General features: G+C 37.7%; 2 protein-coding genes, 1 long non-coding RNA gene, 1 other non-coding gene and 2 pseudogenes across 20 annotated transcripts; 4 read left to right on the forward strand and 2 right to left on the reverse strand.

Moving 5' to 3' along the window:
- Positions 1-31,162: 31,162 nt before the first annotated feature.
- LOC133822999 (cytochrome P450 CYP749A22-like) lies at positions 31,163-33,365 on the forward strand (annotated as a pseudogene).
- Positions 33,366-33,710: 345 nt separating this feature from the next.
- Positions 33,711-36,034, forward strand: LOC133822998 (cytochrome P450 CYP749A22-like). Its single transcript, XM_062255526.1, has 5 exons — positions 33,711-34,104; positions 34,197-34,420; positions 34,589-34,821; positions 34,926-35,304; positions 35,397-36,034. Exons 1-5 carry the CDS (start codon positions 33,822-33,824, stop codon positions 35,823-35,825), a joined length of 1,548 nt encoding a protein of 515 aa, XP_062111510.1. The 5' UTR covers positions 33,711-33,821; the 3' UTR covers positions 35,826-36,034.
- A 10,131-nt stretch (positions 36,035-46,165) lies between these two features.
- On the forward strand, positions 46,166-57,745 carry LOC133823000 (protein MOR1-like). 16 transcript variants are annotated; one of them, XM_062255535.1, is made up of 26 exons: positions 46,166-46,416; positions 47,588-47,643; positions 47,915-48,006; positions 48,341-48,518; positions 48,620-48,684; positions 48,769-48,851; positions 49,059-49,144; positions 49,271-49,384; positions 49,592-49,711; positions 50,141-50,243; positions 50,446-50,582; positions 51,062-51,127; positions 51,414-51,486; positions 52,496-52,568; positions 52,877-52,989; positions 53,110-53,194; positions 53,391-53,452; positions 53,537-53,654; positions 53,956-54,050; positions 54,134-54,204; positions 54,292-54,420; positions 54,507-54,667; positions 56,252-56,330; positions 56,462-56,719; positions 56,816-56,956; positions 57,317-57,745. In XM_062255535.1, exons 4-12 carry the CDS (start codon positions 48,384-48,386, stop codon positions 51,122-51,124), a joined length of 906 nt encoding a protein of 301 aa, XP_062111519.1. In that variant the 5' UTR covers positions 46,166-46,416; positions 47,588-47,643; positions 47,915-48,006; positions 48,341-48,383; the 3' UTR covers positions 51,125-51,127; positions 51,414-51,486; positions 52,496-52,568; positions 52,877-52,989; positions 53,110-53,194; positions 53,391-53,452; positions 53,537-53,654; positions 53,956-54,050; positions 54,134-54,204; positions 54,292-54,420; positions 54,507-54,667; positions 56,252-56,330; positions 56,462-56,719; positions 56,816-56,956; positions 57,317-57,745. The 16 variants fall into 16 exon arrangements, with proteins under 16 accessions (XP_062111519.1, XP_062111517.1, XP_062111512.1 ...); XM_062255533.1 differs by having other exon boundaries at positions 53,391-53,433; XM_062255528.1 differs by having other exon boundaries at positions 53,405-53,452.
- Positions 57,746-74,002: 16,257 nt separating this feature from the next.
- LOC133821270 (uncharacterized) lies at positions 74,003-77,537 on the reverse strand. Of its 2 annotated transcripts, none has more exons than XR_009887425.1 (3): positions 76,935-77,537; positions 76,774-76,844; positions 74,003-74,168 (listed from the first exon to the last, which is right to left on the reverse strand). It is a non-coding gene; the product is annotated as an uncharacterized LOC133821270 (long non-coding RNA). The 2 variants fall into 2 exon arrangements; XR_009887426.1 differs by lacking the exon at positions 74,003-74,168 and adding an exon at positions 74,506-75,225.
- Positions 77,538-84,695: 7,158 nt separating this feature from the next.
- On the reverse strand, positions 84,696-84,802 carry LOC133827951 (small nucleolar RNA R71). The gene has a single exon (XR_009890600.1). It is a non-coding gene; the product is annotated as a small nucleolar RNA R71 (small nucleolar RNA).
- A 14,478-nt stretch (positions 84,803-99,280) lies between these two features.
- Positions 99,281-100,512, forward strand: LOC133821271 (cytochrome P450 CYP749A22-like; annotated as a pseudogene).
- The last annotated feature ends 43,667 nt before the right edge of the window (positions 100,513-144,179 follow it).

The following is a 144,179-nucleotide window of genomic DNA, read 5'->3' on the forward strand; positions in this document are numbered from 1 at the left end:
ATCTGTCGAATTGGGCTAACAAATCCTTTGTTTTGTTTAGATAGGCAACCATCTTTAAGCCTCGCGCCTGGTACTCTCCTAGGACCTGATTCACCACCAGCTGAGAATCACTATAGATTTCAAGCACTTTTATGTTCATATCTTTGGCTAACCGCAATCCAACGAGAAATGCTTCATTGTTAGAAGCAGTGAAGTCAAATCTGATTGCACAGTGAAATCGATGCCCTTCTAGCGTTATCAATATCACTCCTGCTCCTGCGTGGGACTCATTAGAAGAACCGTCCGTAAATAATTTCCACGTGGGTGCTTGGATTTGATACTCAGGCTCGTGGGGCTCTTCAGTCTGCTCGCCACTCGTGAGCTCTGTGAATTCCGCAATGAAGTCAGCCAAGGCTTGTCCTTTTATCACTGTTCGCGGCAAGATATGTTGAACTGCCCGAGGTCAACTGCCCACTTTAGCAATCTACCTGCAGCCTCTGGCTTTTGCAGGACTTGTCGAAGAGGCTGGTCGATCAAGATCGTAATTGGATGAGCTTGGAAGTAAGCCCGCAGCTTCCTAGAGGCCAAAACTAGGTAGTAGGCTAGCTTCTCGATGGGTGGGTACCGGTGTTCTGCTCCAATCAGCCTTTTGCTCACGTAGTAGATAGCCTTTTGCACGTCTTCTTCTTCTCTTACTAGAACAGCGCTAGCAATGTATTCAATGATTTCCAGGTAGATGAATAAAGTTTCTTTATCGACCGGCTTTGATAGGATGGGTGGTTGAGCTATATGTGTTTTTAGTGCTTGAAAGGTCTGTTCGCACTCATCTGTCCATTCAAATTTCTTATTGCCTCTTAGTAGATTAAAAAATGGGACGCACTTGTCTGTCGATTTTGAAATGAATATACTGAGAGCAGCAATTCTCCCGGTCAGGCTTTGAACATCTTTAATCTTTACTAGCGATTTCATCTCAATCAGGGCTTTTACTTTCTCACGATTAGCTTCAATTCCTCTTGAGTTAACTATAAATCCCAAGAACTTCCCTGATCCTACTCCGAATGAGCATTTAAGGGGATTTAACTTCATCTGATATTTATTCAGGACGTTGAAGCATTCCTGCAAATCCCTTATATGTCCTTCTATTTTCTGTGACTTCACCAGTATGTCGTCGACATAGACCTCCATGTTCGTGCCGATCAACTCCTTGAACATGTGGTTGACGAGTCTCTGGTAAGTCGCACCAGCGTTTTTCAAACCGAAGGGCATCACCTTGTAACAGTAGAGCCCTGTATCAGTCTGAAAGCTAGTGTGATCCTCATTAGGGGGATGAATACTAATTTGATTATACCCAGAGTATGCATCCATGAATGAGAGGATCTCATGCCCTGCAGTGGCATCGACTAGCTGGTCGATCCTCGGGAGTGGGAAAGAATCTTTGGGGTAGGCTTTATTTAGGTCTGTAAAATCCACGCACGTACGCCACTTGCCATTCAGCTTGGGCACTAGTACGGGATTAGAGATCCATGATGGATAAAACGCCACCCTGATGAACCCATTCTCCTTCAGCTTCTCGACTTCCTCTTTCAAGGCCTTTGATCTATCTTTGTCGAGTAGCCTTCTTTTTTGTTGCACTAGTGGAAAGCTTTTGTCGATGTTCAGGACATGGCTGATGACTGCAGGATCTATCCCGACCATGTCTTTGTGCGACCAGGCAAAGACCTCTTGGTTCCTCCTTAAGAACTCCACAAGTGCTTGTTTTTTTGTTGTCTCTATGTTTTTACCGATTTTCACAACTTTGGTCAGATTTTCCTCATCGAGTTGGACCTCTTCAAGGTCCTCGATGGGTCCCACTTCTTCCTCAAAATCCCCAAAGCGAGGATCTAAGTCCCTATCCTCGCTTTGGGCAACGCCCTATTTGGTAAGATTATCACCCGAGTGGGCCTGAACATCAGTTGCCATTTGCATCTCCTTTCCGGTGGCATCTCTCGATACACCCTTCTTTGCCTTGGTGATCGAGGCGTTATAGCACTCCCTCGCTTCCCTCTGATTTCCCAACACGCATCCTACCCCTGCGTCCGTTGGGAATTTCATAGCGAGGTACCATATAGAGGTGATGGCTTGTAGTTCGACAAAAATTGGTCTCCCTATCACAGCGTTGTACACTGAAGGACAATCAACTACTATAAAAGTAGTGAGTAATGTCCTGTTAGCAGGTGTAGTGCCTGCTGTGACTGGGAGTCTAATAGACCCCATTAGGGCGAGCCCTTCTCCGGAAAAACCATAAATGGTTTGGTTGCATGGCTCCAGGTCTTTCACGGACAACTTCATCCTTTCCAGCGAGGACTTGTATAGGATGTTGATCGAACTTCCTGTATCGACCAACACCCTTTTCACCATCATGTTTGCGATCTGTACGTCCACGACCAGCGAATCGGAGTGTGGGAATCGCACGTGATGGGCGTCGTCATCAGAGAAGCTGATCAGTTCCTCCTCTGCTCGAGCCTTTTTTGGTGCTCGATCCTAAACACTCATCATCTCGATGTCCTGGTCGTGGCGTAGGGTTTGAGAATATCGTTCCCTTGATTTTCCACTATCTCCTACAAGATGTGGGCCTCCACAGATGGTGAGTAGGGTACCTGCCACAGGAGCTGGCTGTAAAGGTGGCGAGCATTGGCGTGCAGGCGCCGACTCATTTCCACCTTGAGCCTCTCGTTGAGAACCTCCCGCGACTCGTACATATCTTCTTAAATGTCCTTGTCTTATCAGGAACTCAATTTCGTCCTTCAGCTGGTTACACTCACTAGTGTCCTGCCCGTAGTCATTGTGAAAATGACAGAACTTTGTTGCATCTCTCTTGGAGATATCTTTCCTTATAGGTGCAGGTCGTTTGTAGGGTATGCTCGAGCTGGTAGCTTGGTAGACCTCAGCTCGGCTTTCAACAAGGGCAGTGTAGTTAGTGAATCTTGGTTCATACCGATTACCTTTGGGGCGCTTGCTCTCGGAGGTCGAGGGTTCGTTGTTTGCTCGCTTCCCACCATTCCTACCATTGCCATTCCCGTTGCCTTTGTCGTTGCCATTGGGTTTTTCGGACCCATTGGCGGCTTTGGCAGGTTCTTCCTTGGGCCCCTTGTCTTTAGTTGGTTATTTCCCTTCGTTGGCAATCGCGTCCTCGAGCTTGATGTATCGATCAGCTCGATCTAAGAATTATTGGGTGCTTCTTACCCCATTCTTTCTGAGGCTGCTCCAGAGGGGTGAATGGCGTCTAACCCCAGCAGTTAGGGCCATCATCTTACCTTCATCGCCCACTGTCTTGGCTCCAGCTTCAGCTCGCATTAACCGTTTAACATATTCCTTCAAGGGCTCCCCCTCTTTCTGGCGTATCTCAACCATTTGGTTCGCCTCAGTGGGAGGGAACTTAAAGAACCACTCCTGGGCAGTGTCAGACAGTGTTCCTGAGAAGATGCAGCAGCAGGCATCTTCTGACACCTTTTGTATATCCATTTGTATCTCAAACTTATTAACGTGAGATACCGGGTCTCCATACCTGTCAAAATTTGGCAATGTTGGCATCTTAAACTTACTGAGGGTTTCAGCCACAGCAATCCTCTGTGCGAACGGGGTGCCTCTCCTCCGATCATACTCAATGTGGGATGTTCGCCCCCCGACCAGCTACTGCACAGCCTGGTTCACGGCATCGATTTGAGCCTGAACAACTTCTAGGATTGCTGGGGCCTCTGGTGCCGGGGGAATGTACTCATCGTGCCTTTCTTGGCGGTCATTAAGTACATCCCTCAAATCATCGTCTCTTCACCGCTGCTCGCTGGCTCCAAGCTGACTAAAGACATTATTCTGCCTAGGCTGCCCCCCAGCGTTATGACCCACTGGTCGGTCTTCTCTAGGTGGGGGGCTCCTGCCTCCATCTCTCTGCCAGAGTCAGCTTCATTGTAGTCGTGGCCATCTCTGAATCGTGGCTGGCTATGATGCGACCGACTATTCTCTCAGTTGCCTCCTTGGGCTGGCATTTCCCAAGCATTAGGGGGAGGCCTGCACTGGTCGGTGGGTCCTCGTGCATTGTTATGTTGTGGGGGGCCCCTGACCGCAGAGCCTGTCCCTGAGTTTCTCCTGTTGGCAGAAGGACGCTGCCCCCTGCTCGGTGGATGTGGCTCTTCATCCCCTGGGCGTCTTGGGATGCGGGGCAGTTGCCCGGCCCTATTATGCCTTGGGCGCGGGGGGTTGCCTCGACCAGCCTAAGACGGAGGCTGCTGCTCAGGATCCCTAGGTGGGACATCATCCTGAGCCATAGGTGGCTGCTCTGGCCTCTAAGAGCTTACTGGCTGGAGCAGAGGACTAGGATTGGGACCCCTTTGAGGTGGCCTGTTTGGTGGCTGATCTGGCTGGGAGGCTGGCACAGCATGATTCCTATCCAGCTGGATGGCTACTTCAAGGGTGGCCATGGCATCCCTCTGTCGACGGTCCATCTCAGCCTGCCACTCGCTCAGATCCTGGCGCAGGTGCTCTATTTCCCTTTGCTGCGATGCCATTATCTCTACAGCATTCTCTTGATTGGCCAACTCATCTTGCAACACCCCTAGTGTTGCCTTCAAGGTTTCAGAATCTAACTCCTCCTCATCAAACTCCAAATGCGGTTCGTCTTCAGCCACATTTGGGGGAGGAGGCTGGGATAATGCAGCGGCAGCAGCCTGTCCGATCTTCTTGGATGTTTTTGCCATTAGATTCTTTCACAAGCTCTCAATGAAAGCACCAGAATGTTGACCCTCAAATTAGCCAACGACACGGAGTCAAATATATGACAGGAAAATAGTACGATGCTTGAGAATACAATCTAATGGAAAGTAAAGAGCACCAAGAATTATAGTGGTTCGGCCCCAAAGATTAGTAATGACCTACGTCCACTTGATACTATTATTAATGTTGAGCTTCAAAGGCATGATCAAAGAACTAGGGTTCTTGAGTTTCACAAACCTTAGAAGGAGAAACAATACAGATGATGGATAATAGCAATACAATTCTCTTTTTATCAGATCAGAAAAGAGGATTCGAAAAAGAACCCCCCTTGAGCTATTTTTTGTATATTTATAGGCTCAAGGAGGATTACATGAGTCAATTAATCATATGTTTCCTTAATAAACGAATATTCAGGTTTTAATGAAGAGATATTCTCGGCAATCATTACAACTATACAAATTTATACATAAATAAACGAAATATATGACCAGGCTGATCGTATATAAAACTTGAACCCCGCATATGGGAGTATCTCTGGTCGATAAGCGAGCAACATCTCTACCACGTGTCGGCCACGTGTCGAAAGTTCTTGCCACGTCATCCACAGCTGTTTTTTGGATAAACATTTATGATAACAAGACATTAAACTATCTAATACTATGACATTGGTGAAATAACAATTGACATATACAATTTTTTTTACTATCAAACTACTACAAAAAACTGCAGAGAAAGGTTTTTTTTAATACATAATTATTTTTTATTTTTTTCATTTATAATTTGATTTCAGATTAAATTTTTTAATACCAATAAAATTATATTAATAATACTATATTCAATACAAAATTATATTTAAATTTTTTAATATAAAATACCATATTTTATATAAATAAATTTGTATAATAATATAACATATAACATACTCTTATATAAGTAATTTTATAAATCATTATCTAAATAAACATAATGTATAAATTAAAATTAAGAAAACCATTCACATATCATTACTAATTAAAAGATGTCATTTATATTTATACATAACTAGTTCAATATACATACATACTGTTGACGCGGTTCTTCGCCAACAGGTAATTAAGAAAATAAGAGAAAGGGATCAGTGTTGAATAATGAACTGAAACAGATGAATGATCTTAAAATGGACTGATGACACGAATACGTTTTTAGGTGGTTCAAAGGTTAAAATCCTTCTACTCCACCAGCCAATATTATTGCTATATTTATGGTATTTCTTACAAGGTATTTCGTTATACCATAGAATCCAACCATTTGCAATTCCTAGGATCTCCATATTTATAGGAGAGGGCACCTGGGAGTTGGTAAGGGGGGGGGGGGGGGGGGGGGTCATCCCGTGACCTTCTTACCCACCATGTCACTTCTGTGACATTCATGATTAATTCCTAAATCCTCACAAATGAAGTGTGGTCTAATCAATAGGTAAGGGGGATAATGGGTCGCACGACCCAACCCAGTCGTGGGTGCCTGAACGCGCACGTTCATGCTGCGTGTTCGAGAATTCAAGGATATATCAGACACGTGATGTCTGATATATGCACGTTTACATTGCGTGGTTGACTTTATAAAGGGTCACAGCTTCAAACTCCAGCTCATGCCTCGAGCTGGATGCCTTCTTGACCTTCGGTCTTCATATTCTTGACTCGGCCCTTAAATAATCTTGGTAAACCTTTGGTTACCTCGACCTAAAGGGGTAGGACCTAACAACAGCAGCTCCGCCCACGTGGTGTCTACGTGGCTGATATAATTATTCCATATCTCAACTCGCTAATAGCCCGTGGAAAATTAGGGCGTACATTTGCCCCCCAAGCCTCTACTCGTGGCACACGACATCATCTGGGGCCACAGTGGGGGTTTTTAGGCTTCTCCATGGACCCTCCATACTCCACCTATTACGCAGGCGCCGAATACGTGGAGCATCGTGGTTGGTAACGGTACGTCTTCCGAGAACCGCATTAAATGGCCTAGCCTATACTCAGCCGTCGTTTCGCCTTTCGAGTGGAGAGCCTTGGATCCCACATCAGGGCAATCCAATGGCCCTCCTCACATGGCCTTTCATGTATATAAAACGGGTGGCCACCTTATGCATGGGCCACCCGTTTATTTGAAAATTTTCTAAATTTCCCATCTTCTTCTCTCTTCTCACCCTCAAAAAACCCTATTTTTCTCCCGGTTACCGTTCCCAGCATTCCAGAGGATCAGGTGCAAGGGCTCCTTTGAGGTTTTGGTACCGGTTACTCCGTCGAGGCCCCAACCCAGACAACCCCTTCATCCCCCTCATAGCAAAACACTTTGTAAGTTTTCTAACTGTGCATGCTTTAAATTTTCTTTTTACTGTAGCATAGGTGAATAGTTCCTGTAGCTGCATGCAATATTCTGTTGGTTTTTTGTGGGTATGAAGGGTGTAGGTTTTTATTTTAGGGCATCGATTGTGGAAGAAAACCATTTAGGAGCATAGCTCATAGGGTGCGCTTTCTGGGGAAATCTTCTGTGTAGGATTTTTTGGTATGCTTGTTTAAAATATCCAGCATTTTGGGTGCAAAACCGGGTAGCTTAGGGGACACACCTCACAGGCGGTTTTGCACTTCTTGCCTACTGAAACTTTCCTTCCAAGGCAAACTTTTATCCTGAACCTCCTGACACACGAATTCCGAGTAATCGGGGATCCGTTGGGAGCACAGGCGCGTGTTCATAGAACCGCGTTGTCTCAATCTCCATTGGCTGAGATTACCTCAGCCCGTGCAAAGGAAACACTTCTCTTCAGATTCTTTCATATGTTTAGGTCGCCCTTTCTAAAATTTCTTCTTTTGTTTGCTAGGCGACCAGATGGGACCCCAGAAGAATGCCCTTAAAAGGACCGCAGGCAGCTCGTCCTCCCAACAATCCAAAGGAATGGAGGTGGTGACAGACTCCCCGATAACCGCTTTCGGGCCGGCCATGGAGCGGGAGCTCGAGGTGGCGGCCGATGCCTTCTTCAAGGCTGAGAAGATCGTCTCAAAGATCACTGACCAAGGGAAAGTGAATAAAATATTCCTTTCCCACAATATCGAGCTGGGGAGGGGCGCCCTGATCGCCCGACCTCCCCTAGAAGGTGAGCGGAGCTGCGCGCCGCTCGACGAGGAATACGCGGCTTGGAGTGACGAGCACTTCAAGGCTAGGGCCTTCCTCCCGCTGGACCAATACTTCGCCGACTTCCTCAACTATGTGAAGTTGGATCCTTTCCAGCTCCCCCCCAACTCCTACCGTTTGTTGGAGGGGTTGAGATATATGTTCCTGAAACAGGAATGGGAGGTCCCCACTCCGGCGGATATCTTATATTTTTTCTGCCTCAAGGCCAGCCCAGAGCAGCGGGGACGAGGCGACGGGTTCTTCTACTTGACCCGCTTTCCAAACACGGCTACGGTCATCGAGCTGCCCAGCCACCCCAATGACTTCAAAGATCAGTTCTTTATGTCCAAGGGGTTTCGCAACTGCGAACTTCATTACTTCAACCGTCCTCGTAAGTACCTTTTACCCTTATCTCGTAAGTTAAGTATTGATTAGCTCCCCTTTATCAGTTTCTGACTTAAAACAATTCTGCAGCCATTTTCGCGAGGACAAACAAGTCTATGATCCTCGAGAGTCAGTACGAGACACTGGCGGGTCTGCCCCCCAATGAAAAGGACTATCGCCAGCTCGTGACAGACGAGACGATGTAGGCATGCAAATTGATCTCTCTAGGCTAGACTTTGGCCCTGAGGAGACCCCGGGGGCTTCCTCCAACTCACGAGATGAGGCCCATCCCAGAGGAGGAGGCCACGGGGGAAGGAGAGGATGAGGACGAGGAGGAAGAGGTGCCCCTCGTAAGGACGAAGAGGAGGCGGGTGCCGGAGGTCGCCCAAGGAACGGACAAGGAGAGGATCCGGTCTGGAGCAGCCGCAGGTCCCTCTGGGCAAGGTAATCCTTACATGTTCAGGGGCTTAGATAGGGCCACCGCCGACCCTCAGTTAGCTAGGTTTAATCCCCACCAGCCCGGCCAATGCCATCGAAACGACCCAGACCTCGACGTAACCCTACTCCAGTGTGTCGACCGGCTCGTGCTGGATTACGAGAGTAGCCGCCCTAGGGGTACTGTAGTCGTAGACAACACCTTAGCCTTTAGGTCGGCCTTCTTTGACGAGTATGGGACTAATCTCAGGTCGTGGCCCTCTCTTTGGGAGGGTTCTGTAGCTCCGAGTCTTAGGCAATATGTAGAAAAGTCTAGTCCCAAACCAGATTCGGACCCAGAACCTGTTCCAGCTCGCGAAGTCATTGTCTTAGATTCCCCCACAGAAGCACTGGGGCTGATGGTCGTGACCATAGATTCCTCCTCTAGCTCGGGGGGTAGGAATCCTTTCAATATATATATATACTTGAGTTCCACTTGTTCCCTCTTATTTTTGTTGTTCTTGTATAAATGCTTACTTGTATGCTAATTTTGTCTTTGCTTTGCCAGAGGAGATGTCTCAGCCCAGGAACAAAGACCTGCGAGCTATGTTCACTGGAGGGAACTCTTCTACTGGGGCCTCTACGCCCAAAATGAAGAAGAAAGCCGCTGGGACACCATCCAAGTCCCCTGCGAAGGAGAAAGACCAGACCCCAGCTGCCCAGGCCAAGGTACCTCCACCCCCTGCAGTAGTGGAGAAGATGCCCCCGCCCCCTCCACGAGCTCCCGCCTTTGTTCGGGATATGGAGGCGGAGCCCAGGATTTTGGCAACCGCAGTCCCCGAGGTGTGCATTCCGGTGGATCCCCAGGCCTTGGAGAATATTCCTGACGTCTTTCAGGGGACGGTGTATGAGACGGCGACCTACACCGTCGACCACTATTAAATTGCCACCGAAAGAGACCTACGGCCGATCGAAACAAGGAGCCCGAAGAGCGTGATGGAGTCTTCACAGGGAATGGCTCTAACGGTAAGCTGGCTTTACATTTTGTACTCTTTGGTTATCATGCATCGCACGTTCTCTCTTTTTTTTCTAAGGCAGTTGCCTCTTTGTTTTGTAGGGTGCCTTGGCTCTTCACCGGAGCATATCCAAGTCCAAAGCTTGGCTCGAGGACATGAGGGGTGAGCATCAGGCAGTTTTGGCCGCCCAGAAGACTACCTTGGCCGCCCTGAAGACTGCCCAAAATTAGGAACAGGAGGCCAAGGATGCCTTGGCGGCCGCGCGGGCTGAGCTGGAGGCATCCCGCCCCAAGCTGGAAGAGGCCGAGGCTAACAAGTCCACCCTAGCCACTGTAACGGCCGAACTTGAGGAGGCCAGGGCTGCCCAGGCCACGCTAGACTCTGCAAAAACCGAGGCCGAGGAGGCTAAGGCCGCCTTGGAAAAGGAGAAGGCGGCTTCCAGCTCCGCCATGGAGGACATGCTATACCACTACTGGGTCTTCAACCCGGACGGCGACTTCTCCTTCCTAGGAGCGGATGTCTGGGAGCCCCTCCGGGAGGGTTTAAAGCTCGTCTTCAGCAGGAGGCACCCTCTGAGACCGGGGAGACCTCCATAGTGGCCGAGCAGGAAGGCGAGACAGCGACCTCGACGGAGCAGCCCGGTGGAGCCTAGGGCCTTTCTTTTTCTCTTTCGAACACATATATATATATTTTGTAACTTTTGTATGAGGTTTTTTCACCTCGAGACAATTGGCTTTATCAATCTTTACTTTTAATTGGTTTATATCATTTTGCCTCTATGCACTTCGGTAATATTCTTAGTTTTTTTTTCTTTTTGTTGGTGCTATGATTGATATTCTTATATTTTTCTAGGAAAAACATATTAACCAATCTCGACCCGGCTCCTAAGATAAGTCCTGGTTGCTCCCCGGACATTGTCTTGAAAACTTAGTTTGCGTTAATTCTTGATATAATATCTCGTGCTCTTTAAGAAAAAACAACGATCAATCAACTTGAATTAACTTCTAAGTTTTAGGACCTGGTTATGTCTAGGACATTAGTTTGAAAACTTAGTTCGTGTTAATTCTTGACTAATATCTTGTGATTTTTAAGAAAAACACCGATTAATCAATTTGAATCAACTTCTAAGTTTTAGGACCTGGTTATGTCCAGGACGTTAGTTTGAAAACTTAGTTCGTGTTAATTCTTGACTAATATCTTGTGCTTTTTAAGAAAAACACCGATTAATCAATTTGAATCAACTTCTAAGTTTTGAGCCGACCTGGTTACATCTAGGATAGGACTTAGTTCGCGTTAATCCTTTATCAATATCTCGTGTTTTTTAAGAAAAACATCGATCAATCGATTTGAATCAACTTCTAAGCCTTTAAGGCGACCTGGTTATATCCAGGCACCATATGCCCCCCAAGTAACTAGGAAAGGGTCTTTCGTGGTTACTTGAGATTACATCCGCAAATATTCACAATAATAACCAAAGATTTAATTCTCATTGCTTAACAAAACAAAACAAAAAAAGTGGTCTTTAAGCCTTACAAGGGTTCAAATGGATGGCGTTCCAAGTTCGTGGGACTGCTTCTCCATTGAGCCGAGCTAATTTGTAAGTTCCTTCCTTTATGACCTCGGTGATTTGATATGGCCCTTCCCAGTTCGGTCCCAATACTCCATCTTTGGGATCCTTACCAGCTAAGAAGACTCTCCTGAGGACCAGGTCGCCAATGCTAAAGGCGCGTTTTTTGACCTTCGAGTTGAAATAGCGAGTGATTTTTTGCTGGTAATGCGTGAGCTGAAGCTGTGAATCTTCTCGTCTTTCATCAATAAGGTCGAGGGACGAGCAAAGTAGTTCGTGGTTGCGGTCCTGGTCATATGTCTGGACTCTATGCGAAGATACCTTAATCTCGACAGGGAGGACTGCCTCACTCCCAAATGTCAAGGAGAAAGGAGTATGACCCGTAGGAGTCCGATGCGAGGTCCGGTATGCCCACAGAACCTGGGGGAGCTATTCTGGCTAGACCCCCTTGGCTTCGTCTAGTCTCTTCTTAAGGCTCGCCTTTAGCATCTTATTGACAGCCTTGACCTGGCCATTTTCCTGGGGATAGGCCACGGATGAGAAGCTTTTCACAATTCCGTACCTTTCACAAAACTCGGTGAAGAGGTCGCTGTCGAACTGAGTCCCATTGTCGGATATGATTTTCTTCGGCAGCCCGAACCGGCAGATAATGCTCTTGACCACGAAGTCGAGGAATTTCTTGGAGGTGATTATTTCCAAAGGTTCTGCCTCAGTCCACTTTGTGAAGTAGTCGATAGCCACCACGGCGTAGCGGACCCCGCCCATTCCAGTAGGGAGGGCACCAACCAAGTCGATTTCCCAGACCGCAAATGGCCATGGGGATGAGATCATCTTCAGCTTGACTGGGGGAGCTCAGGCAACTGTGGCAAATCGCTGGCACTTGTCACATTTCTTGACATACAAGATTGAGTCCTTTGATAGAGTGGACCAGTAATACCCTTGCCTTAAGACTTTTAGGGCCAAGCTTTGCCCCCCAGTGTGATCCCCGCAAAAACCCTCGTGCACTTCCTGCAAGATGGCCTTTACCTCGCCTGGCAGAACACATCATAAGAGGGGTAGGGAATGCCCACGTCGGTACAGCACCCCATCTACCATTGTATACCTTAGAGCCTGGTACAGTACCCGTCGCGCGTCATTACGCCCCTCGGGTAACTTTCCTTCGGTAAGGTACTCGAGGATAGGGGTCACCCAGGTCAGTCTGGCGTCAATCATCTCGACCTCCGCCCTGACCTCTTCTATACTTGGTTTTTCCAGGAACTCTACCGGAACTAACCCCAAAGTCTCCGTCTCCCCGGAGGTAGCGAGCTTGGCGAGGGCGTCTGCGTTAGCGTTCTACTCTCGAGGTATCTGCTCAATTGAGCCTCGTTCAAATGCGGACAGTTCGACTTTTACCTTGGCCAGGTAAGCAGCCATCTTGGCTCCCCGTGCTTGATATTCACCTAGCACCTGGTTTACCACAAGCTGGGAATCGCTGAAGCATTGAACGGAGCTGGCCTTCAGCTCCTGGGCCACCCTTAGCCCGGCCAGCAAAGCTTCATATTCAGCCTCGTTGTTGGAGGCCTTGAATCCGAATCTTAGTGCTGAGTGGAATCTATGCCCCTCTGGGGATATCAAAATGATTCCAGCCCCAGAGCCGTTCTCATTAGATGAGCCATCCACGAAGATCTTCCATGACGCCTGGGTCGAGGTTACCTTGGGTGACCCTTCCACAGGATCCTCCCTAAATACTGTGCACTCTGCCACAAAATCCGCCAGGGCCTGACTCTTTATAGCAGTTCGGGGGGTGTACAAAATCTCGAACTGACTGAGTTCGATAGCCCATTTCAACAGGCGTCCTGATGCTTCAGGTTTTTGCAAAACCTACCTTAAAGGTTGATCAGTCATGACGTGTATTGAGTGGGACTAGAAATATGGCCTGAGCTTTCGGGAGGCCGTGATAAGACAGAACGCCAATTTTTCCATCAATGGGTATCAGGATTCGGCCCCGAGAAGTCTCTTGCTGATGTAGTAGACCGGTTTCTAAACCCGGTCTTCTTCACGGACCAATACGGCACTAGCTGTATCTTCTGTGACAGCTAGGTAAAGGAAAAGAGGCTCTCCTGCCTTTGGTTTGGACAATACGGGCGGCTCGGCCAGATGTGCCTTTAGGTCGAGGAAAGCACTCTCGCACTCCCCTGTCCACTCGAACTTCTTATTTCCTCGGAGCAGGTTGTAGAATGGCAAGCACTTGTCGGTGGATTTTGAAATTAACCGATTAAGGGTTGCCACCCTTCCTGTCAGTCCTTGAACGTCCTTACGCGACCTGGGTGAGGGAAGCTCAAGCAATGACCTGATCTTATCGGGGTTCACCTCGATTCCTCTAGTGTTGACAATGAAACCCAGGAATTTTCCAAACGCGACCCCGAAAGTCCACTTCTGAGGGTTAAGCCTCATGCCGTATTCTCTTAGTATCTTGAAGCATTCTTCCAGGTCGGAAACATGGTTATCGGCAGTCTTTGACTTGACCAGCATGTCATCAACGTACACTTCCATGTTCTTCCCGATCTGGTTGGCAAACATTCTATTCACTAATCTAAGGTATGTAGCACCGGCGTTTTTTAGTCCGAATGGCATGACCTTGTAACAATAGACGTTAGTTGGGGTCATGAAGCTCGTGTGCTCCTGGTCCGCCGAGTTCATGGCGATCTGATTATAGCTTAAGTACGCGTCCATAAAGGACATGAGCTCGTGCCCCGCCGTGGCGTCCACCAATTGGTCGATCCTTGGCAAGGGAAAACAATCTTTGGGGCAGGCTTTATTCAGATCGGAGAAGTCGATGCAGGTCCGCCATTTCCCGTTGGGCTTCGGGACCAGCACAAGATGGCGACCCAAACCGGAAACTTGGATTCACGGATAAAGTCGCATTTCTTGAGCTGGGCTATTTCTTCTTCTAAGGCCTCAGCCTGAGTTGTTCCCAGGCGCCTCTGTTTCTGGGATTTTGCAGGAACGCTCTTATCCAAATGAAGGGTGTGCATGATGACATTTGGACTGATTCCCACCATGTCCTCGTGTGACCATGCGAACACATCCAGGTTCTCCTGCAGAAATCTAATTAGCTCTGCCTTCCTATTGCCACAAAGGTTCTTCCCGAGCTTAACCATCCGTGAAGGATTTTGTGGATTGATATTTACTTCCTCGAGCTCTTCAATAGCTTGGAGCTCGGACTTGTCCTCGCCTATTCGGGGGTCAATATCCTCACTTAGGACAATATTTTCCCCTTCGGCGCTCTGAGGTTCTTCAATCTCAAGATTAGTCAAAGGTTCCTGAGATTCCTCCTCTCCCCCTTGGACGGCCATTGTTAGCTGCCCGGGTTTCAATTTTCCCTTCATGGAAATGATGTAGCATTCCCTGGCAGCAAGCTGATCGCCACGGACCGTGCATATCCCTATGGAAGAAGGGAATTTCAGCGCGAGGTGGCGGACGGAGGTGACGGCTTCAAAAGCTATAAGTGTAGGTCGACCCAAAATGGCATTGTATGCGGCGGGACAGTCGATGACCACGAACTCAAGGAGTTTTGAGACTGTCCGAGGTCCCTCTCCGAAGGTGATCACCAGCTCGATCGTCCCTATAGCCGCTAATCCTTCTCCCGAGAAACCATAAAGCATCATGGAGGTCGCCTTCAACTCGGCGATAGCCAAACCCATCTTTTCCAGTGTGGACCAGAATAGAAGGTTTATCAAGCTCCCATTATCAATCAGCACCCTCCTAACCCTCCGATTAGCGAGCTGCACGGCTACGACCAGAGGATCGTTATGAGGGAACTGAACGTGGTTGGCATCTTCTTCAGTAAAAATGATTGGTTGCCTTTCCAATTGCTGCTGCTTTGGCAGGTGTTGCTCGGGGACGAACTCTACTCCATTATGAGCCTTGAGTTCGTTGACGTACCTCTTTTGGGCACCTCTGCTTGTGCCAGCCAAATGCGGACCTCCAGAGATTATGGATATCTCTCCTCCTATCACTGGAGGAGGGACGTCTTGATCTACCCGGGACCCGGGTTGACTGGCCGGGACTTCCGGAGCAGGTCGGCTTGCTGGAACCCTGTTCCGCACATACTAAGCCAAGGGGCCGGATCTGATGAGAGTCTCGATCTCATCCTTCAGGTGTCTACAATCGTCGGTATTGTGGTCAACGTCGTTGTGGAAACGGAAAAACTTGGAGGGGTCTCGCTTCCCCTTCTGGTGCTTTAACGGCTCCGGCTTCTTCCAAGGGAGGCGAGCAGAGTTTGCTAGGAAGATGTTCTCCCTAGAGTGGGTGAGCTCCGTATAAGTCACGTAGACCGACTTGAATTTTTCCACGGACTTATTCTTCTTTGGGCCGTGCTGGTTGCCCTCGCTGTTCCCCTTTCTCTTGCCTCCACCGAACTGGTTATTCTGTGTAACATTCTGGGTCGCTGTCATGACCTCCGTTCCCACTCTAGCGGGCTGGTCAGGGACCTGGCTGGTTCCTGTAGCTGAGGCTTGGGCCTCCTCCAAGTTGATCCACCCCTGGGCCCTATTTAGGAATTCATTTACTAAGCTGACTCCTTTCCTTTGTATTTCATTCCAGAGTCCCCCTCTGATGAGGATTCCAGTCCTCAAAGCCATGAGCTTGGAGCTGTCATCTGTGTCTCTAGCCCGAGCGGCGACGTTCGCGAACCTGCTCAGGTTAGCCTTCAGAGGCTCATCGGGTTGCTGCCTCACGTTAGCTAGGGAGTCAGCCTTGACGCGGGCAGCGTGGGAGGCTCGGAATGCTCTTTTGAAGTCAGCAGAGAAAGTTTTCCAAGAGTTGATTGACTGCTTTCTTGCTTTGTTTGAACCACTGTCTGGCCCGCCCAGTCAGTGTGGAGGGAAATATCAAACACCTCAGCTCGGGGCCAATGTTGTGGGCCATCATCAGGGTATTGAACATACCCAGATGATCTGACGGATCTCCATCTCCGTTGAATTTGGACAGGTGCGGCATACGGAAACCGGGCGGGTATGTGGTTGTGGCTATACTGGGGAGAAAGAGCTCAAGCTCGTCCCCCGAATCATATTCGTCTTTTTCTTTCTCCGACAGGAGCTTCCACATTAACTCCTCCATCTGAGCCAGGCGCTCAAGGGTTTTGTCTTGATCTCCTTGGTTATTCTGGGGTTATTCAACAGCTCTGGATCCATTGTATACGTTTGGTGGGTTATTGCCCCTCCTATCTTGAGATAGGTTATTTGGGACATTCCCTCCGTTACGTACCTCAGACAGGTCTTCCCTTGAGCGAGCATGGCTGCCACTTCCTACCGGGTCCCCCTATGAGAGTTAAGGCGATCTCGTAGGTCGCCCCTCAGGGTGGCTTGAGGGCTTTGCGCCGAGCTTAGGCGTTGGCACAAGTCTCTGCCAGAAAGGTCACTCCAACGACTTCCGGTCCAGTAGCTCCCGTTAGAGAAGCTCGGAACCCGCCTCTGGGGGTGAGGGTCCGGGACTTCTCTGGGCGCCCTGCTACGATGGGAAGGTCCTGCGGAAGGTGGGTTTCTCCTGCTGCTCCCATAAGCTGGAATATCTCGGACAGGCCGAGGAGGAGACGAATATCTTATCGGTGACGGAGGATGCCTGACTGGGGATGCAATACTGGTTCCGTCAGGGCAGATCAGGTTAGGTAGGGGCCTTTCGGCCTTGCCAACTTTCGGGCCTTGCGCCTGGGGATCTGAGTGGGGCGCAGGACGGCTGGCCGGGATGGGCTGTCACCGTGTGCCCTACCCGGATCTCCTTCTAGAATTCCCTCGAGCCCTCCTGGGCGCGCTCGAGGCTGGCTGTGAGCTGGGAGTTGAAGTTCGGACCGAGCGGCTATACTGTTGCTCGGCCCTGGGTAGTTCTTCGAAGATTTCCTCTCGGCGGTGCGATGAAGGAGTAAAGTTGGATGTCGGAGGTCTGGCCAAGCGACTAGGCCTGGACCGATTACCCTGGCGGGACTTATGAGTATCGCCTTACCTCTTTCCGATGTTAGCGTCGGTCGTAAGAGGGGGTAGTCGGGCCAACACCTTCTTAATCTGCTGACTAGCTTTCGCCAGCTGACTCCTCAGCTAAGCATTCTCCATCTCTACCGCTGTGTAAAAATCCGGGTTTGGATAAGGTGGTCGGGGTGCCGAACTTCCAGTGTCATCCTGGCCTATTGGATGCTTGCCCGACCGCTGCTAAACTTCAAGGTTTTGCTCACTGGAGATGGCGCCATGATGGGCCTCCCGCCCATCATGTTGTTCCGCCTCGTTACCGTGCCTTGATCGAGTGGTCACCATAGTTGGATATTTCCGATAGCACCAATCTAACAAGCTCTCAATGAAAGCACCAAACTGTTGACGCGGTTCTTTGCCAACAGGTAATTAAGAAAATAAGAGAAAGGGATCAGTGCTGAATAATGAACCAAAACAGATGAATGATCTTAAAATGGACTGATGACATGAATACGTTTTTAGGTGGTTCAAAGGTTAAAATCCTTCTACTCCACCAGCCAATATTATTGCTATATTTCGGGTATTTCTTACAAGGTATTTCGTTATACCATAGAATCCAACCCTTTGCAATTCCCAGGATCTCCATATTTATAGGAGAGGGCACCTGGGAGTTGGTAAGGGGGGGTCATCCCGTGACCTTCTTACCCACCATGTCACTTCTGTGACATTCATGATTAATTCCTAAATCCTCACAAATGAAGTGTGGTCTAATCAATAGGTAAGGGGGATAATGGGCCGCACGGCCCAACCCAGTCGTGGGTGCCTGAACACGCACATTCATGCTACGTGTCTGAGAATTCAGGGATATATCAGACATGTGATGTCTGATATATGCACGTTTACATTGCGTGGTTGACTTTATAAAGGGTCACAGCTTCAAACTCCAGCTCGTGCCTCGAGCTGGATGCCTTCTTGACCTTCGGTCTTCATATTCCTGACTCGACCCTTAAATAATCTTGGTAAAACTTAGTTACCTCGAGCTAAAAGGGTAAGACTTGGCAACAGCAGCTCCGGCCACGTGGTGTCTACGTGGCTGATATAATTATTCCATATCTCAACTCGCTAATAGCCCGTGGAAAATTAAGGCGTACACATACATAAGAAAAATTAATAAGAACATACGAATCAAGTTAGTAAGTTACACATAAGAAAAATTAGACTTCATAAATAAATGACATCAGTCTTGCAAACAAGTCGGTTTGTAGTGGGAGTAGGTCATCCGTGACATCGAATACGTTTTTGTCAAACCACTACAAAATTGACGAGTGAATATAGATTAGATGATTAAGTACTATATATAATTTTTCTTAAACAAAAAAAGTATAAAATACAAAATACTTTCTTCTTGATAACTTCTGCCGAATTTGGTGCATTTACAAGATCATAAATGTATCTTAATACATAAAAACCACATTTTGTGCCCATTCGGCAGACGATGAGCTCATGTGTTAGTGAAACATATTGGACATCCCTGGAAACCTTTTGTGCTTAACCCTGACATATTACCATATGCCTAAAAAACAATAACAGTCCACAACAACACAACTTTTAAGTTAAATACTTCTTTCTTAAAACTGTTATGCATAATTTCAATCAATATATTAATCTTTTAAAAATTTGGGTAAAGTTTCCTTTATTTCTATAGCATATCCCAAATTATTACTTCCTCTAAATTCAATTCAAACAAACAACACAATCAACATGCATAATTTCCTCCATAAACCACCGCAGCACACAGAATTTCCAGAACCTACTTCACTAAAACACACATGTTCTCAACCTTCTGTTATCTCTGTAGCACACAATTTTATCTCAAAACCTACTTCTCTACAGATGAATATCTAATATATTCAAACTCCTCTAACAATAGTGTGTATAACATCAAAAAGAAATGTAAAACATTAAGTAGTAATTATTACTCACCTTCAAAATTAATCTTCAACAATTTCAACACATACACTTCAATTGCAAACAAGTATTTCCTACGATAAAAGTTTAAACAATGATTAATAAATATGGTAATTGGTATGAATTAGAGTATTTAAAATTATTTATTAAATTAAAACAAGTAAACTCAAATTTTAACTAGTAACTTTCTAATAAATTAGTTATACCACTAAAATTAAATTTAATAAACCATAATTATAAAATTAGTAATAAATTAATAATAAATTTGGATTCCTAAAAGAATAAAAAAAGTAACTTAAAGAAATTCATTATGTAAATAGTATAAAAATATATGTAAAAAATAATGTTTAATATAAAAAATTATGTAAAAATTAATATATTGTAAATAATTAACATAATTAATATTAACATTATGAAAAACAGATACATTAGGTATTAATATCCCAAAATTCGAAATATTAAAAAAAAAAACACAGTCAAGTTTAAGAGATCAATACTTGTTTTGAAGCATGAAAATGTCTTTTAATCCTCCACAGACATTAAAAAACGTCCAAAAATTGCAAAAAAACCCAACTTATAAACATACATTTAACCCACTCAAATTTTCTTCATTTGTACCCCCCCTATAACTAGGGGTGAACATTTGACCCGAAAAACCCGCAAACCCGACCCGACCAACCCGAACTTTTGCAAAACCCGTCAAATTCGGGTGGAATCCGATCCAAACCCGACACGGTTCGGGTTGGGTTCAGATTTTGAAATTAAGGGCACACGGGTTCAGGTGTAACCTACACCTGAACCCGAACATAATTAAAAGAATAATTAATTTTTGAAAAAATTAATGCTTTTTCTAAAAAAAATTACCAAGACCCAATTTGTAAAAAATCAACATCACCAAACTAACAACAAAGTTAAAAAAAACGTGTGAAAAGTAAAAAAAAAATTCAAAAAGTGTCAAAAAATGGTATTTTTGAAAAAATTTTACCAAGGCCCATTTTCGGCCCAAAGCCCATTTTTGGACAAATCCCACTCGAAACTCAACCAAACCGGACCCGAAATCACTCCAAAACTCGAAAATTTCAAACCGGATTGGGTACCACTTTCCTCCACCTGAAACTCGCAAAACCCGAACCCAATGCACGTGAAACCCGGAAACCTGACCGGTGTGCCCCTACCTAAAAATTCAAAATAAATCAATTTTATGAATATATACATGATTTAAATCATTAGTGTGGAATTTTCTTTTAAAAAAACACATAAAAATGGTGAAGATGGTGACTATCGTGGTTGGGGATGATGAGTTTTCCGTTCTCGTGCGCGACTGAAATGAGGGAAATGAGGAGATTAAAGGATCGGGGTAGAGTATATGGGGAAGGAGACTTTTCTCCGCGGTTATTTTGAACAAACCATAGAGAAAAATCTACTTTTCTCTGCGGTTATTTTGAATAAACCGCAAAGAAACATCTTCTTTTCTCCACAATTTTTTCATAAAAAACGCTGAGAAAAGTAGTGAAACTTTTCTCCGCGGTTTTTACCACACTTACTACTTTTCTCTACACTTTTTTATTTAAGGTTTAAAAAAAGCGCAGAGAAAGCCTATATTTGTAGTATTGTCAAAACATATAGTATGATAATCATATAAACATACCTTTGTGATAAAATATTTTGACCCCATTGAACTATGATGACTAGAGACTTGAAGATGAATTTTGATACCAACACAATACAATGGTTGAAGACTGAATATCAAGTTCAGATTCAATGAAAGACGATGGCTAGACTCATGATCAATTTTGATCCTACAAACAAAACAATGATAATTAGATAATCATGCTGATAACGTGTTGTAAAACTATTAAGAATACTGAAATATAAAGTATAAAGAAATAGACATAGTAATAGAGAGAGATGTAAAGAGAGAGTGAAACTCTTGTATCTTATTTCAATGGGGATGGACCCCTATCTATACAGATAAATATGATATAAGAAAATCAAGTAAGTATTGCAAATACATTCAATAATTAATGTTGATATTTAACTTTTGGGTAACTTGGTGATTCTTCATTATTATGGACATATATATATACCATATACAAGCAACGTGCACATTTGCTTAGTTTTATTTTTAGAATTTATTAATTATATTCTATTAAATTTGTATCATTGTCATATAAATTTAAAATAAATAAACAATATTATATCACAACAAGGAAAATGGGCTTTTACTTCGGTTTTTAAGCTTGATTTACTTCGATTTTCGCTAAAATTCGCAACCGCAATAGTTCGAAGCGAAGTAAAAACTTAAGTAGAATTCCCACTTTCTACTTCAGTTTTACATAATAACCGAGTAGTAGAAAGTGAATATACGCGACCATCATGGGCACTTTCTACTTCGGTTTTTAGGTAAAACTGAAGTAAAAGGGCCACTTTCCACTTCGGTTTTACCTAAGAACCGAAGTAGAAAGGGGATATTCTACTTCGGTTCTAAGGTAAAACCGAAGTGGAAAGTATCCCTTTTACTTCGGTTTTACCTAAAAACCGAAGTAGAAAGTGCCCAGCTTTTTAATTAATATATATTTTTGATTATTTTTAAATGGACGATTTCTATTTATATATATTTTTTTTTTGGCCTAATATTATTTATATATATATTTAAATGGCCTAATTAATATATATATATATTTTAGCCTAATTCTTTTTCAACGATTATTTCTTATTATTTTTAACTGGACGATTTCTATTTATATATATATATATATCTTTTTTGGCCTAATTTTATTTATATATATATTTAAATGGTCTAATTAATATATATATATATTTTTTGGCCTAATTCTTTTTCAACGATTTAATTATATGAATTTACAATATTGAATAAAAATATGATAACTTTTATTAATTAAAAATGTTATACATAAGCATATAAAACACAAGTACTTAAGTAAGATAACTAGCCCTTAACATTAATACATTTACAAAAAACTAATAACTTACAACTAAATGAACTTATAAACAAAATAGGCTTACTGATAAATGTATGTCATCAATTGACCTAACCATTCGTGTTGGATTGGAAAGAGGTCTGCAATCTCACAACATTGCGTCTTCCCACCAAACTGTAAAATTAATAAATATAAATTAATTTTATAGATTATCGATACCAAAATAAGTTATAAAAAATGAACTTACTTTTTCTTTTAGGGTTACTATTGCATTTGATGCCCGTACAAGATCTCTAATGTACTTCAACACATAAAAACCACATTCATGACTTTGTGGTTGTCTTGGACATTCAACATTGAATATCTTTGTAGGATGGCCGAGTAATTCATTGGAAGAAGCCTTATAATATGCACTATTTAAAAAGAAAATTAACAAAAGTTATTAAAATGTAGTAACATGTAATAGTTGTTGCATATTAAGAAATATTTTAAAAAATTTAAAACTTACCTCATTATCATTGAATCAATTTCTTTAGGACGTTTGTGTGATTTCAGTTGATCTAAGAACACGATTTTTTCCTTTTGGCATAGCAATCACAAACATCCAATGTTCCCTAAAATAAGAAGCGTGTTAAGTAAAATAATTAAATTTTTAATATATGAATAATCAAATAAGAAAAGTTTACACTATTTCTTACCGTATGTTCCAAGGTATAAAGTATAGTTGACCAACTCTATCCATGGTCATCAACCAATTTGCCAAGTCAATGGTTGATCGTTCTACATCGTTAAGATTATTAATGCTAAGACGTTCAATGTCAAAAAACTTGTAAAATACACGCTGGTTTGGAAATAGGGACTCCCAAATGCATGTGCAAAATTTTCTTTAGTGTTAAATATTTTTGAAAAATTTCGGCAGAGTTTCCCCTATAAATAGGACTACCCAAACCTGTAAACATTCAATTTGCTATGAAAATTTGCAACAGATCACAGAGCAGTATTCATAACTGATTCTAAATTCATATCATTCCAAAGAATTAGTTTAAGGGATACCTTAATCCGAATATCATTGATGAGCCTCCAATCATATGTAGAGTAGCAACTTGTTCCACATCCTCTGAGGTTATAAAGATTGACTCGCGATTCATGAATGATGGATCCACTGGAATTGAAACGACTGTGTTCATTCCCTTAACTTTGCAAAATTCTCTCACCATAAATTGAAGGCTAACATGGATGCGATTCATGATGTGATCGGCAAATGGTTGGCCTTCGGTCAGAGTATTTTCTGGATTGACGTGAGACCCAGCTGATGACAGATGTGGGCTAGTCAAAGAATTACGGTTCGTCTTATCCTTGGATGGACTTTTTGACATAGGAGGTTTCTTTTTTAGAGGACCCTACGCAACATCAAGTAAAAATAATATTAAAATACTGGACCAACAAATATTTTAATAGGAACAAATTAAAGAATTCGTTTATACCTGGTCAGCCATAATTAATTCTTTTGGTCAAGGAATGAATACATCATAAGTATCTCAAACATAGCGTATCTCCCCAATAGAACATGGGATTTCAGCATCCTCTTGTAACATTTTGGTGACTCGCACCCTCGCGTATTCGTCTGTCAGTTGAACACCATGAATAGTCAGTGGACCCACCCCATCAATGATAACACCCTCTGCCACCACATTATGAATATTATCCGAACAAAGTAACACATAATTCTGCATGTACGGTGTGTCATCCTGCATGTATGGTGTGTGATATTCTTCGTCGTTCTGCTCGTCATCGTTGTCGTGTTCATCCATATCATCTAACCCACCTGCTTGTTTAGCTTTTTCCTCCTCTAAAGCTTTAAGTTCTGCTCGGAGCCTCGCAATTTCTGCATCTTTCTTACTAACAACATCAGCCATTTCTGTTGCTATTTTTGGTTTTCTTCCAAAGACGGACGAAATCTTCGCAAACGACCTAAAATAATCAACCAAATTTATTTAAAATCTAAAATATTATAGAATTAAGTTAAATGCAACAAATAAAAAATAATATCATACCTAAGTGCTCTAACACGCCCTGGATGCTCAGGTGTCCCTAAAGCTTGCGTTAATATGTCATTCCGACCCTTTGCAATGATTTCTCCACTACTAACTTTTTCTTTCAGCTCATTCTATGGAACAAACCAGTGATCACTTATATTAGTGACTTATAAGAACTTTATCATTCCTACATTACTTTAAAATACTTGCTTGAAACCACTTACAATTCTTGCTTCAATTTGTTTGTCCAAATCAGTGACAATAACCTTCTTCTTTTCTCGTGATCTTATCCAAACTTGGTACCGTTCTACATCTGCCACACCTAGTTCAATTTTCTACAACATACAACAATTAATTAAAGTTGGTGAGTGAAATATTCTTCATAACAGGTTGACAGTTATAAAATAGTGATGTGAATTACTTAAAAAAGTGAGTGCAACCATGTACTCTGAACAAAATTCCACAGCTTCTTCTGCTAAATAACACTCAACCATACAAGCTTCAGGGCGATGGTGATTACGTACATATCCTTTCAACACCTTCATATTCCTTTCAAATGGATACATCCATCTCGCCCAAACTGGCCCACACAACTTCGCTTCTCTTACTAAATGGACCATCAAATGTATCATGATGTCAAAAAAAGATGGTGGAAAATATTTTTCAAGCTTGCATAAAGTTTCAACAATTTCATCATGCAACGTATTCAACTTCTTCATTTCCAATTCTTTTTCGCATAGTTTATTGAAGAAGATGCACACACTTGTCACACTATCTCGAACTCTTTTTGGTAAAACTGACCGAATGGCAATTGGAAGTAATTGTTGCATTAATATATGACAATCATGTGATTTCATTCCAATTAACTTCAAATCTTCCATAGACACCAAGTTTCGAACATTCGATGAATAACCATCAGGAACTTTCATCCCTGCCAATGATTAACATACGGCTTGCTTCTCTTCTTTAGACAATGTAAAACAAGCAGGAGGAAAATATGTGCGAGCCCCTTTTTCTTCAGGTGCCAAGCGGTGTCTTATACCCATCTCAACAAGATCTAAACGACTAGACAAACCATCTTTGGCTTTACCTGGGATATCAAGTAATGTACCGATTATACTTTCACATACATTTTTTTCTATGTGCATGTCATCCAAGCAATGTCTAACGAGTAAATTTTTCCAGTAAGGAAGTTGAAAGAAAATTGATTTTCTTTGAAAACATCCATTGAATTTTTTGTTTTTATTCTTCTTCCCATACCTAAAGTCAACTTTTTCTACTTCCTTAAGAATTTGCTCACCTGACAATGGCAAAGGAGCAATGTCTCGTTCCACAGTACCGTCAAATGTTTTTTCTTTATTTCTGTCAGGATGACTTAAATGCAAATATCGTCTATGACCCATATAACACATTTTGCATCCATTTGACAAGCGACGGGCCCTTGTGTTGGTGCAAAAAATTGGACAAGCTTGGTAACCTTTTGTGCTTAAACCTGATAGGTTACCATATACTGGAAAATCATTAACAATCCATAACAACACCGCTTTCAAATTAAACGCTTCTTTTTTAAAACCATCATATGCCTCAACACCATTTTCATACAACTCTTTCAAATCATCAATTAATGGTGCCAAATAAACATCGATATCATGTCCTGGTTGTTTTGGGCCTGAAATCATTAATGAAAGCATCATGAACTTCCTGTTCATGACCAACCAAGGAGGAAGATTGTACATAACCAGGAAGACAGGCCATGAACTATGCCTACTACTAAGAGATCTATGCGGGTTTACTCCATCAACAGCTAAACCGAGACGAAGATTTCTTGGTTCATTTTTGAATTCGGGATTGATATAATCTACCTTCTTCCAGGCCTGTGAATCTGCAGGATGCCGGAGTTTACCATCTTTCACTCTTCCAGTCTCCTGCCATATTAAGTTCTTAGAGTGTTCTGCACTTCGATATAATCGCTTCAGCCGCGAAATCAAAGGTAAGTACCATAGCACTTTCTGAGGAATAAGTTTCCTAATCTCCTTACTTTTGTTACGTTTGTACCATGATAAACCACATTCTGGGCAAGCGTCCATGTCTGCATACTCCTTACGATATAAAATACAATCATTCGGACATGCATGAATCTTCTCATACTTCAACCCTATCAAACTTAATATTTTCTTTACTTCATATGTAGACTCCGGAAAACAATTTTCTAGCGGCAAACTCTCCTTGAAAGCAGCTAAAAATTGACTGAAACACTTATCATTAACTCCACTTTCTGCTTTTATGTTATAAAATTTAACCATTGTGGGCAATCTTAGTTTATTGCAACCACTGAACAATTGTCTGTCTGCATCTCTAACCATACTATCAAATTTTTCTGGATTATGAAAAAACTCTTCTTGTGCTTCATCAAGCAATTCTATAGGATGATCATCAAAATCATTACTCTCAAAATTATCTACACCTCGCCTACCTAATGGATATTGGTCATCATTTAATAATTCTCCATGCCAATACCATTTACTATAACTCATATCAAATCCCCGACAAAATACATGATCCTTTATCATGGTAATATTCCCCTTTACTCCATTACCACAATCGATACAAGGACAACGAATTTTTTGTGGATCACTACAATTCTTTAGGCAAAACTCTAAAAATTTGTTGAATCCATCTTGAAATTGTGATGTTTCTCTCCTCTCAAGCATCCATGATTTATCCATACTAATAACAATATTAAATTCCTAATAAGTTAGAAAAAAACTTATATTAGGTTCTAGTCTTATAAATTTTTTAAAAAATTCGACAGAGTATCCTCTGTTTCTATAGAATACCTTAATTTCATAATTACCTATAAAACCAATACAAACAAACACAATAATCAAGCATAGATGAATCCATCATTATTAGGTTCTAGTCTTATAAATTTTTAAAAAAAATTGGCAGAGTATCCTCTGTTTCTATAGCATACCGTAATTTCATAATTACCTATAAAACCATTTAAAACAAACACAATAATCAAGCATAGATGAATCCATCATTATTAAGTTCTAGTCTTATAAAATTTTTAAAAAATTCAGCAGAGTATCCTCTATTTCTATAGCATACCGCAATTTAAAAATTTCCTATAACAACAACACAAACAAACACAATAATCAAGCATAAATCAATCCATCCTTATATCACCACAGCACGCAAATTTCCCAGAGCCTACTTCACTAATTTTCAAACATAACTTTCACTACATCTAATATGCATGATTACATTAGTCTTATCTTTATACATAAATCTTGTAGTAATATAAATAAAAAAAAATAACTAACCTTCAATATTAATCTTCAATGCACTCGAAATGAACAACAAAGTTCACCACTCAATCAACGACCCTACTAAAACATTACATAATTAGTAAACTACATAATTAATTATCAAACCAATAAATAAAAAAAATCAAACTAGTTAATGAAACTAATGAACAACACTTTGATCATCTTCAACCTATTTATTTTTTTTCAAATATTTAAAAAAAAAATTTATCTATTGTCACAATTTCGAAAATTCACTAATATACATATATATATATATTTATAATAAACCTAATTTTTATCACATCATTTAAACTAACAAAATAAACAAATAATTATAAAAATTAACAAAATATTAATTATATTAATTATAAAATTTAACAAAATATTAAATATATTAATTATAAAATTCGGAATAATAAAAAAAAACATAGAAAAATAAAAAATTATCATCAAAACCACATTATAGTAATCTATACCTGTTTTGAAGCTCAAAATCCCCTTGCAATGACAAAAATCCGATCAAAATCCGGCAAGAAACACCAAGAAACAAGGGAGAAAATACCCACGGCCAAATGCCTTTTTTTCTCTAAAAAACAAAAAAAAAATAGATTTTTGGACTATATTTCGGTTTATAGTGTAGAAATGTAGCAAGAAATAAAGAAAAAAAAAGGTTTAGAGAATGAAAATGGGTGTTGGCTCACGGTTGTTAATGGAGGTTTTTGAGGGTTTTGTGCACAAAGGAGAGAGGAGGGTTTGAGAGAGATGACCGTTCGGGGAGATGAAAAGGGTTATAAAACCCTTTTACTTCGGTTTTTAGGTAAAAACCGAAGTGAAAGTAGACTTTCCACTTCGGTTTTTACCTAAAAACCGAAGTTAAAGGTCCATAAGTGGAAAGTGGAAAGTGCCAAGCCCGTGTATTATGTGCACATTTAATTTCGGTTTTTAGGTAAAAACCGAAGTGGAAAGTGCACTTTCTACTTCGGTTTTTACATAAAAACCGAAGTTAAAGGTGCACAAGGGTCGCGTTTGGCTCGGCCATTTTTTTGCATTTTTATTATCTCTAAACATAATACACGGGCTTGTGCAACCAAACACGACCATCTTCACTATGAATTTTTCACTTCGTTTTTTTTTAAAAAGCGAAGTAGTATGTAATTTTTTTCAGAACGCCAATTTCAAAAGCGAAGTAAAAGAGTTTGAAAATGTTTTTACTTCAGTTTTTTTGTATGATCACTATAAAAACCGATGTAAAAGCCTATATTTCTAGTAGTGTATATAAAAGAATAATATAAACATATTAAATAAAAAATTAAACCAAAACACTATTTATGATTTTTTTTAAATATATAATATGATAACCTTTTTAATCATAAATGATAATTTTTTTAATAAAAATAAAAATTATGTATTATATTTTACATTATTATAATAATATTTTATATTATTTTTAATTTATATTAATATAAGTATTTAATATCTAGTTTTGTATTAAATATTGTTATAATAATATTCTATAATATTTGAATTCATATTAATATAATTAGTAAAAAATTAGGATTATATATTATTGTCATAATAATATTTTATAACATTTAAATTTATATTAATATAATTTTTAAATATGTAGTCTATTATATATTATTATAATAATGATATTTTATAATTTTGAATTTGAATTTATATTAATATAATTATTATATATGTAGTCTTATATTAAATATTATTATAATAATGATATTTTATAATATTTGAATTTATTGTATTGTAATGTAATTAATAAATATATATTTTAAGTTAGTTTTAAAGATATATTCCGTTAAATATTTAGAATATTCCGTCAAAATTAACAAAACAAATCGTTAAAACTAAGAATTTTCGTTTTCTACACACTTTTTAAATAGAAGAGATAATATATATAATAATTACATAATGATTATATTAATAAATAATTTTTTTAATTTTTTTAAAAAAATTATTAGTTTAATTCTTGTTGACGGTGAAATCTCGTCAACGAAATTAGATCGGAAAACTCAAAGGTAAGTCAGGTGATGTTTCTATAAGAACTGAGAATAAACTTTAAGGAAAAGTTAACACAGATAAATGATGGAGCAAGTCTTGATATATTTCTCAATAGCCTCTGCTTACAATGAATTTTCCAACCCCTCATTCTGAGGGGTCAAGCTCCTTTTATAGTTGGGCTCTAATGGGCCCTGGGTACATGGTGGTCCAGGGGACCAGATGGTACACAAGTACACTAACAGGAGAGTGGTTCCAGGGGTAGTAGTGTCGGCTCTGGTACAAGGTCAGAGATCATGGGAGCACCTCACCTCCTGTACCTGGTCATGCCTCCACTACCTGCCTGGTACGGGTGTCAGAGGAGTGGCTGGTGAGGACCACAGATGGTACTTTGTTCGTACCTCCACTACTCATCTGACGTGGGTACTATGTCCGTACTCTAACTCCTTTCAGTTCGTCAGTGGACTCCGTACCTCATGAGATCAATGCCATGTGACCCTCATTTGCAAGGCATAGATGCGAGGTGGTAATGAACCATGCACTGGCCGTGCCTTGCAAGGCTCCTAGTGGCGAAGGGCCTAGCTATACTTGTCTCCTTGCGGCATGGATCCAGACTAGTGACGTGATGGTGCAACGGCCTCCCGAGAAGATGGTGGCCTACGGGCCTCGCTGGGGGCGTGCGCGCATGAAGGCCTCGCTGGGGGCGCGCGCGCATGAGGGCCTCGCTGGGGGCGCGCGGCTGATGGCCTCGCTGGGGGCGCGCACATGGAGGGCCTCGCTGGTGGCGCGTGCCTGATGGCCTCGCTAGGGGGCGCGCGCGCATGAGGGCCTCGCTGGGGGCGCGCGGCTGATGGCCTCGCTGGGGGCGCGCGCATGAGGGCCTCGCTGGTGGCGCGTGCCTGATGGCCTTGCTAGGGGGCGCGTGCATGAGGGCCTCGCTGGTGGCGCGTGCCTAATGGCCTCACTAGGGGGTGCATGCCTGATGGCCCGAGGACCCAATGAGAGTGTAGGCGTATGGGGGTCTAAGTGCGTTCTTTGGGTCTTTTATAAGCGTGGAATATTGAGCATCCACGGGTGTATGTCCCGGGCGTCTTTGGCAGCGTTTACACGTATGAGTGCATCTTGACCCGTGGGCATGTCAGCCTTGCGCGGGCACGTCGGACCTCACTATGTGAGGGCCTTGTGCACCTATCCTCTTGCAGTATTCATTGTGGCCCCTTAGCTTAGCAGGGCCAAACCTTGTGGCTCATAATGTGTTGTTTCTCAGGAGATGATCTCTTGTATTCAACAAGGCCTACAGGCTCGAGCCCAATAACATGAATAAGTGACATTCATCCTTATGTTCCAACGAGGGACTAAAGAGTTTTTATTTGGTGGATTTTTGGCATCCACAATTCTTAAAATAGAAACTTTATAAATAATATATTCTTAACATAATATTATAACATGTCACTCAAAAAGTAACCACTTACGTAACCATTAAAAACTCCTCCATATATATAATTAATGTTACCAGCCATGGAGAAGAATAAAGAACATAACATAGGCAAAAGTGCTCAATTTATACATTTGTAGAGTATCAACAAGCTTTATATATTTTTTTATTATAAGAATAATTTTTATTTATTGTTCTTGAAATATCTTAATTGCTTCAAATAAGTTTTTTAACAACTATATTTGTAGAATTAATGTTAATACAACACATTGATAAACATATACCTATATAATTAATAGATATGTACATATTTATACGCCAGCTATGGAAAAGAAAAAAGAAAAGAACATGGGCAAAAGTGTTCTATAAATTGATTTTATATAATATTAATTCATTTGTATTCAACTTCCAATTGGAATGGGCCTGAATATTTAAGTTGACTTAAATATAAAATTCACCCACACAGACTCTTTCAATTCGAATATTTAGTGTTTTGGTTTCATTCTTTACATTGCAGAATTCAGGAAAAGAAAACCAGAAAAGATGACTATAACAAGAGATTTTGTACTAATAATATTTGCTAACTTTCTTTGTTTGTGTCTTCTCTTAGCTCTGATCAAGATCTTCCACAAACGATGGTGGGCACCAACTAGCTTACAGTATCAAATGAGTTTGAGAGGAATCAAAGGCCCTTCTTATAGATTCATCCATGGAAGCACCAAAGATATCTTGAGCATGCACAAGGAAGCCAGGGCCTCACCTTTTGGTTTGTCGCATGACATATTTCCAAAACTTCAGCCTCATATTCACTATTGGACTAAATTATATGGTAAAAGAAACTCTTATTGCACTATGATTATGGGTATGACTAGTTGAATTTGGTTACAAAAGTTTGATTTTAAGCTTTTGTAGTAAGTTCAGTCTTTTTTATGACACAGGAAAGAACTTTCTTCAGTGGGATGGTTCTAAACCTCAGTTGGTTATAACAGAGACAGAACTGGTGAAAGAGATACTGAATGATAGAGATGGAGCCTATTCCAAAGGAAAGATAAAACCCTTTTTGAAGCAGTTATTAGGAGATGGGCTTGTGATTTCTGAAGGTGAAAAGTGGGCAAAAGCCCTTATTTGAACTCTTATATAGTCAATATGATGTTTCGAAGTATGTCATGGGATTTGTTTTTTTTTTTTTTTTTTAATTCATTTGGGAACAGAGGATGATTCCAGCAATGATTAATGGGGTTGAAGCCATGTTAGAAAGATGGAAATGTCAAGAAGGAAAAGAGGTTGAAGTGTTTGAAGAGTATAGGTTCTTAACTTCAGAAGTGATTTCCAGGACAGCATTTGGGAGCAATTACTTAGAAGGGAAGAAAACTTTTGAGATGATAAGTAGGTTGACCTTATTGGCTTCCAAAAATTTTTACAATCAAAGTTTTCCTGTCATCAGGTAAAGTATTTACTTCATTAATGCTTGCTTGCTGAGCACATAATTTCTGCTAAGCACAATAGTTATTTTGATCCATATTGCAGTAGGTTGTTCAGAAACCATGATCAGACAGAATCAGAGAAGCTTAAGAAAGAAGTTCACCAGTTGATAGTAAATTTAATTAAGAAAAAAGAAGAAAAAGTAGTGAGTGGAGAGGACAGCTATGGGAATGATTTTCTTGGATTGCTGGTAAAGGCTCACCATGAAGCCAACCAGAACCTGAGAATTTCAGTGGATGATGTGGTTGATGAGTGCAAGACATTTTACTTTACTGGGCAAGAAACCACTAATAGTTTACTTGCTTGGACTGTGTTTCTTCTATCAGTCCACACTGATTGGCAAGAAGAAGTAAGAAAAGAGGTTCTTAGTCTATTTGGAAGACAAAATCCAAACCCAGATGACTTAGTAAAACTTAAAACTGTAAGATAATTAACTTTTTAATGTGACCAAAAGTTTCATTTTTTTGAATTTCTGATATGTTTTCTGTAATTCATTTCTAAACAGATGGGCCTGATCATTAATGAGTCTCTAAGACTATATCCCCCAGTGATTAGTATTTCCAGCTAATATTAGCTTGTTCATTTCAAATTTAGCAATTCACCATGACCCTCAAATATGCGGAGAACATGCGCATCTTTTCAAACCAAATAGATTCTCAGAAGGAGTTGCTAAAGCTACTAATAATAACATTGCTGCATTCTTACCCTTTGGAATAGGACATCGAAACTGTGTTGGATTGAACTTTGCCATTGCGGAAGCAAGGATTGCACTGACGATGATTTTACAACGCTGCCTTAACATTATCCCCGGTCTATGTTCACTCGCCAGTTCAGGTTCTCACAAACAGACCACAATATGGAGTTCAAGTAATTCTACATCCATTTTGAAGGCCAAATTTGCATGTGTTATAAGGTTACTTGACATTCTTATCCATTGTAAAGTAATTGCTAGAAGACATACTGAAAGCTCAAAATTGCTTTATAAACTACTTTTACTTTTCCTGCTCTGTTTGCTTTTTTATATCTTTGAAGACTTGTAGTAGTATTTATTTATTAATTTTTTTGGAGGGGAACTTTTAGTAGTATTTTTCCAGCTACATGGAAATTTCAAGGTACTATAGTCATCAATATTGACTAATTGTCCTTGTTGGTTACGTAATTAAATTTCTTCGTAAGTTTTTGTTTGCATTATTTTTATGAGCTAATAGACATCCTCCCCTGCTGCTTGTCAAAAGGAGAATGACTTAATCAAATTTGAATGGGATTGAGAATAAAATATTGATGAGGGACCCATAATCTATTGATGATAAGGTCCAATTAAAGCTAACACCAAGTACCATTAGAAAGGGCAAAAAATATCCGAGTCTCTTCACCATAGAGATTAGAGTTTAAGAGAACAAGAGAGGCTTGAATATACTGATAATTTTGTGAAAAGAAAGAAAAAGATGAGAGGGGTGAGTGATCTAAATGTCCTTATTTTAGGCTTTATTTTCTTGTGTCTTTCCTTAGCTCTAATCAAGATCTTGCACATGCTATGGTGGGCTCCAATGAGGGTAAAATATTTGATGGGTTTACAAGGAGTGAAAGGTCCTCCTTATAGATTCATCCATGGAAGCACCAAAGAGATTATGAGCATGCAAAAAGAAGCCATGGCCAAACCTTTGGGTTTATCCAATAACATATACCCTAAACTTCTGCCTCACGTTCACTGTTGGACCAACTTATATGGTAACACATACTCTTGTCACTTTGGCTCTCTGAATCTTGCTTGGTAAAGATTTCCTTTTTTTTATAAGCTATATTTTGGTCTCCCACTGCAGGAAAGAATTATCTTCAGTGGTATGGTAAGCAACCTCAATTAGCTGTTACTGAACCAGAGTTGATCAAAGAAATACTGAGTGATAGACAAAGACTCTATCCAAAAAACAAGCCTCAACTGTTTGTCAAGAAGCTATTGGGTGATGGTCTTGCCTCATCTCAAGGTGAGAAGTGGGCGAAAATGCGGAAAATCGCCAATCATGCCTTCCAAACAGAGAGCTTGAAAGTAAGTTTTGTTTCTTAAACTGTTATCTTTCTAGTTAAAGACCGCACCAAGAGACTAGCATTTAATCTTCATGTCATGAAGTCTACAGAAACTACAAGCTATGCATCATGCCATAAGAAACTCACAATTAAACCAGAAACTTAATACAAAAAATGGGATTCTTGGTAGGGTATGATTCCTGCGATGATTTCCAGTGCTGAAACCATGTTAGAAAGATGGAAATGTCATGAAGGTAAAGAGGTTGAAGTGTACGAGGACTTTAGATTGTTGACTGCAGAAGTCATTTCCAGGACAGCTTTTGGGAGCAGTTACTTGGAAGGGAAGAACGTATTTGAGATGTTAGTGAAGTTAACCGCTATAACTTCCAGAAACTTAGTCAAACAAAGGTTTCCTGGTTTAAGGTAAATTTGTTTGTTTTAACTCAATAGACATGTTAAGCAATAGCAAAATTCTCTTAGCTCTTACTAAGAATTAAGAAAGTATTTCTTGTTTATTTATTTTGCAGTATGTTTTTTAAAACTCATGATCAGATAGAATCAGAGAAGCTCGAAAAAGGAATACGGGACTCCATATTAAAGATAATTAAGAAAAGGGAAGAGAGTATAATGAATAGAGAAGAAGATGGCTTTGGCAGTGATTTTCTTGGAGTACTACTGAAGGCTCATCACGATGCCAACATAAACCAGAGGATTTCAGTAGATGATATGGTGGATGAATGCAAGACGTTTTATTTTGCTGGGCAGGAAACAACTAATACATTACTTGGGTGGTCTGTATTTCTTCTGGCAGTACATACAGATTGGCAAGAGAAAGCAAGAAATGAGGTGCTTGAAATATTCGGGAAACAAAATCCAAATGCAGATGGCATAACAGAACTTAAATCTGTAAGAAAGTTAATTCCCACTTGTCTAGATAGCAAAACAATATCAATTGTTGTTTACTTTCTGATTCCATTCTATGATTCCCATGCGTGCAGATGGGCTTGATCATCAATGAGACCCTACGGTTATATTCACCAGTAGTTGTAATGTCAAGAAAAGTTGAAAGCGAAGTGAAATTAGGAAAGCTCAACCTTCCAGCAAATACAGTTTTGTACATACCAATCCTAGCACTACACCATGATCCTGAAATCTGGGGAGATGATGTTCATCTTTTCAAACCAGAGAGATTCTCTCAGGGAGTTTCTAAAGCTACAAAAGACAACATGGCTGCTTTCCTTCCCTTTGGAATGGGACCTCGAACTTGTTTAGGCTTTAATTTTGCCATCAATGAAGCAAAGATAGTTTTGGCAATGATTCTGCAACGCTATAGCTTCACCTTGTCCCCGGCGTATGTCCATTCGCCAGTTCAGATTCTCACAACTCGCCCACAGCATGGAATTCAAGTGATCCTACAGCCGCTTTGAAGCCTAAGTTAAGTACGCGACTGGAAACTAATTACCTTGGGTGCAAACAATGTTTTACACCATTTTCTAAAAGAAAATATTTAAAGAGTGAGTTGTTGTGTTGTCCTAAAACTGGTATCTTTGCTTCACAACATTTGCTAAAATAAATATTCAAATAGTTGTTGTGTTGTATCTAAATCTAATATCAATCTCTCCATTGTTTGCTTTTAGTTGTTAGTTTTTTTCTAAGTAGTAAGAGTGACTATATCAACATTAAGATTGAATAGGAACAATAATATTATTATCTAGTCTAAGGCCATGCTTATTTAATCCACATGTCGATTAAAAATACAACCGACATGAGATAGGAATGCTCCAGAAGTTTTGACAATAAAGCTTTAATGTTATAAAAGATTACACCTAGTTCATTTAGATACTTTGAATTATTGTTGATTGCTTGCACTAAAGAGAGTCTCAATATACAACTTGAATTGGTAGACCAATAGCATGAGCCCAATTTAGTCTCACCAATAGAGCAAGAGCTACAACTTGAAAGAATGATAAACCACCAATAAGACAAACAAAGATGGTGAGTTTCAATACAGATGGTCAGTGGAATCATCAAATCATGTTATACAATGTATGGTCAGGGAAATATTTGGTTTATCTCTTGAACTCAAAAGCTTGAAAATGGCAAAAGTGAGGAAGAAAAGGTTTTGGCCTTGGTTTTACCCAATTCAAGATGATCTCAACTGTGCATTTCAAAAGGATAGGTACTTGAGTACCGTGGAACGGTCTTAATTAATGACGTACTCGAATGGGAAAAAGTTGAAAGGACATTGATTGACGCCTTAGAATGACAACAGACTCACTAGGCGAATGACACATGTCGTCAACATTTAATGCTGTCAGATGAAGAGTCTTAAAGAAGTCTCCATTGTGTTGAGCACAAGCAGAGATTTGGGGGCAAATGTTGCTCGTATTTTTCTAAATCCTCTCATGTGAGGCGTTCTCGGGGATACATGATCATCTCGATACACGTGTAACACTTAGAGTGAATTATTTGAGGCTCGACAAGTGGTTTGTCATGTGATTATCCAATTCCCTAGTAGACAACCAATGCTACTCGCGACGCACCAAAGTTGAAGGCCGACTAGCTCCTTGGGCAATGACTACTTGCATCCAACCCTTATTTCCCCAAAGGGATTACTAGGGTTGTTCAGTAGTTAGTTTGATATTTTTCAACATGCAACCCATCCAATTAACCAAGAACTAGTATCTAACTTGATAAACATTGTGAGCGGGCTAACTTGCCCAACTTACGTAGCTTTCTTTTTTTTAATAAAAAATCCTAAAATTTAAATTTCTTATTAAATTATTTCATTGTTGAAATTCAATACAAAATGTATCTTTGTAAATATTAAAGAGTAGTTAAAAGACTTGGAGATAAATTTAAAAAGAAAAGATAATTTCTTTTATAAATTAGTTTATATTTATTGTAAAAAGATAATATAATAAATTAATTGAAAATAAAATTTAATATTTATGTATTTATATATTTGAGCAATTTCTAAAGCATTAATTGAATTAAAATTTAAACATCACTAATTTATAAATATAAATTGTATATATTAAAAAACTAATAAATAATCAAATAAATAAATATAAGCTTAATTGGGTGGGTTAGAAAAATGCTCATGTTTTTCAGGTTGTGTTTTTCTTGGAATTAGATTGAGTGGGTTAATTAGATTGTGCGGGTTGCAAATTTTTTGAACAGCCTGTAACAATGCCCTATTCCTTTCTCTTTGTAAAAGCGTCACTCAGTTTATATTTATTAGAAAAATACCATTATTGAGAAAAGTTCAGTGGGGCCTTGTTAAAACATGCAATTTGTGTCCAATTATTTAAAATAAAAAATGTAGTGTCTTTATGAAGTTTTAAAAATAAAATCCCCACATCACAGTGTGTGCCAAGAAGAAAACCTATTGCCTACCTGAAAGGGGGAAAGTAATGGAGTGAGCTAAAAACCTAGTAAGGAAGTACAAATAAAATACAACACAAAGAAACACATTACAGTCCACTTCATAGCGTAAGCTCATGACATATCATATCATAATCATATCATAACCATACACTTTATCTGCATATATCATCATAACAAATAAAGCAAGAAAGTTCTAGGAGGCAACCGGTAAAGCATAAACCAGTAAAACCTCTTCTATGAGGTAAATAAGAACTCTGATCCTCGAATAACCTCGGTGCGCCCGCCCTATGAGTTTCGTCATATCCTTAGCCACTCTTTTTTTTTTGTCGCATTCAACACGCTAACAACCTACTGCTTTTCATACAACATACAAACATAAATACAAGCAACTCATTTCATAACATAATAGCTCGTTCATCTCATAACATAATAGTTTATACTTCTCATAACATAATTCATAAAAATTCTAACTAACTTCCTTACCTCAAGTCCAAGCAATTTAAATAGCGGGATGCTTCACAATAAGTCTAAAATCACAACTCAAACATTCGTTTCAATATCAAGTAAGACTACACATGCCCAACAAACATACCACACATGTGCATGGGTCATGCCCATGTTACATCACAAAATCAAAGAAGAATAACTCTCTACCTTACTATTGTAATCTCAACGAATGCCAAACAACAAACGTTTACTCAATTAAATGAAATATTTTGAATGTAACTAAATTTGCACGCGACATGCATACTTGAGAAAGTCTTTAAAACGTGCGTAGAAGTTGGTAGATTTTTAATCCTTTTTATTCTTAGAAATCATGTATGGTTTTATTAAACAAAAATATTTTACCAACTTGATTCATATCGCAAAGCTATACTAAAATCGTACTCTGAATATAACTAAAACAATTATTTTATTTTAGTTATCATTTTTCAAATATTAATCCTATTTATTATTCTTAACTTAAATAAAATAATCAGAGAAGTATAATACCTTTTTCTGTTTCTTTTCTCACCAAAAAAATTAATTATTAGAAAATAATTTAACATAATTATTTAAGATAAAACAATCTTTGGTACTCACTTCCTTTTCCAAATGGTTAAAGAAAATAATTACATATTTGACTTTGATAAATTAGAAATATCTCAAGGTCACCACATTTTCATAATTATCATAATTTAATTAAGTTGGAAAAAAGTTTCTTTTATACCATCTTATACTCAAATTAAAAAAAAATACTTAGTCTCACAAAATAATGCCATTTAGTTAAATATCTTACAAATAAAAAATGCACTATTTTAATTAAAATATTTCATATTTTAAAGTAGGTAAAATCACATTTTTCATGCATAAAGTCTAAGGCTTAATTTATTTGAGCATATGCTTTACATATTATATTTAAAAGACGTTTTCTTAATAACTTAAAAAATTCCAGCAAGCATTTTTATTGTTTAAATCCACTTAATTGGACAAAAACATATTTCTTTCACAAAAATATAAAAAACTGCATGTGTTTAATTAAATAAAAATCTCATTAAAATGTGAAATAAAATATCTTTTGTTTATATAAGTTCTAAAATATCATTTTTAAGGCATAACTTGTGTATTTTTTTTAAATCATTGATTAATTATCACAACGAAAATGAAAAAAAAACAGCAAGCATATTCATTTAAAATATACATCTTAATCATGTTTAAATCATCACTTAGCATGTTTCTACCATTTCATGTACTCCAAGAAACATTAATATCTAAACAATCTACATGCAAAACCAAATTAACCTTTTTAAAAAAACTTATACCCATTTCAAAACTTAGATAACCTAGCATATTTCTAAGATCACAAGTGAGAACAAGATATACATAAACATTAAAACATATTAAAGAATAATAAGGCCCTAGGCCGAAACTTACATAAACCACAACTCAAAATAAAATACAACATCAAATAATTCTAACATGCTTTCTAAGAACAAGATAAAAACAAAATACAACAACATCATCAATGACCTTCTCCCTTGCCGAATCCATAGGAAATTGGAACCCCAAATAAATCTTCCAAACTCATAACAACATTCTTAGCATGCTTCTAAATAGATATCACCATCAATGATTCTTATTATCAAATCATCAATATCCTAACCAAAACAACAACCTACCAACATAAACACATATTGGCCAAACATCAACATAAGAGTCTAAATTGATCTTACCCTTGGCTTGATTTTCCTTCCCTAATTCCCTTACCAAAATCAAGCAAATGGATCAAAGAAAAAGGAAAGTTGCTTCCTTAGTTGACCGACACCCTACACACACCTTGCACACTCTCAAATTCGGCTAGCACTAATAGAGGAAACAATCAATTCATTTACCTTCCAATTAACAAAAATAATTAAAAGAAAAAGGTAACTTCAAAATCTAGACAAATGATCGTGAAAATTTATATTGGCTTTGAATCAAGGAAAATAATCCAAAAATATAAACAACATTGTTGACCCTGATTTTGGTCAACTGACACGGAGTCAAAATTGCTTGATGTGGATAGAAATGTTGAGATGAGAATAATGATAAAAACAATAAAACACACATGAATTTATAGTGGTTCGGCCCCAGAATCTGGTAATAACCTACGTCCACTTGAGCTGTTATTGATATAAGATTCAAAGGAGTGATCAAAGAACTAGGGTTCAATGAGTTTCACAAACCTCTGAAGAACAATACAATATATCGAATGTGATAGCTCTAATACACTTGTAAAACTCTAATCTCAAATAATTAGAAAACCAAAAGTCCCTTCCTTGAGTTATCTTTCTCTATTTATAGGCTCAAGGAAGATTACATTAATTTGTTACAGATATTATTTCCTAAATAATCGGATACTCAGGAAATCATGGGAGGTAATTTCGGATATGATTATAACTGCATAAGATTTTCTCCAAATATAGCGAGTATACGACCAGGCTGATCGTATATAAAGATTGACCGTTGCGCCATAGACATCTTTCTGGTCGATGGTCGAACAAGACTCCTGCCAGATGTCAGCCACATGTATTAAACGTCTGCCATGTCATCCATGCCTGTTTTTTGGATAACAAACATAATTATTCATTTTACCTTGATTGCATTATAATCCAATTATTGCATCTAATATTCAAATGATTCTCAAGAAAGAAAATTTGGGTGTCTTAGTAGCTACTACACATGCACACACAAGACAAGGCTAGAAAAAGTCTCAACATTCATTCTCATGTCATGTCATACTTAATTTCTATTTTAAACTTTATAGTACACAAATAATTCCCAAAGAAACTAATTTCAAACATTTCAAACAATTAAAAGCAACCAAATAATTTTTTTTTGAAATAACATACACAAAAAAATAAAAAATTTAAATAAGAAAGAAAAAAATTGGTGCATTACACAGCCTCGCCCGTTACTCGGGTTTGGTGAGACTTGCTAAAGAATTCATGACCAGAAGAGTAAAGCCAAAATAGAAGAGGGGACCACGACATCATCAAAAAGCAAGCATGCCTAACTACCATTGATAACTTAGTGGTCTCAGAAAAAGAGTAACTATGGGCTTCATACACTTGACAATTTGGAATGTCAAAAACAGAAGCACGCTTGGAAAGTGGAGGAGCACCACTTGATACCTCCTACCATTTCCAAAGATGTGGTCATATACATATGGATACAACCCTCTAACCAACACTCGTTAAGGCTTCTCAAGGATACGAGAAGACCAATTTACTTGTCAAACACAAGAATCAAGCATATTTAATGCACTTAATTTCTTTTTCTTAGTTTTCTCTGTGTAAACCACGTCCTTAACATATTATTAGGAATAGTAAAGTAAATCATATCACAACTTAACCAAGCCAAAATGATATGGAATTGTATCCCTAAAAAAACTTGAGCTTTACAAGTTCTTCCTCAATACATTGACTTGTGAACTAAGCCTCATTAACACTAGAACTACGTAAAAACCTATTTGTCTAAAGATTTTAGCTCTCTAATCTTTAGTTGATTGAAAACAGGGTCAACAGAATATGAATAAAATAGGAAGTATAAAATTCCATTGAAATTCAAATAAAAACTTTTGTTATTTTTGTAAGAGCTTCTTGGAGATGAAAGTACATATTTACTTCCTTAAAAAGAGTTTTTAAACGCCAAAAGCCCTTTTGAAAGTTTGTCAAAGTACTTTCAAAATTAGCTTTAGGCTCAAAAAAGTGCTTTAAAAAGTTAGCCAATAGAGGCTTATAGTGCCTTATAGCAATGCTCAGGAGTGATGCTCACATCTCAACCAATCACAATATTTAAGATGGAACCTATCATTTAAAAAAAAAAACAGTACAACATCACTATATATAATGTTATGGCCTGCCTTATTTTTTTTTGTTTGAAATAGTTTGGCTAAGTTTTTATAATTAAGTTGTTTCTTTAGATCTCTAGGATTAGAAAAGCCTTCAAGGAGTATTTGAGTAATTATTATTAATTCAAAAGATAATTTTGAAAAAGATAGAGAGTCCCATCATTACTCTTTTCTCAATGTAAATACCAAACTTTAACTTAATTACAAAGTTTACTAAATTGGAGAAAACTTGCTCGAATGGTTATAATTTTACAAGGTCACGTTAGGATGGATGGTCGAATTAGATGTAGTGCACCAAATTTTTATTTTATTTTGTGAGTTCTAGAGATTTGATTGTCTATATGTTATTTTGTTTTGATCCTTGTTTAAAAGGAGGTTCATGGAAAGTATATTTGTGTGGTGGTTATTTATTTATTTTAAATAGAGAATGTGTATGGTTAGGTGTTGAGGTTCATGTTATGATGTTATTGGTTTTCTCGAAAAGTTTAAAAAATATTATTTTTTTTATTGGAAATCTAATAATGGTAGATTATGTAAATTTATGTTTATTCAATCTAAGATTCTATGTACGATACTATGATGAAAATCATATTAGTTTGTTGCTATTGGTGTTTTTATTTTTATTTTAAATAATTGATTTATAAAAATTGCAAAACTTGGTGATAGAAACATGCTAGGATTAATTGTAAAATTTTGGAATAATAAAGAGATTGAAGCATGTTAGGTTTCGGCCAAGGCTTGTATTTTGAGGGTGTATTTTTCTTATTTGATTAAATTGTTGTTACATGCTAATTGTGTTATTGAATCCATACATGTATATAAGAATACTAGGTAAATTTGTTATAATGACTTGATAGAAAAAAAAAAATTGTGAATAATGGGTGTATTTTGCTAGCTAAATTTTTCCTTAGTAGTATGGTAAATTGCTTTTAATTAAAATGATAGAAAAGTATATTTTGCAAACTCATGCCTTAGAATTTATGTAATATAATGGTGGCTGAAATTTTTAGGATCATGGAAAAAGTCTCTTTTAAAATAAAAGATATAAAATATATGTTTGATTAATTTAGGTCTTAGACTTTATATATGAAAAATGCATTTTTCCATACTTTTAAAAAAATGTAATTTCGCATTCTTATTAATGCATTTTTTAATTATTATTATAAATAATTAATAAAGTAAAACTATTTTTAAAATGAGACTAAGAAATTTATTTAGGTAAATGAGTTTATGGTTTGGATTTTCCAAACTAGTTAAAATTTTTATAACTTAGATGTAAAATGTGGTGACCCTAAAATCTTAAATTGTTAAAAGGTTAAATTATTTATTTATTCTATTTATTAAATTAGAAACATTGAGAAAGAAAAGGAGTATATATATTATTATTAATAATTAATTATTTTGTGAGAAATAGAAAATTTGGCATATTTATTTTTATTTAAAACAATAATTGAGATTTTTTTTTTTTTTAAACAAATGTGACTTAGGTGCTAATTAAATAAATAATTTTGTGAAATAAAATCTAGAATAAAATCTTATGTCTTTAGGAGTTAATATGATAATATTAACAATTGGTAAACTAATTCTTGCTGAATTTTAAGAAAGTGGCAATAAAATGAACACATAGAATCTATCAACTTCAACGCTAATTTTAAGAACCTTCCCATGTATGCATGTTACATGCAAGCTTAGTTTTACGCTCATATATATGTTATTTAATCAAATCTATGGTTCCTGATTTGAAATCATTGAGAATTACCTAATAGAATTGACATTATTCTTTCGTGATTTTATGCGACGTTGTTGTATGAATAGAGTTGTGGTGCAACTTGTGCGACGTGTGCATGACCATGCACACGTCGGGTATGTATGTTGGGCATGTGTAATTTTACATGATTTTAAGACGAACGTTTGATTGTGATTTTAGGCTCGTTGTGAAGCACCCCGCACTTTATTTTTGCTTGGACTTGATGTAAGGAAGTTAGCTAGATTTTTCTATGAATTATATTATGAAAGGTATGAACTATTTTGTTGCAAAAGTTATAGTGTTATGGAGAGTATAAGTTATGGTAAGCGAAAGTGTTATGAAAAGTATGAGTTACTTTTTAATGTTATGGATTGTTGTATGTCTGCTTGTATGTTGTATGAAAAAGGAGTAGGTTGTTAGCGTGTTGAACGAGACACAACAAAGGAGTTACTAAGGGTATGATGTAACACATAGGGTAGAGGAATCGAGCTTATTCGAGGACTAATATTTCTGTTTACCTCATAGAGGAGGTCTTTCCGGTTTACGCTTTTGTTGGTTACCTTACGATGTGACATAGACAATAGGAGTGCCATGCTCACATGAAGTATGATTATTAATATGAATATGAATATGATACGATATGATTATGAAATGAATATGATATGGTTATGCTATGTATGCAGTTTTCCTTGTGTTTCTTAAAATTGATGTATTTGTTTGTACTTTCTTACCGGACTTTTAGCTTACACTCGTACTTTCCCCAATTTCAGGTAGGCAATAGGGTTTCTCATTGACACACACAGTGATGTGGAAAGTTTCGATGTCTAGGCATGTATGACGCGGGGTGTCCCTTAATGATCTAGATGAGTTTATATGTTATGTTTTTTTATGTACATTAGTGGGACTTATTATTTTACTGTGTCTTTTTTAAAGATTGCATAGAGATACTACATTTTTATTTTAAACTATTGGGCCCAACTTGCATGTTTTGACAAGTCCTCACTTAACATTTTCTCTAAAATTGTATTTTCATAATAAATATGAACTGAGTTCTTACAAATGGTATCAGAGACATGTTGTTCATGTTTCCAAGGACCCTCCGTATATATGCTAAAGACGGGAAAATCTCACCTCATCGTGTCATAAGTATTTGCTTTAATTGTTATTTGTTTTCTTTGTTTTAAATATCTAGTTTTGTAACTTCAGCATAGAAAAGGTGCCTCCATCATTAGGACTACCAAGAAACAACTACTTAAAGAGATCCATGATATACGTAAGGTGCAACTCACAAAGACAACGAAGACTGGAGGATCGTCATACTAAATACGACCGTAGTAGTTTGTGAGTGTATACAAGGAATGATAATAAACATGAGAGGACCGCTGCTTTGGCCTATTGAACAATAGTGGGTGTTGAGGGAATCACTCAAAAAATACCCCGAAGCTCTTCTCTATTTGACCATAGCGTGGCACAGCATCATCCAGGATGGCTTGGATTTTGATACCATCAAGTACACCATTTACGACCTCGTGGAAAACTATGAGTTCCATCGATTGTAGGCGGTCCTAATTAAGAATGAGAACATAGGTTTGGAGGAGCGTTTTGAGATGGCACACGACTTAGAAGGGGAAATGGTGCGTCAAGAGGCATTACATGCCATACCAAAAGTGAGCATCAGGCTGAGGACGATGGCTAGCACCCCTGACTACTTCCACATCTTGGAAGATACCTTCGATTACAATTTAGGGACGAGTCCATCATTGAGGAATCGAGTCCATTTCAAATTCCACCAAATAAATTCTATTTAAATAAAAAAAAAGGACTTCCTTAAAGACCCTTGGAAACTTATGGATCATTATGGTTATGTTTAAACATTTTGTTGGATGTTTGATTTATGGGGTGCTTTTGAGAAAACTTTGGATATTATAAGTTTTTTATCTTCTCTCTCTCTTGCAAACTATAAATGTTGTGTGGATATGAGTATGTATGACAACCTTTATGATTAGCTCTTAAGTAACCAAAACAGTATGCGATTTATCCTCTCTTATGATTTTCTTTTGGTGACTTAGAATATCATAATGTCGACAAGAGGAAGAGGAGCAAGAAACTACACCAAATACCCCATTCCATAACACATAAATATAACTTTATTAAAAAAGCGTTATACTATCTAATGTAAAAATAAAAGCGGTAAATAATAAATAGTTAAAAAAAAGGCGGGTTAGGAAATTGTTATACTTTCCTTTTCCCTCTCTTCCCGTTCTATTCTCTAGACCTAAACCCAAAGCTCTCAATTTTTTCCTCTAATCTAAAAACCCTGTCTCTAACCCGGTCTCCTCACTCACTCTTCCCCGATCCCTCTCCTTCTCTCTCTCTCTCCTGCTCCCTCAACTACGACGGCGAGGGGATAGACGAGGCTTCAACCACGGTGGAGGTCGACGGGGCTGACAGAGGCTCAGCGGGACTACCGGAGGCTCGACGACGTGGACTCGGAGACTCGTTGGTGCAGGTAAAGATCTCTCTCTCTCTCTCGTTCTGTTGGTGGGTGAAAGATTAATATTAATATATAATAATAATATTACACGATTCAACAATGGCGGAGATCACATGCGAGTGCGACAATGTCCCACCTTCTAAATACCAGTGCCAAGCTCTACTTTGCCCCCAGAGCCCATCTCTTTACCTCTTCTTCTAGCTTTGCTCGTAACCCTTTTCTCCGAATCCCTTCTTCCATTCCAAAGCCCCTTTCTCCTCTCATTGCTAGGGTCTCTCTTTCTTCTAAAACTTCCAATCCCACCATGGGAGACTCTGCCGACGCTGGAATGGACGCTGTCCAGAGACGCCTTATGTTTGGGATGAGTGCGTTTATGATTACCCTTTTTCCCATTTCTTCTTCTTTTTTGTTTGTCTTCTGGTGTGCTTTGTTTGGTTGCTTGGATTTTGAATAGGAAAAATTGTATTATTGATTTTTTGAGTTATATACTTCGTGGGTTTATTAATTTTTTGTTCTTCATTGTTTTATTTCAATTATTGTACTTTGTTTGTTTGATGTTCTTCTTCTTCTTCTTTTTTTTCACTGTTGAGGTAACGAAGTATATATATCATGGGGCTTAATTTTCTTCCTTAATCTTGCTTCATTACCATGATTTGTTTTATGTTGTGTTTGCTTAATTTTTTTTGGTGCTACAACATTTCTATTATCAGTATCCCCTTTAAAATTTCAGCCAACCGAACTGAACAATTGTTGTGGTTAGAAAGCATCAAGATATTGATTTTAAATCTTATATCTACAGATATGTATTGTGTTTGTTTGTTTTTTGACAGAAAAGTGAATTATTGGATTTTTTTTTCATTGCTTTGATCTCTTATTGTTCTTGATATTATAAAATTCCTTTTCTTGCTCTCTTTGGCTGTTCAAAGTATGAGAAAATGAAAACTTGGGTTTCATTTCTTTGTTGTTTGTTTTTGGTAAGAAATGAGAATTCAGTGATTGAGGTGATACTTTAATTAAGTATTAACTATAATCAAATGAGTTGAGGTCTATTTTGAGCCAAATATTCATGTGGTTTTGAGATTGGAGAACATTCAAAATCTGAATGCAAATTTTGCATTTAGATCTACATATCTTTCTTTGTGTTGTACTGGAGCTGATTATGTTTCTTCATGTGAACTTTCTATAGATGCATTCTAGTGGATGAGAACGACCGGGTTGTTGGTCATGATACAAAATATAATTGTAAGTAAAATTTGATCTACACAATTCTTTTTGGGTATTATGTCATGTCTTTATGGTACTTTTCATTTTGCATACTCCAAGGCTTTCTATCCTTCCTAAATCTTATACCCTCTTTTGATTTTGGATACCTTCACGTTACGGAAATGAACTGTTTATTCATGTTTTGGGCATTCTACTACATTTTCAAATCATATACTTTGTATATAGATCATGTTCATTCTGTTGGATCAGCTGGACCTCTGTGGTTTGCTAATGCTTTTGTACCCTGTAGGTCACTTGATGGAAAAGATTGAAAAGGAAAATTTGCTGCACAGGGCTTTCAGTGTGTTTTTGTTCAACTCGAAATACGAGTTGCTTCTTCAGGTATTGCTTACAATATTTGAGGGACATCAAGCTATATGATTTGCCAATTAGGTACCCGAACCTTAGATCTTGTGGGAGCAAACAATAGACCTGACTGTTTGAACTGCCCTCCTAGGTGCTTACATTTATAGTAATAAGTGTCATGTGAAGAACCAAGTCAAGATCTAGATCTATTAGGAGGGCATAAATTGAATAATTGTGTCATATTCTATTTCCCATTTTAGTTTTCTATATTCCTGAAATTTCATGCACTCATGACCATGTCTACATATCTTTTCTTTGTGGGAAATGTTTCTTGTACTTCTTTATCTAATCTGCATGTTTGGTTTGATAGTGAGTTTGGAGCAAAAGTTGTGCCTCCAAAGAGGATATTAAAGATGTTGCCTGAGCTATTTAACCATCAAGATAAAAATGTTCGTGCATCTTCTAAAGGACTTACTCTTGAGCTTTGTCGATGGATTGGAAAGGACCCTGTAAAATCAATATTATTTGAGAAAATGAGGGATACAATGGTATGATAACTTCTTACATGTACAGCTTTGCGTATGGAATTTTTTGTTGCTCCCTGATCCTTGGAAGTAATGACTTATTTATTATTTTTTATTTTTTGAAGAAAAAAGAATTGGAAGCCGAGCTGGTGAATGTAACAGGGGCAGCTAGGCTATGTCGCAAAATAAGGTGAAAATTCATTTTTTTTCATTAGCTATTTGATCTGCTTGCTGTTTTTATTTTTCTTAACCTAGTTGGTATTGATGTCTTCAGGTCTGAGCAAGATAAGGAGCCAGAAAAGGAGGTTGTATCTAAAGTTGTGGGTGCTGGCCCATCTGAGGAATCTACATCTGATGGTGTGTAATACACATAGTCTATTAGATTATTCTTTTTCTTGGTTGATATTAAATGACGACAAGTAGGTGTTCTATCAGCGGGTAACAAGTGATTACCATTGTAGGAGTTTGACACTTTAGTGTTATATTTTATTAGTTTTTTTACTGCAGAGATTTTGGTTATTTAGCTCTCCTGTTTATGCATAGTTTAACATATTTTAATTTCAGCTCCTCAGGAAATAGATGAGTATGAGCTCGTTGATCTTGTTGATATATTGGCTCCTTTGGAGAAGTCTAGATTTTGGGATGGAGTGGTCAGTCTTCTTTCTTCTCTCCGTCAAACTAGTTCAGTTTTTTTTTTGGGTGTAGTGATTTAATTTAGGAATATTTGGTTTTGATGTTCCTGTACTGCTATTAACATCTTGTGCCTTATGTCACAGAAAGCAACCAAGTGGTCAGAACGGAAAGAGGCTGTTGCAGAGCTAACCAAGCTTGCTTCAACAAAAAGAATAGCACTCGGTGATTTCTCAGAAATCTGTCGGACACTAAAAAAGGTACATTGTCTTTTTATGTTTGGGTATTTCGTTTGCATCGTTTATACCTCTATCTATTGCCAAGGATCTTTTTAATATTGCATAGTTAAGTGTTCAATCTGCTCCATTAAGTTTTAACTTCATGCTTTATATTCTTACTTCTGTTATAAGTTTATACTTGCTTTTTGAGTTGATGAATAAAAATCATTTAATTCTTTTTCTGTACAGCTCATAACAGATGTTAATATCGCTGTTGCACTCGAGGCAATTCAAGCTATTGGCAATCTTGCTCGGGGTTTAAGAACTAATTTCTCTGCAAGTTCACGCTTCCTATTGCCAGTTTTGCTGGTATGTTCATTTTTTGCTAGCTAAAAAAATAATATTATATCAACTTAAAATGCAAACAGACTGTTTGAATGTAACCAAGCTGTTCAAGTGTTCATTTACTTTTTGCCAGTTACTTACAACTGAGCATGGTGGTATTTTTTTTTGGATTTTGACTTGTACATTCATTTTTCCTATTAATAAAAGTGCACTTAGTCATACGAGTAGATTCTTTTTTAGAAGTTCAAATGATGTTGATCGTAGCTTTGATTTGTATATAAAGTGATTTTTTTATTCAATTTTACTTTTAATATATATTTTGATCTGGTTTATCTCAGATTTTTCTTAGAAATAATTTAATAAAGATTGAAGAAGGGATATTGGTTTATTGTATTTATCTAACTCCTTTAATTTATCTCTCTCTCTCTCTCTCTCTTATTTTTTTTTATAAAGGAAAAATTGAAAGAGAAAAAATCTGCCTCTACTGAGGCACTAAATCAAAGTCTTCAGGTAATGCATACAGTTGGGTGCTTAAGTCTAGCTGACATTGTGGAAGGCAAGTATATCTTTATCCTACGCTGTAGTTCTTTAATTCAGAATATAGTATTGTCATAGGATTCCTTACTATGTTTTTGGTTTAAGTTTTTTTTTATTAGAGATTAGATGACATAAATTCTTTGCATTTTAGTGTTTGTAATCACTTTGATAGGTGGTAATTTTGATTTTGCCCAAACTGTAATGGATGTTGTCTATTGCAGATATTAAGACAGCTGTAAAAAATAAAGTTCCTCTTGTACGGTCATCAACTCTTAACTGGGTAACATTCTGTATTGAAACAAGTAACAAGGGTGTTATTTTAAAGGTGCACAAGGACTATGTGCCTATCCTTATGGAGGTAAGTGAATTTATGTTTGTAGTTGTAATATATTTCATATTTTTGAACAATCAGTTGAGTAAAATGTGCTAAATATTGCTTATTCCCATTTATTTTAGAAGACAACTTCAATACTGGTTTTGATGAGTTTAGAGCACTAATTCATGGTTTGGTGCTCTTACTTTCTAATTTGTAATCTGAATGGAGCTTTTTAATTTCAGTACTTTTATATGTCAAATGCCTTTGCTTATTGCTGTCTTTGATTTAGTTTAGTTTGTTGTTCACTTTACTTGGTAGTTTATGTGATACTCATGCTAGTTGCTTCTATCTTTTTTATTACTGGATTTTACTAGGTGGTGGATAACTTATGGCTATCTAGAAGTTGGAAGATTGAACTTCTGAAGTTGCAAAATAATGATACATTATTTTTGTTTCTTGATCATTCTCACCAAGTACTAAGAGGTTGTTTTTGCTTTTTTTTTTCTTGATGCATTTACCAGTTGGGTAAGCGGGGTCTTGGATCCAGAAGGCAGTGCATCTGGAGATGTTGTTACATCAGTTAAAAGGTAGGCTCTTATTTGTTATTTTTGTTTACCTAATTTATGTAGTTTCTGCTTTAATAGTTGGTGTAATTTGTTTTTGTCTTTTCTGTATATATACTCTTTTGTATCATTACTTCTTTAATGAGAATTGATTCTATTAATTCAGTCACTAAGTTTGTCACTAAGTTTGATTCTATCTGCTTTTCTGAATTCCATTGAGCAAGGAAGTTGTCTCGTTTTGCTTACCTTTATGTACATGTTTCTCTTGAAACTTTACACAAAAGTATTGTTTTCAAATTGTTTTTTTCAGCTGGTCTGTGTTTTTTGCATAATAAAAGAAAGGGAAGACATAAAGCATAGTAAGAAGAATAGCATTAGAAAAGGTGATAATTCCTCTTTGATTTTTTATTTGTAAGCTGTAAAGTTGATTTTACTGTATTTTCCTTTTTAATGTTAGTGGGTTTTACAAATGGTAGTATCCTTTGCCCTGTGATGGAAAAACTCAATGTTGGAAACAATGCCTTGTTTCTAGATTACTTTGTGCCTGATGATGAAAACTTTTATTTTTGTATTGATATGTGCATTGATTTCATTTTGAGCCTCCATCTTTTCTGCTCTCACCATCTTTGGTACTCACCATGATCCATTATTTTATTTTATTTATTTATTTATTACTATTTTCTCATGTTGGCTGTGGTGATGATGATCTGTGTTTGTTGTTGGTGGTGGTGAATGCCAAAGGTAATGGTTGAAGTGGTGGTGTTTAAACCTTGAAGATGTGATTGGTTCTCAATGAATTTTCAATGTTCATGAAATTTCTAGCATTAATCTCTGAAGGCATTTATATATTAGAATGGTCTCCTTTTACAGCTACAAAATATATATTTTATTGCCTTATGTAATAATATGAAGATATTGTCATTTTTTTTGTTAGTTTTCACTTTCTTTGCATGCTTATTTGCCCTGTGATGGAAAATCTAATTTTCAGAAGCAGTTTCATGGTTTTGCATTATAAGCCTTCTCTCTCTCTCTCTCTCTCTCTATACATACATACATACATATATATTTCTCTCTCTCTCTCTACTTTTTCATCAGAAAAAGTCTATTTTACAGAATCTATTGTGAGTGCTCTTAAGGCTTATAATGAAAATTCTCATGTACACTGTTAATGACCATATTAGCTTATGAGATCTGAGGTCTTTTGAATATCTAAGTTTGTTATTCTCTGTTTTATAATGATTTATTTGATTTATCACCTGTTAATAGATTAGAGGAAGAATTATTTAAAGATTACCTTTATTATTAATCTGTTTTATAATGCATGTTTTTGAACACTACTTGACAATGCTTTTATAGAATTGAGTACCTATAGGTAACACTCCTATGTTCCAGGCTTCTCTAACTATGGTTCGAGGGTCCGGTACTGGATGAAGTACACCAACGGCTCAATCCATGGATATCTCAGGTGATTTGCTACTCCAAATATAACAAGATCATACAATTGTTTTAGACTTGATTTGCTGCTCCAAATATAACAAGATCATACAGTATTGATTCAATTTATTCTCAAGCTGCATTGATCTTACCTCCATTCCATTTTACAGTTTTTATAGTAAGCATCAATTATTGAGCATGTACTTAGTTCAACTGTCTCAATTCAGTTTTTGAGAGGAAATCCAAAAACATATGCTTTGTTTTTGTTTTTCTCATGTTCAGCATTCGCTATGTATTATATTTCTGACTGCTTTCTTGCCTTTTGTTATTATTTTTCAGATTAATCTTGGAATATACATGCAAGACAGTATCTCAGAACTGTCAGTGTTGGTTGACCGTTCAGTGGGGGGATCCAGTTTAGTGGATGGTCAGATAGAGCTTATGCTCCACAGGTTTCTATTCTCTTTGATTTTTTTTCCAAGATTAATTATTATTCCCTAGTTTAATGCATTTGATTTAATCAGCTAGGATTGCTTCCTCATGACTTCGAACAAGCTGCTTTGATTTTGTAGGAGATTACTTCATGATGATTCAAGAGGAGTTGGTGAGGTGTTGAATGAAACAGTTTGTCTTCATGATAAATGCGAGGGTTTAATTGTAAGTATACCATTTTTCCAACCTCTATTTATAGTTGAGTTGATAATGGTGTCTATGAACAAATTTTGAAATGACACAGGGAGAACTAATAGACTCAGGTTCCATACGGATATTTACAATCAAGACGACCAAAGAAAATATGATATTTTTTAAGCTATTATTTTCTGTTTGATTTAGTTGTTATTTCTTATATTAGACCCATTTTGCAAGGTCTGATTCTAATCTGGCTTGAGCCCTGGGTGAGCACGTTACATTTTGGTACTAATTATTCTTAGCGATTCTTTTTTATTAAGACTCCTGTTTGGTCAGTAATGATATGTAATTAAATCTCCTCTGCTGTAGGTTCATGCGGCCAGAAACTGCACAGGGCATATTTGTTAACTTCAAAGACTTGTACTATTACAATGGGAACAAGCTTCCTTTTGCTGCTGCTCAAATTGGCCAGGCTTTCAGAAATGAGGTTCTTAATTTTCTTATCTTTGGACTTTAGCACTTATGTTTGCATAGGATGCTCATATTATTTCTAATTGGTAACAGGTCTTTGTAACTAGTATTTGGTTCTTAAGCGTCTTATGTGCTATTTTTGAATCTTTGATAACAAATATTGTATCAAGTTTTGGTTGTAGTATTCAAATGCTGTGATGTTATTCTTTTCTAGGATTTACCTTTTGATCTTTTTGAACCATACATATGTTTATACATATATTTGGTTGTCAATTATGATTATAATTGTATTAATATGTATATATTTTTATTTGAAGAATCAATCATGGTTGGGTTCCCTTATCAACACTATAGTTGGAAATTTGAAACTCTCAATTTCAAATATTCATATCAGATACGAGGACAGTGAAAGGTGTGTAATAGCAAGTTAAATTTTATATTTTGGAATCTTAACATTCTTATTTTCTGTCTGAATTATAATTTCCTATTCTCTAGCAATCCTGGTCACCCATTTGCAGTAGGTGTGACCTTGGAGAAACTCTTAGCTTCCTTCTGAGTGGGTCCAGGTAGAACCAATATTTAGTTTATTCTTGCAGTTACATATGTTGAGGGAATGTTCAAACTATGAAACTTTGATCATTTATTTGCTTCAGGTTTTTAGATATGGCATTGGAGAAGGCAAACCTGCTGATAGAATTGTCATACAACACACTTATATTCTAGAACCAATTACAGGAAATGCAAAGTATATTCTGGATGATGTCATTCTCTGTTAATCAAAGGTTTAATTTCATAATTCAACTGTGATTGGATACTTGGAGGCATGTTTTGATTGGCCTTGAAAACTTTTAGTATCTTGTTGTTGCAGGATGGATACAAGGATATGTTAAAACTAGCTGATAACTTTTCTGCCTTTAATCAACGGTTAAAATATGCGCATTTTCGTCCACATGTTTCCGTGAAATCTGATCCTCGTTCTTGGTGGAAGTATGCTTATAGAGCTGTATCTGACAAAGTGAAGAAGGGAAGGTAACTTCTTTAGGACATGGATTTGTGTATAATGCAAGATATATTTATATAGAATTAGTCAAAATTGTTAACTCAACGTAGCAGTTAAGAGGAACTTTAATTACATTGTTTGGTATTGTTAAGTAGTACATACTACCTTATTGTATATCAACTTAACCTTTTAGATTATTTAATGCTGTTTTTGTATCTATGCAATCAAGATATTTCTATTGGCATGTATTGCTTATATTGTATATATTATATTAGCTATAATAGTACTTATTAATTAGCTTGACAATTTTTTTGACTGCTGAAATTACCTTGACTTAGCATGGCTTGAAATTTGTATTTTTGTTTAAAGGTGCATGAAACTTTCTTGCTTATAAATTATGTTCTCATATGTGTGGTGCCACTAACACTTTGTTTTGGTTATTGATTATAAGCCCTGTTTATTTTATAAAAAAATCTGCACATTCTTGTTGATTAAGATTCTAGATGCTATAATTGGAGGTTTTACTTAGCTCTCTTTCATAGATAAAAGAGTCAAAGTTCCAGAGTATTATTAACATATTGGATTTATTGCATTGCATTTTAATCATGATTTTTTGTAGTTTTTGTGCTGTAAAGACTGCTATTTCTCTGTTCTTCATCAATTAAATTGATTAGTATATTTTCACTGTTAGTTGGAAGATATGCCGCTGTTATTGACATGAACCAGGTTTTAACTAGAATTAGCCTAACATGATCTACATTTCTGCATAGCATGCACACATATCATGTATTTACAATTAGACAGAGACACTTAGAGAGATCTGAATGAGTCATGTGTCAGAGCTTGGCTCTATTCTAGGTTAGTTTCTTCAAAGTCTTTGTTGCTGATTTTTGTCTATTTCCAGCCTTCATTGCTGAGTTTTTTGGGGGGGCTATGTTTTCTAAAGACAAAACAGAGTATTACATCTTATTTTCTGGTTTACATTATTGGAATTTTTTTGGGCCATTATTTCCATTCCTTCATAGCCATCAAGTCTGATTTTACCTTTCACAATGTCTTAAACAACCGTGACAAGTGATTGCTTATATTGAATTGTGTCACCCTCTTTAACGGTAAATTGGCCATAATAATATATCATTATATTTTGAGCACACCATGTCACTATGTTAGGTACCTTTTGGCATATTTTAGGCAAGTATCCAAGACTGGGTCTTGTAAGTCAACATACCTCTATAATTTTTTAGGCTAATGAGTTCTTATGAATATTGTTGACTATTTTTAATAATAGATAATATTTTAATTGTTTCATCTTTCTTTTGTCCAAGTAATCTATAGTGATTACTTTCTTTTTTAATAGTTCAAGGTATTTCTTTTTTTAATACTTTCTTTTGTCAAACATCTTACTTGCCTAGATGTCACGTTAAGTATTATTTATTTCTTTAATTGTTTTTATTATTACACTAAATAAAGAGAAGTTAAGTTTTCAGTTTTACAGAAACATTTACTTTTGCCCTTTGGCTACTGAAGTAATATGATAATTTGCAAACCTCTTTTTTTTTTCTTTATGGGATACTAAATTGTAGAAAATGACAGCTTAACTATCTATTTTGCAGATTGATTTAGGCATTGGATCTTCATCATTTGCAAAATCACAGGGCCCGGAATGACTCATTGATAGTGGATGTTTGCCAGGTGAGTGGGAATTAAAGTCTTCTTTCTTGAAAGCTATATTTCTTCTTTCCTTGAACCATAAGCATTTATTTTTTCCTGTACTGGTACAAAAGTATTTTCTTCTCTTACAATGTTTATATGTTAATGGTTAGGGTCAATATAAGTAGACACTGGTTTGCCCAGCATGTGGAAAGATTTCAATCACTTTTGATCCCTTCATGTATTTGTCGTTGCCGCTACCTTCAACTGCAACTCGGCAAATAACCGTGACTGTGTTTTACGGCGATGGAAGTGGTCTTCCTATGCTATACACTGTTAGTTTGCTAAAGCAAGGTTGTTGTAAAGATCTTAGTGAACAACTAAGTAATGCTTGTTGCTTAAATGCTGATGAGATTCTTCTGCTTGCAGAGGTAAATTTGGTTTCCATTGATATCTGCTACAATTTATTTTATTTATTCCCTTAATTTTAGTTCTAGTGGTTGAGTAACTGTAATTTCGATTGCCAGGTTTATGAACATAAGATTTTTCGATATTTGGAAAACCCCTCAGAGCTATTGGCTCCAATTAAGGAGGATGACCACTTATAGACTTTCTAAAAACGTCGTGGGAAGATCCAGAGTTGAAATAATTCATCGACCACATGAAAAGTAAGCTTGCATCCTTATCCTTATATAATTGGTAAATAGCACTGGTAAACATGTGATGTACAAACTGGTGTTGCCAATCCATCTATTGAAAAATAGCTTTAACTAAGTAATTTCAGAAGGGGATTATAGTATCAATTAAAATAATTATTGGCTACTTGTTCATTAAGAAGATGAAGTCCGTATGAATAAAGTTCAAGCGCTCCAAGTCAAGTGTTGACTGGATAATACTGGCTATATTATCTGCTTTTGAGAAATATGTGTTTTAATTTTTTGTATCCTAGTCATTTTATGTCTTGGATCATCTATGCAGACTGCTTGTTAGACTTCTGCTGGATTTCCTAACTTAGTTGGATTTTTCAGGTGCCCGTCAGACAGTGTTAAGGGTTGTCAGGGAAAGCTTATCGGTACCCCTTTTGTTACTTATTTAAAAGAGCCATTTGTGGAGCCAATGTTGAAGCCGCTGTTACTAGATTGTTGTCACCTTTGAAGAGAACGAGTCCTTCAGTTAAGCTCCAGAATGGTAAGGAAAATGGATTTGAAAAAGAGGTTATTGAAGAACCATCAAACAGCTACAATTCTAAGAACCTGTCAATGGATGATGCAGAAGTAGAGGAAAAATCCAGCGAAGCGTTATTTCTGTGTTGAAAGTAGTAAATTTTAGACTCCTTGAATACTTAAAGAATATTTTGTTGTTGATGACAGTGTTGCATGTTTTAAACTAAATTGTGGATTGTTACTTCAATGTAGAATGTTCTTACTTTTTGTTATTTGAAAATCAAGTTCATTTGATGATGCTAGTATAATATTAGAAAGTTAATTTTAATTATATAAAAAAATTAAAATATAATAGAATAAATTAGTGTAATATAAATAAAATATATAATGAGAATTTAAATATATCTAAATATAATAATAATACGAAAATTGAGTTATAATATATATTATAATAACATTTTTTATGCAAAGAATTATGTTATGGAAACTTCATTATATAACACATATAATGTGTTATACTAAAGTGTAGTATAACACAAAAAATGTGTTATAGAAAAGTGTAGTATAACACAAAAAAAGTGTTATAGTATCGACTATAAATAACATAATTCAACACTTATCTATATATTAAAATAACACAGAAATTGTGTTATCGTTGATAGTACAATAACACATCTGTATAACACTGATAAAGTGTTATGTAAAGTATCCTGACCTACGATAACATAGTCTGTCTTAACACATCAGAAAGTGTTATCGTAGGTTTTGATAACACATTTTTGGTGTTATTAAAAGCATTTTTTCTTGTAGTGAGAGGTGGAAAGGGAAGGGGAAGAGATCGAGGAAGATGTGCCTCTACAAACCCGGATGCTACTGAAATCCCTGACATGAGAGTGCCACCAACCCAACCAGCAGCACCAACTGTGGATTTAGCTACAAAGATAGTGAGGTTGAGAGTTGTCCCAAGCCAGGCAAGTACCCCAAGCGACCCAAGTACCATTGGCGCAACTTGAGCCTCCAGTACCACCATTTGCACCATTACTAATGGCTTACAATTTTGAGCCAGTATATGAACGATTTAGGATGCAAGCCCCGCCTAGCTACGAAGGGAAAGCCGACCCTTTGGTGGTGAAAGATTGGTTGAAGTCAGTGGAGGCTATCTTTTACCATATGTAGAAGAATGACCATCAGAGGGTTTCAGGTGAAGCTTAACTACTTATGATGGATGCAAGGATATGGTGGGATGTGGTGAAGCAGACCCGCAACTTACATACTATGACCTGGGTAGATTTTACATTTAGCAAAAAGTATTACAATGTAGTTGTACTGGCTTCTAGGGCTTATGAATTTGTGCCTTGGTTTAGGGAAACCTTTTTGCCACTGATTATGCTAAGAAACCTGATAAGTTGGCGAGTTTTTCACCTGAGATAGTACCAACTGAGGCCATGCGATTCCAAAGGTTTATGAGAGGACTTAAGCCCATGATTGCTAGAGATGTCAAGAAGACCAGTACTAAAGTGGTTAGTTACGCTGAGGTTTTGGGAAAGGCTATCGATGCAGAATACTTGGAGGACTACATATGGAAGGATAGTGCTGCAAGAAGGGAGGCCAACAGAATTAAGGGTTCCCACGATGGCAACAAGAGGAATATCCATGAGGGACAGAGAAGTCGTAATGACTAGAGGCCTAGACTCCTAGCCCCGAATGGAAATAATCATAACAAATGTAACCACAACAACAACGATAACAGTCACAACAATAGTCATAATCGCAAAAACCGTCAGAACCACAAGGTTGAATACCCTACCTGCCCCAAATGCTTGCGCCAACATCTAGGAGACTGTCAAGCATGCACCAAAAAAGTATTACAAGTGCGGTCAGGTGGGACATCTAAATAAGGATTGCCCACAGTTGATAGCACGAGCAGGGCAATGAAACAATGGCAATCTTGGGCCAGCAAGAGTCTTTGCTTTGTCCCAAAAGGAAGCAACTAACAGTAACACCATCATCACAGGTCAACTTCTTATTTCTGGTATGATATGTAGAGTCCTCATTGATTATGGAGTGACTCACTCTTATGTTTCTATGAATGTAATTGATAAATTGGGATTGCCTTTGTTTAACCTAATTTTGACTGAATGACATGGCCGCTACAAAGAAGACACGTGGCGTTATACCACATTAAATTCCATATGCTAGTCGGAATGAGTAGCTGCTTGAGGAGGCTATCTCAGAATATAAAAGGTTTTTTCTCAAAGAGACAATTACCTACTTGATATGGAGAAAACTAGTGCCATCTTATAAAGCTGCTCAGAGTACAAGACTTATTTGTTAAGCAGTACGCTTTACCCAAAGATCCGGGTTCCATGAGACACTATCAAATATTCCAAGATATTTAAATTGTATTATTCCTATATTATTTGAATATGTAACTCAATGTATTGATCCCACACCTACACGTGTAGGGCCTAGATTTGCTTGTAAGGGCCCATAGCCGATTAAGACTCTCTATAAATAAGGGGTTTATTCAATCATTAACCCTAAGTGAAAAAGAGGAGAAAAACAACTAGATATTTCTTTTGTAAGCACTCTACGCACAAAATCCTTTGAATTGTATTCTTTCATTAGCTTAAGAAATTCAGTTGAACCCTATTTCTTATTGACCTTAAGAGTGACACTTTATCGATAAATAAAATTGCAAGTGGACGTAGGTCATTACCAACTCTTGGGGTCGAACCACCATAAAATTCTTTGTGTCGTTTACTTGATCCCAATTCATTTAATTCTTATTCTGTTGTATAAATTGACTCAGTGTCGTTAACCAAAATGGTGGTCAACATTTTGGTGCTTTCGTTGAGAGTTGAACTCAAAATATTATTCTATTAGATCCACCTAAAACAATGACTATCACTACTAGAAGCAAAAGTCAAGAGCCACAGGGGAGGAACCTTAACACTGCCCAACCTGACCGCCCCTCAAACAGTCAGATCCCTCCTTTGCTTCCTGCTCATCCATCTCATCATCCTAGAAACCTACCTCCACTAGCCACATTTAGGCATAAAAAAAATAAGATGCCCTCCTCAAGGCTCCACTACCTCAACATCTTCCCCTTCAAGCTTCTCTTGCTTGACTCCAGGAGTGACAAGGACTTCTTCAGCAGTAGTAGCAAGCACCTCCTCTTCACGAGCAATGCACTTGGTGATTTATTTGTCACAAAGATGAGTTAGAATGTAGTCAAAGTTGGCCTCCTTATTGTTTTTTTCAGAACATGAAAAAATAATTGAAGGCAGCACTCTTGAACTTGGTTAAGTTCGACGAGTGAAACTCCTTTTCACGCCAAAGCTCTTCCTCGATAAGCTTCTTCTCCTCTTCTGACTTAAGTTGTTGCACCTCAAATTCTTTAATAGGAATGTCGAGACTGTTCCTCTTCTCCTCAAGCTCCTCCGACCGGCGCTTGAGTTTTGCCCCTGAATCCTCGAGCACCTTGATCACTTTGCTTTTATTACCAATCTCAGTGGTTTTGCTATCGAGGTCCTTCTACAATTCCCGAGCAGCTTGAAACTAGAGAGTGTGGCTGTCCTTAAAGTGTTTCACGGCATCTAGTAATTTTCTCAAGGCCTCCTCGAGTTTGACTACTTTGGCGTGGGTGTTGGTGAGAGTAATAAAACCCTATAGAAACAAAGCAAGATATGATGAAGCACATGAAAGAAATTAACGAGTATAAGACTTGGAAGAAAAAATTGAGAAGAAAATAGAGAGAAACTCACTAAAAGGATTTCAGACAGTGCTCGTCCAAGGATGGGGTTGACCGACGCATTTCGATGCTTGAAGAAACCATCAACGCTCGATGAGTGTTGAACAAGGGGGGTCTGGACTTAGGAATAGATAAAGCAAGCAGTTGCCTTCAGTTTCTCCTTCACTCATTCATTCTCATCCGCGAGAGGGTCCATTCCGCGGGCAGGGGACGGAGTGTCCTGCTGCTCAAGAGCAATAGTAGGAGGAGTGTTTGACGGTTGGTAGGAAGGCACCATCAGAGGAGCAACAGAAGATCTGCAAGCAGGAGGTTCACTCATTTGCTACTTTGCTGCCGACTCTTTGCTTGAGTCTGCTCTTGGAGTCGCCTTTCTCTTGGTGCTCTTTTTGGCCGAAGCTAGAGGGGAAGCATAGAGATTGAATATCCCTGAATCAGACATGACTGTAGTTAAAAAATTCAAGTGTATTAGATCATGGAAATACATAAATAAGCAGTATACTTGTACAAAATGTTATATGTCTCAGAAAACTTATCAAAACAGCCTACGACCACAACATACACACAACAAAAGGGAATTCTATATTACGTGGAATCCCCTCCTTGTCGTCAAAATACACGGGCTTATTCTCCTCCACTTCCAGCAATTTCTTGCCTTTTCCTTTATGAACAAAAGATGATGAGGCTCGAGGGCGATGAGAATCACGTTGCTCCCTTATGTTGATCCTTGCTGTTCTTCTTTGAGGGACAGGGACCACCTTAGATTGGTCGGAATGCCCCAATTCTTCCTCAACTTCTTCCTTAGCAGTTCCTCCATCAACAACACCTTCTTCATTGGCATGGTGGGTATCAAGCAGACCAACTCTCCTCACATTCTCGTCGATTACAAGCAGTCTGCAATTCTTTGCTTCAAAGGGTAGCTGATCTAAGACCACTGCACACCTGGCCATCTCCACATTAGGAATGGGTCTATCCTATGGCCCTAAAATCAAGAAAAAATGAGGGCAAATAAAGAAAGGGAAAACGAAGAATGTAACCTTGCAGAATAAAATAATTATTTGCTTATTGGAAAGCTTGATTGTCTGTGACCAGGCAGGTTGTTAGAATTTACTCCTTATTATAACTGCTCACGTTGCTCCTAAATGTGGGCTCACTCAGGAACTCCATGGTCTTGTCCTGATGTTAGAAGTAGAAGAACCAATTACCTTTATGGCATGGATTCGATTTCAAATCAAATAAGTAATGGACCTCATGAGGAGTAGGAGCAGCCCATCCTTGATTGTAATAAAGGATAAATAATGCTCTCAATTCTGAGAGCATTAAGTATCCATTTGGGGTTATTTGAAAAGGAGCGACGTTGAAGTAATTTGTGATGCTCTTAAAATAAAGATAGAAGGGGAGACAAGAGCCTGCCTGAATATTATATCTCAACCAGGCACTGTACGCACCACCAGGACTATGCGCTCGCTGGTTGGGTTGAGGAAGAACTAAATCTACTCCCTAAGTCCATATCTTTGGGGATACTCCCCAAGTAAACAACTCGAGAGGGTATTGGCTGGAGCCACATACCACTTACCTACCTCCTCGAGCAGGCTTTTCTCTTTGTGGTGAGTCTAATGATATTGGTTAGCTGCTCATCATCAAAATCAATCTCATCAAGAGATACATCTTGAGGTCATGCCCGCAGTTACTCTTGCAGTTGTCGTTGTTGCTCGTGCTGTTCTCTTTCTAGCTGTTTGGGTTGTTGTTGCTGTATGGGCTGCTCAACATTTTGCCCATTGGTTGCATACCTAGGAACCTGAGGATGTGTAGCAGATTTGTGTATGGTCGTTTGCTTGATCCTAGCAATATCTGAAGAACATAAAGCAACAGTTATGGCATATTCAACAAATGAAGACCTGCTTGTTGCCCTCCCTCTGGTCAGAATTCCGACCGAGAATGGATCAACAAAGTCAGGATGCACAATAAAAGTCCAATTATTTGGAAGAAATTTCCTTATTCCTTGTTCTAATTCCTCAATCATCCCAAAATATTCCTAATTAGGAACAAAATGAAAATCATAATGAGAGTGCTCACCAGATTCATGAGATGGTTCAAAAATATCACGATTGAGGTCAATATTTGGTCGAGTCCATTCCACTTCATCTACCATTGTCTGTAGCAGGTCCAGGTCAATAGAATAATCACTCCCCAGTGATCGTGTGCATACATCAAGTGAAAAATAGAGGGGAGATGAGCTATTTGACCAGCCTATGTGCATGCCTAACTAAGTTTGAGTTGTTCGAAAAACACTATTCTACTTTCAAGAAGAAACTAGTGCGGATTTGAAAAGGCAAGTAGTACTTCTTTGAGTTTTCAAATAAACAAAAATATTCTCGAAGCCAACACCGCGATCAAGGGTAATCCAAGATCTAAGATCATTTTACTACTCCCTAAACAGACATTTTCCTAGAAAATCAGTTATTTTTCTACGTAAAAAATCAAGAACATATATATATGAAATCTCCAAAAGATGCATGGAAGTTATGCGACAAGTAACAAAGAGTCATGCAAATGCAAAAAATGGAGTTGGAAACTTACTGTGATGAGAATTTGGTTGAAAGACTAGGAGAAAAAGGGGATTTTCGGAAGAGGAAATGAAGAGCAAGGTCACGATTTGAGAGGGTTTTAGAGAAGAAAAAATCTTGGAAAATTTGAAAAAGTAAAGAAGGAAAGGTTATGGGAAGACCTATTTATAGGTAACGACTCGGAAGCAAGTAGGTGACATCTTCTTAAAAAAATTCATCATGATTTTTTGAGATGATATGATGTCATGCACGTGGGTTGGTGAAAAGGTGCCTCATTTTTCGCTGAAAAGGTGCAATGATGATAGAGTGGGAAAGTGTGATGGGCGCTTAGGAAACCCAAAAGCTGTAACGACCCTAAATTCGGTATTAAGGCTTAGGGCCTGAGATAGCGTGCCTGGAGGGCATAATGGAATTCTGTGTGGGTCTTTAATGGGTTTTATGCATGATTATGATTTAGTGCACGTTTTATGATTATGTGATTAATTGTGGTGCATGATTATGTGAATTAATATGCATGTAGGCCTGATTGAGCATATTTGTAATTTGGCCATGTTGGGCATGACTATGTTGATACCTGTGATCTATGACTCGAAACGATCCTAGAACGAGCGGGTTAGCGAAAAGTCAAAGCGGGAACCTGTACCAAGCTTGGGTTAAGCCTGGGGAGTTAATCGAGAATTTGGGAATATATTTGGTGATTTATTAGGTATTGGGTAGCGAACGAGAATTATTAGGAACACTTGAGGAATTAGTGGGAATTTGGGCAATATGACTAAAATGCCCTTTATGGACATAAAGGCTTAGAATTAGTAAGAGAGGGTATTTTGGTCATTAGGCTTGCAAGAGATAAAATAAAGAAGGCCTTTATACTTAGTGGATTTAGTAGAGAAAAATTATAGGCTGAAAAGAAAGAAAGAAAGAAGAGAAAAGAAAGAGAGGGAAAGCTGAAGGGTTGGCTTTGAAGATTTTGTTTGTGGTTCTCCCACCCTTTTTCTTTGATTTTTCTTGAGGTGAAGCTCAGTGGTAAGCTAGGGTTGTGGATTTGCAAGGGATTAGCAAGATCAAATCAGAGATTTGAGGTAAGTTCTTGAGGTTTTTGGTTTTAGGGTTTTGCTGGTTTTGAACTGTGTTTTTGAGCTAAATGGATGGGGTTTTTGGGGAAAACAGGTCAAGGTTGTGAAGGTGCAAGCCAAGGAGGTCTAGGGTTCAGTTCAAGGTCGAAATTCCACCCACGGTATGATTTCTAAGACCCTATCCTTGTTGTTTGATTGATTTTTCTGGTTTTTGGGGTTCATTGGGTTAGATTTTGAGTTGTGGGTTGCTTGAGCTTGGGATTGAGTTCTTGGTGTGCTTGGGATGAGTGTGTGGTGTATATATGTTTGTTTTTGGGCTTGGGAAAGAGTTGGACAAGTTTGGGTTCGAAATGGGGGAAGAAAATCGCAAGATGCGATTTTTGGTTTTGGTCTGCTGCAACTAGCGCTACAGCGCTAGGCAGGGGGCGCTGTAGTGCTAGCCCCTGTCTGGTGAGGGTGGTTCTGCTTGTAGCGCTACAGCGCTACCTTTTGAGCGCTGTAGCGCTGCACTGTTCACATAGGGGATTTTTGGGCTTTTGTGAAGGGATTTTGACCTAGGGTTCGGGGCTCGATTCCGCCACTTTGTTTTGGGGATCTAGGACTTCCCGGGGGCTCGGGATTAGTCCCGAGGCTAGGTTTTGGACTTGAGGATTGGTGATGACTTTGACTTGTGGATTTTGCTTAGGTAAGCGCTAGGGCTCGGGTAAGATCGTGCTCAAGGAGTCAGGTTGATCAAGGCTACTTAATCTAAAGGTAAGAAAACCGTAACACCCGAGTTTAGGGCATGGCCCCACTGTGTGATTGTAGGGCATGGCCCCGAATTGTATTACGTGCAAATGCTTAACCTTAAATGAACCGTGATGTGTGTGAATGTTTATTTTGGATGTACTATATGTGTGATTATGATGAAACGAACGGCAAAGGCCGGGTACGGCGTAGGCCGGGGCGGCCGTGGGGCCGAAAGTAACACACAACACATGGGATGCTTATATTCAGGGTGGGACCCAAGGGATACATGAGTTATCCTCGCGGTGAGAGCCGAAACTCCAGGCTTTGGTAAGGCCTTGGGAGCGGCATGGCCGTACTTGTTTATTATGATGGTGTTCCTTTGTGTCAGTGAGTTATTGCCAGCTATTTGTTTTGCTTATGTTATGTACTATTTGGGTTTTCTTGCTGGGCTTCGGCTCACGGGTGCTCCGTGTGGCAGGTAAAAGCAAGGAGTCAGTCGACCGGCCATGAGTATGGAGAGCGTGGGGGCGGCGCGTACATGTTCGGCCTGCCCGACTGCTGTGGTTGGGGGCATTTTGTATATGGCTGTATTAAATCATTTTTTTGATAACTGATCAAGTGTAAATCTATTTTTGAGTTGTAAATATTTTGTAAACCTTATTTTGGGATCCCAGATGTTTTATATTTAACATTTTAATGAAGTTAAACATTTTCAAAGAGTACAGCCTTAAACTCTGATTTATCCATACTTTTGGTTTTAGAAACCACTTAGAGTCAGTCAAAAGCACGATTTCTAATTTAAACTCACTAAGTAACGGCTCTAAGGTAGTAGGGCATTACAAAAGCTGCCAGTTGCATATTAGAGGAGGTGTGGACATTACATATAAAAGCAAAGCTATGAGCTATAAAGTGATAAAAAGAAGGTGAATAGCTGCCTACCTGATCGAAGATTGGAAGTTTATCTAGTGCTTGTCGCCCTAGGATAAACTTGGGGGGAAAATGTTTACCCACTTTTGACTGGATGACGTGGTTGCTACAAAGAAGACACGTGGCATCGTACCACATTGTAACGCCCTAGGTAGCCAAGACCGTTACACTGTGTGTTTATAAAGGTGCAAGACTTGCTAATCAAGTCATTTAATTATAAACGTGTTACTGAAACTATAATTGAACTAGGGTTAAATGAATTTGGTCATAAAAGATGCATTTCATTTAGATAAACATTTCATACATGGGATCCCAAAAGAAATAGAATTTAAAAGATAGTTTACAAAAAAATTCCAGGTTATAAACAAGTATTGGCCACTCTAAGGGCAAATCAGACATTTAGGCTTCTCCCAACCTGTACCACTCCTCGGCCGTGGCGGCCGATCAGCTGACTATGTACATTCGCCTTGATGCTCTCCAACTCAGGATTTGTCCACCTTTCCTAGCAAGAAAGCCATATTACAGAGTATAAACGACAAACAATAGTTAGATATTTCATAAACCATCAATCAAATATACAATAGGTTACATTGCCCACATAAGCAGTGATGTCAATCTATAAGACAATAAACAATTATTTAGATAACCACCTCATCACAATCATCAGTTTAAACAATAATAAACACATCACACCAAAACCTAGGGTCAGCGCCCTTAGACTGCACCCTCTGATTATCCCATTGACTCCGACTCACTTAGGCCGAGCTCAGTGATTATGTACTTAACCTCAGCTACCAATGGTCAAGCCACTTCCTATGTGGAAATATTGATTCCGACACTCTTAGGCCGTTTATCACATGTCCCCATGGCATAATACCATCTCATGACATCACATATAAATATACGGAACTCTTAGTCCCAACACAAACACATAATCGGGTGCAGTTTCTTACCTTTGATTCCGAGTGCTCTAGTTAAAAGAAACGATCCTTGAGCACGATCCCGACCGAGCCCTAGCGTACACATAGTAAAAAATGTAACATAGAATCCTCATTAACATTCAATTTCGTAACCTAACCTCGGGACCAATCCCGAGCCCTCGGGAAGCCCTAATTCCACCAAACGGGGTGGTGGAATCAAACCCTGAGCCCTTGGGCAAAAACCTTAAGAAAATACCCAAAAACCCATTTCTGAAGGCAGGATAACGCTATAGTGGCACAAGGTGGGGGCTGCAGCGCTACAAGCAGAGGAAAAATCCCCCAGAAAACCGTGACATAGCGCTGTAGCGCTCTACTGCTAGCGCTACAATGCTACAGACAGCACCTTCAGCACTCTGAGTTTCTCCTTCGAATTTCCCCGAGCCAAACCTCCATAAATCCCTTCCAAACCTCAACCACACTTCAATTTAAGCCTACCCTCCACTACATCTCATCCAACATGACCCTATAACACCAAACTTGGTCACATGCACCATCAATCACAGAAAAACCAAGATTGAGTTTGAAGCTAAAAAACTCAACAGAAGAACTAGAACAGCCCAGAAACTCAAATGACCAAGTCCATAATTGTTACCTTTAATGGAGAATTCGACCCTAGGTTTCCCTTAGTGCCCTTCCATCCTTTAGCTCCTCAATTCCCAAAGCTGAATTCCCTTAATTTCCATCCAAAGTTTAAGTTTAGAAATCAATTCCAACAAAACTCAAAAACTCAAGAACAACCTTTAAACTTTACGTTAATTGAGTGGCTAATTCCTGCTAAATCCTCTAGCTTTATCAAGGACCCTAGCCCTAAGTTCCAGCCTAAGATTCCTCTAAGTTACAACCTCAAAAATCTTCAAGGAGAGTGAGAGAACATGTGATCGATAGGGAGAGGGAAAAAGAGTCTCTGTTTTTCTTCTTTCTTTCTTCCTTTTCCTTCCTTCAGCCTTTACTACTTTCTAAAAATTCCACTAAGTCTTTAAAAGCAGAATATCACTTATCTTCTTTTAGCCACCTAAAAGACCACCCTCCCATTAAAACCTAAGCCTTAAAACATTCTAAGGGCATTTCGGTCATTTGTTCCCAATTCCCGCTAATTCCTCGAGTGTCCTTAATAATTACTGCTTTAACCCCGCCACCTAATTAATCGCCAATTATTTTCCGCAATGTCAAAAAGTCTCCAATATATTTCCCCAATTCCCATAAATATCCCCAGGCTCCCCTAAGCCGGGTATAAATCCCCATCGTGACTTTTTCGCTAAACCGCTCACTAGGATCGCCTCGAGCCACAAGCTGCAAATATATCCACATAATAATGTGGTCTCAACAATTTATCACAAATAATTACATTTGTGCCACCAATGGGCCAAAATTACGAATATGCCATGTTAATCTAATCAGGGCCTACATGCACACTAATACTCATAATCATGCATCTCATATATCCAAATAATCATATAAGCATGCTTATCACATAATCATGCATTAATCATTTAAATCACACATAATCCAGTTATGCCGTCCCGACACACTAATCAAGGCCCTTAAGCCTTATTAGTAATTTTGGGTCGTTACACACATTAAATTTAGAATGCTAGTCGAAATGAGTAGATGCTCGAGGAGGCTATGTTAGAATATAAAGGGTTGTTTTGCAAAGAGCCAATAACCTACTCGATGATTGACCAGACTAGGGCCATCTTATGAAGCTGCTCGGAGTACAAGACTTGTTTGTTAAGCAATACACTTTACCCAAAGATCCGGGTTTCACGAGACAGTATAAAATATTCCAAGAAATTTATGAAATTGATATTTAAATTGTATTATTCCTATATTATTTGAATATGTAGCTTAATGTACTAATCCCACACCTACACGTGTAGGGCCTAGATTTGCTTGTAAGGGCCCATAACCCATTGAGAATCTCTATAAATAAGGGGTTTATTCAATCATTACCCCTAAGTGAAAAAGAGGAGAAAAAGAGCTAGATATTTCTTTTGTAAGCACTCTACGTACAAAAGCCTTCAAATTGTATTTTTTTGTCAGCTTAAGAAACTCACTTAAACCTTGTTTTTTCTTAAACTTAAGAGTGATGCTTTTCCGATAATAAAAGTGCAAGTGGACGTAGGTCATTACCAACCACTATAAAATTATTTGTGTCGTTTACTTGATCTCAATTCGTTTAATTCTTATTCCGTCATATAAATTGACTCAGTGTCACTGACCAAAACACTGGTCAACATCCTTGCAAACTGTTTAAAGATAGTTTTAGTACTGTTACCAACATGAGACATTATGTCATGAACTAGGTGGTTACAATCAGCTTCCATAGTAGTTGAGGGTAGAGAGTGCCCATCATACCTCATAGAGTTATACATACTAGAATATGATGTTATACTTGGCATGGACTGGTTAGCCAAATATGGAGCAATGATAGACTTTAAGAGAAATACAGTAGAGTTCAGACCTGAGGAAGGATAACTCTTTTCTTTAAAGGAAAAAGTGATGGGATTTCGCACACCTATCATATACGCATTAGAATCTCGGAACATGATGCAACATGGGTGTTCAGCATATTTGGCAAATGTCATGGATAAGTCTAGAGAGATTGAGCTAAAACCTGAGAATGTTCACATTGTTTGTGAGTTTCTAGAGGTGTTTCCCGAGGACTTACCAGGTTTACCCCCACATAGAGAAATCAAATTTGTGATCGAAATTGCACAAAAAACAACACCAATATCCAAAGCACCCTACCAAATAGCACCTGTAGAGTTAAAGGAACTCAAAACCTAGCTACAGTAATTGTTGGACAAGGGATTCATACGACCTAGTCATTCGCCATGGGGAGCACCAATTTTGTTTGTGAAGAAGAAAGACAGAAGCATGAGAATGTGCATCGATTACCGAGAACTCAATAAGGTCACGATTAAGAACAAATATCCTCTGCCTAGGATAGATGACCTCTTTGATCAACTGTAAGGGGAAGCAATTTTCTCAAAGGTTGATCTGCGATCCGGGTACCATCGACTAAAAATGAAGGAAGGAGATATTCCTAAAACAACATTCAGAACCTGCTACAGGCACTATGAGTTCTTAGAGATGTCTTTTGGACTCACTAATTCCCCAGCGACATTCATGGACATGATGAACAGGGTGCTTGAGGACTACTTGGATAAATTCATAGTGGTGTTTATAGATCATATCCTTATCTACTCAAAGACCAAGGAGGAACACCTAAGGTTGACGTTCAATACACTAATAGAGCACAAACTTTATGCTAAATTCTCTAAGTGTGAATTTTGGATGGAACAAGTGAATTTCCTAGGGAATATAGTGTCTAAGAATGGAATACCGGTAGTTCTAGCAAAGATCGAGGCCATTAGAGATTGGCCCCAACCCAAGAATGCCTTAGAGGTTCGAAGCTTCTTAGGGTTAGCAGGTTACTACTGGAAGTTCGTTGAGGGTTTCTTTAAATTGTTTGAATGATTTGGTTGAAATTATGTGAATTAAAATTGTTAAATGTTTTATTTAATTATTTTATTTTGCGAGTTCTAGAGATTTGATTATGTGCAAGGAGGGACATGCTTAGTAGTGATGGACTAGATCAGTTGTGTGTGTTCATGTGCATGGTATGCATGGTGAACATGCATTAGTTTCCATGCATAGAGTTTATTTTCCTAGTGAATAATTGTTTATTTTTTAATTTAATTGATTTAGAAGAAAGGGAAATCATTGGGAAATAAATTGGAAGAGGGAATAAAGTAGTGGCGTGTGAAGGAGAGGGAAAGGGAGAGATTTTTTTCCCATTAAGTTTTAAAATTTAAATAAATTAAATTAGATGTCTTTTAGCTATTTTGTATAAGGAAAATTACTATGTAATTATGAGGTTATTTTGTTTGGTTGTCTTTGATATTGTGAGTAAATGAAAATGTGGAAAAAAGAAAGGAGATTGAAGGAGAGTGGACGGCAGCCACTAAGGGGAAAGGAAATTAATTTTTCCTAATTATTCTATCTATTTCTCTTGATTGGTCTAAGGTCTTCATTGCCTTTATTTGGGAGACGAGATTAAGGGGAAAGGGATTTGATTAATTTCCCTTTTCATTAGCACTGGTAATAAGACCTTATGGTAAATAAAATAGGGAACAGTGAGTATTGGAAACGCATTATGGCTGGCGTGTAAGAAAGAGAGAGAGAGAGAGAGAGAGAGAGAGAGAGAGAGCTAGAGAGAGAAAGAAGGAAAGAAAGTGAGAAAGAGAGAGAGAGAGTGAATGCATGGGAGAAGAAGAAGAAGAAGAAGGCAAGGATGGTTCTAATCTAGGTTTTTATTCTTGTTCTCCCTAGTGATTGATTCTCTAATTCATCTCCTCACCTTCTTGATTAGTAAGTTTTCATGTTGATGTTTTATTTCTTTCTTTGTTGGGGAATTCGAAAAAACCCTAGGTATACCAAGAGGGTGATCATAGTTCCTTCTTTGAGTGTTGATTTCTACCAAGGAGGTAATATAAATCTCAAGCCCTATGGTTATCTGGATGACTTATATGTTCTTCGTATTTGTTTTGGGTATTGTTTGTTAAAAGCATGATTGTGTATGGAGACTTTAGTACTTTTGTTGTCTTTTGATGTTATTGTGTTTTGATGTTTGTTTAAAATGAGGTTCATGGAAAGTATGTTAATGTGGTGGTTATTTTTTTTATATAGAGAATATGTATGATTAGGTGTTGAGGTTCATGTTAGGATGAAATTGGTTTTCTTGAAAAGTTTAAAAAACATTGTTTTTTGTTTTATTAGAAATCTAATAATGGCAGATTATGGAAATTCATGTTTATTCAATCTAGGATTCTATGTATGATACTATGAAGAAAATTATATTAGTATGTTGCTGTTGCTGTTGGTGTTTTTTTTTTTTTTATTTTAAATGGTTGATTTATAAAAATTGTAAAACTTGGTGATAGAAACATGCTAGGATTAATTATAAAATTTGGGAAATAATAAAGAGATGGAAGCATGTTAGGTTTTGGCCAAGGCTTGTATTTTGAGGGTGTATTTTTCTTATTTGATTAAATGATTGTTACATGCTAATTGTGTTATTAAATCCATACAGTTTTATAAGCATACTAGGTAAATTTGTTATAATGGCTAGAAAAAAATTTGTGAATAATGGGTGTATCTTGCTTCATGAATTTTTGCTTACTAGTATGGTAATTTACTTTTAATTAAAATAATAGAATAGTATGTTTTGCAAACTCATGCCTTAGAATTAATGTAATATAATGCTTGCTGAAATTTTTAGGTTCATGGAAAAAGTCTCTTTTAAAATAAAAGATATAAAATATAAGTTTGATTAATTTAGTCCTTAGACTTTATATATGAAAAATACATTTTTTCACACTTTTAAAAAACTGTAATTTCAAATTCTTATTAATGCATTTTTTTTTATTATTTTAAATAATTAATTAAGTAAAACTATATTTAAAATGGGAGTAAGAAATTTATTTAGGTAAATGGGAAGATAATTTGGATTTTCCACCTTAGTTTAAAATTTTATAACTTAGATGTAAAATGTGGTGACCTCAAAGTCTTAAATTGTTAAAAGGTTAAATTATTTATTAATTCTATTTATTAAATTAGAAACATTGATAAAGAAAATGAGTTTATATTATTTTTAATAATTAATTAATTATGTTAAATTAATTATTTTGTGAAAAATAGAAAAGTTGTCATATTTTATTTTTATATAAAATAATAATTGTTATTTTATTATTTTAAAACAAATGTGACTTGGGTGCTAATTAGATAAATGTTTTTGTGAATTAAAATCTAGAATAAAATCTTATGACTTAAGGAGGTACGTAATATGATAATATTAACAATTGGTAAACTAATTCTTGCTGAATTTTTAAGAAAGTGACAATAAAATGATCACGTAGAATCTATCAACTTCAACGATAATTTTAAGAATCATCCCACATATGCATGTAGCATGCAAGCTTACTTTTACGCTCATATATATGTTATTTAATCAAATCCATGGTTCCTGATTTGAAATCATTAAGAATTAAAATTGACATTATTCTTTTATGATTTTATGTGACGTTGTTGTATGAATAGAGTTGTGGTGCAACTTGTGCGACGTGTGCATGACTCATGCACGCATGGGGTATGTATGTTGGGCATGTGTAATTTTACATGATTTTAAGACAAACGTTTGATTGTGATTTTAGGCTCATTGTGAAGTACCCCGCACTTTATTTTTGCTTGGACTTGAGGTAAGGAAGTTAGCTTGAATTTTATATGAATTATGTTATGAAAGGTATGAACTATTATGTTGCAAAAGTTATAGTGTTATAGAAAGTATAAGTTATGGTAAGCGAAAATGTTATGAAAAGTATGAGTTACTATATGTTATGTTATGACTGTAACGACCCGGATTTTCAAGACTCGATAATGCGGAAATATAAATGTTTTCATTTAACAAAATGTCTCAAAAACCCATAGAAAAAAAAAACTTTTTAAAAAGTCATATGGCCATACTTAACATTTAGTAACAAACATGTTTTATAAAGATTAGAGTGAGCCTAGTTTAGGAAAATTACACAATATTTCCAAAAATAAAAAGGCTTCCCAAAAGGTCGGTCCACATGTACATTTGCAAGGAAGACTCCAGCGCTCACTGCTCTGCCCTGCCCTTGCCCTTACCTACAACATGAAACAACTAGGTAAGCGAAAACGCTTAGTAAGATCAACTTTCAAACAAAGCAGATAGAGAAATAGGGATCCGGACCCATCCGGACCCTACACAATCAATTTCAAGAACGCTAAAGCGTCCTGGCAAACTTATGGTCATGCCTGATAACCAAGGATAAATTAATTCATATCTAGATAAAAATCCTGCACTCAGAAAAATCCCAGAACAAGCAGATATATTATATCACAACTATATCTTATCAACAATTATATCCCTGCACTCAGAAAATCCCAGAGCAAGCAGATATATTATATCACAACATAATTCGAGACCAACGCTCGACAATTTCTAACAATTCATGCGTAACGCGCCCTCCAACATAATTGCTAATCTGTAAAAGAGAACCGAGTCTCCACACTAAGATCTAGCCAATAAATATTCTCATCAAGGGTAACTATCGTGTTACCTAGGGCATCGCTACTTATTCAAGAGTGTAATCCAATTTACACGGTTTTACGGAGACTTCTATGTTAATCAGTGGTGCTGGTGAGCAGCTGCCCCTAGGGTGTTCAACCTCACTCAATCTTGGCAACCCCTAGTATCTCTAGGCACTCTCACGGAATGGCCAATATTCACGGCTGCTATCCGGGAATAACTTATCAGAGCACTTGCTCGGATTCTAACCGTCCAATGATTAAGTAAGCATGAGGGCCCCTAGGTCCCATTTATCTTGGCGCCCCTAGGTTTAACCAGCTTATCCTCATCTCATGGCCACTCGTCGCGGTAATGAACCGGACATAAATAAAATCAAGCAGTGTGACGGGGATCAACCGTCTAGGATATGACGGACTTCTACCGTTCATATTTTCTAAATCAGCACTCACTAGACTAACGCCTCTAAGCAACTTTCTATGACAGCCTACATATGTGCATGTATCCCTATACTAACATACAAGACAATAATCATTTCATGTTGCAGCCATACAATATAAGTTGACTTACTTGGAGTCCTTAGCGCTCAGCAGGTTTTCACCCTCCAACGTTCAGTCCAGTTACGCTTAGCCAATACTGTAGTTATCCATACAGTATACTCGGATTAATTATGGCACTAATAATTCGTTATTATTATTTTGGGCAGTTTGGTCATTTTAATAAAAGTCATTTGTAAGGATTTATAATCCTTATTTGGGTTTTAAACCTATTAAGGAAAGTTATACAAAATATTCGAGACTAAACCCTAAGTCTCGGGGAGACCTATCCTAAGGTCTCGATACCTAGGCTCGGGTATCACAATGGTATTTCCCCACAACCCGCTAAAAATCTTACTCTTTCAAGGTATCGCTATTAACCCGCACTTTCGACTAGTCGGTTAAAATATGTAAGATTTTAGCCGGTATTATATCCAGAAAATACAAATAAATTCCTTAATTATTTTTAAAGAAAATAAACTCTTTAAATTTTCCTTTTATTTTTCTTAAGGTTTTAATATCTAAAAACCGTTTTAAGAAAATTGCCTAATTTGTCTTAATTAGGAAAACCGTTATAAATTTCTCATATTGACTAATTAATTTTCTAAAAGAAATTAATCAATTTTACTTACTAGAAAAATCATTCATTTAATTATTTTCTCAAAATATAGGGTTTTAAACCCTCTTTTAATTTATTAACTATTAATAAATTAAATCTCTTATTTTTAGAAAGAATAAAAACTCTTTAATAAAAATAATTCATTTAAACTCAAAGGGATAATTTTAGTGAAAATATGATTTCAAGACTTACCAATTTATATATTGAAATAAGCAAAATTTTACTTTTTACCTTATGTTCCAAAATCTCATTTTTACACTAAGTGTGAAAAACCTAATTTTCACATTTTTAACTACATACTTCGTTAGTTCATAACTTGAAATTTACTTACCCAATTGTTTCCAAAATTTCCCAATTCCATTTTTGTTATGCCATTTAGGTCTTTGTAAAATCTTAGGTCAAAATGAGCATTTTTGATTGGTGAAATCATTTTCCAACAATGAGGTAAAAATGACCTTATTTTCAAGTCCTTATTTTTTCCAAACTTTGACAGTTAATAACTTTCAAACCGTTTAATATTTTCTTACCAAATTTTACAGTGGACTAATAGGTTATGCCAAAAATATGTCCACAAAATTTTAGAAAAAACTGGGTTCATTTGCCCTATACAGTGGCTGTCCAAACTTGGTTCCGAAAATAAGAATACGAAAAAACAGTTTTTTACCTAATCTTTGAAATAGCATAACTTACTCATTTCTAAACATTTTTTAGTGTTTCAAAAGCTCAATTTTATGTACTCAATCTCAAAAACATCACAGTACATATAAATTTTACAAAAACAATATACAGTGGCTGCTTGACCCCTTGGAAGTCACAGCTCAAAACATGTTTTGTTTTAGGGTATCCTACAAAACCCTTGGGGGTTTTGGTTCCCATTTTCAAAAATCAATACACATGCATCATAAAAATTATTAAACAACTACCATAACCTTATTACATCATCAACAAGAAACTCTAAGCATTAGATATACAAAATAATGCTTAAAACTAAAAACCCTACAACAAAATCATCAAAAGTAAACTTTTTACCTCTTTGGTGTTCTTGCTTAAGGTTTGGACCTTCCTATAAGCTTTGACTCCTTCAAAACCTTTCAAAAACCCTAACCAGCTTCCTCCAACAACATAGGTAATTAGCTATTTGAAACTCTATGATTAAAACTTGACAAAAGTCTAGATTAATGAAACTTTACCTTAGGGAAAACCCTTCCTAGACCAAGACTTAGCTTCCAAGTTTCTTTGGTGTTCTTGGGGTTCAAAATGGAGAGAACACTTGAGAGAGTCTTCAAAAATCAGATGAGAGTGAATGAGGGAGGGAGAGTGGTCGGATTTGGGGGTTAGAATGGCTCACACAACTCTTCAAAATATCACAAAACACTTGAGTGCTTTTCTACCCACTTGCCCACTTGACTTCTTAATTAAATGGGATTTGAATTTTATAAAATTGGGTTCACACCACTCTAAAATAGCACATGGCCAGCCACCCTTTTCCATATATGTGACCATTAATTTTTTTTTAATTTTTTTTTAATTTTTTATAAAGGTTAATAAAGGTTTATAAGAAGAAAAGTCCAAATTGACTTTTGACACCTTTTTTCACTCTTATTAAGTTTTAATCACCAAACTTAACATTAATTAATTAAATTAAATGTCTCTCACATTTAATTTAATTAATCACATAATAAAATTTAACCTAAGGTCCATTCATGGAATAAAATTCCCCATTTCGGCAAAATTAGGCATTTAACACAAAATGCCCTAAAATTTCCATTTTCTTTTAGGTTTATTATTTTTGACCAAACCTTAACTTTTATGAATGTATTTTATGCACAAAATATAATTGCCATGATTTTTCGTTTTATTTTCCGAGATTTTTACCCGATCAGGGTTTTTGTGTCAGTCCAGGACCGAAAGTTTTATCTTGACTTTTAAAATCACAAAATTCATATTTTGGCTAGCAATAAATCATGGAATACTTACAAACAAAATATAATATTATTTAAAATAATATTCTTAACCCGGGGGAAAAATACCGACCCGAGTCGTTTAAAGGTACCCGAAAACGTAGGACGTTACAATGACTTTCTCGCTAACTTGCTCCCTAGGATTGCCTCATGCTGAGTAACCCAAATATATCTGCATAATAATGTGGTCTCACACATATATCACATATATGCACATATATTCCAAATATACTCGCAACAGGCCAAATTACGAAAATGACCCTTCTATCAAGAAAAGGGTCCACATGCATTTTAATACTCCTAAACATGCATATCTAGTCATATTATAATATAACTCACACAATCATATAATGATACACTTATATATCATATAAACACATATTTCATATAATTATCCATAATTTGCCATCCTGGCTCCCTAATCAAGACCCTAAGCGGTATTATGTAATTTGGGACGTTACAACTTTCCCCTCCTTACAGAAATTTCATCATCAAAATTTTACCGGAACAACCTGGGATACTATTCCTGCATATCTTACTTAGCTCCCAGGTCACTTCCTCGACCTTGTTGTTTGTCCGTAATACCTTAACCAAAGGTATAGTCTTGTTCCTCAGGACGTTGTCCTCCCTCTCTAAAATCTGAACTGGCTGCTCCTCATTGGATAAATCAGTCTCCAGTTATAGATCCTCGCAACTCAACACATGACTCTCATCTGACACATACTTCTTTAATATGAAAATATGAAATACGTTGTGCACACTAAATAGTGTCAGGGGTAAGGCCAACCTATAGGCCACCCAACCGATCCTCTCCAGGATCTCAAATAATCCTACAAACCTAGGGCTTAACTTGCCCTTATTCCCAAATCTCTTCATCCTTCTCAATGGGGAAATCCTAAGGAAGACATAGTCTCCCACTTGGAACTCTACGTTCCTCCGCTTTGGGTCTGAATAACTTTTCTGTCTACTTTGAGACGTGAGCATCCAAGCTTTAATCTTCTCAATAGCCTCAGTAATCCTATGAACTGCCTCAGGACCCAAATATTTTCTCTCACCCATCTCATCCCATTGAATTGGCGATCTACACTTCCTACCATACAACATCTCATAAGGTGTTACCCCAATAGTTGACTGGTAGCTGTTATTATAGGAAAACTCTATCAGAGGAAAATATTTACTCCAGGACCCTTCAATGTCCAATACACATGCTCTCAACATGTTCCTCCAATATCTGGATAATCCTCTCAGACTGACCATCAATTTAAGGACGATAAGTTGTACTGAACTTCAGTTGTGTAGTCATCGCCTTCTGTAAATTTTCTCAAAACATGGAAGTAAAGATAGGGTCCCTATCCGGCACGATAGACTTCAGAGTCTAATGAAGGCGTACTGTCTCTCTCACATAGAGATTTGCATACTGGTTAACTGTTTAGTTCATCCTCACTGGTCAAAAGTGAGGTGACTCCGTATACTGGTCCACGATGACCCAGACTAACTCATACTAGCCCACTGTCCTGGGCAACCCCACCACAAAATCCATCTTGGTCCACTCTGTATATCCAAAGGCTATAGTAGCCCTACTGGTCTCTAATGCTCTGCCTTAACCTGCTAACAGGTCAGGCACTTTGCCACATACTTAGACTCGTCGCTCTTCATCCCAGGCCACCAATATAAAACTTTCAAATTTTGGTACATATTTGTGGTGCCTGGATGTAGAGAATAAGGGGTAGAATGAGATTCATCAAGAATCTCTCGTCTGATCCTAGTGTCCATCAAAACAAAAATCTGATCGTTGTATCTCAATAAACCCATGTCTGGCACTGTATAGTCCTTAGCCACTTTAGCTAGGACGCCCCCTCTAATCTGTCCCAACTGTTGGTCACTCAACTGTTTCTTCTTGATCCTTTCTAAAAGAGTAGATTGAAAGATGATGTTGGCCAACTAGCCCATCACTAACTCAATACCTACTCTAGTCATATCCTCTGCCAACTGCTTAGATATCTATCTCGCACTGTACAACTGTCCCAAACCCTCCCGACATAAGGCATCTGCAGCCACGTTGGCTTTCTCTGGGTGATAGAGGATCGTGTAATCATAATCCTTCACTAGCTCTAACGAATGTCTCTGCCTCATGTTCACGTCTTTCTAGATGAATAAGTATTTCAAACTCTTGTGATTTGTGTATATCTCACACTTCTCACCATACAAGTATTGCTGCCACACCTTTAGTGCAACAACCACTACTGCAAGTTCTAGATCATGTTTGGGGTACTTCTGTTCTTATTCTTTTAGCTGATGTGATGCATAGGCAATCACCTTTCCTGTTTGTATAAGGACACAACCTAAACCCTGTCTTGAGGCATCACAATAAACCACGAACTTGTCCTGATCTATAGGAAGACTCAAAACTGGAGCGCTGATCAGATTCTTCTCCAATCTCTGGAAGTTGTCCTCACATCTGGCCATATAAACCTATGGTTCTTGTGTGTCAACTTTGCCAGTGGTGACACAGTCTTGGAAAATCCCTCAACAAGGTGTCTGTAATAACCTGCCAATCCCATGAGACTTCTGATTTCTGAAGCATTCTTTGGCCTTGGCCAATCTTTGGCCACCTCAATCTTCGCTGGATCCATAAAAATTCCATCATTACTGACTATGTGACCTAAGAAAGTCACCCATGGAAAACAGAATTCACACTTCTTGAATTTCGCAACCTGTGCTCCTCCAGTCTCTGTAGTATTAATTTGAGGTGCTGCTCGTGCTCTGTCACTGACTGAGAGTTTACCAGTATATCGTCGATAAGGATGATCACGAATCAATCCAGGTAATCTTTGAACACCCTGATCATCATATCCATAAATGTTGCTGGGGCATTAGTCGGTCCAAATGACATCACCAGAAACTCATAATGCCCATACCTGGTGCGAAAAGCTGTGTCGGTATATCTTCCTCCCTGATCCTCAGTTGATGATAACTAGATCAAAGGTCTATCTTGGAGAGTACCATCTTACCCTGTAATAGTTCAAACAGATCATCAATCCTTGGCAAAGGATACATGTTCTTGGTAGTTAACTTATTCAGTTTCCTATAATCAATGCACATCCTTAGAGAACCATCTTTCTTCCTTACGAAGAGAACTGTTACGCCCCACAACGAGAAACTGGGCCTAATAAAACCCAAGTCTAGTAACTCCTGTTACTAAACCTTTAGTTCTTTCAGTTCTGCTGGAGCTATTATGTAAGGTGCCCTATACACTGGCTTTGTCCCTGGAGCTAGTTCAATCATAAACTCTATCTCCCTGTGTGGAGGTAACCCTGGCAGATTCTTTGGAAACACATCTAAAAACTCATAGACTAATCTGGTTTGTCCTGGTCCCACTGACACGACTTGAGTAGTATCCACCATACTAGCTAAGAATCATATGCATCCCCTTGCAATAGGTCTCTAGCTCTAAGTACAGATATCATATGTATACGGGGTCCATGCACAGTACAAACAAATACAAAGGGATCCTCACCCCCAGGCTCAAAGATTATCATCTTCTTCTTGCAATCTATCATTTACCCATACTTATCTCACCAGTCCATACCCAGAATTATATAGAAGTCAGTCATAACCAACTCTATTTAGTCAGCTGCCAACTCCCTGCCATCCACTTTCACTGGCAGTGATTTGACCCATCTCTTGGAAACTACCAACTCCCTAGTGGGCAATAAGGTACCAAACCCCACGGGATGAAAGTCACAAGGTCTACACAGTATACTAATAATCATACTAGCAATAAAAGAATGTGTAGCACTTGAATCAATCAAAACAATACAAAGGGACCCAGCACTGGAAAGCTAACTTGTAACCACCAAGAGACTAGCGTTGACCTCTGCATGAGTTAGGGTGAACACCCAAGATGGAGTCACGCTGTGCACCTTCCTTGGTTCTTCTTTCTTTATTCTCGGGCAATCTTTCCTCAGGTGTTCCAAAATCTCGCAGATGAAGCAGGCTTTCGCCTGACATTCCCCAATATGGTTCTTCCTGCACCGAGTACACTCTGGGAATGCATTCCAGGTCTCACTGCCACCATGGCGGCCTATCTGTATGCCTCGTGGCCTCCTATCTGGGCCTGGAGCTGAAAATGCATCTGGAGTCTTTTTCTTTTGGTCATTAGGGCCTCTGCCCCTACCAAAGCCTACAAATGGAGGTCCCGGCCTCCTAGAATCCATTTTGGCCACATTCTTGCGCCATATCTTGTTCTCTACGCTCTCAGCTATGAGCGCCTTCTCAACAACTTATGCATAAGTAGTCACTCTTGGCACACTAGTGATACCAACATTCTGGGCTATCATAGGCTATAGCCCCTGGAGAAACCTCTCCCTTATGGTCTGATCAGTGGGCACTGGATCCCCGACAAACTTTGCTAATCTTTCCAACTTCAAAGCATAAAAAAAGTTCTAAATTCTTCCCATTCCAAAGTATTTACCTTCCTGGTCTAGGATACCACCTCCCACCATATTCGGGCATCCTCTCAAAACATATAAGTGCCCCAGGCCTCTCTCTCATTACTGCCCACCCTCATGAAAACTAGGATGGCGGCTATCATTGTCATCAACTTCTCAACCTTCAGTGGCTTTGAGCTACCCTCAAAAAGTGGAGGGTGTTGTTTCCTGAACTTCTCACATAGGGGTTCCCATTTGTTTCCCATTACCTGAGGCTACACTACCACTAGCTATATCACTGTCGGTACTGCGAGCTGTAGGTTCCATGTTGGAACCTGTTACTGTTTCAAGAGGCGAATCTCATCTTCTTACCTCTATAACCTGGCTTGCATGTCAGCAAGCACCTCTTGCCAGTTCTCTGGGGCTGGTGGTAGGGTCTAGCCCTGGTCATTCTCTTCTTTGGCTTGTATTCCTTGGCCAACTGTTGAGTCTAGTTTATGTCATGTTTAGATGGTGTTTTAGGTAGTCTTTTATGTCGTTTTTCTTTCATTTAGTGCAAATTTACGCTTTTGCTTGTTTGTTTTGCAGTTTTTGTGAATAAACAGGAAGATTTGAATACTTGGATAAAATTGGTTCAAAAAGAGAAGAAATATCCATGTTTCGGTGTTATTTTCGACAAAGGATGGATCTTAGCGTGATTTGAAGGCGCTAGTGATTTTTCAGGCTTAAAAATGCATGAGTTGAAAAATTTCTTAAGGGCCATGGCTTAAGCACTATGGAGTCGCGGCCAGCCCTTTAAACAAAATCTATGTTTCGGAGTAGCGCTTGGGTTGCGGCATGGCTAAGGAGGGTCGTGGCTTTGCAGAGCTGAATCCTTGAAATCAGAGATACGGGTCGTGGCATGGTTTTGGGAGAGCCGCGACCTAGAATTGCAAATCCTCAAGAATTTGGGACACAGGCCGCGACATGGTGCATGTAGAGCCGCGGCCCGCCTCTCCTAAAAACGAAAAAAATTAGGTTTTATAAAAGGGGAAAATGAGAGAACAAAAGAGAGATGAAAATAGGACAGAGTTTGGTGGCTGAAAAAGCTGGGAGATTTCTCAAGTGGTTGTTATTCATTTACTTCTTTATGTTGTTCTTATTTTCAATTGTCATTAGAATGACAATTATGAACTAATTTTCTGTTTAGGGCTATTAGTTGAATCACTTGAATCCTTATTATGAACTAATGCAATTATCATCTCTTCTTCATCTTCATTTCAATGCCTTACAATCTGTGCTTATTGATTGGCCATCTATAGTCATTATCTGTATGTTTTTTAATCAAAATCTGAAAAGTGCGATTTGAATTTGATTTGATTGTTTAGGACACAATTCTAATTTGGAACGAGAGTATCTAGATTAATTGTGTAACTATCTTTGTGAGTTGTTGTGGTTATTGAAATCTTTGTGATTAAATTTACCATAGAAATATAAGGAATTTTCACTTAGGTTGAGTTTATAATTCATAATATGATTATAAACTACTTTTGTCAAATCGATAATTGAAATAGGAAGAAATAAGGAGAATTTGGTAATCTGTATTAGGGATTAATAGGGAGGATAGTTGATGAGATTAAACGCCCTAATTACTCTCTCATTGTTTAAATCCAAGGTTTTTCTATTACTCATTGTTTTATTAAATTCTTAATTATTATTTCTGCAATTTATATTTTCTTTTGCGTTGTTTACAAGAATCAAAAGTTTTTATTGACCAAATAGAACAAAAACATTAATTGACTGGTATTTGGTGATTTAGTCCTTGAGGATGATACTTGGTTTTTCCAAGATTATTACTGAATTGCGATACGTGCACTTGCCTAGCTATAATTTTCGCAATAAGTTTTTGGCGCCGTTGTCGGGGACTGAAAACTATCAATATCAGTCTAATTAATTTTATTTCTAATTTTGTTACTTTTTGTCTTGTTTCTAATTTTTTTCAGCTGTGTTCCTTTGTCAATTTTAGGTAGTTTTGTTATATCCATAGCAGAAGAGGGGCAGGTAGTCTTGTTCTTTTTAATCCTGAAATTGAGAAGGCTTGCAAACAAAACAGAGGAAACAAAGGTTGGCTCGTCAGACTGTAGAGATGGCACAAAATGATGGGAATAATGAGGTTCCCGAGGTTATTCAAAATCAGGCTCAAAATCCTGCTGCCAGGAGACTGAGAGACTATGTACTACCCACTATAACAGGAGTGCAAAACTGTATAAGACCGCCGGCTGTGGAGGTCAATAATTTTGAGATTAATCCGGCGATCTTGCAAATGGTGCAGTCCACTGTCCAATTTGGTGGTTTGCCTACTAAAGACCCCCATATGCAGTTGGCGAATTTCTTGGAGTTGTGTGATACCTTCAAATACATTGGAGTCAGTGATGATGCTATAAAGTTGAGACTATTCCCATTTTCTCCGTGGGAAAGAGCTAAGAGTTGGCTTAATTCGCTTCAGGAAAATTCTATTAATACTTGGCAAGACCTTGCTCAGAAATTCTTGGCTAAGTTTTTCCCTCCCTCGAAGGCTACTAAATTGAGGGGAGAAATTAATAACTTCTATCAGATGGATGGGGAGTCATTATATGATGCTTGGGAGCGTTTCAAGGAGCTATTGAGGAAATGCCCCTACCATGGTATAGAGAAGTGGATGCTGGTTCACAATTTTTACAACGGGCTGTGTGGTACAACAAGAACGATTATTGATGCTACAGCTGGTGGGGCATTCGTGAGTAAGAGTGCCAACGAAGTATATGAGCTGCTAGAGGACATGGCCACAAATAATAATCAGTGGTCTGATGAGAGGTCATCTGGGGTTAGAAAGGTAGCTGGGGTTCATGAACTTGATGCAATTACTGCTTTGACAGCACAAGTGGCCTCATTGACAAAACAATTATAGCATAACACTACATCTGCTAATGCGATTCAGATGGCAGCTAGGTGAGAAATGTGTGATGGTTCTCATTCTATTGATCAGTGCCCTGCTAGTAGTAATAATAACATTCCTATGGACCAAGCTCAGGTTCAAGCTGTGGGAATTTTCAGAGGCCATTCAATAATCCATTCTCTAACACTTACAACCATGGGTGAGCCTCAACAACCAATGAATCAAGCATCTTCATCACAACAGCCTAGGCCACAACAACCAATGAATCAAGCTCCACCAGACAGGCCTAATGAATTACAAGTTGTATTATTGACTCTCACCAACACTTAAACTTAGTTCATGACAGAGACCAGATCTTCTATGAGAAATCTTGAAACACAAGTGGGGCAGTTGGCTAATATGCTGAATAATAGACCACAGGTAAACTTGCCTAGCAACACTGAAGTTAATCCTAAGGAGCAAGTTCAGGAAATTACTCTGAGGAGTGGTAAACAAATTGAGCAGTGTAGTATACAACAATCAGTGGTTCAAAATGAAGGGTTGGGTGAAAAGTCTGATACAGCAGAGAAAAAGGTCACTGAAAATCACAAGAGTATAGAGAAAGTTCCTCCAGTTGCTGTTGATCAACTAGCCCGAGTTCCATATCCTCAAAGGCTTAGAAAAGCTACTCTTGATAAATAGTTTTCTAAGTTTTTAGAAGTTTTCAAGAAGCTGCATATCAATATTCCTTTTGCTGAGGCTTTGGAGCAAATGCCCAGTTATGTAAAATTCATGAAAGATTTTGTCTAAGAAAAGAAAAATGGAAGATCATGAAACTGTGGCGCTCACTGAAGAATGCAATGCAATATTGGAAAGGAAGCTGCCCCAAAAGTTGAGAGATCCAGGGAGCTTTACTATACCTTGCACAATTGGAAAATTTGAATGTAAGCATGCATTGTGTGATTTGGGGGCGAGTATTAATCTGATGCCCTTATCTGTGTTCAGAAGACTTGGTTTGGGTGAGGCAAGACCAACAACGATTACTCTACAATTAGTAGACCAGTCAGTGAAGCATCCATGGGGTATCATTGAAGATGTTCTTGTGTAGGTGGATGAGTTTATTTTTCCCGCTGATTTTATCGTTCTTGAGATGGAGGAGGATACAAATGTGCCCATTATTCTTGGAAGACCATTTTTAGCCACGGGCCAAGCTCTTATTGATGTTCAAAAGGGAGATCTTAAACTCAGAGTTCAAGGAGATGAGGTGGTATTTAATGTCTTCAAGGCAATGAAGTATCCGATGGCCAGTGACAGTTGCTATAGTGTGGATGTGATAGATAAAGCAGTCTCGAAAAGAAGGGTGAGTAGTGATGCTTTAGAGGCAGTGTTGATAGGTGGTGAGGTAGATGATGATGATGCTGAGATGAAAGAATATGTAAATTAGATCAATTCCTACCAACCGTACAGGAAGAAATTTGAAGAGTTAGCAGAGGGGCCTGAAAGACCATTAACATCCATTCAGTAGCCACCGTAGTTGGAATTAAAGGCTCTTCCAGATCATTTGTGTTATGCATACTTGGGAGAGAATGAGACTTTACCTATAATTGTTTCAGCTGACCTCTCAAAAACATAATTGGAAAAATTATTGAGGGTTTTACGGGATCATAAATTGACCATTGGGTGGACATTGGCGGATATTAGAGGAATAAGTCCTTCAACAGTAATGCATAAAATTTTATTGGAGGAAGATTGCAAGCCATCTATAGAGGCTTAGAGAAGACTCAATCCAACAATGAAGGAGGTTGTACTTGAGTAGATTCTTAAATGGTTGGACGTCGGGGTGATCTACCCAATTTATGATAGTGCATGGGTGAGCCTAGTACAAGTGGTACCGAAGAAGGCTGGTATGACCATGGTGAAAAATGAAAACAATGAACTCATTCCAACGAGAACTGTGATGGGGTGGCGGATTTGTATTGATTACCGCAAGCTCAACAAGGCTACAAGGAAGGATCATTTTCCTTTGCCTTTCCTTGATCAAATGCTTGACAGATTAGCATGCCACAACTACTATTTTTTCTTGGATGGGTATTCAGGGTACCATCGGATTGCTATTGCACCAGAGGATCAAGAGAAAACAACATTCACATGTCCCTATGTCACATTTGCGTTCAGGAGAATGTCATTCAGATTATGTAATGCTCCAGCAACATTTCAACGGTGCATGATGGCTATCTTTTCAGATATGGTGGAAAGGAGCATCGAGATTTTCATGGATGATTTTTCTGTCTTTGGCTCATCGTTTGACACCTGTTTGGGTAACTTGGAAAATGTGTTGAATTGGGAAAAATACCATTTCATGGTAAAAGAGGGAATTGTTCTGGGACACAAGATTTCTAGAGATGGTATTGAGGTGGATAAAGGAAAAATTGCAACAATTGAGAAATTACCACCTCCAGTGTCAGTGAAAGGTGTGAGAAATTTCCTTGGCCATGCGAGATTTTATCGACAATTCATCAAAGATTTTTCTAAAGTGTCTAAGCCTCTCTCTTTACTGTTGATGAATGGTGTGGTTTTTTATTTCAATGAGGATTTCCTTCATGCTTTCAAGATACTTAAGGAGAGAGAGGCTGATATCTAAACCTATAGTTGTGGCTCCAAATTGGGACTTACCGTTCGAATTGATGTGTGACGCTAGTGACTATGTTGTGGGTGCAGTTTTGGGGCAGCGTATTGACAAGGTATTTCGCTCCATTTACTATGCTAGTAGAACTCTCAATGATGCACAGTTGAATTACGCCACAACAGAAAAAGAGTTGCTAGCTATAGTATTTTCTTTTGACAAGTTCAAACCATATCTGATTGGTAATAAGGTGATTGTGTAAACTGATCACTCTGCTATCAAGTACTTGATGACTAAGAAAGATGCAAAGCCTCACTTAATCAGATGGATCCTATTGCTACAAGAGTTTGATATGGAGATTCGTGATAAAAAGGGTACTGAAAACCTGGTAGCCGATCACTTGTCAAGACTAGAAATAGAAGAGAGTGAGAATGAGAAAGCTGTGCGGATCAATGATTTCTTTCCAGATGAATAGTTATTTGGGGTGAGTGAAAATCTTATTGTGCCTTGGTTTGCGGATATTGTGAATTTCCTTGTTGCAAAGGTTGTGCCTCCTGAGATGAGAAGGCAACAGTTTAAGAAATTCTACTCTGAGGTGAAACATTGCTAATTAAAGGAGCCTATTCTCTGTAAGCATTGTGTTGATCAAATTATTCGCCTTTGTGTACCTGATGATGAAATGCATTCTATTCTTGCCCACCACCACAATTTACAATGTGGTGGGCATTTTGGAGCCACAAGAACAACAACTAAGGTATTTCAGAGTGGTTTTTTTTTGCCAACCTTATTTAATGATGCAAATTCTTTTGTGAAGGCTTCTGATCGGTGTCAGCGCACTGGTAATATCTCAAGGAGAAAGAGATGCCCCTCAATGTGATTTTGGAAGTTGAGCTGTTTGATGTTTGGGGCATTGACTTCATGGGTCCATTTCCACCGTCTTACAATGATGAGTATATCTCGTTGGCAGTTGATTATGTGTCCAAATGGGTAGAAGCTGCTGCTACAAAGGCCAATGACGGTAAAACTGTATTGAACTTTCTCCATAAACACTTTTTCACTCGTTTTGGTACACCCCGAGCTCTCATTAGAGATGATGGGAGTCATTTCGTCAACAAACAACTTGATGCACTTTTAGCTCGCTACGGTGTATACCACGGCACTGCATTTCCATATCACCCCCAGTCAAATGGACAAGCAGAAATTTCAAACATGGAGGTGAAAAGTATCCTTAAAAATTATGTGGATAGTTCATGGAAAAACTGGTCAAAGAAGTTGGATGATGCACTATGGGCTTACAAAACAACGTTTAAAACAACAATATGTATGTCCCCATATCGCTTAGTTTTTGGAAAAGCTTGTCATCTTCCAGTTGAGTTAGAGCATAGAGCATACTGGGCAATGAAAAGTTAAACTTTGATTGGAATGCTGCTAGTGAGAATAGAGCTTTGCAACTAAATAAGCATGATGAATTCCGTAATGAGGCATACAAAAACGCAAAAATCTATAAGGAACGCACCAAAGCTTGGCATGACAAGAACCTAGTCCACAAAGAGTTTCAACCTGGGTAGCAAGTGCTTCTTTTTAATTCAAGGTTTAGACTATTTCCTAAAAAATTGAAGTCCCGGTGGTCAAGTCCCTTTATTGTGGTGAGAGTGTTTCCATATGGCTCAGTGGAAGTGCAAGGAAAGAATGGAGATACTTTCTAGGTGAACATGCAGCAGTTGAAGCCATATGTGGGCAGTGCATTTGATCAAGCAAAGTCAGTAATCCTCTTGATGCCCCTGTGAAGAGGAGTTTAGTGTCTGGCTAAATGATGTTAACGACAACGCTCGTGGGAGGCACCCCATCTATTTTTATTGCTTTTGTACTTGTAAATTATGAATATTTGGTTCATTTTTGTACATTTGGAATTGTGGAAAGCATTAAAAAAAAAGAGAAAAAGTAAATGGAAAAAAAAATTCTTAAGGGACGTGGCATGGTCTTATTGAGCCGCAGCATGGCTCGTTCCAGAGGCCCAGGAATTCAGAAAAATGGGGGCGGGCCGTGACATGGAGATGTAGAGTCATGGCATTAGGACTCGATTTTCCCCGAAATTTTGATGCAGGTCGCGGCATGGAGAGAGTAGAGGCGCAACATGACTTCCCAGAATCTCAAAAATTTTTAGGTAGGCCGCGACATTGAAAGGCTAGGGCCGCGGCCCGTGTTGCGCAGACAAAGTTAAAAACCCCAATTTGGTTATTTTTTTCTTCATTCTCTTCTCCTTCTCACCCTAACCTCCATTTTCAAAGCTCATTTTCTCATTTTGAGAGTATCACTTGGAAAGAAGACAAAAAGAAGAAGGATTTTTCACATTCAAGTAAGTGTCACCTCTCCTTCTTAGTGAATTCTTATTGGAAACTTGGACTGTTTGAGTGTCTCATTTTGGACTATTTTGCAAATTTTTCTTGAGAAATTGAGTGGTTTTGTCTGGTGTAAGTGGTTGGTTTGTTTGTTACTTGTGATTTGGTGATTTTGGGGAGTGGGAAATCAAGGAGGGGTACTGCCCTAATTGTTTTAGGAAAGTGGAACATTTAGCGATTGTTGAAGGATTATTATGGCCTAAAAGAAACCTATCCCACGCTGCCAATCAAAAGGATGCTTCCACATCCCGAGGCCAAAACCCCCCACCACCACTTCCTGCTGATTATGATACTAACTTATTTGCCAATAAGCAGGAAGCTGATATGTTAAAAAAAAATCATGAGAAATCTGTGGTTAGGGAGAGAGGGTTTGAGTTTCAAGATGAACCATTTGAAAATAATCCTGCCTATGATCTCGTTCGGGCTAAGATAGTGAGATGAAACTGGGGTGCTTTTTGCAACTCCACCCGCGTTGGAATGGCCAATTACTCCCAAATGTTTGAGTTTTATGCCAATTTCCCTTACCTTGATGCAAAGCATCAAAACTTTATTTGGGGTAAAAGGGTGCCTACTGAAATTTATTCATTTAATTCATTGCTACACCTCCCTACTTTGTCTACGCTTGACGATGAGCATTGGCAGTTGGCTCACTTTAGCAAGCCAGATTATAATGCAGTGGCTAAAACTTTGAGTATGGAGGGGGCTCATTTTAATCATCAGCATGGCAAGCCCAAAGACATGAACCGGTGGCAACTTAATCCGCTTGCCAAGGCCTGGGTTTATTTTGTTAGTTCCTACATGGTGCCTACCTCTCACTTATCTACTATTGATAGAGAGCGTTGTTTGTTGGTATATGCTATCATGACAAAGATGACAGTTGATGCAGGCCGGGTCATTCGTTATAGCATCCGCAATATCAGTAGGTTCAACACCACTGCTGGCGTTTCCCATGGTACTTTTATCTTGACCCTGTGTGCCACTTATGATCCACCGGTCTTTGCTAGTGATCTGGTTAGGAAGCCCATGGGGCCGATTAATCAAACTCTGTTTGTTGCCTTTCCTCCGGCCTCTCTTATCCCACCATCACCTGGGCAGAATTATAAGCGTCGAAGGGTTGATGAAGCACCCGACACTGACCCCGTGGACGAGGAGAGAGCTGATGGCGTGGGTCCTAGTAACCCCACATCACATTTGGCAGTTGGTTGGTCTATTGATGACCATACTTAGTGTACGCACGCTCGACTGGATTATATCCTTTGCCAAAATCAGTATTTAATCCAGTCGCATCATGCGCAAAATCAACATTACAATGATTACTTGGTACAATAGAATGAGTATGGGCGTGTTCATGTAGAAGAATTGAATGCTTTGGTCACTAGGTGGATGATGAGTTCTGCAGATGAACACTACTTCACCCCTCCAACTCAGTTTAACCCATACAACCCACCACCACAACCACCACCATACTGATGTGGCATGTCTTTTGAGGTACGTTTTCTCTCCATGGTCTTCATGTCACATTGAGGACAATATGAAGTTTAAGTTTGGGGGAGAGGCTTACCATTTTTATTTTCTTTTTAGTTTAATGTTTTTATATTAGTTTTGTCCTTCCTGTCGAAAAGTTAAGCCGATGAAATTTCTTTGATAATGTCGTTTGTCATCATTTGTGAAATAGCGATTGTGTGAATAACCGTGTGCTTGGTTTGATTACTCTTTCGATTAATTTTAATTCTTCTTGGAAATTTGAATATGTTGTGTAAATGTGAGTAATTTGCCTATGTTATACATGTTTTACTTGGGTATGAGGAATGAATTGTGGAATGGGATAGAACTTGCATTGATTGTCTTTTGAGACGAAATCCTTGATGACATGTGTGTTGGAAAATCATTTAGGAAATTTTGTTGGAACGTTTGAGCCTTTCAAGCTTACCGATATTATTTTTATCCTTGGTTCGCCCCTTTGTTCATTAGCTTGCTTGATTAATTGTTTAACCACACTATTAAGCCAAAAATGTACCCATTACTATTTGCCCTTGTCCTTGAATTATGCCATAAGCTTAGAAATAAGTTTGGGGGAAATGATGTAACGACAAAAAAAAAATCACTAATAAGGCTTAAGGGCCTTGATTAGTATGTCGGGAGGGCATAATTGGTTTATGTGTGAATTAAATAAGTTAATGCACGATTCCGTGATAAGCATGCTTATATGATTATATGGACATATGAAATGCATGTCTAAGAGTATTAGTATGCATGTAGGCCCTGTTTAGTTTAAAGGGGTATATTTGTAATTTTAGCCCGTTGAGGGCATAAATGTGATTATATGTTATAATTGTGAAGACCACATCATTATGTGGATATATCTGCAGCATGCGACTTGAGGCGATCCTAGGGAGCCTGTTAGCGAAAAAAGTCACAATGGGACCCAATACTTGACTCGAGGTGAGTCAAGGGGTATTTTGGGTATTGGATGGTTATTTGGGTTATCAGGTTATGGAAATAAATAATTGGAGATATATTTGAGGTTAGAAAGCTTAGGAGGGAATACTGGGGAAATTTACCATTTTGCCCTCGAGGACATTTTTGGTACCCCGAGCTTTGGGATTAACTTAAGTAAGACAAAAGTAAACCAGGAAATAGCTAAAAACACCTAAACCGACCCTTTTCTCTCCTCTCAACTCACTCAATTTTCTCTCTCAAGGAAACCATTGAAACCGAGGGAGATTTGGCTGGAAACTTAGGGGTTTGAACTAGAATCTTGGGGGATATCATACTAGCAATTTGGAGGTTCAAAAAGGAATTTAGGTAAGCATTTGATTGTGGTTTAGCTGACTAAATTTTGTAGTTTTTGTTGGGTTCTAAGTGTTTTTGGGTTCTTGATATTGAAGATCAATTTGAGGCTAAAGGATTTAAGGATTAGCTCAGTGATGGAAAGAGGAATCAATCAGGAGTTGAGGTAAGCTTTGAATTATATTCTTGGTCAATAAATTATGTTTTTTCTTGGCTGGTTTTAGTGTTCTTGAGCTTATGGGTTACAAAGATTAAAGTGTAATTTTGATGAGTTTCTAAGCTAAGTTTTTGTTGGGTTATGCTGCTGGAAACATGTTAGGATGTTTGTGATAGTTGAATTGTATCATTAGGATGGCTTTGGGTTGATTTGAGTGAGGTTTGATTGTTAAAAATGGTGGGTTTTCTGGGTTCGAAGGGGTCGGGCCGCGGGTCAATTCTTGGTGTGCCGCGGCCCTCAGGAGCAAATGAGAGCTGAGGAAGAAGGGCGAGTCGCGGCATGGGGAGTGTTGGGCCGCGACCTGTGTTTGTTATTTGGTGAGGCTGGGCCTCTAGATAGGGGTGGGCCGCGGCACAGAGAACTTGGGCCGCGACTCTTAAGGGAATTTTTGGCCTTAAGGAGGTTTTAGGCGCGGGAACCTAACCTAGGGTGCGTGGGATCGATTCCACTACCGTGTTTGGTGGAATTTAATGTTCCGGAGGCTAGAACTTGGTCTGGAAACCTTTATACAATTATTATTAATGGAATCCCTTATCTTGGTTGTGAATAGGTGTAAGCTAGGGCTCGGGAAACGGATCGTGTCCAAGGGTCATCTCTCGTAATCAGAACACTTGGAATTAAAGGTAAGAACACTGCACCCGGTTGTGAGTTTATGATGGGACTAAGGGTTCCCTATTCTTGTATGCATTATGTAAGGTGGTATTATGCCATGTGAATATTAAACAAACGACCTAAGAGTGCCAGAGTTTACATTGGCGCACAGGGCGCGGCTCAGCCACTGGTAGCTGAGGACAACTTAATATTCACTGAGCTCGGTTTAAGCAGACTGGAGTCAGTGGGGTAAACAGAGGGTGCGACGTAAGGGCGTCAATCCTGATTGTTATGTGATTTGGTTATCGTTGTTAACTGATAAGTATGACATGTTGAATATTTGAGTATTAGTTTGTGTATTTCCTGGTTATGATTATTGATTATGTGATTAATAAGGACTGCCAAGTATATGAACATGCTTAAAGAGTTGTTTGATTATTATCATTGTTTGTGCGGTGATGTTATGTTTTCTTGCTGGGCCTTGGCTCACGGGTGCTACGTGGTGCAGGTAAGGGCTAGGGTAAGCTTGACCAGCCCTGACTTGGAGAGCTCTAGAGGCGGAATGTACATAGTTAGCTGCCCGCCCGCCACGGTCATGGGTTGGACAGGAACGAGAGAACCTTACATGTCTGTTTTGCCCTTAGAGTGGTTAGCGGTTGTATATACCTTGGAATTTTGTAAACTGTCCTTTCTAACTCTATTTTCTTTTGGGATCCCATGTTTGAAATGTTTATTTAAATGAATGGTGTCTTTTGTGACCAAAACCTTTTAACCCTAGTTTGTTAATGGTTTTAGTAACACGTTTTCAACTAAATGACTTGATCAGCAAGTCTTGCACCTTTATAAATACACAGTGTAATGGTCTTGGCCACCCAGGGCGTTACAAATGAAGGGTATTGGGGTAAGGTTGTTGATATGTGGTAAATAATGTAAAGCTCTTGCAACATCACTAATTTATGTATATCATTCGAAAAAAAAAAAAAAGGAAAAAGAAGACTTAAAGAGTGAAAAATAAGTAAATAAAGTGATGTTGGAGCATTGTTTTGTGATGTCTCAATTGTTGAAAAATTGGTGAATTGGGGGATGATTATTACAGGCAAGAAGGTTGGTTTGGCTAGTTTTTGATGTGCTTATGGTATAATGAAGCTTAAATTTCTTTTTAACTACCGTTACCTAAGCCACAATGTTATGAACCTTAAAAGTCTTGTTGATTCCAAAACATGTGTTGTTGACATTAGTGGAGAAAGGCAAGTATACAAGCATATTGAATATTAATTAGCGGATTGTTGTATGAGTGAGACATGTATGATGCATTCTAATTGTTCATTTTTTCATTTGCAAATCATGTTCTAATTTCCAATTGAGGCATTCAGGTTAATTGTTAGAGTGATCGGATTGAAATTATTGTTGTAAAGTGCAGTTAATATTTTGTGAATGATGACAATGTGATGTGAATACTATGGAGGCTTAACTGTATGTGATGTGTTATGTTTTAAGCTTGAAGTCAATCTTTACTCGAGGGCGAGTAAATGTTAAGTTTTGGGGAGTTTGTTGAGTCTAGTTTATGTCATGTTTAGGTGGTGTTTTAGGTAGTCTTTTATGTCTTTTTTCTTTCCTTTAGTGCGGGTTTATGCTTTTGTTAGTTTGTATTGTAGTTTTTGTGAATAAAAAGGAAGATTTAAATACTTGGAGGAAATTGGTTCAAAAAGAAAAGAAATATCAAAGTTTCGGTGTTATTTTTGACAAAGGATGGATCTTAGTGTGATTTGAAGGTGTTGGTGATTTTTTGGGCTTAAAAATGCATGAGTTGAAAAATGTCTTAAGGGCCGCGACTTGAGCACTTTGGAGCCGTGGCTATCCCTTTAAACAGAATCTATGTTTCGGAGTAGTGACTTGGGCCGCGACATGGCTAAGGAGGGCCGCGACTTTGTAGAGCTGAATCCCAGAAATCAGAGATACGGGCTGTGGCCTGGTTTTGGGAGAGTCGCGGCCTAGAATTGCAGATCCTCAAGAATTTGGGACACGGGCCGCGGCATGGTGCATGTAGAGCCACAGCCCGCCTCTCCTAAAATCGAAAAAAATTAGGTTTTATAAAATGGGAAAACGAGAGAACAAAAGAGAGATAAAAATAGGATAGAGTTTCGTGGTTGAAAAAGCTGGGAGATTTCTCAAGTGTTTGTTATTCATTTATTTCTTTATGTTGACAATTATGAACTCATTTTCTATTTAGGGCTATTAGTTGAATCACTTGAATCCTTATTATGAACTAACGCAATTGTCATCTCTTCTTCATCTTCATTTCAATTCCTTACAATCTGTGCTTATTGATTGATTATTGATTGGCCATCTATAGTCATTATCGATATGTTTTTGAATCAAAATCTGAAAATTGCGATTTGAATTTTCTTTGGTTGTTTGGGACACAATTCTAATTTTGAACGAGAGTATCTAGATAAATTGTGTAACTATCTTTGTGAGTTGTTGTGGTTATTGAAATCTTTGTGATTAAATTTACCATAGAAATATAGGGAATTTTCACTTAGGTTGAGTTTATAATTCATAATATGAATATAAACTACTTTTGTCAACTCGTTAATTGAAATAGGAAGAAATAAGGAGAATTTGGTAATCTGTATTAGGGATTAATAGGGAGGATAGTTGATGAGATTAAACGCCCTAATTACTATCTCATATTTTAAATCCAAGGTTTTGCTATTACTCATTGTTTTATTGAATTCTTAATTATTATTTCGACAATTTGTATTTTCTTTTGCGTTGTCTACAAGAATCAAAAGTTCAATTGACCAAATAGAACAAAAAGATTAATTGACTGGTAATTGGTGATTCAGTCCTTGAGGACGATACTTGGTTTTACCAAGATTATTACTGAATTGCGATACGTGCACTTGCGTAGCTATAATTTTCGCAACACCAACCAACCTCTTTGACCTTCGAGGAAGCATACTGACAACTATCCCACTCTGCAATGCTCAATTCGACCGTTAGGTAAGTAATAACTATACATCTTGCCGCCTGGTGGTCCAAGACCAAACAAAGAGACAGATGCAAATAAGCATATTCAAGCCTTTATAAATGTATAGAAATGCTAGCAAACATGTCTTCATCATTCATACAACAGTCAAGGGCCAGACCCTATCAGAATATCTCATGCTCCCTAATAAGGCATGCAGATAAGGCATTTATATCTTATTTACACATTTAAACACATAACAACATAGATAGTTACCAAACCTTGACTCAAGCTTGTATTTAGTGGCGAGTGTACATGTCTAGCCAGTCTTCAAGAACCCATAAACCTTAGTAGCTCGGATAAAAAGTTGTAACTTCCTCTTAATCAAGGACCATTACACTGTGTACTTTAAATGGTGGAAGACTTGCTAATAAATTCCCTTGGTTATAAATGTGTAATTAAGGTTAATGGCAAGGATTAGGGTTAAAAAATATTTGGTCAAAAAGGACATGTTGACTTTTCATTTATTAATATTTATGTTCATACATGGGATCCCAAAGTAACATAAAAAAATGTTTAAAAGGTCTATTATAGTTCAAAAGTTACAACCAGCCGACCTAAGTGACAAAATAGGGTTTGACCCTTAGTCCCTCTGAGAAACCCTCAGTCATGGTGGTCGAGCAGCGGCATATGTACACACCACCACCGAAGCTCTCAAACTCATGGATGGTCCAACTTTATCCTTGCCCTTACCTGCACCATAGAGCACCCGTGAGCTGGGGCCCAGTAAGAAAAATTCACCTGCATAGCATACAATAATTCATTTTAATGAATGCATAACTAATTAAACACAACAAAAAGTTCATTTGGTTTCATTAAAACTCACAATAACGGCCTAAGCCAGTCAAGGTGCATTACCAGGCATCAAGTTCACGGTCCTAACCAAGCGGGTGAGTATAGCACCCTTAGGTGGCCTGCATTCAACATGCTTATTGCCGATCCCGACCCTTGCCGATTTCGGCCCTTGATGATTCATCATAAACACATATATGACATAATGGTTTCAAATATTTACACATAATACTAAACACAATATAAGCACAAATAATCGGGCCATGCCCTGCTCTACGCCCGCAGACAGTTTTCTTACCTCAGGTTTGAGTGCAACATATAGCGAGAACGACCCTCGAGCACGATCCCGGTTTTGAGCCCCTAGCTAACCTACTCTTAAACACAATATGAGTTCCCATCAATAACAAGCGAATGAAGGCTTTCAGATAGAGTCCTAGCCTCCGGGACGTCGAGTTCTACTAAACTAGGTAGTAGAATCAATCCTAACCCTTAGGTTTGAGTTCCCATACTCAAAACCTTCTCGGGGCTCAAAATCCCTTCAAGTTCCGCGACCCAAGGAAAAAGAGCCATGACCCACCCCAAGTCAGAGAGCCCAAGGGCTCTTCTTTGAACAAGCGCGGCGCGGCGCACCCCAACAAGCGTCGCAACTTAAATGGAGGTTCAACAGCTTCTTCTTCCTCTCGGTCATGATAGCCGCGATGTCCCAAGAATAGGGCCGCGACTCACCATGAAAACTTAGTTTTCCCCTTCGTTTATTCAAGCCAAATCTCACCAAAACCTAGTCCAAACATAGCTAAATCACAAAAGCAAAGTTCCCAGTCAACTCAGGACCTAAATACCCACAAAACTCAAGTTAAACTTGGCGAAAAACCTAATAAGTTCTTCAAATTCAGATTCAGTTTTAAAAATCTAAAAATTAACTAAAAATAGAGAAATCCCAGAGAATTAAGCCTAGAAATCGTTACCTCTATTGCCCAAAATGATGCTAAGCTTTTCCCAAAGCAATCTCGAGCCTAAGCTAGCTTCGGTTCCCAAGTTTCTAGCCTCTTCCTTCTTAAAATACAAGAAAACCCCTCAAAGGACATGAGGGAGAAAGAGAGTAACGGGAGAGAGAGACAACTAAGAGTGTTTCATTTGTTTTTGTATGGTTTATTTAGGGTTCAAGTAGCCTTAAGAAAATCTCGAGGCTCGGGGCACCAAAAACATTCCCGAAGGTAAGATGGTCAAAATCCCCCAATTCCATCCTAAACTCACTAACTCCAAATATATCCTCAAATATTCATTCCCATTACCCGATATCCCAGTAACGTACTAAATACCCAAAATACCATTTGACTCACCCCAAGTTGGGTATTGGTCTTCTTGTGACATTCCAGCTAACTTGCTCCTTAGGATCGCCTCATATCGAGTAACCTAAATATATCCATATAATAATGTGGTCTCACACATATATCACATATATGCACATATATTCCAAATATACCCACAATGGGCCAAATTACGAAAATTGTCCTTCTATCAAGAATGGGCCCACATGCATATTTAATACACCTAAACATGCATATCTAGTCATATTATAATATAACTCACACAATCATATAACGATACACTTATATATCATATAAATACATATTTCATATAATTCTCCATAATTTACCATCCCGGCCCCCTAATCAAGGCCCTAAGTCTTTTTAGGTAATTTGAGACGTTACAATGTCTCAAGGTAAAAAATGGGCAAAAATGCGATAACTAACTACTTTTATTTCCATGGTGAGAGCTTGAAAGTAAGCTCTCGGACTCCATATTTTAATGTTGACTAAGTTGACCTTGTTAGCATCAATAAATCTATACAAATTAAGATTTCCAGGAATCAAGTAAATTTCTTTTAGTTTCAAGACAAGTCTTAGTTGATGAACATGCTAAATACCTTGCTTAGTAACACAAGAAAAGAAGAGGAATGAAACAATTGGGTAGTTTAACACCTTAAAAGGATTTCCGCATATCATTTTAAGATAATAGTGTCAAGTATTAGACTATTAGAGAGATTTTTGACATCTCAATAGTGTTATAGGCAACATCAAAAGAATTAGTTTTTTATCCCTTTTTTTGTGTCTGGTAGTAAAAGTCTCAAGACTGCAGATCAGATAGAAGCAGAGAAACTTGAGAAAACAATTCACCATTCTATTACAAAGTTGATTAAGAAAAAAGAAGATAAAGTGTTTATTGAAGAAGGCATCTATGGGAGTGATTTTATGGGATTACTAGTAAAGGCTAGCCATAATGGCATTGAGAACCAAAGAATTTCAGTAGAGGATGTGGTCGATGTGTGCAAGACATTCTATTTCGCGGGACAAGAAGCCACTAACAGTTTGCTTGCTTGGACTATACTACTCCTATCGCTCCATAATGACTAGAAAGAATCAAGAAAAGAGGTATTCAATGTATTTGGAAAACAAAATCCACACCCAGATGGCATAGCAAGGCTTAAGTGTGTAAGATACAAACTGCATGCTGTTTTTCTCAAAACTAAGTGTTACCATGAAAGACGTGTAAACTTATACGTTTAGATTCATTTAAAATTTTAGATATGTTCTATATATTCATTTCATTCCCATGTAGCTGAGCCAGATTATCCACGAGTCTCTAAGATTATATCCTCTAGTACTTGGAGTGTCAACAAAAGTTGAAAAGGAAGTAAGAATGAGAAATTTCAATCTTCCTGCTAATGCTAATTTACTCATATCAACTGTACCACTTCATCATGACCCTGATATATGGGGACAAGATTTTCATCTTTTCAAACCGAGCGATTTTCTGAAGGGGTTGCTAAAGCTACTAAGGACAATATGGCTGCTTTTCTTCGCTTTGGAATGGGACCTCGAACTTGTACAGGGGTTAACTTTGCCAGTATCGAAGCAAAGATTGCTCTGACAATGATTATGCAACGATATAGCTTCACATTGTCCCCAGCCTATGTCCATTCACTAGTTAACATTCCCACAAATAGCCTGCAACATGGTGTTCAAGTAATGCTACAATAAATTTGAAGCCTTAGTTTTCGTGTAACTAGAAAGTGTTTGTAAAATTTTCAGAGTCTACCAGTAACTTGGTTTAGAAATTTTATGAGTTTCTTGGTATATTTATATTGTTCAATCTACCACTACTTATATATATGTCTTCTTCTAAAATAAATTTCTTTTAAGGTTTTTTTGGAATGTAAAGCTTAGATTAATGATACTACAAATGGTTTTCGATGGGGAAATGTTTCTCACTGGATCATAAAATTGGGCAATGGTAAATTCAAAGTTCAAACCCTTTTTGGTATGGCAGTTAGGTTGGTAAATGCCCAATAATGATATTCGTACCATTGATGTTTCTTTTGTTGAATCGATGACACATTTTTCTCGTTATGTTGTTATTTCATGCTCGTATAGGTTTCTATTAGTCATCTTTAGAATTGGTTGTGTAGTTTATTATTTCGATGTCATTCTTTTTATGCTCTTTTGGTTTAAGGTCATCTGTGATCATTAGACATCATTGTTTATTAGGTTCATTTCTTACTTTGTAGTCTTTCTCGATTGATGTCATTTTTGTGAAAATGACATTTTCCAGTATGATAATTATGTTGAAGAGTAATTTCCATGTAACTTGACTTTTATTTTAAGGTGTAATTTGAGTTCAAGTAATGCTTTAACTTACTAACATCGAAGCCAAGTTCTCTCTAACAATGGTTCTGCAATGCTATAGCTTCATCTCGTCTCAACCTGTTTGAACAGAGTGAGAGCTCATGGAACAAGAAAATGAAATGAGTGAACTGTGACTAAAATGAGTGAAATGCATGCCCCGAATCTTAACTCAAGAGACTTGTTTATTTATATTGCATATATTGCCAAAAGTTGTTATAGATAGAAACGACTACATCTACTACTGGAATTAGTTATAACAAGACTAACTAAATTAACAATTTTGTTTTGACAACCCAGCACTTAAGGCATCCAGTTCATAAAACATATCACTAACATCCCCCCTCGATTGACATGGGGGTGCATTTAGTGTCAACTTGGAAACCAGAGAAGTATATTGAGTAATGGGTAATGGCTTGGTAAATATATTAGCAACTTGGAGATGTGATGGAACATATCTGATGCCAAGTGCTTTGGCAGGAACTCGATCATGCACAAAATTCAGGTCAATCTCTGTGCTTCATTCAGGCGGGAAATACCAGATTAGTGGCTAATGAGCTGGCTCCTAAGTTGTCATACTACAATATCGGAGAGTACGACAAAGGGACCTGAAGTTCACCAAGCAGTGAATGTAACCAAATGATCTCTGAAGTGACCAAAGCTAAGGATCGGTACTCTGATTGTGTCCTAGAGCGAGCAACTACATGTTGCTTTTTGGAAGACCAGTTGACTAAGTTTCCACCAAAGAAGATGCAATACCCGAACATCTTTAAAACCTTTTAAACCTTGGATATCAAAAGACTATGAAGGCTTGAAATGTAGTCCAAGACGAGGTGTGCCAAAAATATAGCAAAGAACTCTTGTACAGGCAACCCAATGTTCAGTAGTGGGGGCTTTTAAAAATTGGTTGAGCTTGTTCACGGAAAAAGAGATGTCGGGTATGGACATTGTTAAGTTTTGCAAAGCTCTAATGACACTCTGATATATAGAACGATCATCAAGATGAGTTACTTGATCCAAGGAAAGTGAAGGACTTTGAGACATAGAAGTAGGAGTGGCTTTACTGCTGACATGTTTATTTTATCTAGAAGATCTCTTGTATACTTACTTTGAGTGAGATACAATCCAGAGACATTTGTAAAATCCGCAAACCCCAAGAAATAGTTCACTGTACCAAGGGCTTTTAAAGCAAATGAGAGATGCAAATCATAAATTACTTTTGTGTATAAGCTTGGTCTTCACCCATTATTAGAATACCATCGACATATACTAATAATATGATGAGTTTACCTCTATGCTTGGTGAAGAAGAGAGATTTGTCAAATTTAGAGTTGTTGAACCCCCACCGTAGTAAAGCTACCTTAAAATTTTAAACCAGGCCCTAGGTGCCTGTCTAAGTCCATATAGTGCTTTATTGAGCTTGCACACATATGTTGGGCATTTTGGATTTTGAAAACCTTGGGGTTGCAGCATATAAACCAACTCTTGTAGATTACCATTAAGAAAGGCATTGTTTACGTCACCTTGTTGAATTCCCCAACCATTTGTGATGGCCAAAGTGAAGATAATTCTGATTGTGGAAGGCTTGATAAACGAGCTGTATGTCTCAAAAAAGGCAAGACCTTCAGTTTGTTGGAACCCTTAGGCAACAAGGCGAGCCCTATAGTGATCCACAATTCTATCTAGTCTATATTTAGTGCAAAATATTCATTTATTTCTAACAACGGTCATATCAGGAGTTCGTGGGACTAAAGTCCATGTATTGTTTTGCATTAAGTCCAAGTATTCATCCTGCATTGCTTTTGTCTGATTGGGATCATTAAGAGCGTGTTTTACTGTCTATGGTTCTAAAGATGATATGAGAGAGTAGGTGACCAAGGCTTTGGCTTTAAAGATACCTGTTTTGGATCTAGTGTCCATGGGATGTATGTGTTTGGGTGTTTGAGATGACACGGGGTACATGGAGATTAAGGGAGAGATCTATAATAGGTACCAATGTGGGAGAGGTATTATTTTGTTCTAGAATAGAAGTGACCAAAGGTGGGGAGGATTCAAACGGAGTGTGATACTGACGATGTAAACTGAGAGTAGGAGACTGACGCATAAGTTGACTTGGAGATTGAGTTAAGGATGGAGTGGGTGATCGTGAGACTAAAACAATGTGTAGAAAATTACCCTTTGATAATCTTTATTAATAGAGAATAACGCCATTAAATAGGCACTGTACATGTATAAACAAATTTGGTATTTAATACCAAATATTATATTAATTACAAATGTTCTAAGGTAAATAAATTAGCTTAAAACTAAATAATCTAATTATAGTAACTTTCTAATAATTTAGCTTAGTTTCCTTATTGGAAAGACACTGAGTAAATGCTTAATGTACAATATTTTCTACACCCTCCCTCAAGCTGGCGAATAGAGATTCCACATGCCCATCTTGCAAACTAACTCGTTGAAACTTTCTGTTGATTTCCCTTTAGTTAGTAAGTCAGCCTGTTGTTGCTTGTTAGGAATATATACAACACATAGTTCCCTTCCATCCATTTATTCTTTAATGAAGTGTCTATCCACTTCAACATGCTTGATTTTGTTGTGAAGGACTGGGTTGTGTGATATGTTGATTGCTGACTTGCTATGGCTATACAACTTTAAATGCTCAGTCCTTTGAAGTTTTAATTCTTCAAGTATGCGTTTGATCCAAATTAATTTGCATACTCCTTGAGCAAGAATTCTGAGTTTTGCTTTAGCACTACTTCGGGCTACCACTGGTTGCTTCTTAGTCCTCCAAGAAACCAAGTCCCCCCATACTTTAGTACAATATCCGGTTGTTGATATTTTATATCTTCAGCTGACCTTGCCCAATCTGCATCTGTGAAGGCCTCAACACTTCTTTCCTCATTTTTTTAATAGCAATCCATTTCCTGGTGTTTTTATCAGATAGCGTAAAAATCTGTACACAACTTCCAAGTGTTGTTCGAATGGATTGTGCATCTATTGGCTAACTAAGCTCACAACAAATGCAATATCGAGCATTGTGTGGGATAGGAATCGAATCAATGTAATACAATCCACTACATGCATTTGCACTCCCAATCATCTTTCCTGAGGACACACCCTAAAAAGTACATCAGAGTGGTGAGAATGAGGCAAAAGATTACTGATCTTGAGTGACTTTACTGACACAGAGCGAATTACACGATTGATTTGGGACATGAAGGACATAATAAAGAGTAATAGAGGGAGATAAATATATAGACCCTTTACCATCTACCGAGGATAGGGAACCATCATCAATCTTAATTTTTTGAGTACCTGGACAAGGAGTGTGTGTGGTAAACTGATTGGACTGACCAGTCAAGTGATATGAGGCCTCTGAATCCACAATCCAAGAATAGTTTTGAACATTGAAGGCAGCAGAGTTACCTGGATGTGAAGAAGATGATGGAGCAGATGTAGTAGCATTCTTAGAAGTATTAAGCAACCAATGGAGTTGGGTGATCTGAGCTGGAGTGAATGGGAAAGACTCAGATGGAGCAGTAATAAAGGGCTGACCTTCTGAAAAGGCACGAGCAGAGGAGTGAGGCCTCCAATCAGGAGAGTTTTTGTTGAGAGTGGCCATAAGGAAAGAGATGAAGGCTGAGAGAAAAAAAATGGAGGCTTTGAAGTTTCTATTTTAGAGAGAAATCTCTGATACCATGTGGAAAATTAGCCTTGGATAATCTTTATTGATAAAGAATAATGCATTTAAATAGGCACTGTACATGTATAAACAAATCTGGTATTTAATACAAAATATTCTAGATTAATTACAGATATTCTAGGGTAAATCAATTAGCTTAAAACTAAGTAATCTAATTATAGTAACTTTCTAATAATTCAGCTTGGTTTCCTTATTGAAAAGATACTGAGTAAATGCTTAATATACAATATTTTCTACAGGGTGCTTTGTGTGGGAGTGGTAAAAGTTGGTAGTGGAAAAACACTAGGATTTAGGACAGTCACGGCTGAGGAAGAGGTGGGAGGTGAAGGTTGAAACATGGTGGAATATGGGAACTCTTGCTCATTAAATGAGACACTTCGAGCTATATACACTCTGCCATTTGGACTTAAGAACGTTACTCTTTAGGTGACAAGCTATATCCCAGAAATACACACTTAGAAGTTACTTTGTGTTTGTTGTAGGGCCTTAAGAGTGGAAAACAAGAACACCCAAAGACTCTAAAGAAGTCATAATCTTGTTTTTTTTAACAGAACCTGCAATGGAGAGACATTCTTGAGAATGGGAGTTGGTAGTCTATTAATCAAGTAAGCAGCAGAGACAAATGTTTCCCCACAAAAATTTAAGAGGCATATTTGTCTGGGCAAGTAATGACAACCCTATATTGACAACATGTCGATGTTTATCCTCGGTTCTTCCTTACTGTTGGTGAGTACGGGGACATGGGTGACAAAAAATGATTCCATAGAATGTCCACACCACACAAAAGCATACAACAGGGCAAGTGGCACGCAATGGCCCAACGAAGACAACAATAAAGTAACACATAGACAATAAGGAAGCATACACGGGCAAGTATGGATAAACATCATTTTATTAATATATAGCCTTGATAGGGCAAGGGAGTACACAACTTTAGCCCCTATGTGCTGGTGGGCATGGTGCTTCCCTAAGTCATGAGGTCACCTCCCCCCTAAGGAGCCTTCTAGGAATACAAGGTCTTCCTACTAACATATATGATTTTTGTTCGGGAGACATATGCATAATTACAAAATTGCCACTACCCTACCCCATGAGGTTGCTTGGTGCAAGACTTTAATAATGATCAAGCACCAAGGCATGCTCACTTACAAAATGGCCCCATGTGGGTGTGCCAAAGGGGCAGCACGCCACACTCGACATCCTTCTACTTGCTATAATGTTTTTCTCCCACTGCTTCTGTTTATGAATGTGTGATCTTCTCTAAATAGGTTACTTTGAAAAAAAAATAGTTTAATGATGTTGTTAAATTAAATGTACCATAAAACTCGCATATATCATTAGCCATTGTGGTAAAATTCTTACCATATATCAATGACATAAAGAGTTGTTGCAGAGCTTTCTCAACAACATATATTCTATAATAGCGGATTACTTTTAGAGTTGCTGGACCTAAAACTACTTATTTTCTCCTTTGTTTGCTTCTTTAGTTTTGTTAGAGAGTGATTTCATATTATTAACTCTTCTATAAGGCTTTTGTTTGTATTGCATCAATCAACATGAGGTGGTGTTGGGCTAGTGCCCCTTAATAATATTAAAAAATGATGGCACAATACCGAGTGATCCTTCAAAGTATAGATGATTTGTTGGCTTTCTCCAATATGTCAAAATCACAAAACATATTTGTGAATTAAGCATGTTAATTCATGCATCAACCAACCACAAACCATACATTGAATTGTAGTCAAAATGATCCTTAGATATCTTAGAAGAACAATGACTCAAATGTTAGGATTTATGCTCTAAAAGCATGTAAATACATTTGATTGATTTAAATAAAAGTACAATTTATTTATAATTAAATGTTATAGTTATTTTTTGAATAATTTATATGAATATAAAAAAAAATTCATATTCATTTATGAGGATATAAACTTGTATTAGTACGAGAGAATTTAGATCATATACAAAGAATAAAATATTCAGTAACATATTAAAGTATTGAATTTTTAATGAAAGGTTACTAGTACGGTTTACTAAGCATACATGATGCAAGTAATCTAGATTCAGATTACAGATGTGGATATACATTTTGGTAAAGGTATTGTATATAATAGAGATTATATATGACAGGGCCGATATGAATTAACTATCTTTATATACTGACCGTTTGCCATAAAGATTTAATTCTTATCATAATAGATGATCATTTGCAGATCAATCTGAATCCTTAGTCATGAACTCCTGTGCACTTATTGGATCTTTTGATTCACTCGATAATGTCTCTTAGTATAATGAGGCTAGTGACTTTTGTTTTGGAGATTCAATATTATGAATGGCTGGAAACATGATTTACAATAATAGAAACTATACTTTCGTGACCGATCAAATATTGGTTCCCTTAAGGGTTAATTCTGGAACTGAATAATTATTGAGCTTAAATCTATAATTTGATTATAGATTAATTATTAGCTAGTGAATTAAGGGTACTTAAGGATCAAGAGGTAATTATTGTAATGCCCCGTTTAGGGCACCGGGTAAACCTTAGTTTCAGGTATTTTAATTCCTTCTATTATGTATTATTTCAAGGGAACATTTTATGTACAAGAAGTTTGTGATGTTTGAATGCTATCCATATTGTGGTAAGTGCAGTTTTTTTTAGAAACCGAGACCTTTGGTCGTGGATCGGGTCAAAACTCCTAATTGGGTAAAAATCTCGGATTAATTAAATTGGAATACTATGGCATAAAAGTATTAATTTTTTCTGGCAACTAGGACTTTATAGTTGAGCCAGTAAGTTTAAGAAAAATTGATTGATGTTTGAATTCCAATCAATCGGGCTTAAGAATGAGAATTTCTTGCTCGGGCCTCTAAGGGCATTTTGGTCAATTTGATAAAATTACCAAAAATATGTGATATGTGACAAATTTTATTTATCGGTAACATTTAATTTGATTAATTTAGCTTGGAAATATTTAAAAACTATAGGGTAAAATTTTAAGGAGTTTAGATAAGTAATTACCAAAGGGCCCTTGAGTGTCCAAGGAGAGAGGTAAAAAGGAGCAAGGGCATAAAAGTCTTTTCCAAGGGAGGAGAGAGAGGGGGGGGGGGGGGGGGGGCAAGACTATGTCTAGGGCTCTCAACAGTCTAGGGCTATCAAGAGCCTAGGACATCTACCCTAGGGAAGAGTAAGAGCCTTACCCACTCATTTGCTTAACCCTAATCATTTCTCTCTTACTCAATCATTTTAAAAAAAATTCCTTTTCCCTCAAGAAAACAAAAACAACCTCTTCCACTTCCTCTCGCCAAAACCGAAGCCCTAGTCTCTCTACTCTCCATTGCTGCAAGTTTTCTCTCCATGAGCCAAGAGCACTCATTTCCCCATTGAAGGAGGGAGAAGCGCTCAAGAGCACACTTGGGTAGAGTAAGTTTCGAAACCTACCTCATTCTTCTCCTCTTTTCCTCTTCAAACGCGAAACCCTAAGGGTTTATGTTGCATGTATGTGAGCTAATAGCCATGCATGGCTTTGATCTTGTGTTCTAGGGTTCAAGAGAGGCTTGTATGGGTAGGATCTCGAGGATTTAACACTTTGGTGATCAAGTGAAAGCAAGGTAAGAAATCATGGTAGTTTGCATGTTTTCTCCCTCATCTAAGTTTTCTATTGTAATGCCCTAAATTTCTCATAAATTATCGAGAATACAGCATTGGATCATAATCATAAATATTTCTCTTTTATTGAATAAAAACTTGAAAATAAATACATGGATCCATGGTTTTACAAAAAAGTTCAATAATTTTCTTTAACATAAAAATGAGCAACATTTAAATAAAAATTTAAAATAAACATGCTTTAAAAAAAAAAATAGGCTCGCTTGATCTTCCTCGACTATATGGTCCCCATGAGTACATCACAAAGCTCCTAGGTCCCACTCGCCCCCGACCTTTCTATTATCAATTTCCTGAAATAACAACATCATAAGGAGTGGGCTTCTAAGCCCGGTAAGGAAAATACAAACAAGAGTTAGTCATGTAATCATTTAATTAGCATATCCTAAATTACACAAGAGTCATAACAAAACTTATTTATACTAATCATATCACATTACAAAACCATAGGTCATATAATAGCCTAAGTCATAATCATAAATCCTAATCTAAATCATAACCATAGTCATAAATCATATGTCATAAGTCATAATCATAATCGTAACAATAGATCATAAGTCATAATAACAAGTCAGATATAATAAAAAGATAAGTGCTTATACAGGGGGTGGCAACTAAGCCCCAGACATAAGTCTGTCATACACCAGACCTCAACTTAGGTCCATCATAAAGTTTTGGCAACCGAGCCAACCAGACATAGGTCCATCATACATCATTGGACACCTTAGGTCCAGACACACTTACCCCTTTATTGTACTTGAAATTTTAGGTCATACAAAACATAAACTAAACTAGCTAATTTTCCTTACCAAAAACCAGGATATTGGAGACAAGAGCGGGATTGGAAACTCCTAAAACCAAACATAAAAAACCATAAGTCCGCTAGAGAAAAGAATATGAAAAGAAAATCTAAACCTTTGGAATAAAGACTTACAAAAAACCTTAAGTTTGAACCCCTTACCAAAAGTCATTACAACAAGTTAGGTTTTGAAATAAAAGGAAAGAATAAGAAAATGGAAATGGACTAAACTTGAAGATTAACGGTACCTTAGATAGCTTAGAGCTTTGATCTATACTCCAAACACCAAAATCACACAAAATCTTACTTCCCAAGTGTTTAGAAAAGCTTAGATTTGAAACCTTTTAACCCCAAAACCCTAGTGTTTCTCTCTAGAGCGAACTTAGCAGCTTGAAGGCTCTGAAATTTGCTTGAATGATGATGAAAAATGGCCGAGTAAAGGGTCCTATTTATAGAGTTCAAGGAGTGAAACTAACTCTCATTTCAATGAATAAATAAATGATTAAAAATACATTTTTTTCACTCAAAAGATGCCCAGAACTTGGTCAAAAACGTTCAGCAATGAGTCAAAGTTGTTGAGGGCTGTTTCTAGTTCAAGATTTTACGAAAATTCAAAAAATGGCTATTGGAGCTGATATATCGCCTCCTATAGGCGATATATCGCCTACACCATAATTCCGAGGGTCCATGGTTTCGTTCGTGCGAAGTTGACGTGTTTTCCGTATCAACATAGGTGATATATCGGCCCCTATAGCTGCGATATATCGGCATATGCTGATATTTTAAACACGTTTTTGCACACTTTCAACAGACTTGAATTTGTTTAAATCACTTTGGCTGAGTAAAACGTGATCCTAACAGATGAGGGAAGGTTCTAGACCTTCTAGATCAATCCTTTATTAATTTATTCATCCAAAATGCTTAAATTCTTAATAATCATACATGTGACAAGTGTCACATTCTTAATTATTCTATCTACACCTTAAATAATATTTATTGGACCAACTATATTAATCAAATCTTATGTTAAATTAATATTTCTAAATCATAGGCTAAACTTATAAAATCCATAACTATTTCTACGATTTTCCAACTAAATCCCGACTTGAACCAATAGCCATGAAAACTAAAATACTAAGCTGCTACTACTACTTCTGCTGCTGCTTCCCTAATCCTTTTCTTAAAAATCTGCATGTGGAACTTATTGGGGCTCGGTTTTGAGAGTGTACAACTCAAGAGGGAGTTTGAGGAAGCTAAGGAAAACACATCTCCAAGCTAGAACTATTTAAGGAAGAAATTTATGGTTATTCTTGAGTTTTGTAATTTATGTTGGTAGATCTGGTTGTATAGGTTATTTTAATGGTGTTTGGAGTTTATTTTATGCTTAAGGTTGAGGTGGTGTGATTTGATGATTTTCATGCATGCATGTGGCTAGGGTTATGCTAGAAATGGTTATTGTTGTTAGTTTGTGTAAAAATTCATGCAGCCAAAATTTCGTGGTCTGGCTTCCAACAGGTCAAATCACACTCTACTGCCTATGATTGTTAAATTTTTTTGTATAGTTTCTTAGTTCTTTGTGATTACTTGATTATAGGCATTAGAAATCATAAAATAGTATTTTCAAACCCATGTTATGCACGCTTTGGCATTTTGATGTAAATCTGGAAAATTTATGGGCAACATGCACTGCCTAGATTGTTTTGACTTTTGAATGGGTTTTACTAATTCAAAAGCTATGAAATTTAGTAGGGTGTTATTTTAAACATGTATATGGGTCACTGTAAATTTTAGGGAAAATGTATTAAGATATCACACATATGACATTTCAAAATTTTCCTTAGAATATAGAAATAAAACATCTGGGTAGCAAGCACTGTCCAGATTTCTTCAAACATTTTGATGAGTTTTATTATTACAAAAATTATGAAATATTTAAGGAAGATAATTTATAAATGTATAAAGATTCCTGTAAAATTTCAGAAATAACTGGGCTACGGTATAAGAGAAATAAAATTTCAAATTTTCCATAAAATATGGGAAAAACTTCTGGGCAGCAGGCACTGGCTAGATTGCTTTACAAATTCGAGTGGGTTTTCCCATTCAAAAATTTATAAAATTTTGAAGGAAATTAGTTAAGATATGTACAAGAATTCCTATAAAATTTTAGGGAAACGGGTGTCACGGCTTAAGAAAAACAATTTTTCTACGTTTTCCCTACAATCTGAAAAGTAGCAAGTTCGAACCTTAAGGAAAAGTTGATTTTTACCATTTTATAGGTTAAGGGTTCAATTTCCATTCTTTAGAAAAAATAACATAACAAGATATCCTAGGTTATGGGTAAAAATTGGTAAGAATAGGAGTTTGTGTTTTAAGGGAACGGGAGAACATTGTCAGATATTATTTGTAAAGGGTCAAAGAGCAGTATTTTGGTAAATGATAGAAAGCGGTAAGCTATTGTTAGAGGACAACAAGTTAGTATTTTTCTAAAGATATGAGTTGAGTAGAACTCCTTTTTCCTAAAACCAATTTACGAGTTATCCGAAAAGAGAGTTTTTTATTAAAAGAATATTAAAATACACATCACGGAGAGCGTGTTGCGGTGAGACCAATTTTCTTATGATACCGTAAAGACTGAAAAGAAATCTGACCTTATACACTGTGAGTGCATAAAAGGCTATAGTATAGAGTCTCTAAGAATTTATTTCATGTTGCTATCATAGAATATTAGCTATAAGAATATGCCATAGTTTAATCCGAGTCACTGTGTGGTTTCACTACAGTGTTTATCTAAGCGGGAAGACTTGTTTCTGGACAGAAGATTTCCACAAGCAAGCACTAAGGAATCCGGGTAAGACAATTTATGATATGTTTGGCTACAACACAATCATGACTAGTTTAGATAGCTAAGATATAAGATAATAAATTGAACTAGACTTAGAAGGTTTACTCAAGACCATGGTCCTGGAGGGTTCACATACTCATGACTAAGGTAAGCAGTCCGACTAGCTACCGTGACGACTATGAACTCCGGCTAACCACCGAGAACAAAGTAAGGAACTAGTTTGCCACTGGTGATTATGTAACTAAGGTCGGTTGGCCATCGTAATATTTAAGAAGCCCAGTTTAACACTCGTGACACATAAGTAAGTTGATTCCGGAATCAAATCTCTATGACTAAGAGAGTATGCTGAATTGTTCTAGGAGTCTGGGTAACCGGTGTAACTAGTTTACACCCGTCAACGCTATGGTAAGATATGTGAAGTTATGTTTGATTGTTCCTTTGAAGTAAGTATGTATGTCAAGATGAATGACTAAGTAAGTATGTATGCCAAGATGAATGAGTAAGTATGTATGTATGTTAAGATTAATGGGTATGTAAGAAAACTAAGTATCCATGATAAGAATGATAAGTATGTTAAGAATGTACGCACATTACCAGTTAAGACTGTATGTATGCTCTGGGATCTTCTGCGTGTAGGTGTATTTTTAGAATATATGAATTTTGGTTCTGAGGCATGACCATAAGTTTGCTAGAACATTCGCACGTTCTTAAATTGTATGTTAGGGTTCAGTTTCACTAGAATCCTATTCTGGGTTGGTTATCTACGAAGTTATAGTTGGTTTAAGTTCTTGCTCTGTTTATGTGGTTATGTTTGTTAAGTTGTTCTTACTAAGCACTTATCTTACCTAGTTGTTTCGTGTTGTAGGTAATCTCAAAGGCTAAGTGGATCAGTGAGCGTTGGAGTTTTTCTACGAGGATATACATGTGGATTGACCTTTCGGGATTTTATGTTTTGGGGACTAGAACCCATATGATAACTAAGAATTTATTTTGGGCTTTCTGAATGTTTTTAAATTATGACACTAAAATTTAATTTTATGTATGTGCATACTTCTGAACTACTGCATGTTTAAAAAGTTTTTTTATATGGATTTTCGGTTACCTTATTTTTAGCAAACAATTATGTTAACAAATTTTACAGGACGTTACAAGTTGTATGAGAGCATTGGGCTAAACCGATTTTGGAGACAAACTCACATGTACATTCGCAAAGATAGACCGACACTCACTATATGTATTTTCTTTTCATATCTATTTCCTTATTTTCTTTGATTTACGTAGATCCTATAAATTGTAGGTTATGGCTGAGCAACCTAATGTAGATAAACTAGTCCTAGAGGACCCACCTATAATATATACCTTCGAGCAGAAGCTTCGATTCTATCAGGGATTCGATAGCGCCTTTCCCCATGTATTCAATGGGGAAGCCAACAAATCGTATGACTTCTGGTCTTGGACTCATTCACTGGAAATCATCTTCGAGGATATGGAGATTCCTCTGAGCTTCATGGTGAGATTGGCCAGCTTCTACCTATGAAACAAGGTTTGAGATAAGGCATCTGGGATCGGCCACTACCTCTTGGCCAGAGTTTCGGGCTTCCATTAAGCTTTTGTTCGACCCCTTTGATGAAGTTTCGACATGGTATGCAGAGTACCGTGAGCATCTGATAGCGCAACACATTCATAACATGGTAGAGGATGATCGATGAGAACAACTGGTGGTGCGAGATTTCCAGTACCTACAGGAGCCTAGCCTTAGGATAGGGCTGCGGCAGATCAGAACCTTGGAGAGGTCATGAAGGCCGAATATGAACCAGAAGAAGATCTCGAGAAGGATCCGGTTGAGGTCCAGGAACATGAGGCAGCTGGGAATGGCATTGTTTAGGAAGTACTTGAGAGCTCAGATGAGGACTCAGATGGGGGCATGCGTGTCGATTAGGATAATGATCATTCGTTTTATTATCTTTCGTGAAAAACACTATGGTTTTCAAATTTCATTGTTTTGTATTTCTTTTTTATTAAGGGTTTTGTGCTAGAAACACTGAGCCCCAACTAGGGTTAGATTCCCTTCCTATTTACTTTGTTAGGAACAGTTCCTAGTGCGCAGTGAAAATTGCGGTAATGGTAGTATTGTATACAACAAATTTTTTTCATATAAAAAACATTATATGAGGATTATTTAATATGCAATATGTTAATCAATATAATATGTATATGTAAAAATAATACCAAATGATTTACCTTTTGTAGCCTATCAAGAATCATTGAATCTTTTCGTATATAATTCGATCTTCCTATCATCGCTAGAGTACTCACAGCTAGATCTTCCAAGACGTTCTCTACACCTCAAGATGTGGGTGGGCACATAGAGAACAAGAATCAATATTTGTGAATCAAAAGTATTCTCAACACATGACACTCTTTATTATAGACTAGAGGGAAATATTTTTCTTTTGTGTGAAAAAGATGATAGTTTTTCTTCTCTGTGTAAAACTTGTTGTTTTTCTATTTTCTATCATATAGAATATATAGACATAATAATAATAATTGATAATATTTAATAATAATAATAATAATGATTAAAGACAGTCTTACATTCCATTTTAAAACCCTTTTCATAATGTTTTATTAATTAATTAAATAAAAACAAAAACCAATAACTAATCACCATCAGTAGTGGTACACTCATAAGGCAGTCCAACAAGCCCTATGCGTGTAGCACTTCCCTGAAAAATAGGATTTGATTTTTTCATGCATTTTTATTTTAAATAATTAATAATTAGAAATTCAAATAAGGTATCATCTATTTAAGGAAAAGATAACAACTTAAATTTTAAAATTTGAATTTTCATCATCATCTTATTATTAAATAAATAAATATAATAATAAAAACTAATCTTGACTATCCATATTTATCCTTTCACACTTTAAATAAAATAATTGATTAAAATCAATTTCTTTTATTTCTACACAATTTCAAAAATTGCACAAATGCAATAATAATTTGTGCAACTTCAATTATCACATACTTGCACATTTATCCAAAAGAATAAATATTCTCTGAAATATCTCATTCATAGTTTGGCTCTTGTATCAACTCTTACCTTGAATAGTGTTGATAGAGCCGCCCTGGGGACCTATGGACCAATAATCCCAAGTTCCAATAAATAAAATATTATTAACCAAAACTCTTTGATTCAATAATCACATTTATTAATCTAATGATTATTCCACTGTAAATATGAAACTGCACTCTTTAGAATTAAAGACATATATTTAATGAGTACTTTACTGTAACCATAAAGTGTCCTTTGATATAATCATTACATACAAATTAATCCTTTATCGATGATTCATAATTAAGTGGGAATAAATTACCGTTTTCCCTTTTAATTATATATTGATTCCTAGTGTACCATTGACTTTACTAGTGAATGTTAATTCATAATCTGATTACGAATTTGATGTCAATAACCTTTTTAGCTCCAAAATATAACCCAATAGGGAACCATCATTCAATCTATAAGAAGGTATAGATTCCATACTTGTTAAGCTATTGTAATGACCCAACTACTCAAGACTTTGAACCATTAGCGAAAACTACACATAGACCCTAATCCTTAACAGAACTTACAAGTGAAAAGATAATAACTTTATTAAGAACTCGTAAAAAACAAATGTTAAACTTACATAAACTCGAAGTAGGATATGGGATCCCATTGTTTTAAAATCAAAACATAACATAATTATAAATAAAAGAGATTACATAAATAAGTGCGGAAAAATACACATAAACCATAAATAAAGATGTCATCCTCGAATCGAAACTCTCGGCTTTTTGAATCCATTCCGCCTCAATACACATTCCCCAAGCTTCCAAGAACCTTTCCCGCCACTAAAGCTATTTTCCTGCACATATAAACAAAAAGGAGTGAGCCTAATGCCCAACAAGGAAAATCTAACATATAACCATATACATAAAATTCGTAATGTAACATAAAACATATCATAACACTTATGTCACATACATACTATAATGGCCATTATTACTTGGGGTCCCATAAACTAAACAAGTCATATTCCCATTAGATTAGTGGGGTCTTGCTAGCTAAGCAAGTCATATGCCCATAATCTATTTGGGGCTTGTTAGTTGTATAGGTCATATGCCCAAGTCTACAAACATACTTAACATAGCATTTTTCATAACACATATTCATAAGATAACATATAAAATCATATAACACATAAATCCTATCCTATTTTCCTTACCAAAACAGCCGGGATATGTGAACTGATTTGGGACCTTGGAACACTCCTAAAAACCATTTATAATAGGGTGAGTATATTGAAGAAAAGGGGATGAAAGTGATGAAGGAACTATGCTATCAAAATATACTTACCAAAAATCTTATGCTCAAGAACTTAGATTTCCTATCCAAGAATAAAGAATAAAGTTAGGGGCTGAGTAGAAAACTATAACAACTTGAAGAAAATAATACCAAATGAACTAGAGCTTTGGAATACCTTGAATGCTTTATGGCCAATCTAAACCTTGAACTAAAATGTATTATAAACCTTACTTCCCAAGTGTTTGGTAAGCTTAAAAATGATTAAGCTTATAATCCCCAACCCAAGTGTTCACACTCTCACAATAACCTAGCAACTTGCAGCCTCTGAACTTAGCTTGATGAATGAATAAAAAATGCTTGGTGCTAGGTCCTATTTATAGAGTTCTAGGAATAAAAATCTTCTTTTTGGCTTTGAATTAAAATAATAAATTTAATTGAAAATATTTGAATATCCTTCAGCCAAAGGCTTAGGAATTAGTCAAATTTTTCAGAGAGATTTAAGGATTCAAAGCTTGATTTTTAAAATAATAAAAACAAATAGAATCCTAACTTCTAACTCCCTAAATCTCGTAACTCTAAACTCCCCTTCAGTAAAATCAATATATCTAGAGCTGTAGAACTTCGCTTTGGACTCTCTTTATACCTTTAGAAAGCTAATTAAATTATCTACAACTTTCTAGAAATACTAGTTTTCGAAATTCATAAGATAACTGGGTCAAAAATAGGTCGGAAGTTACAGTACCCTAAAATTACGAAAAATATATTTACATCCTAATCCACAAATAAATAATATTATGACAAATATCATGCTCTTATCAGACTTTGGTGAAGACTAAGTCTTATATTTATCTTATTTTATCATGAAAATAATAATTTCTTAATAATCATACATATGACAAGTGTTACTATCTTATTGGGTCTATCTAAACCTTATAATATAATAAATATCACCATCAATATCAGTCAGAAAAATCAAACCTTAGGTTAAAATTAATATTCTTAAACTATAGGTTAAAATTAGAAAATCTACAAGTGTTACTATGAGTGTCCAATTAAATCCCGGTTTGAACCAAAAATCCACAGTCATAAAGATAATACTATTATTACTATTATACTACTATCTAACTTAGCTAAGTAAAGTTCTTGGACTCTACATCTATTTCCCCAGCCATATACATCATTGAGTCCCCAAAACAATAGTTCTTAGCCTGATCATTCTGACAAACCGTAACGCATGAATCAAAGAATCAAATGGCATATATAGGAGTTCATAGTAACATCAGGATTAAGATCAATTTGTATATAATCATTAGTTGATGTGTTTTATAATACTACGAAATGATATTTAAACAAGCATTATTAAATCACATCTGGTCCAGTTCTACATACTCTCAACATGCAAAGTACGTCCACTAAAGTGTCCTACTACATTTGTAACCCGGATCTAGGTCACATGTATTCATAATACTAGTGGACCATACTAGTGGTAATTATTTTACTGCAAACTATTTAAGTTCATAATCTCAATCTTGATCCTCTCATACCAATATGAGATTGAGACCACATACATAAACTATGGAATTTTCTAATATTTACTTAATATTATTAATAATAATATAGTACATAACAATAATTCAATTCATTCATTTGTTTCATTAAAACTATTGTCAACTAAAATTGCTTTGATGGGACAATTCCCAAAAATCTCCCACTTCCCCTGAAGAAAATGAGGCATTTCCCCCAACCCCATGCTTCTTACAAGACCCTGAAAAGATTTAATAGATAAAGTCTTTGTGAACGGATATCCAAGATTATCTTCAGAGGTAATCTTCAAGACAGTAGCATCTCCTTGGTTGACTATCTCTTGGATCAAGTGATATTTCCTCTCGATGTGCTTTCCCCTTTTGTGACTTCTGGGTTCCTTTGAATTAGCTACTGCCCCATTGTTATCACAATATAAAACAAGTAGCTGATCAATGGCTGGAACAACTTCCAGATCAATATAGAACTTCTTGAGCCACACAACCTCTTTAGCTGCTTCACAAGCTGCTATGTATTTGACTTCCATGGTGGAGTTTGCAATACTGGATTGTTTAATACTTCTCCAAACTACAGTACCTCCTCCAAGTATGAAAACTGATCCAGATGTTGACTTTTGACTATCTTTGTCTGATTGAAAATCAGAATCAATATATCCAATGGGGTTCAAGTCTCCACCTGAATACAGAAGCATGTAATCTCTAGTTGTCTAAGATACTTAAGAATATTCTTTACTGCTGTCTAATGACTCAATCCAGGATTGAATTGATAACGGTTGACTATCCCTACTACATAACAGATGTCAGGTCTGGTGCATAACATTGCATACATTAGACTGCTTACTGTAGAGGCATAGGGATACTGTCTCATGCCCTCCACTTCTTGAGGTGTTTGTGGACATTGTTTAGTAGACACTTTAACTCCTGACCGGGTAGGCATAGTGCCTTTCTTGGAGTTTTGCATGCCAAAGCGTTCTAGCACTTTATTAATATAAGTTGCTTGAGACAGTGCCAAAACTTTGTTCTTTCGATCTCTACAGATTTGAATTCCCAAAACATATTTGGTTTCTCCCAAATCCTTCATTTGGAATTGCTCAGCTAACCACTACTTTACTTTTGATAATGTTTCTATGTCATTCCCAATGAGTAGAATATCATCAACGTAAAGAACGAGGAATACCACAATCTTATCTTTGATTTGTTTGTAAATACAAGGTTCATCAACGTTTCATTTAAAACCAAACGTTTTGCTTATTTCATCAAATCTAAGATTCCAAGATATTGAAGCTTGTTTAAGTCCATAAATAGACTGAAGAAGCTTGCAAACTTTTTGCTCCTGGCCTTTAACTTTGAACCCTTCTGGTTGAGACACGTAAATTGTTTCGTCAAGATGGCCATTTAGAAAAGTTGTTTAACGTCCATTTTCCAAATCTCATAATCCATGCAAGCAGCTATGGATAAGAGTATGCAGATAGATTTGAGCATGGCCACAGGTGAAAAAGTTTCTTCATAATCTATGTACTCTCCACCTTGATCTAATCAAAGTACTTTTAGTTATTTACCTAATTGCTTTTCACCTTCTGCTTGGAATTCTTTAAACTTACCATAGGTTTCAGATTTCCTTTGCATTAAGTACATGTAACCATATATTGAATAATCATCAACGAAAGTGACAAAATATTCATAACCTCCTCTAGCTTGGACATTTAGTGGATCACAAACGTCTGTATGTACAAGTTGAAGTGGTTCCATGGCTCTTGAACCTTTAGTAGAGAAAGGTCTCTTAGTCATTTTTCCTTCTAGGCAGGATTCACAGACTGGGAGAGAACCAATAGATAGTTCTCTTAAAGGACCATCCTTTGTTAGTCTGTTAATTCTGTCTAGACCAATATGTCCCAATCTCAAATGCCACATATATGTTTCACTATCACTATCAGAATCTGTATTTTGTCTTATAATAGATATGGGATTTGCTGTTTTAAATAATTCAGAATTATAAATATGCCCAACGTTGGACTCTAACTTGTAAAGCCCACCTTCAGACTTTGCAGAACAAATTTCAAAACCATATTTCGAAATAACAATAAAATTATTATTAAAAGAAATATTAGAACCTTGTTCATGGAATTTTGATAAGGAAATCAAATTTCTATTAAATCCAGGAATAAAATAATCATTGTCCAACACAATCAATTTATTATTATAAAAAACTAGGCGAGCTTTTCCAACTTTAGCTGCTGAGATCTCCTATCCACTTTCAGCTCTCATGGTCACCTCTCCATGAGGCAACTTCCTTGAAGTACTAAGACTCTGCAAAGAAAAACAAACATGATTAGTGGCTTTGGAATCAACTATCTAAGATGAAAAATTACCTTCCACTAAACGTGATTCTAAAACAAGCAAATCAAATTTACCATTATTTTTGTCTTTCAGTTCAGCCAGGTACTTAGTACAATTCCTTTTCCAATGACCGTCAACTCCACAATGAAAGCATGATCCTTTCGGTGCCTTCTTTTTTGAGTTCTTTGCAGAATTATTCTTCTTGGAAGACTTGTTGGTCTTCTCTGATTGTTTGTCCTTTTTCTTGTCCATTCCTTGACCACCCTTCCTTTTCTTCAAACTACCATTTGAAGTGGAAGGCTTGGTTTAAGCAACATTTACCTCCTCAACCTTGGTGGAACTTTTTTTTGAAGACTCAAAATTTTGCAACTCATTCAACAGTTGGGTCATGTTGTACTCCAACTTATTCACAACATAGTTGGTAGTGAATGCCGCAAAAGCTGGTGTGAGAGATTCAAGTATCACACTTACTTAAGTTCTCTCATCAATAGTCGCACCATGGATTTCTACATCGTTCAATATGTTGATCATGTCTAGGAAATGTTATCTGACAGAAACATTTTTCTTCATTTTCATATTCATGAAGCTTCTAGTAGCATCATGTCTGCACCTATCAGATTGCTAGCCAAACATGCCTTGCAGAGATTCCCAAATCTCATAGGCTGTTTCAACTGTTTAAAACTTCTTCTTGAGCACATCACTCATACTAGCAAGCATATAACACTTGGCCTTATTGTTAGAGAAGATCCAATTGTCATACTTTTCTCTAGCATTTTTGGCAGCAATGAGAGCATGAACCTCAAGACAGTCCTCATTAAGGACAATCATGTGGTTTTCACATATCAAAATAATGTCCATGTTTGATTTCCATTTCATGTAGTTATCACTAGTCAATTTCTCATTAGCAAGTAAAGCAGTTACAAGGTTTGGATTAGACATATTACTGAAAATTAAATAAATAAAATATAATGAATTAATGCATATACTAAATATCAATTTATATCTTGAATAGTAAACATGATGCATGAATGCAACACATAAAATAACACACAAAAAATAGTTACTAGTCCACGATAGATTAATTTGAAAATTAATGGACCGCCTTAGGGTAGGTCAGACTAATCATAAATTAATCTTGAGACAAGATCTTTACTCCACAAGTGAAAAATTAAAAACTCTTTTTTCTCTTTTGACTTATGAATTAGCGTTAGTTTGGTCAAGATGTACTAGTCGTGCTCAAAAGCCTAGATACATCTTCGTAGTGTAACCCATTATTTTTTTATTAATGACCTAACTCAAGAGTGTGCCTTAGGGTAAGTAAAACTTGAAATACATCACTAATCTTATTCTTTTATGAGAAGTCAACCTCGAGATAAAATAAACATATCCGGAAGCCTTTCCTTAGGGAGGCCGCAAACGGAGGCAACACGAGGCCCTTCCTATGCCTCTCAGTGTTCCACCAATAATGGAGACCATGGGACTTACTGTCAAAATTCCCTCCTCCAGTCACTATTTAAAAAAAATGTGTTTTTGTCAAAATCATTAATTTTTAATCTGTAAAATGTTGACGATAGAAACTCGTCAACGATATATGGATGGAAAACTCAAAGCTTGTTACAAAAATACGTACATTGAACTTAGGAAAAACTTAAGAAAGAAACATGCAGAACAAAAATGGAGGAACACCTTGTGTTTATTGCTTTACTATCTCTCTCTAATTTTTTTTTCCAACCCCCTTATTTCAGAGGTTGAAGCCTATTTATAGATGGGCTCTAGTGGCCTATGATACAAGGTGGTCCCAAGGGACAAGATCGTACGTTTTTACTCTATCAGAGTAGTGGTGCATGATGTTGAGGAGCAGAGGATCGTGGTGTCAGTTGTAGGTACATGGTCAGAGGTATGCAGATCATCCCACCACTCCTTACACTGAGTCGTACCACCACTTCTTGTCAGGCATTGATGTCAGAACCACGCCTTTGCCTCCCCAGGGTTGTACGACTCATACTTATTCACGTGCCTCATACCTAAAGGTCCTTCTCACACCTCCAAAATATATTCTCTCATAGCCTTGTAATATTTTGCTAAGTGTTGGACACATCTACTAGTTCTCCTTGTATACTTGGCAGGCTTGGAATATATGGTACGTGATGGGGCAATGACACCCTCACTTTGTGTGGTTCTCCCTTGTGCCCTGGCATCATAGCAATGAGGCCCTTGCATGTTTTTCATGTGGGAAAAGTGTCTTTGGCACATAGGCGGTGTCATCATGTTTGGAGTAACACGATGAGGTACTGAGATTTCGCGTGGTGTCCGGGGGTGCGCGAGCCTTCTTGGAAGCTTTCACTAAGCACGCCTTCAACACGATGCCTGGCCTTGCTACGTGAGGCTCTCCACGTATCGTGACATCAAAGGACCTAGGACCTCGCGAGGCCCTCCATGTAGGCGTACCACCCTCGGCGCGCAACCCCTCCTTTATTCATTCAGTCTCGCATAGCGAGGCATCCTCGGCTCAGCAGGCCTCGCACAACATGACTTCCCTGACTCTGCACGGCCTCGCATAGTCGAGGCATTATTGGCTCCGCGCGCCTCGTACACCAAGGCATCCTCGCATCCGCGCGCCCCACACTGCGAGGCATCCCTGACTCTTGCGACCTCGCTCAGTCGAGGCGTCCTTAAATCTGCGTGCCTCACACAAAGCCGATCGAGACTCTAAGCCACAAGCGCATGGGTCTCGATCTTGAGGCGCTCATGAAAGCCAGATCACTAATTTGGGCCTCGCTATGCGAGGTCCCTTCTTTCCGAGGGGTGTGCTAAGTGTTGCGGGGGTGTATGTGCACATCTAAGCCTAGCTAGGCCTCACATAGCAAGGCCTTCGCTCCTTCTACGCTCATGCCCATATGCACCGACGGATATCTCAAAGGAAATTTTCCCGTATTCATATAAAACTAATTAAATTAATTTTACTAAATGATATTCTAATAAATACTAATCCAATTATGCAAATGAAATAATCGTGCCCTAGATTTTATTTTTCCTATTTAAATATAAATAAGAACATAAACAAATTTAAATTATTTTTACCATCTTAACTAATTAAGACTAAATTAATTATATGAGTTATCAAATAAAAATATATAATCAATCCTAAGCATGTTTCTAAATAATGCATGCTTAATATGTACTATGTGGGTAATATGTATGGCATGTTATTATGCATGATAAAGTACTAAACAATTTTATCATGTTCAAAAAAATAAATAAATGCGGGTTGGGTGATTTGGGTATTTCTAGAAAATTGCAACAGTTGCAAAAAATACACAAAAATAATTAAACTAACTAAGGCCTAATGAAGAGCAACTCCTTTGATCTTTGACCTTCTCTTTTAGTCTTTGGGTCATTACCATTTTAATTATCCATTATGAATTAAATAAACTTTTAATTATTTTAAACAACTTTAAAATAATCAAACTTTGGGTTTTAATACCCAACAAGTTATTAAGGCCCTATTAGAGTTTGGACTCAAAACTTCACTCAAAAATTATAATTAAAACACTTTTAATTATATTGGGCTTAAAATGACCAAAATGGATAATTACACATCCATTAGGGTTTTCATGACACAAACGCTAATAGGTGTGTCAATGGTGGGCAGCGGCTGGAGGCCGTGGGTGGTTGGCAAGGGCGCGGGGTGTAGGCGCGCAGGGGTGTAGCTGTGCAGGGGTGATGGGCCACGAGGTGCAGACGCGCAGGGGCGCTTTGCCACGGGGTGCAGGCTTGGGCCACACAAGAATTTTATCCATAATTTAAAAAAAAAATCACAAAATTCATATGTCCAAAAATGGCTTACAATATTTTAAATATAGAAAATTTAAGAACTTTTCCTAACCCAAAAACACCCTGAAAACCAACCCTTAAGAACATAACCGATTAATATATAAACATCCATCCATTCATATATTACACATAATATAAAATATGCATATGATACCCACACAGTAATAAACATATGCAGGGATTAAAGATGGATATGATACCAATTGTTAGGAACATGTAATTACCCAACTAATTCTAAGACTTTGGACCATTAAAACTACTATACATAGACACTATTTTCGAGAAAACATACATAAGAAACATTCACAACTTTATTATAAACTCTAAAGTAAATGTTGAAATACATAAATTTGGGGTATGGGATCCCATTGTTTGAAAATAAAACACAACTTTAAACTTAAATGAAATTTTTTACAAAGCTAAATGCGGAAAATACATAAAGAAACATAATAAAAAGACTAAAAATAACGTTGTCCTCGAATCGTTCACGCAGTCCATCGAATCCATTCTTTCTCAATACACAGGCCAAGCTACCATGAATCCTTCCGCCGCCATATCTATTTTCCTGCATACATAAAAATAAAGAAATGAGCCTAATGCCTAGCAAGGAAAATCTACTGATAACATAAAACATATACATAAACTATATCATAAACATAAATTATAAACATATGTCATATACTACAATGGCCATCATACTTCTTGGGGCTTGTTAACTAAACAAGTCATGCCCAATAGATTTGTGGGGCTTGCTACCTAAGCAAGTCGTATGCCCATAAATTATTGGGGCTTGATAGCTAGACAAGTCATATGCCCATAAATTATTTGGGCTTGCTAGCTAGACAAGTCATATGCCCAAGGACTATACACGTATTATACATAATGTAAACATAACATAAGATATGATAAGATAACATAACATAACATATAAACATATAAAATCTATCCTATTTCCTTACCAATACCGGGATTTATGAGAACAAGAACGAGATCTGGAACACTCCTAAAACCAACAATAAGAATGTGAGTATTTCTAAAGAAAAGAGATGATAAACAAGAGAAATAAACCACCAAGAAGAGGCTTACCGAAAAAGAAACCTTAAGTTCAAAGAACTTGAATACCTAACCAAGAATTGAAAACAATGACTTAGGATCTGAATGAAAACTAAAGAAAACTAAAGAATTAAACTGAAATGAACTTAAGATTAGGAATACCTTTGAATGTACTAGAACTGAACTACACCTCGATATTGAAAAACACACTATTTGTCTTACTTCCCAAGCGTTTATAAAGCTTAAGATGAAAAAGCTTATATCCCAACCCAAGTGCTTATCACTCTATAGTAACCCTTGCAGCTTGAAGGCTCTAAACACAGCTTGAAGAATGAGAGAAATGGTTGGGAACTAGGTCCTATTTATAGAGTTGAAAGAGTGAACTACCTTCTTTTAGCTTGAATAAAAATAATGAGTATTAATTGAAAAATATTTGAATATTCGTTCAACAGAGGCTTAAGACTCGGTCAAAACGTTCAGAGGCTAGTCAAGAGGCTAAGGAATGAAATGAACTCAGTTTTAAAAACGTTTGAAAATATTGCCCTAGGGCCGATATATCACCCATCATAGGCGATATATCGCCTGGCTTATGTCCCGAGTACTCGTCGCGAAGTTGACGTGTTTTCGTATTCCTCATGTGGCGATATATCGCCCCTATAGCTGCGATATATCAGCATACACTGAAATATTATACATGTAATTGCACTTTTTTAGCTTAATTTGAATTGGATAAATAGCTTTGACTGAGTCATAATACGGTTTTAAAGCTGCTGGCAGGTCCTAGAGTTTTTAAATATTTCTTTTATAAAACTATTCATTAAAAATACTTAATTCCTTAATAAACATGCACATGACAAGTGTCATGATCTTATTAGTTCTATCTAAACCTTATAGTATAATAAATGACATCCTTATAATCAGCTATATTAATCAAACCTTATGTTATAATTAATATTCTTAAACTATAGGTTAAACTTAAAAAATCTATAATTGTTGCTACGAGTGTTCAACTAAGTCCCGACTTGAACAAAAAATCCACAGTAGTATACATACTATAACTACTACTAGCTATTACTACTACTATCACTATCTAACTAGCTAAGTAAAATTCTGGGACTCTATAGAACAGTTCCTAGTGCGCAGCAGAAATTGCAATAATGGTAGTATTGTATACAACAAAAAATTCATATAAACAACTTTATATGAGAATCGTTTAATATGCAATATGTTAATCAATATAATATGTACATGTAAAAATTATACAAAATGATTTACCTCTTGTAGCTTATCAAGAATCCATGAATCTTTTCGTATATATTTTGATCTTCATATCCTCACTAGAGTACTCACACCTAGATCTTCCTAGACGTTCTCTACACCTCAAGATGCGGATGGGCACATAGAGAACAAGAATAAATATTTGTGAATCAAAAGAATTCTCAACACATGAGAATCTTTATTATAGGCTAGAGAGAAAGGTTTTTCTGTTGTGTGAAAAAGATGATAGTTTTTCTTCTCTATGTAAAACTTGTTATTTTTCTATTTTCTATCGTATAGAATATATAGACATTATCATCATCATAATAATAATAGGAAAATTGATTGTGACTTTCAGAATCCCGTGATCCGTAAGGGGAAAAATCGGGTAAAGCTGTGCAATCCAACACCGCCTGGGGAAGGTCAAGTGTGATGATTCTAAGACTGTGTAGGTATGGGACTACACAATTGAAGAGGGCTTAAATTGATTTATGGGTACTACTTATATCAACAAGATGCATCTTCTTTTCAGTGGCCCATCACTTGAGAACTCTAAAGTCAAGTGTGCTTGACCTGGAGTAATCTCAAGATGGGTGACCTCCTAGGAATTTTTTCCAACAAGTGTGCGAGTGAGGACAAAGCACGCTGGAAATACTCGTATTGGTTTTTAGGGCTAGTCGTCATTCCAGGAAGCAGCCATAATGACGTGAGGCGTTACAAATGGTATCAGAGCCTTGACCCAGCTGGAGGTGTGGCCGACGGGGACGTCAGGCCCGAAAGGGGAGGTGATTGTGAAAGTCAAAATCCCGTGATCCATAAGGGGAAAGACCGGGTAAAGCTATGCAATCCCACGTTGCCTAGGGAAGCTCAAGTGTGATGATTCTAAGACTGTGTAGGTATGGGACTACACAGTTGAAGATGACTTAAATGGATTGATGGGTACTACCTATATCAACAAGATGCATCTTCTTTTCGGTGGCCCATCACTTGAGAACTCCAAAGTTAAGCGTTCTTGACCTGGAGTAATGTCAAGATGGGTGACCTCTTGGGAATTTTTTCCAAGAAGTGTGCGAGTGAGGACAAAGCACGCTAGAAAGACTCGTGTTGGTTTGTAGGGCCAGTCGTCATTCTAGGAAGCAGCCATAGTGACGTGGGGCGTTACATTAATCATCTTCAATAATAATAATAATTAAAGACAAAGTCTTAAATTCCATTTTAAAATCATTTTAAAAATATTTTATTAATTAATTAAATAAAAATAAAAACCAATAATTGGTCACCATTAGTAGTGGTACACACATAGGGCAGTCCAAGAAGCCCTATGCGTGTAGCACTTCCTTGAAAAATGGGATTTGATTTTTTTCATACATTTTTATTTTAATTAATTAATAATTAGAATTTCAAATAAGGTATGATATTTTTAAGGAAAAGATAACAACTTAAATTTTAAAATTCAAAATTCAAAATTTGAATTTCCATTGTCATCTTATTATTAATTAAATAAATATAATAATAAAAACTAATTTTGACTATCCATATTTATCCTTTCACGCTTAAATAAAATAATTGATTAAAATCAATTATGTTTTTCTTTCTACACAATTTTGAAAATTGCACAAATACTATAATAAATTGTGCAACTTCAATTACCACATAATTGCACATTTATCTGGAAGAATAAATATTATCTCAAATAGCCCATTCATAGTTTCACCCTTGTATCAACTCTTACCTTGAATAATGTTGATAGAGCTGCTCCAGGGACCTATGGACCAATAATTCCAAGCTCCAATAAATAAAAGATTATTAACCAAAACTCTTTGAGTCAATAATCATATTTAATAGTCTCATGATTATTCCACTATAAATATGAGACTACACTCTTTAGAATTAAAGACATATAGTTATTGAGTACTTTATTGTAACCATAAAGTGTCCATTGATATAATCATTACATACAAATTAATCCTCTATTGATGATTCATAAATAAGTGAGAATAAAATTACCGTTTTACCCTTTGAATTATATCTTGATGCCTAGTATACCATTGACTTTATTGGTGAAGGTTAATTCATAATCTGATTATGAATTTGACGTCAATAACCTTTTTAGTTCCAAATGCCTACCCAATAGGGAACCATCATTCAATCTATAAGAAGGTATAAATTCCATATATGTAAAGCTATGTCCCCGACCATATACATCATTGAGTCCCCAAAACAATAGTTCTTAGCTTGATCATTCTGACAAACCTTAACGCATGAATCAAAGGATCAAATGATTTATGTAATGCCCTGGATAACCAAGATCGTTACACTGTGTTTTTAAAATAGTGCAAGACTTGCTAATCAAGTCATTTAAATAAAAAAAATGTGATCCTAAAGTCATAATCAAGTTAGGGTAAAAAGATTTTGGTCATAAATGGATAATTTTCATTAAGATAAATGTTTAGAACATTGGATACCAAAAACAGGGTTAAAGTACAAATTTACAAACTTCCAAAAGTCAGATACAAGCAAAGGCCACTCTAATGGAAAAATACATATTTTAGGTTTTCTGTCCCTGTACAATCCATCGGCTGTGGCGGATGAGCAGCTGACAATGTACACCTTGCCCCTAGAGCTCTCCAACTCTTGGTTGATCCATCTTACTCTTGCCTTTACCTGCACCACGTAGCACCCATGAGCCAAGGCCCAGCAAGAAAACCATATAGCACAGCATAAACAATGATGACAATCAAATGATCTATAAAATAATTAACCAATTATTCAACATGTCATAACAATCCCCTAATAGAAGAGGACAATCAATGATTCACATGCCATTCATCCCAATATAACATGCTATAAGCAACAGATTAGCGATGGAAAACATATCAATACTCATCATACAATACTCAGGGTCGACGCCCTTAGGCCGCACCCTCTATTTAACCCACTAACTCTGACTCGCTTAGGCTGAGCTCCGTGATTGTCTAGCTGACCTTAGCTCTCAGTGGCCGAGCCGCGTCCTGTGCGTAAATATTAGTCCCGACACTCTTAGGCCGTTTATTTCATGCTCACAAGGCATAACATAATCATACAACATTCATATTCAAATATGGGGAATCTTAGTCCCAACACAGCAACACAAAGGGTGTAGTTTTCTTACCTTTAATTCTGAGCGGAGAAAGTGAAATGGTTTTGAGCACGATCCTCAGCCTCTAGCCTTGGCGATAAACCTAGGCATAAGGCCCAATGGGTATCCATCAACTTCCAATCGAAATAAAATTCCTAGGAGACAGAAACTAGCCTCTGGGACCTCAATTTCTACTAAACCGGGTAGTAGGAGTTGTCCCGAGCACCTAGGTTTGAATCTCCCAGGCTTACCAATTCTAGAAATATTTCTAAGGGTAAAATCCCCAAGCGGGTCACGACTTGTCCCCAAGTCAGAGAGCAAGCACCCCAGCCAGAAGGGGAGGCGGGTCGTGAGGCACTCTCAGGCCAAAATGGCCACACGCGCTGCGGAGCTTCCAACCTGGGTCACGGCGTTCCCCCTCGAACCCAGAAAATATGGCTTTTTCCAATGCATCTCTTAGCCAAGAACACCAAAATAAACCCAGAATTTCCTTAACTTACCTCCATAATTCAACATCAAGAAAACTACGAGTTTGAACCTATGTTCACCTGTTTTCATCCTATAATCCCCAAAAATGTAAACAAAAATCAACACCTATATTTCCATATAAACAACCAGAAACATTAAAGATAAAGTTCTAGAGTCTTACCTCAATTCACAGCTCAATCCTCCAATATCTAAGTTGAATCCCCGGGTGTGTGTGCTTCAATTCAGCAAAGCTTTCTCCCCAAAGTTTTTGTAAGTTTCCTCAGATTCAACCCACTTAATTATAGCTTAAACTCCAAGTAGATCACCTCCACTTCCTTCAAAGAACCTAGCCCAAAGCTTAACTTCAACCCTTTCTTCTTTTCCCTTAGCTTCAATCCAAATGAGAGCAAGTGAGAGAGAGAGAGAGAGAAAGATATGTGGGAGAGAAAGAGGGAAGCATCAGAAGTTTGTGCCACCTTCCCAAAAATTCTTAAGTAAAAATAGCCTACCAAATGGCCTTTATGCCCTTTCAAATAATCCTAACATCTTTAACTGTTCTAAGGGTAAATGGGTCATTTTGCTCCCAATTTCTAATTAATTCCTCGAGTGTCCTAATATCTACCAATTAATCCTGTCATCCAATTAATCACCAATTACTTACCCAATGTATAATAATCCTCGATATATTTTCTAAATTTCTGAAAATACCCCAGGCTCCCCCCGAGCCGGGTATAAATCCCCGCCGTGACTATTTCGCCAATCCACTCACTAGGACTGTCTCGAGCCATATACTGCAAATATATCCACATAATAATGTGGTCTCAACAATTTATCATATATAATCACATTTATGCCCCTAATGGGCCAAAATTACAAATATGCCCTTATAAGCTAAATAGGGCCCACATGCATATTTAATACTTATAAACATGCATTTTACATATCCACATAATCATGCATTTAACCATTAAATCACACATAAGCCAATTATGCCCTTCTAGCATGCTAATCAAGGCCCTTAAGCCTTATTAGGAAATTTTGGGTCATTACAACTATCCCCTCATACTTCGAATTTCGTCCTCGAAATTTACCTGAATAACTCGGGATACTGATCCCGCATTGCTGACTCAAGTTCCCAAGTCGCTTCCTCAACCTTGCTATTTCTCCATAACACTTTAACTAGAGGAATATTCTTGTTCCGTAGAACCTTATCTTTCCTGTGTAAGACCTAAACCGGCTGTTCCTCATAAGATAAATCTGTCTGCAATTCCAGGTCTTCATACTTCAACACATGAGTTGTATCTGAGATGTACTTCTGAAGCATAGAAATATGGAATACGTCATGAAATCCTGACAAAGATGGTGGCAGAGCTAATCTGTAAGCCACCTGGCCGATCCTCTCTAGGATCTTGAAACGTCCAATGAATCTAGGGCTTAGCTTGCCCTTCTTCCCAAACCTTCTCACCCCTCTTAGTGGTGAAACTTGCAGAAACACATGATCCCCAACCTGGAACTCCACATCCCTACGCTTGGGATTAGCATAGCTTTTCTGTATGCTCTGCGAAGCGAGCATTCAAGCTCGAATCTTCTCGATAGCCTCATTAGTCTTCTGAACCATGTCCGGTCCCAAATACCTATTCTCACCTATCTCATCCCAATGAATGGGTGATCTACATTTCCTCTCATATAACATCCCATATGGAGCTACTCCAGTCATTGATTGATAACTGTTGTTGTATGAAAACTCAATCAACGGGAGATACTTAATCCAAGACCCCTCAAAGTTTATCACGCACACTCTGAGCATGTCCTCCAATACCTGAATCGTTCTCTCAGACTGTCTATCATTCTGAGAATGAAAGGTCGTGCTGAACTTCAACCGAGTCCCCATAGCCGTCAGAAATCCATCCCAAAACTTGGAGATAAAGATATGATCCTGGTCTGGCACTATAGACTTAGGAACCCCATGGAGACGCACAATCTCCCTCACATACAACTCTGCGTACTGATCCACGGTATATGTCGTCTTTACTGGCAAAAAGTGAGCTGACTTGGTGTATCTGTCTATTATTACCTACACCGAGTCATGCATACCCATTGTCCTGGGTAAACCTCCCACAAAATCCATCATAATATCCTCCCATTTCCACTCAAGAATATCGAAAGGTTGTAGCAACCCCGCTGGTCGCTAATGCTCAGCCTTCACCTGCTGACAGGTTAAACATCTGGCCATGTACTCTACCACATCCTTCTTCATCCCATGCCACCAATACAATGTCCGTAAATCCTAATACATCTTCGTGGTGCCCGGATGAAGTGAGTACGGCATAGTATGGGTGTAATACCCCAAATTTCCTAATAAGGTTTAGGACCTTGATTAGGAGGCCAAGAGGGCCACAATAGATTTATTATGCAATTAAATGATAATATGAATGTTTAAGTGTATTAAATATGCATGTGAACCCATTTTTTTTTTATCAATTGGGTGATTTTCATATTTTGGCCATTTTGGGCATATTTGGCATATATGTGATATGTGTGTGGTGCCTCATTATTATTTGGTTATGCTGGGTTACTCAGCGCGAGACGATCCTAGGAAGTAAGCTAGTGGAAAAGTCACAACGGGATTTATACTTGACTCGGAGTGAGTCCAGTGATATTTAGAACATTACCAGGATATTGGGTAATGGGAATAAGTGTTTGATGATAAATTGGGAGTTAGTAAGATCAGGGGAAATTCTGGAGGTTTTGACTATTTTACCCCTAGAGGCATTTTCGGGACCCTGAGCATTAGGATATGTTTGAGGTTACTTAAGCTTGAAGTAACCTGTTCAGAAATAAAAAGAACGTTCAGAATGTTCTCTCTTCCTCAAAGTTCCATTTCCAACACCCGATCACATTTTCGAAGGAAACTTGAGTTCTAGGACTCGGATTCAAGTGTCGTGGCATAACGATTCTAGGGAAGATTAGAAGCTTATTAGCCTGACGATTTAGTTGGGAAACAACTCCATCGGAGGTAATCCAAGTTTTAAGTTCTATGTTTTCAAAGTTTTTAAGCTTGAATTGGATTTTGTGTTTTGATGAGTTTTTGGATGATTTAAGACTTGGGTTTTAACGGTTTTGAATGATTAGGATGTTTAGGAATTTTTATTTTTGGATTTGGAGATGTTTGGATAGGTTATTGGAAGGTTTTAAAAGAGGAATATTGAGGTTATGGCTGGGTTTCAAGGTGGGGCCACGGCCTTGTTCTTTGGTGCCGCGGCCCGAGCTTGGTGCAGGTGGGTGGTGGTGCTGAAGGGCTTGGGGGCCACGGCGCTTGGGAGGTGGGGCTGCAGCGCTTGAGGGAATTTGTGGCCAAAGTGGTGTTTTGGTCATGGGAACTCAAACCTTGGGCCTCGGGATCGTTCCTACTTCCCGCTTTAGTGGGATTCGATGTCCCGGAGGCTAGGTCTTGGTCCAGGAACCTCTTATTTACTCATTTTGATGAGGTTTTATATTATGGTTGTGACTAGATTATAGTTAGGGCATTGGAATCAAGATCGTGCTTGTGGCTCGTTTATTGGTATCTTGTGCTTGGACCAAAGGTAAGAAAAACTGCACCCAACATGTGATGCATGTGATGCATAAGATATATGAGATTAGGGCATGGTATGCATGTTGAAATTGAGATTGATCAGAGCTTGAGTCTCTGTATTTGTGCATGATTATAATTATGCGTCTGATTATGGATTAAGCATGCTAAATGCCTTATATCTGAATATTTGATGTATGCTATATGCCTGTTTGCATTACCTCATTGAGGAAGCACTGACTTATTAGTCAGGGATTGACATTGGTGCCAGTATTGATTATGAAGCTGTGATTTATCCGTCAAGATCAGCAGTAGTACCGAGCATTGGTTGCAGGGCATTGACTTATGATTCAAGGACGGTTTTAGAATGTTTAACGCAAGCTGAAAAGATTAGATCTAATTGACATCTTCATTGAATGACTCCTCATTAGCATTAATGTCGGACCAACCTCAAGTTCGATGAAAACCAAGAGCGCTTGTCTAGTTTAAAGGCTAGTTATTTAGAGCCAATGTCGAAAAGGCTAAGGTGACCTACACTTCACATGGCTAGGAGGGTATGGGATGTCCAAGATAGACTTATCAGTCGTCTGACTGAGATAGACTTATCAGTCATTTAATCGAGATAGACTTATCAGTCATCTGACTGGGAGAGACTTATTAGTCATCTGACCGAGATAGACTTATTAGTCATCTGACTGAGACAGACTTATCACTCATCTGACCAAGATAGACTTATCAGTCATCTGACCGAGATAGAGTTATTATTCATCTAACCGAGATAGACTTATCAGTCATCTAATCGAGATAGACTTATCAGTCATCTGACCAAGATAGAGTTATTAGTCATCTGACTAAGACAGACTTATCAATCATCTGACCAAGATAGACTTATCAGTCATCTGACCGAGATAGAGTTATTATTCATCTAACCGAGATAGACTTATCAGTCATCTAATTGAGATAGACTTATCAGTCATCTAATCGAGATAGACTTATCAGTCATCTAACCGAGATAGACTTATCAGTCATCTCATCTAGATAGACTTATTAGTCATCTGATTGAGATAGGCTTATCAGTCATCTGACCGAGATAGACTTATTAGTCATCTGACCGAGATAGACTTATTAGTCATCTGACCGAGATGGACTTATCAGTCATCCATTTAGAGAGTAACTTATTAGCCACATATTCAAAGAATGACTTATTAGTCATCTACTTCAGAGAGACTTATTAGTCATCTACCTCAGAGCGAGAGACTTATTAGTCATCTACTTAGAGCGCAGGACTTCACAAACATTTATTTGTACCCGCTTGCATGCATTAGTAGGGTTATTACTACTGGGCATGCCTATTATGTCTTAGAAACATGTTATTACTTGTTCATGAGCATATTGAGTTTTCTTGCTGGGCTTCGGCTCACAGGTGTTATGTGGTGCAGGCAAAGGCAAAAGAAAGTTGGACCATCCTTGAGTTGGAGAGCTTAGGTGATGATGTGTACATATGCGGCTGCTCGACCGCCACGACCGAGAGTTTAAATAGGAACTAGGGGTAAACCTTTTGTCGCTTAGGTCGGCTGGTTCTAAATATTTTGTTGTAATAAACCTTTAAATTATATTTTTGGGATCCCAATGTATATGGTAAACGTTTTAGTAAAACGTTATATCTTAACCAAAATTTTTAATCCCTAAACCGCTAATTATACTTAGTTACACGACTAAGGCCAAACGACTCGAATAGTGAGTTTAGCACTGTTTAAATGCACACAGTAACAGTCCCTGGAGATTAGGGCGTTACAACTTGGTATTAGAGCGAGCCAAGGTTAAGGGTTCTTGAAGACAAGCTGGGCATGTTCACTCGTCACTAAAGATAGCTTCACTCAGGGAATTGTAACTATTTCTGTAGTTATGTGCTTAATTGCTTAAATAGAATGTAAATGCTTTACCTGTACATTGTACTAGGGAGCATGAGATTTTGATAAAGCCTGGCTCTTGACTATATGATTACCTGATCCATATATATATAGATGTATTAATTGCATGCTGAAGTTGGAAGCATGAGGTGAAGGTTGTAAGAGAAAGGATTGTGATTGAGGTATAAATGTTATGGGCATGTGTTTACCACTGCAGTGAGTTTGAGAATGTAAAGTGGTTTGTGATTGTAGTGTGGTAAGATTGTTCCTGTGGGGAAATCCCTTGATATGCTCATCATATTTAATGGGTCAAGTTATTGACTGTAGATTCAATCAGCAAGTATGTATCCAAGGCAGATAATGAGGCCTGGTGGTAGTTATATTGGGGCTGGGAATTAGAGCCAGGGTTTGAGTTCTTCATCTGCCCCTTAGAATTTCCAACAAATATTTATAGATTTGTAATTAAGATTGCAGAGGAAAGAGGAAGAGATTAGGTGTTTGAAGCAACAACAGAACCTGTCGGGGAACACCTCTTCCTTTGTTATGCCAAGAGTGGCACCAGTTTTGGCTCAGCCTAGGGTTGAGAGCAGATGGGAATTTCTTTATGGAAGATTCCAGGAGTATTACCCTCCAGTCTTTGAGGGAGGTCTAGATCCATTCAGAGTTAAGCAATGGATGGGCATGATCAGTTCCATTCTTGACAGTATAGGGCTGGTGGGGCACGATAGGGTGATTTGTGCTACATATGTATTGCGGGATGATGCCCGGACATGGTGGGAAGTAGTATCCTAAACACAAGATATAACTGTGATGGACTGGAAAGGATTTAGACAATTGTTCAATGAAAGATATTATTGTGATGCAGCCCAGACTGCTAAGATATTACATTGTTCAGGGCAATGCAACAGTAACCGGGTATATTAATAGCTTTGATGGGTTGGCCGAGTTTTCTTTTGATATGGTACCCACAGATGTAGCTCAGAAGGAAAAATTTATCCAAGAATTGAATTCTAGGATAGCTCAGGGCATTAGAGTTGCCCCAGTGCATGAAACCTCCACCTACGCTCAGGTGGTAGGGAAGGCTCTTGCTGTTGAGAGCATAAGAAATGAGAAGAAGAGTGTCAGAGAGCGTGGAGCTGAGGCAGTGACACCTCCATTTATTGGAGCGAGCAAGAAAAAGAGCTGGATGACTCATCCAAAATGCGCTCGGTGTACGAGGCATTATCTGGGAGAATGTCGAGCAAAGGCATTTTACTTATGTGGAGTGGTTGGGAATTTCATGAGGGATTTCCCAAGACAAGGAGAAGATGAGAAAAAGGGGATGGATAGCTCGACTTCGGCTCAAGTGTTCATTCTGAGGCAGTCAAAGTCGGAGACTGAGATTGAGACTGAGGCTGGTTCCTCAGGGGTGGCAGGTCAACTTTCTAGTTTTGATTTTTGTATTGTGCTGACTAGTTTGGTGTCATGTTGTTCTTTATTTGTTGCGTATAGAGAGGCATAAATTTGATATGCAGATTGCATGATTATGTTGTGGTGAGTTAAATTATGGTGGAAAGGACTCATCCGTTTTTTTTTTATAAATTTGGGTATGACTGACTTCAGTATGATCCTGGTTATGGATTGGTTAACCAAGTGTGAGGTAATGCTGGATTGCAAGGAAAGGATAGTAATTATTGGGTTTGGGAGTTGAAGACCCTTGTGGTAGGCGGCACGGTGCATGGATTTGGTATGCTGATGACATCTGTATTTAGAACTAGAAATCTATTGCAAGAGGATGCATAAAACTCTTAGCTTGTGTGGTGGATACCACCTAGGTTGTGCCAGTGGGATTAGGACATACTAGACTAGTCTGTGAAGTGTTGGATGTATCTCCAGGGGATTTGCCAGGGTTACCTTTACATAAAAAGCTAAATGGTGATTGGATTGGTGCCAGGAATTGAATTAGATATAGGGAATTGTTTTTAAACAGCTTCAACAAAGTTGTAAGACCTAAAGGTTCAATTATTGAGTAAAATGGTATTCTCCAAGGTGGATCTCTGATCTGGTTATTACCAGCTAAAGATCAGGGAGAAGGATATGCAGAAAATTATTTTTATATCAGATATGGGCACTAAGAGTGTTGAGCTATGTCTTGAGGAAATGGTTAATGCTAAGTTATGTTTGGATGGATTAGATGATCAGAGTATTCAAGGATTAGTTGAATTGGAATTGTGATCTTCTTGATCGATGGTATTATGGTATACTCTCAGTTGGAGATTTGCCAAGGTCAAGGAATGCCTCAGGGGGGGCAGGAATTTCCTTGGACGGGCAGGATATTACATGTACTTTGTGGATGAGTTCTGAGTCTTCTTACATATCAGAATCAATTGGTAGGTTGTTATAACACCTCAGTGACATGGAAAAAGGGATTGCCTAAGCATCGTGTTATTTAAAGGATATGACCATAACTAGAGTTTCTGGTGGACCAGGTGGCCAGCTTTACATTTGAGATTACTATTTCAGAGAGGATTAAAGGGAAGACATTTAAGTGAACCACAGATGGGAAGAATTGAGAGGAATGTCTTAGCTGGATTAGCTAAGGATTATGCAGTGTCAGGTATAAGTTTATTGAGGTATAAGGATTGGATTTGGAATATGATGGACACTAGGATTAAATGGGAGATTCTGGATGAATCTCATATTATCCTCTTATTCTCTTTATCCAGGCATCATGGAAATGTAACAGGATATGAAAGCTTTATAGTGATGGCCCAGGATCGAGAGTGACATAATGAAATATGTGACAAAATTCTTAACCTGTTAGCAAGTAAAGACAGAGTATCAGAAATTAGTAAGGCTATTGTAGCCTTTGAGTAATTCCATGTTGGAAATAAGGAAACATTGCGATGGGTTTCGCGGTGGGGCTGCCCAGGATAGTGGGTCAGTGTGATTTGGATCGGGTCATTATGGACCAGTATTTAAAGTGAGCCCGCTTTTATCAGTGAGGACAAGTAACACAGTTGATCAGTATTCAGATCTTTGTGTGAGAGAGGTGGTATGCCTTCATGGGAATTCAAGGTTCATCTTATCAGATGAAGACTCTATCATTACTTCCAGGTATTGGAAAGGTTAAGGAGGGCAATGAGTATATAGTTAGAATTTAACACAATTTATTACTCTCAGACTGATGGTAAATCTTAGAGAGAGAGAGAGAGAGTTATCCAATTATTATTCGAAGGACATCTTATAAGATGAATAAGATATTATATCTGAATCTTGAGGTAGTTAAGAGGAGCATGGAGGTTTTTGAAAAGGTTGAATCCTGGATGCTTACTTCTCAGAGTAAATGGAAAAGTTTTACTGAATTGAAAAGCAGGAACATGGAGTTCTAAGTAGAAGATTGTATCTTCCTTAAAAGTATCACCATGGAAAGGAGTGAGGAATTAAGAGAAAGTTGAGCTCAAGATTGATATGACCGTTGCCTTTGGATTGGCCTTATCTTTGACATTTTCAGCAGTATATAGTGTATTATGTATCTCCATGTTGAGAACATGGGTTAAAGTGAACTCGTGAATTGAGTTATGGGAATATGGAGATTGAGGCTAAGTTATCCTTTGAGGAGTAGCCAGTTCAAATTTTAACAGAAAGAATGAGGTTATGAGGAGAAAAATTGTACCTTGGGTCAAGGTAATGTTACAGAAACAGTGAGGTCGAGGGAACGACCTAGGAATCTAGAATCAGTTGTGCGGAATATATATTCTGGGCAGTTCAGATAAATTTCGAGGACGAAATTTTTGTAAGGAGGGGATAGTTGTAAAGCCCTAAATTTCCTAATAAGGTTTAGGACCTTGATTAGGAGGCCGAGAGGGCCATAATTTATTTATTATGCAATTAAATGATAATATGCATGTTTAGGTGTATTATATATGCATGTAAACCCATTTTTTTTTATTAATTGGGTGATTTTCATATTTTGGCCATTTTGGGCATATTTGGTATATATGTGTTATGTGTGTGGTGCCTCATTATTATTTGGTTATCCTAGGGTTACTCAGTGCGAGACGATCCTAGGAGGTAAGCTAGTGGAAAAGTCACAACGTGATTTATACTTGACTCAGAGTGAGTCAAGGGATATTTAGCACATTACCGGGATATTGGGTATTGAGAATAAGTATTTGATGATAAATTGGGAGTTAGTAAGATCATGGGCAAATTCTTGAGGTTTTGACTATTTTATCCCCGGGGCATTTTTGGGACCTCGAGCATTTGGATTTGTTTGAGGTTACTTAAGCTTAAAGTAACCTGTTAAGAAATAAAAAGAACGTTCATAACGTTCTCTCTCCCTCAAAGTTCCATTTCCGACACCCGATCACATTTTCGAAGGAAACTTGAGTTTTAGGACTCAGTTTCAAGTGAGGATTGAAGCATAGCGATTCTAGTGAAGATTGGAAGCTTATTAGCTAGATGATTTAGTTGGGAAACAACTCAATCAGAGGTAATCCAAGTTTTAAGTTCTAAGTTTTTAAAGTTTTTAAGCTTGAATTGAATTTTGTGTTTTGATGAGTTTTTGGATGATTTGAGACTTGGGTTTTAATGGTTTTGAATGATTAGGATGTTTGGGAACTTTAATTTTTGGATTTGAAGATGTTTGGATAGGTTTTTGGAAGGTTTTAAAAATGGAAAATCGAGGTTATGGCTGGGTTTCGAGGTGGGGTCGCGGCCCTTTTCTTGGGTACCGCGGTCCGAGCTTGGTCCAGGTGAGCGGTGGTGTTGAAGGGCCTGGGGGTCATGGCCCTTGAGCGAATTTGTGGGAAAAGTGGTGTTTTTGTCATGGGAACTTAAACCTTAGGCCTCGGGATCGTTCCTACTACCCGGATTAGAGGGATTTGACGTCCCAGAGGCTAGGTCTTGGTCCGGGAACCTTTTATTTACACATTTTGATGAGGTTTTATATTATTGTTGTGACTAGGTTATCACCAGGGGATTAGAATCAGGATCGTGCTTGTGGCTCGTTTATTAGTAACCTGTGCTTGGACCAAAGGTAAGAAAAACTGCACCCAACATGTGATGCATGTGATGCATAAGATATATGAGATTAGGGCATGGCATGAATGTTGAAATTGAGATTGATCAGAGCTTGAGTCTCTATATTTGTGCATGATTATAATTATGCGTTTGATTATGGATTAAGCATGCTAAATGCCTAATATCTGAATATTTAACGTATGATATATGTCTGTTTGCATTACCTTATTGAGGAAACACTGACTTATTAGTCAGGGATCGACATTGGTGCCTATATTGATTATGAAGCTGTGACTTATCAGTCAAGATTAGCAGTAGTACCGAGCATTGGTCGCAGGACATTGACTTATGAGTCAAGGACGGTTTTAATGCGTTTAACGCAAGCCAAAAAGATTAGATCTAATTGACATCTACATTGAATGACTCATCATGAGAATTAATTCCGAACCGACCTCAAGTTTGATGAAAATTAAGAGCGCTTGTCTAATCAAATGGCTAGTTACTTAGAGCCAGAGCCGGTAAGGCTAAGGTGACCTACACGTCACATGGCTAGGAGGGTATAGGACCTTCGAGATAAACTTATCAATCATCTGACCGAGATAGACTTATCAATCATCTAATAGAGATAGACTTATCAGTCATTTGAATGAGATAGACTTATCTGTCATCTGACTGAGATAGACTTATTAGTCATCTGACCGAGATAGATTTATCAGTCATCTAACTAAGATAGAATTATCAGTCATCTGACCGAGATAGACTTATCAATCATCTAACCGAGATAGACTTATCAGTGATCTAACTAAGATAGACTTATCAATAATCTAACCAAGATAGACTTATCAGTCATCTGATCGAGACAGACTTATTAGTCATCTGATCGAGATAGGCTTATCAGTCATCTGACCGAGATAAACTTATTAGTCATCTGACCGAGATGGACTTATCAGTCATCTATTTAGAGAGTGACTTATTAGTCAACTGTTCAAAGAATGACTTATTAGTCATCTACTTCAGAGAGACTTATTAGTCATCTACCTCAGAGCGGGAGACTTATTAGTCATCTACTTAAAGCGCAGGACTTCACAAACATTTTTTTGTACCTGCTTGCATGCATGAGTAGGGTTTTCTTGCTGGGCTTCGGCTAATGGGTGCTATGTGGTGCTTGTAAAGGCAAAAGAAAGCTGGACCATCCTTGAGTTGGAGAGCTTAGGTGACGATGTGTACATATAGGTTGCTCGACCGCCACGGCCGGGGGTTTCAAGAGGAACTAAGGTTAAACCCTATTTTGCCGTTTAGGTCAGCTAGTTGTAAATATTTTTTTTGTAATAAACCTTTAGATTATATTTTTTGGATGCCAATGTATATGGTAAACGTTTTAGTGAAATGTTATATCTTAACCGAAATTTTTAATCCCTAAACTGCTAATCAAACTTAGTTACACGATTATATCCAAATGACTCGATTAGCGAGTTTAGCACTGTTTAAATGCACACCGTAACGGTCCCTGGAGATTAGGGCGTTACAATGGGATTCATCCAGTATCTCATGTCTAATCCCCATATTAGTCAGAACACAAATCCAACCCTGATACCATAGCAAACCAACCTTAGAGATGGAATAGTCCTTAGCCACTCCCGCTAAGACGTTCCCTCTAACTTCCTGAAATTGTGGATCCACTAGCTGACCCTCCTTATTCCGCTCTAGTAGGGTCGACTGCAAAGTAATATTAGCCAACCAGCCCACCACCAACTCTATCCTCGCTCTGGACATCTCCTCTGCCAACTCTTTTAATATCTGAGTAGAGCTAAACAACTGTCCTAGGTCTCACCGGCTTAATGCATCCGCCACTACATTGACTTTTCCTGGGTAATAAAGAATGTCACAGTCATAGTCCTTTACCAACTCCAGCCAACACCCCTACCTCATGTTCTAGTCCTTCTGGGTGAAGAAGTACTTCAAACTCTTGTGATCAGTGTATATCTTGCACTTCTCTCCATATAGATAGTGTCGCCATACCTTTAGTGCGAGTACCGCCGCTGCCAATTCCAGATCATGGGTAGGGTACCGCTGCTCATATTCCTTCAGCTGTCTTGATGCATAACATATAACCTTCTCATTCTGCATCAACACACAGCCAAAACCCAACCTCGATATGTCACAACATACCACAAACTTCCCTCCCTCTGAGGGAAGACTCAACACTGGTGCTGTAATAAGGCGTCGCTTGAATTCATGAAAGTTGTTCTCACATTTGTTTGACCATAAAAACTTCAAATTCTTCCGTGTCAATTCTGTCATCGGTGCAGCAATCTTCAAGAACCCTTCCACAACCCTTCTATAGTAACCCGCTAATCTGAGGAAACTCCAAACGTTTGAGGAATTCCTTGGCCTCGGCCAATCTCTAACTACCTCCACCTTAATCCCATCCTTACCAAAAATATGTCCAAGGAATGTAACTTCTGGTAGCCAAAACTCTTGCTTCTTAAATTTGGTGTACAACTGATGCTCCCTCAACCCTGCAAGACCTGTTGGAGATGTTGTTCATGCTCTACCTATGACCTGGAGTATACTAGGATGTCGTTAATGAAGACAATCACAAACTGGTCCAAGAATTCATTGAACACCCTGTTCATTGGGTCCATGAATGTTGCTGGGGCATTGGTCAAATCAAACGACATGACCAGAAACTCATAATTCCTGTACCTCATTCAGAAGATCGTCTTCAGTATATCGTCGTCCTTGATCCTCAGGTGGTGATAACCAGATCGAAGATCAATCTTCAAGAATACCTTCTTTCCCTGTAACTGATCAAACAAGCTGTCGACCCTTGGCAAAGGGTATTTATTCTTGATGGTCAACTTGTTCAAGTCCTTGTAGTCTATACACATCCTCAGAGTCCTGTCCTTCTTCTTCACAAACAACACCAGAGCACCCCATGCCGAGTAAATAGGCTTGATAAACCCCAAATCAAGAAGTGTAACTATGTCTTCAATTCTTTCAACTTTGCTGTAGCCATCCTATATGGTGCCCTCGACACTGGCTCTGTCCCCAGTGCCAACTCAATGACAAACTAAATCTCCCTGTGCGGCGATAGCCCTGGTAAATGTTAGGAAAATATGTATTTTGCCTCAATGGAAATAATAATAAATTACAACTCTATGCAATATATTAAAAATAAATAATGATTGATTAAAAAAGTTACAACTCTATAACTGAAAAATTACAAATAAACAAAGAAAATGAAGAAGATAATGAAGAAGAAGAGAATAGTAAAATACAACTCTAAGCAAAAGGTTACAAATAAAGTAAAGTGTTTGAAACAAAAGAAAAGAAAAGATTACAACTCTTGAACAAGAAATACAAGTAAATAGAGAAGAGCAATATAAAGATGAAAAGCAATAGAATGAAAGAAAGGAACAAGAAATAAAAGATAAACAACTCTCACTCACACTACCAAAGTGAAGAGTGTTGGGGATCAGCAACTTGAACAAGGTTTGAAACCTTTGCCCAAAAGCTTATTTCCCCCTAACTCAAGCACTAAGGGATCTCTCATAGATTATAGGAAATGC

The sequence above is a fragment of the Humulus lupulus genome, chromosome 3, assembly GCF_963169125.1.
Source record: "Humulus lupulus chromosome 3, drHumLupu1.1, whole genome shotgun sequence".
Classification (NCBI taxonomy): Eukaryota; Viridiplantae; Streptophyta; class Magnoliopsida; order Rosales; family Cannabaceae; genus Humulus; species Humulus lupulus.

Coding starts and splice junctions, on each gene's coding strand:
- LOC133822998 (XM_062255526.1), top strand. CDS start 33,822: ATGAGAGGGGTGAGTGATCTAAATGTCCTTATTTTAGGCTTTATTTTC. Junction 34,421..34,588: donor TCCAAACAGAGAGCTTGAAA/GTAAGTTTTGTT, acceptor GATTCTTGGTAG/GGTATGATTCCTGCGATGAT. Junction 35,305..35,396: donor GCATAACAGAACTTAAATCT/GTAAGAAAGTTA, acceptor CCATGCGTGCAG/ATGGGCTTGATCATCAATGA.
- LOC133823000 (XM_062255532.1), top strand. CDS start 48,384: ATGTTGCCTGAGCTATTTAACCATCAAGATAAAAATGTTCGTGCATCT. Junction 48,519..48,619: donor AGAAAATGAGGGATACAATG/GTATGATAACTT, acceptor TATTTTTTGAAG/AAAAAAGAATTGGAAGCCGA. Junction 48,852..49,058: donor TGAGGAATCTACATCTGATG/GTGTGTAATACA, acceptor TTTTAATTTCAG/CTCCTCAGGAAATAGATGAG.